Source organism: Schistocerca gregaria, chromosome 4 (genome assembly GCF_023897955.1).
Source record: "Schistocerca gregaria isolate iqSchGreg1 chromosome 4, iqSchGreg1.2, whole genome shotgun sequence".
In the NCBI taxonomy this organism is placed as follows: Eukaryota; Metazoa; Arthropoda; class Insecta; order Orthoptera; family Acrididae; genus Schistocerca; species Schistocerca gregaria.
In genome coordinates, this window is record NC_064923.1 from 684,184,635 (window position 1) to 684,328,813 (window position 144,179).

Consider the following 144,179-nt stretch of genomic DNA (forward strand, 5'->3'; position numbering starts at 1 on the left):
GAGCATAATACACTTGGTGTAACATTACCTTACGTTTCGGTGGTGCTCCAGATCAGGCTTCTAATAATCGGCAGTAAACATCACTTCACACTTCCGTGCATAAAATTTCAATCCTTGTGTGTGTGTGTGTGTGTGTGTTTGGAGTTTATGGGCGCTCAACAGTGAGGTTATCAGCACCCATTTCGATCTGTACTGACCCACCACTTCCTCCCATGCATTCTTGTACCTTTCTTCCCCAATTATTATATCATCTACAAACACCATTGCTTTCATATTTTACATCCTATCACACAGCTGCTTGTGTCATCTCACCCATAACGGTGATGAAAAATAGAGGGGATAGTGCACTATCTAGCATCAGGCCATTTTTTGTTTCAAAGCAGTCTGTCTTTCTCCTCCTCCTTTTAACAAGACACACCTCCTTGATACATTCCCTTTATTCTTTTCAGTCAGCAGACCAGTTCCCTTTTGTGGAAGAGCTTCCTTTCTCTTGCTTCTTTTCACACTATCATATGTCCAGGCAAACCATCACTAGGTCCTTATTATATTCATAATCTCTCTCTTTCAGAAGTGCCTTACACTAAATATTAGATTCACTGTCAATCTTCCTGGTCTAAACCCATATCGTTCCTTGCTCATTCCTTCTCCTACCACACCTTCTGTACACTCTCCTCTAGGATCTTCTCAAATATCCTTGCAGCACGAGATTAATTTGGCACAATTAGCACAAGTAGGGTTAAACAGCAACACTCATTAACACAGTGTAGAATATACATTTCTATGGTTTGTTTATAGTGAGCTGTGGTGCATGCACTTTCAAGTAGCAGTAAGCACCATTAACTGACTTGCTGGGGTTGCTAGAAAAAACCAACCATTAGCAATTGTTATTTAGTATTTATCATTTCTGGAAGGTTCTTGGAATATCTTTTTGTGTGTGTGTTCTGAAATATTCAATGTTTGTGTAAATACAAGCATTCTGGAATAATTGATGTTTGTGTAAATAGCTGCACTAGAGCTCATTTCTATTCTGGCTGTATGTTAGTGTTTGCAATAAATTTGCTTTCAGTGCTAAATGTTTCATTCACAACACCTTTGGACTTGGATTTCATTGTGGTTAGGGTGTGTCATTATTTGATAAAGACACCAAGAACTTCTAAACGTTTACATCACCTTAGCTCCAATTACACAACATAAAAACCATTGCCTACACAGACAGGAACTGTAATACAAACACACGTAATTCCTGAGCTCCACATATTCAGGAGAGCAATGGATTCCAGGCCAGCAGTAAATCAGTCGAACATCAAGCAACCATCAGTGTTTTCTAAACGTGCTGGTCAGGACCCAACGAAATGTCTGAAAGGATTCAACCGAGTCACCAAATACAACAGGTGGGATGATATGATGTGTTTGGCAAATATTTAATTTTGATGGATGTCACTACCTCGCAGTGGTTTAAGAGCAACACAAAGAAGCTCAATAACTGGAACAAATTCCAGGCCGAGATGAAGAAAATGTTTGGCAACAATCAGCAGCAAGTTCATTTAGTGGAAGAACAACTGAATAACAGGAAGCAACATCGTGGGGAAATAACAGTTGTACATAAAGAAAGTTTGGGCTCTGTGCAATGAGGGACCCAAAAAATACCAGAATACTTTGGAGTCTCCTACATCACTCAGTAAGCCGGTATCAGTCGGAGTTTAGTGATTTGTTTGTGGTGCTATGTTGTTTGCATTACTATTTCCACCCTTTGGCGATTAATGACTTAGCCATAAGAAATGAGCAAAGAGTCTGTGTGAAATTTTGTTTTCTGTTAGGGAAAACTGCAGTCCAGACTATTTGGATGCTTCGGCAAGCCTTTAATGATGATGCTTTGCGGAAATCAGAGGTCTACGGGAAGGATCACCGACCAAATTTCTGAGGAAACAAAAGCGTTATGTAGCATGGTCCAGCAAATTTTAACTCAAGGTTTATTCATGAGATGGGTGTCTGCAAAGTTCCTTCCTCACTTGCTCACGGATGACCAAAGAGAAAACTGAGAGAATGTTTGCCGCAACTTTAAGAGCAAAATGTGGAACGGTCCAAAGTCAAAGCAAAGCATCAAGCCAGTGGAAAACTCAAAACATCACAAGGACCCGAGAAATAACACCAAGTGTGATGCAATTTGGAAACAATGTTGATTTGGTATTTTTCTTATGTCATGGCATTGTCCACAAGGAGTTCCTTCCTCCAGGACAAAGAGTAAACAAACACTTTTATCTGGATATGTTATAAGGATTTTGAGAGAGTGCGACAAAAACAGCCAGAACTGCGGAGAAAGAACTGCTTGTTCTACCACGAGAAAGCTCCAGCCCACACAGCTCTGATGATCTGATGGTTCATGGCAAAAAAAACATGGTGCCTGTGCCTCATCCTATCTACTCACCTGATCTGTCTCCATCTGACTGTTCCCCACCCCCCTCACAGATGAAGGAAGCTCTGAAAGGAAAGTGATTCAGTGATGTGAAAGAAAACACACTAACAGCTTTGAGCAGTATCTTGCCTCACGAATTCCAGAACTGTTCTGAGCAGTGGCAAAAGCATTGGACAAGTGCATTGACTATAATCTGATGGGCATTAAAGTACTGTGAATGTAGAGTTCAATAAAAATGCAAAATAACAGAAATTATTGTTATTTTTGGGTCCCCCCTCATACATCATGAATCCAAATGACAGAAGCCAACTAAATCTCATAAACATGAAAGGAGTCGCAGATGACATGTACAAAGCTCACCTGTAAAAGATGTCACAATGACAGACAAATTCACGAAACACAGCCAACGAACTGAGGCAAAGCTACAATAAAAGTGTCTGAAGAAAGAGGTATTACTGACTGCTGATTGTTGTTCCTATGGCAACTGTGAGAGACCACCATGATCTCTCAGAGTCATAAATATCAGCCCAAGTACACAAGAGCTACCAGCCATGACTATCAACCCCAGCACCACTTCGCACCACTAATCAAACAAGCCATGACGAATGGTGTCATCAAACCTTGATCTATGCTGCAACTGCCACAACCACCCAACATCTACATACTGCCAGTACAAACCAATTCATCCACCAAGGACAATGCCCCACAGAAGAACATACGTACTGAGGACAGGGAACAATACATTGATACACTTTCGCTGTACACACATTGTATACTACTTTACAGAGAGATGATGATTGTTCAACAACTATTGCACTGCAAGACATCAACCATCAAAAAAGCACTATTCACACCTGTCAACTGCAGATGATTTTAGTCCTGTGGGATTAAGCCCGCCCGTCACTATACCCACGACAAGTTCACTGTCCAACATTCTGTAGCCTTTCCCCGTCACGTACAGAGGTACCAGCCACTTGCCTAACTGCCAACTTCACAAAAACTGAGATGACCACCTGAGGAGGAGGCCATGACAGATGTCAACCCTCCATGGATGACAATCAAAAAATTCTCAGGAAATATAGAAATCTCACCGAAACCCTCATCAATAGCCAATCTATCCTGGCTAGTTCACTCAGGGGCTTCCTTTCCTATAATGTTGGATGCTTATTGTTGTCAGCTAAATAAGACTATCGTCTACGATACAAGAGTGATTGTACTGAAAGTTACAAATGGGAAATACATCCAGTCAACAATATCAGTAAAGAATATCAACACTAGAATGCAGCCTGTCAAATTTGCCATTTTAGCAAAATATACTCAATAATATTGTTATTGAATGGGACTTCTTGCAGGCATCATAAACAGTCATAGGCTGTGGAAAGTCAGAGCTTCAGACTGATGAAACTATCAAACAAGCACACATTACAAGGACTACCTGGGCAGTTGTTTGTTGTTGAAGACATTGTTATCCCATCATCGTCAATGAGACAAGTTCCAGTTGTCAACAAGATCCTCAGTTAGACCGAGAAGCTTTTGTCGATTGTAAAATGCTACTCAGCCTCACAAAAGAAATCTACATGCAGTGAGTCATAAGCATTGTAGGTGATCACGGAGAATTTAGGATCACTAACTGTAACGAGCAGTCACAACTCATTCCTAACTGCAACAATAGTGGGGATCAGCCACCAATTAGCCAGTGGCCCTATAGTGTGTCACTGGCTGTGTAATTGATAACCCGAGACGAGATGAAAAAGATGCTGCAAGATGACATCCTTGAACCTTCTGGGGCCTTGGTCCCCTCCTGAGATCCTTGTGAAAAAGAAGAATGGCACATGATATTTCTGCACTGGCCGCCAATGACTGACCATCACTGGGCATTGATGAAACCCTTAGAGTGCTTGAAAGTAGCAAAGTATTTCTGAACTATGGACATGCAAACAGGCTGCAAATTGAGGTAGACGAGGCACATAGGTGGTGACTGCCTTCCTCTATGAATTTAAGGTTCTGCCATTTAGGCCAAGCAGTAATATAGCCACCTTCAAATATATGATGGACAATCTGCTTTGACACCTTAAATGGATGATGTGTAGCTGCCACCTTGATAACATGGTAATTTTTGTGAAGACATCTGAAGAAAAGCTATGTCACCTTATAAACATGCTGAAGTGTGTTCAGACTGCACGTCTCTGCCTGAAGGCAAAAATGTGCCCCTTCACTGTGCAAGAAATAAAAACTTGGGCACGTACTGAATGGAAATTGAATTCATTCTAGTCCAGAGAAAATAAGAACAGTTACAATGTTCACACTACGGGCAATTCATACAGGACTGCTGCACCAAGGCATATCCCTTGCAGGGTGATGCCAAATTTTCGATGCCAGAAAGATCTTTCTCTGTCCTTAAGAATGTGCTATCATCATCTCCTGTCATAGCACTGTACAACAAGAATGATGTGACAGAACTTCACACCAACACTAGAAATCATGGGATGGTGCAATTCTTAAGCAATTTCAGTAAAGTGCTGAAAAGGTGATAGGTTATGCTTCCGGAGTATTGATCAAGTCCAAGATGAACTATCCAGTTGCAATTGTTTGGAACATCAACAATTTTTTGCCATATTTATTTGCAAACCATTCACCACTGTGATGGATCACCATTTTCTATGCTGGGTGACTAGCCTGATGGATCTGTCAGGTCAACTTGTGAGGTGGGCATTGAGATTTCAGGAGTAAGACTTCATGGCGGAACACAGCAGCACGAATGAAATCTCAGTTATTGCTGCATTAAATGACATTGTTGCTGAACAGGGCAATATCCAGCACTACTGAAAACCATAGAAGCCTTGAGAAAGGGGAAACTGAGCAAAGGAGAATTGATAAACAGAGCATTGAATAAGTAGTAGTTTGATCCAAGGGGGCAGAAATGGTTACTCGTCATCCCAGCTTATCTACTGTGAACCCAAAACTAGTCATAAAGGATGAAAGATAAATATATGAAAGAAAAACAACTGTAGCTCTGTAATATCTAATTCAAAAACAAATATTTTATTGGCTGTGGACCCACTAGTAAAATTCCCCTTAGAAAGCTGCTACTCGCCATATTGCAGAGATGCTGAGTCACAAAAAGACTGTCAAAAACACGCACGCACGCACGCACGCACGCACACACACACACACACACACACACACACACACACACACACACACACACACACACACACACGCAACTCACCCATCACTGCAGTCTCAGTCTCAGTCAATTGAAACCACACTGCGAGCAGCAGCACAAGTCATGTTGTTACATACCATGCTGGATTTTCCATTGTTTGGTCTCTATAAAAAGTAATGGAGAGAGATCATTACCTCTGCTTTCTGTTACAATATGACTAACCAGGCAACAGGAATGTCTTGAATACCATAACATTTTGCTTTTCGTTATAGAACTGCATGACATACACAGCCATAGGCCTTGTCAATGTCGCAGAATAAAACTTTTCAGGACAAATTGAGGTCAGAGATTTATCTATAATTTGAGGTAAAATGCATAACTCCACATCAGTATTACTCTTTAATGTAATACTGCTTACTGAACTTATTTCTGGCAATACAGGTGCATTACAGGACGACTGTCTAACACTGTGTTTTACTTTGCAAAACATATGAAAAGATACATCTGGAAATAGTTTCCCGTTATTTGAAAATATTTCACGTGGCAGTTAATCATGACAAGACGTGAATCAAAAAGCATGGTGACATAGAACTGATAAAGAAAATGACTAGAATATACAGCTGCCTCCAACTCATTTTACTACTGTAAAATGGTACTCAATTTTATGAAAAATGTTGCATATAATAATATTGACGTAAAACAAATGCAAACTTTGACTGTGAAATGAAACATGTAAATTTAAAAATTTTCTTTATTTATAGGTTTGTACATCCAGTAAAAAAAGTTCATTTATGAACACAATGGATATCAAGTACTTTACAAGTTCTGTACAAACTGTCTTTTCATACAAAATTTTCCTTCTTGTCTGAAGAAACAAGCAACTTTCACCCAACATCCGCAATGTGGATAGTCAGTCACATGCATTGTGCACAGACATGATTCCTGTTCTTTCTCACTTGTCTTATTTATGGACATAACTATACTTAAATCCTTAAGCAAGAATTTTCTTAACAGCATTTCAAACATTGGTGAAAAAGCTTATTCACCAACTAGTATTAAGTTATGGTGAGAAAGTGAATATTCACATTCCTGAAAATCCTGGAAGCCATAAATGTGGCACAATTTGGGTGCCTGTAAACAACACTACATGCACCTCATATGTTAAACAACTAGTGAAGTCTCACAATTATCGTGACAGTGACACACTTTAATTTCCAACAGTTGTCTATTTTGTCTATGCACAAGGATATCACCTGTCAGAAGAAAATGTAAAATGAGCACCATATACAGTAGGAGGTATAAGAACAGGATAATCCTGCACCAGTTTCACTAATCTTCTTGTTCTTCCTCTTGCCTCTTCTTCTTCTTTTTCTTCTTCTTCTCACTGCTTTCTGGCTGATCACTTGTAGTGGCAGGAATGTCTTCCACCGGTTCCTCAAACTCCAAACCCTCTGCAGACTCTTCAAAGTTCACAGATTTCTTTTTCTTCTTCTTTTTTTTCTCCTCACTGTGTGATTCTACCTGTGGTGTGCTTACTTCTTCCTCTACACTGACATCAAGAATAAGTGATTTCTTCTTCTTTTTCTTCTTTCCCGATTCTGTAAAAATAAAGTGTTACTTTTATTTATTTTTTAATACAGAGGAAGTTGTAATTAATGACAATGAAGCACTCCTTTGCTGCCCTTGCCATGTTCTGAATGACTTACTTCCTCACTGCATCTTCTGCCACATTTTATCACGCCACACAAACTACTGTAAGTCAAATACAGAAACACACACACACACAGACACACACACACACACACACGCACACGCACACACACACACACACGCACACACACACACACACGCACGCACACGCACGCACACGCACAAACAAACAAATTGTTGTTCTGATAAACATCAAGGTTGTCTCTCTCTCTCTCTCTCTCTCTCTCTCTCTCTCTCTCTCTCTCTCTCTGAACCAACAGGTAACTTTTATAATGTATTAAATTTATTGAATATTTCACAGGGTGCTGCCAAAGTAGTAAGTTATTGTTCCATAGGTGGATGAAGTGAAGGAGTGGCAACACAACCCTTGCACATATCTTCTGTATACACCCAAATCCAAGCCAATCTTTTTTTCTGATTTTCATGGTCCAAATATGCATCTGTGGCTTAGATTCAGGGGAAAAGCCTAATGAAGTTTTGAAAAAAGCTGCCAGAAGATGCTGTTAAGTAGTTATATTTTGCCAAATAACTTGTGATATCCTTTGTTTTAGTGTACAATAATGAAGCATGTTCACTACACCTCAAAGATGAAAAGAGAAGTGATTTCACTCACTGAGAAAACTTCAAATCATGCCGTGGGTCAATGGTAAGGAAACTGGACGAGAGCAATGTGAGACTATGGAGACAGCAAAAGGAAATACTTTTAGCTTCTTCCAGCAATAGAAAAACATTTTCTGAGCCAAAACTTGGCTACTATTACACATCAGAAGTAATGCTGAATGATTTTTCTTAGGAGCAGCAACAGAAGTGCTTACCTGTGTGTGCAGAAATTATCAAGTTAAAGCACATGAAGCTGCTCAACAGCAAAAAATCACAAAGATCAAAGGAAACTGCAATTGGGTTTCCCATTTTACGAAACACTGGTGATTTTGTATTTGTAGGTGTACTTCAATTGCAGTTAAGTGGCCAGAGAACTACAAGGAGAAACTCATTGGATTTCAGCATTTCATAATCAGATGATGCAATGGAAATAATTATCTTCTTGGTCAGACAGTAATGCAGACCAAACTCTGGTGTATTTTGATATGCCAACAAATTACACAGTAGAAGCAAAAAGGTACAAAGATATCAAGACACTGCCCATAGGTGGTGGAAAGTAGAGTATGTCTGTCATGCTTGCATGTACAGCTGACGGCCATAAATTGTCTCCATTAATAGTTTTTCAATGCAAGACATTACCCAAGTCCAAGGAATTTCCAAAAAGCACTATTTGTACATGCTGAGGACATCTTTTTGTTCTGTTACATGTCGTAAATTCGTACACTTGTTTGCCACATTAATAGGGGTTTCTCCATATCACAGATCTATTTGGTCTATCATAACCCTGTGTTAGCCTCTTCCCCCAGCAAAAATAAAGCAATGCCACCAAGACAGTGAAAGGGGTTGATGTCCTTAAGAGTCTTTATACTAGCATTTCACAGACCATTTAAGACAGCATGAAAAATCCCAACTGTTTTTTGGTATGCGGTGTGGCTAGACTTGCTTACAGCCCACCTGCGTATAGTTCCTAATTACTGCCCTAACTTGTTTGATGGACGACAACAACAACTGAGAAACACAGGAGATGAACCAGGAGGAATATTCCTCAAAGCGAAGACAAAACTTATAGTCCACACTTTGTACAGTTCACTTGTGCTAGAAATCATTCTGTGTAGATAAATTATATTGTTTAGATTGTTAAAAAGTAATCTAATAAAGTACCATGTCTAACCTCTACCAGAGATGATACAAATAGGTGCTTTCAATACATAGATTGCTTGACACCAAATTTATAACTACAAATAAGTGATGCTCCCCACAAATCTCTGAAAGGTGGGGCCACTTTATAGTTTATCCATTATATGATGAGCAATATTTCTTTTAATTTTCATGTATGGCTTGAAATGAGGGAAAATTTTACTTTTTTCCTCCAGGTCTCATTTCCGGGGTGCGGCTTGCATTCAAGGTCGGCTTACATTTGGGCAAATATAGTACACAAACACTGCGAACATGCCCCTGTTGCAGGAAATTATCAACTACTCATGTATAGTGGATCAGTGCACGAAGCACAGAAAGAGTTTTAGCATTCACATTAGTTTTTGAGCAGTAGCTCTTTTCCTTGGAACAGTAGATTCTCTCTCTCTCTCTCTCTCTGTCTGTCTCATGAGCATGACGAGACTTGACACAAGTCTTGCCATAGCCATAAAAGTGTGTGTTGGGTGTATGTGTAGTTGTCTGTGAGAATTTATGTACCATTGCTAGAAAAATAGCTAGTGTTCAAAAGCTCGTGTCAATGGTTGTGTTTCCTTAATTTTATGTACTATTTCTATAATCAATAACTGTTGTTGTTGTTGTGGTCTTCAGTCCTGAGACTGGTTTGATGCAGCTCTCCATGCCACGCTATCCTGTGCAATCTTCTTCATCTCCCAGTACCTACTGCAACCTACATCCTTCTGAATCTGCTTAGTGTAGTCATCTCTTGGTCTCCCTCTACGATTTTTACCCTCCGCACTGCCCTCCAATACTAAACTGGTGATCCCTTGATGCCTCAGAACATGTCCTACCAACCGATCCCTTCTTCTGGTCAAGTTGTGCCACAAACTTCTCTTCTCCCCAATCCGATTCAATACTTCCTCATTAGTTATGTGATCTACCCATCTAATCTTCAGCATTCTTCTGTAGCACCACATTTCGAAGGTTTCTATCATAACTATCATGATAAAACACTGCTTGGGTATTACAAGTATCATTTGGAAAATTTAAAAGACATGTCCGTTAGTGTTTATGGTTCATTAAGGAAGATCTCCCAATTTTCTCATCTCAGAAAAAGAGTGAAATCACGACTTAAGAAGGTTCCAATGACTAGATGAAATGTGGCAAAAACAGATGCAGATAAAAATTTCTACATCTACTAGGGTGAAAAATAAGTGACAGATATTCCAATATTTTACTCTGTAAAACTGCTACCACTTACCAGTTTCAGTTGGTACTAAATGCTGAACTCGATTATTGAGATTCCTGTGAAGTTTTTGCCAAAAACCAAATTTCCTTTCTTTACATTGCCAATGGCAACCACAGTCCTTTCTGTCTAATTGAAAATCTAAGCTAACTTATATTCCATAAACATTCAAACACGTGTACGCACAAAAGTTAGGATGTTACTGTGTGAGATGTGCAAAAGCTACTGTTAACTGTCTTCTATTGTGTGTTCCTGTGTGGCATACGCCAGTCCTCTACAGGTAAGTTGTTGGCTTTCTCTTATTTTACATTTTTTCCTTCCAGGAATTTCCATTATTGTTATTAATTATTTTTATTATCTGTACCATCTGAATTAGTAATTAACTTCCTCTCTTGGGTACTTCACAATCAGGTATTGAAGACAACATGACATTGACTTGTGTCATGTTATCTCCTACCAATGGCATGATTAGGATGTGGTACAGGGCAGCATGTGGTCACCACACTACTTTCTCAGCGATTGTAATTACTTTCTCAGCGATTGTAATGTTTCCAACACGGTACTCCTCATTCAAAAAGTTCCTCAAATGGTATGGCAACACTGAAAGAACTGCAATCAATTCAAGCCTTCCCACACAGAAAAGATGCCTAACAGCACTAAGAACTGAATCTGGAACATTTGCATGGCAGTCATGAGACACTGACCATTTAACTACAGAGGAAGACTAAATTTATGTCTACATTACTATCTGCTTTAATCTAATAGCTGGATGATTTTTTAATGCAAAATGAGAACAACAAAATTAGATTATTCACTGGCAAACTTTAGACATGACATCAGAAATGTTTCAAGCAAATAGAATTTGTAGAGGAGAGTAACATTTGTCCTTAATATACCTAATATATTCTTCCAAAAGGAGGAGGTGGGGAGGGGATAAAATAGACTTAGTAAGGACCAACTGCACCTAAAAATGACATTTTAGGAAACAATTTGTACTGGATGTGGATGCCCAAGTTCACTTTCAAATTTCAAGTGTCCATGACTAGTAAGAAATAATGTAAAAACACATGTTGTTGTTGTTGTCTTCAGTCCTGAGACTGGTTTGATGCAGCTCTCCATGCTACTCTATCCTGTGCAAGCTGCTTCATCTCCCAGTACCTACTGCAACCTACATCCTTCTGAATCTGCTTAGTGTACTCATCTCTCGGTCTCCCTCTACGATTTTTACCCTCCACGCTGCCCTCCAATGCTAAATTTGTGATCCCTTGATGCCTCAAAACATGTCCTACCAACCGATCCCTTCTTCTAGTCAAGTTGTGCCACAAACTTCTCTTCTCCCCAATCCTATTCAATACCTCCTCATTAGTTACGTGATCTATCCACCTTATCTTCAGTATTCTTCTGTAGCACCACATTTCGAAAGCTTCTATTCTCTTCTTGTCCAAACTAGTTATTGTCCATGTTTCACTTCCATACATGGCTACACTCCAAACAAAGACTTTCAGAAACGACTTCCTGATACATAAATCTATATTCGATGTTAACAAATTTCTCTTCTTCAGAAACGCTTTCCTTGCCATTGCCAGTCTACATTTTATATCCTCTCTACTTCGACCATCATCAGTTATTTTACTTCCTAAATAGCAAAACTCCTTTACTACTTTAAGTGTCTCATTTCCTAATCTAATTCCCTCAGCATCACCCGATTTAATTTGACTACATTCCATTATCCTCGTTTTGCTTTTGTTAATGTTCATCTTATATCCTCCTTTCAAGACACTGTCCATTCCGTTCAACTGCTCTTCCAAGTCCTTTGCCGTCTCTGACAGAATTACAATGTCATCGGCGAACCTCAAAGTTTTTACTTCGTCTCCATGAATTTTAATACCTACTCCAAATTTTTCTTTTGTTTCCTTTACTGCTTGCTCAATATACAGATTGAATAACATCGGGGAGAGGCTACAACCCTGTCTTACTCCTTTCCCAACCACTGCTTCCCTTTCATGCCCCTCGACTCTTATTACTGCCATCTGGTTTCTGTACAAATTATAAATAGCCTTTCGCTCCCTGTATTTTACCCCTGCCACCTTTAGAATTTGAAAAAGAGTATTCCAGTCAACATTGTCAAAAGCTTTCTCTAAGTCTACAAATGCTAGAAACGTAGGTTTGCCTTTTCTTAATCTTTCTTCTAAGATAAGTCGTAAGGTCAGTATTGCCTCACGTGTTCCAACATTTCGACGGAATCCAAACTGATCCTCCCCGAGGTCTGCATCTACCAGTTTTTCCATTCGTCTGTAAAGAATTCGCGTTAGTATTTTGCAGCCGTGGCTTATTAAACTGATAGTTCGGTAATTTTCACATCTGTCAGCACCTGCTTTCTTTGGGATTGGAATTATTATATTCTTCTTGAAGTCTGAGGGTATTTCGCCTGTCTCATACATCTTGCTCACCAGCTGGTAGAGTTTTGTCATGACTGGCTCTCCCAAGGCCGTCAGTAGTTCTAATGGAATGTTGTCTACTCCGGGGGCCTTGTTTCGACTCAGGTCTTTCAGTGCTCTGTCAAACTCTTCACGCAGTATCGTATCTCCCATTTCGTCTTCATCTACATCCTCTTCTATTTCCATAATATTGTCCTCAAGTACATCGCCCTTGTATAAGCCTTCTATATACTCCTTCCACCTTTCTGCCTTCCCTTCTTTGCTTAGAACTGGGCTGCCATCTGAGCTCTTGATATTCATACACGTGGTTCTCTTCTCTCCAAAGGTCTCTTTAATTTTCCTGTAGGCAGTATCTATCTTACCCCTAGTGAGATAAGCTTCTACATCCTTACATTTGTCCTCTAGCCATCCCTGTTTAGCCATTTTGCTCTTCCTGTCGATCTCATTTTTGAGACGTTTGTATTCCTTTTTGCCTGCTTCATTTACTGCATTTTTATATTTTCTCCTTTCATCAATTAAATTCAATATTTCTTCTGTTACCCAAGGATTTCTAGCAGCCCTCGTCTTTGTACCTACTTTATCCTCTGCTGCCTTCACTACTACATCCCTCAGAGCTACCCATTCTTCTTCTACTGTATTTCTTTCCCCTATTCCTGTCAATTGTTCCCTTATGTTCTCTCTGAAACTCTGTACAACCTCTGGTTCTTTCAGTTTATCCAGGTCCCATCTCCTTAATTTCTCACATTTTTGCAGTTTCTTCAGTTTTAATCTACAGGTCATAACCAATAGATTGTGGTCAGAGTCCACATCTGCCCCTGGAAATGTCTTACAACTTAAAACCTGGTTCCTAAATCTCTGTCTTACCATTATATAATCTATCTGATACCTTTTAGTATCTCCAGGGTTCTTCCACGTATACAACCTTCTTTCATGATTCTTAAACCAAGTGTTAGCTATGATTAAGTTGTGCTCTGTGCAAAATTCTACTAGGCGGCTTCCTCTTTCATTTCTTAGCCCCAATCCATATTCACCTACTATGTTTCCTTCTCTCCCTTTTCCTACACTCGAATTCCAGTCACCCATTACTATTAAATTTTCGTCTCCCTTCACTATCTGAATAATTTCTTTTATTTCATCGTACATTTCTTCAATTTCTTCATCATCTGCAGAGCTAGTTGGCATATAAACTTGTACTACTGTAGTAGGTGTGGGCTTCGTATCTATCTTGGCCACAATAATGCGTTCACTATACAAAGTTAGAAAGAAACAAACACAGCAGGTAGGAAATTAGAAATGTAGATTATAATTATTTTAGAGGAGTGAGGTGCAACATACCAAATCAAACAATGTTCTAAACTAGAGATTATACAGATAGACAAAAGGGGCAATTACTTAACAAGGGTACTTATGCAAGCAGAAAAAGATGTTTGGGTATGAAGAAGAAGAAGAAGAAGAAGAAGAAGAAGAAGAAGAAAGGGAAATCTCAAATGTAACAGAGCAACTATTAACAAGAAGCTTCAAGCAAATAATAACAGCTGCATTACAGAATACACTGAGTTACAGAGAAGTTTGTGTAAACGTCTTGGAGAGGATTTAAGAAACAACTGATATTAACAGTTTGACGAAAACAAGATACATACTTATTTACGATAGACATCACACTTCATCAATTAAGAGTGTGGATGGCACAATTATTAACAGCAGATAGAATATTATAAGTGTCCAAAGATTTCTTTAAATTATGTTTGTAGGACAGGCCCAAGTCACAATCAATAATGAAGTACTATAGGCAAAGTAAGACTACCTGCTGTTTTATCCTTACAGAAGCGATTTAAAAAGCATACTTCTTAATGTGTATTTTAAAGGTATACTAGTAAAAATATTTTTAAGAGATTAATTTTTTGGAAGATGTGCATATACTATAACACAAAGAAATTTGCCTACTGCAAGAATGACATATCTATACAGATACCCATACAAGTGGTGATTCAAATTAAAATTTCTATTTTCTAAAACAATTTCAATGTATATTGCAACAAATGCAGTTTGATAATAATATGGTAACGGAATTAAACTGGATTTTTGTGAGGTAAATTCAAACCACATCTACATCTACATGACTACTCTGCAATTCACATTTAAGTGCTTGGCAGAGGGTTCATCGAACCACAATCATGCTATCTCTCTACTATTCCACTCCCGAACAGCGAGCGGGAAAAACAAACACCTAAACCTTTCTGTTCGAGCTCTGATTTCTCTTATTTTATTTTGATGATCATTCCTACCTATGTAGGTTGGGCTCAACAAAATATTTTTGCATTCGGAAGAGAAAGTTGGTGACTGAAATTTCGTAAAAAGGTCTCGCCGCGACGAAAAACGTCTATGCTGTAATGACTTCCATCCCAACTCGTGTACCATATCTGCCACACTCTCTCCCCTATAACGCGATAATACAAAACGAGCTGCCCTTTTTTGCACCCTTTCGATGTCCTCCGTCAATCCCACCTGGTTAGGATCCCACACCGCGCAGCAATATTCTAACAGAGGACGAACGAGTGTAGTGTAAGCTGTCTCTTTAGTGGACTTGTTGCATCTTCAAAGTGTCCTGCCAATGAAACGCAACCTTTGGCTCGCCTTCCCGACAATATTATCTATGTGGTCCTTCCAACTGAAGTTGTTCGTAATTTTAACACCCAGGTACTTAGTTGAATTGACAGCCTTGAGAATTGTACTATTTATCGAGTAATCGAATTCCAACGGATTTCTTTTGGAACTCATGTGGATCATCTCACACTTTTCGTTATTTAGCGTCAACTGCCACCTGACACACCATACAGCAATCTTTTCTAAATCGCTTTGCAGCTGATACTGGTCTTCGGATGACCTTACTAGACAGTAAATTACGGCGTCATCTGCGAACAGTCTAAGAGAACTGCTCAGATTGTCACCCAGGTCATTTATATAGATCAGGAACAGTAGAGGTCCCAGGACGCTTCCCTGGGGAACACCTGATATCACTTCAGTTTTACTCGATGATTTGCCGTCTATTACTACGAACTGCGACCTTCCTGACAGGAAATCACGAATCCAGTCGCACAACTGAGACAATATCCCATAGCTCTGCAGCTTGATTAGAAGTCGCTTGTGAGGAACGGTGTCAAAAGCTTTCCGGAAATCTAGAAATACGGAATCAACTTGAGATCCCCTGTCGATAGCGGCCATTACTTCGTGCGAATAAAGAGCTAGCTGCGTTGCACAAGAGCGATGTTTTCTGAAGCCATGCTGATTACGTGTCAATAGATCGTTCCCTTCGAGGTGATTCATAATGTTTGAATACAGTATATGCGCCAAAACCCTACTGCAAACCGACATCAATGATATAGGTCTGTAGTTAAATGGATTACTCCTACTACCCTTCTTGAACACTGGTGCGACCTGCGCAATTTTCCAATCTGTAGGTACAGATCTATCGGTGAGCGAGCGGTTGTATATGAGTGCTAAGTAGGGAGCTATAGTATCAGCGTAATCTGAAAGGAACCTAATCGGTATGCAATCTGGACCTGAAGACTTGCCCGTATCAAGCGATTTGAGTTGCTTCGCAACCCCTAAGGTATCTACTTCTAAGAAACTCATGCTAGCAGATGTTCGTGTTTCAAATTCTGGAATATTCCATTCGTCTTCCCTGGTGAAGGAATTTCGGAAAACTGCGTTCAATAACTCCGCTTTAGCGGCACAGTCGTCGATAACAGTACCATCGGCACTGCGCAGCGAAGGTATTGACTGCGTCTTGCCGCTTGTGTACTTTACATACGACCAGAATTTCTTCGGATTTTCTACCAAATTTCGAGACAATGTTTCGTTGTGGAACCTATTAAAGGCATCTAGCATCGAAGTACGTGCCAAATTTCGCGCGTCTGTAAATTTTAGCCCATCTTCGGGATTTCGCGTTCTTCTGAACTTCGCATGCTTTTTCCGTTGCCTCTGCAACAGCGTTCGGACCTTTTTTGTGTACCACGGGGGATCCGTTCCATCTCTTACCAATTTATGAGGTATGAATATCTCAATTGCTGTTGCTACTATATCTTTGAATTTGAGCCACATCACTGACATGCTTAATTAGAAATACTACATTATATTTGGATCCACCTGACCACATATGTTACAAAATACTGTTAAACAACCAACTTCATCTCTGACATCAGCAATGTAATCAGCCAACTACTTTAACATAAGCTATCATAATGTAAGGATTAAGTGATCATTCAATGACCTAGAGCGCGCGCGCCCACACACACACACACACACACACACACACACACACACACACACACACACACACACACTTGTGTGCCTATCAATGTCTCAACACTTCTGCATTTCACTGTGTGATCTCCTTTAATCCCTAAGTATTTACATTCTACAAGAATTTTCTTACACATTTATCATAATGTAAACTGAATATGTTCTTTTATGTCAATTTAAGATTCCATACTGTACCACTTTGTAAATTCCATAGTTTCTCACAAGGCTCTTGTTACACTGAATGAAACCTGTCAATAAAAAGATACTGATTGTGACTTATGGTTGTACCTACAAACTTAATTTCAACAGTCACTGTTTCCCTGGCAGGAATGCCTGCTCTTACTAAATTTCTTTAAATGTTTTCATATGTCAAGAGAAAAATAAGGTGTAACAGATGAAATAATGAAGTTCTTTCTTTGATTCAGAGGTAACAAAAGACCATGATGACAATCTAACGGAAGGTGAATAGAGGATGCGTGCTTGGCAGAAGACTGAAATGCACGCAGAAGACTGTACGAGGCTGGAAGATATTCAAAGACAAGAGACGAAGGCTACAGGCATTTATAAAAGAATAGATCTTCTTTCTTGAACACAGAAAATTCTGCAATGTGTCTACATTCTTATTGTGCAATTACTATCTCTACAAAAATGACATGGAATTCTTCCACTGACCTGCTGGTGTGACACTCTCCTCTTGCTCTTGTTCCAGATCTTGTGCATGTTCAGCTTCATGTTCCTTACTCTTCCTCTTTTTCTTCTTGATTTCTGGTGTTTCAGTTACTTCTTGTGCCTCAGCTGCAATGAAGTGTGTTGATTTACTTTCATCTTAACTACTAAAGTTAGGAATCACAGAGACCAGTGGCACAACACCACTGCACATTCAATTATCAGAATACAGTAGATCAAAATAAAAGTATGTAGTACACATAATAGCTTGGTTGCAAGGAATCATATAGTATCATCAAAATTATACTGTAAACATGTTGAGCTCACTAGCTTTCAACAGCTGGTGTGCAGGACCCCTGTCAGTGGAAAAGCCTCGAATATAGATACACAAGTTTTTTTTAAAGTATGGTGGTGAGGGGAAGAGAAGTGAAAGAGGAGACCAGTAGAGAATGTGGAAAAGACTTTGGGTGTGTTGGCAGAATTAAAGGCTGTGCAGTGCTGGCCTGTGAGCAGAGATGGGGATAGGTAAGTGGAGGACAGATGTAAGTGAAGGTTGTGGCCAGAGAGTTACAAGAATGTAGGAAATATTGGAGGAAGAATTACCACCTGCCCGATTTAGAAAAACCGGTACTGGTAGGGAGGATCCAGATGGCACAGGCCTGGTTGGTTGGATGGTTGGTTTAAAGGCAGGAGAAAGGACCAAACTACAAGGTCATCGGTACCTTGTTTCTAATAAAACAATGCCACAAGTGTGAGAATAAAATGGACAAAACATATAACACAAAATGGAAAGAAAGGAAAAGTCACAAGAATGAAGGGAAGGCAAAAAACATTAAAAGGAACAAAAGAGGACAAGAAAACAACAGAAACACGCTAGAAACAGAAGAGAGTAAAACATGGAAGCTGATTACAGCAGCTGGCCAACAACGAGAATAAAAATGGAAAGCCAGCCACTCCGCAACATATTAAAACCTCCACCCTAAAGCACTAGGTTGGAGGAGACAGAGGGACAAAGGACATACACTAAAACCTACATAGAAGTATAAAACCCACTCTCACGGATAAAACGTAAAACTAAAGCTGCTGTGGAGACATTGTCACCCAACAATGAAGGCAGGGTGCTGGGAAAGTAAAAAGTCTGCCGCAGAGTGGCTAAAAGTGGGCAGTCCAGCAAGAGGTGGACAACCGTCATTTGGGAGCCACAGAAACACTGAGGTGGGTCCTCGCGACAGAGTAGGTAACCATGCGTTAGCCACGTATGGCCAAAGCGGAACCAGCACAGGACAACTGAAACCCTGCGAGAGGCCTGCTTCAAAGACTTCCACACATTCATGGTCTCCTTAATGACACACAATTTGTTGGGCGTGCTGTTATGCCTTTCCGTTTCCCAAAGCCAGGTAACACTGCGGTGTAAGAGAGAATGCAGGTCAGCTTCGGAGATGTTTATCTCCAGAAGCGGTTTCCGCGCCACCTGTTTGGCCAGCCTGTCGGCCAGTTCATTTACGGGGATTCCAATGTGTTCTGGGGTCCACACAAACACCACGGAACGGTGGGACTTTTCCATGGCATAGATGGACTCCTGAAGTGACGCTACCAAAGTGTGGCGAGGGTAGCACTGGTCAATAGCTTGTAGGCTGCTCAATTAGTCAGTACACATGAGAAATGACTCGCCAGGTCATGAGTGGATGTACTCAAGAGCTCTGCAGTGAAAACACTGCAGCCAACTGGCAAGGAATGCTACTCAATATGTTCTCCATGAACATACGTGAAGCCTATGTGGCCATCAGCCATTGAGCTGTCGGTGTAAACCACTTCAGGGCCCCAGAACACGCCAAGAATCAAGAGGAAATGACAGCGGAGAGCAGCGGGGTTAACGGAGTCCTTAGGGCTATGCTAAAGGTCCAGACAAGGCTGCGGCCGAGGCATACACCATGAAGGCGTACGTGAATGGACTGCAAGTAGGGGTGGTAAAGGAAAGGACTCCAGTTCGGAGAGAAGGGACTGCATGCGAACCACAATCATTATCCTCTATCTGGAGCAACGATGCGGGAGATGGACTGCTGCGGGCGGGAAAAGGAGACGGTAATTTGGACGCTCAGGGGAATTATGAATGCGTGATACGTAACTGCTGAGCAGTTGCACACATCTGATCTGCAGTCAAGTGACACCAGTCTCCACCAGTACGCTGGTCACTGGACTCGTCCTAAAAGTTCCTGTCGCTAACTGAACCCCACAGTGGTGCACAGGGTCGAGTAAATGCAATGCTGAAGGTGCTGCTGAACCATAAACCACACTCCCATAGTCAATTTGGGATTGGACAAGGACTCCGTAGAGCTGCAGCAGCGTAGAGCGATCTGCACCCCAAATGGTGTTGCTCAGGTGACGGAGGGCATTGAGGTGCTGCCAGCACCTCTCCTTAAGCTGACGAAGATGAGGAGGCCAAGTCAATCGAGTGTCGAAAACCATTCCTAGGAACTGATATGTCTCCACTACAGTGAGTGGATCATCATTAACGTAAAGTGCAGGTTCCAGATGAATGGTATGATCCCGATAGAAGTACATGACACATGACTTTGCACCTGAAAACTGGAAGCCGTGGGCTAGAGCCCATGACTGCGCCTTGTGGATGGCTCCCTGGAGGCAACGCTCAGCAACAACAGTACTAGGTCAGCAGTATGAAATGCAGAAGTCGTATGCATACAGAGACAATGAGACGGAGGGCCCGACAGCTGCTGCTAGGAGTTACTGGCCACTAAAGATAGACACACTCAATACAGAGCCCTGCGGGATTCCATTCCTCTGGATATGGATGAAACTATGGGAGTCACCAACTTGGACACGGAAAGTACGGAGCGACAGGAAGTTATGGATAAAAATCGGGAGTGGTTCCTGGAGACCCCACTCATACAATGTGGCAAAGATATGATGTCGCCAAGTCGTATCATATGCTTTAAGTACGTCAAAAAAGACGGCAATCAGGTGTTGCTGTCTGCAAAAGGCTGTTCAGATGTAAGACTCGATGGACATAAGATTATCAGTGGTAGAGCGACCCTGGCGAAAGCTGCCCTGACATGGAGCCAGCAGGACACGTGACTCCAGGGCCCATCCAAACCGCTGACATAACATGCGTTCCGGCAGCTTACAAAGAACGTTGGTGAGGCTGATGAGCCAATAGCTATCCACATCAAGTGGGTTTTTACCAGGTTTGAGCACCAGAATGATGGTGCTCTCCCACCACTGCGATGGAAAGATGCCATCGCACTAGATCCGGTTGAAGATGACAAGATGTGACTTGCAGTCAGATGAGAGATGTTTAATCCTCTGGCTGTGGATGCGATCAGGCCCAGGAGCTCTGTCGGGGCAATGTTCAAGGGCACTGAGGAGCTCCCACTCTGTAAATGGGGTGTTATAGGATTCACTGCGGCATGTAGTGAATGAGAGGACGTTCCATTCCAGCCACTGTTTGAGTGTGCGAAAGGCTGGGGGTAATTCTCCGATGCAGAGGCTCGAGCAAAGTGCTCGGCAGAGGCTCGAGCAAAGTGCTCGGCAATCGCGTTTGTGTTGGTACATAACCCACCCTTTATGGTAACACCAGGGACAGCTATTGGGGCCTGGTACCCAAAAAGATGTTTGATCTTTGCCCAGACTTGGGAAGGTGATGTGTGGCACCCAATGGTGGAGACGTATCTCTCCCAACACTTCTTCTTCCGTTGTTTGACAAGGTAGCGAACACGAGCAAGGAGCTAATTAAAGGCTATGAGGTGCTCAGGGAAGGGTGCCACTTACCACTTACGCCGCTATAGAGCTTGCCAACGCTCCTTAGTTGCTTCAGCGACTTCCGGCGAACACCAAGGGACTGCCTTATGCCTGGGGCACTCTAAAGAGTGAGGGATCGCGTTTTCGGCCGCAGAAACAATTGTGCTAGTTCCTCAGCCCACCTTGTTCAAAGTCCATCTGGGCAGGTGTCCATGCGCCTAACACTGGGGCAGTGACAGGAAGATGCGGAAGTGGTGACTACCACAAAGGTCATTAAGTAACCAGACATATTTAAAGGCCTGTCTGCTTGTGTCTGTGTATGTGCGGATGGATATGTGTGTGTGTGTGTGTGTGTGTGTGTGTGTGTGTGCGCGAGTGTACACCTGTCTTTTTTTTTCCCCTAAGGGAAGTCTTTCCGCTCCCGGGATTGGAATGACTCCTTACCCTCTCCCTTAAAACCCACATCCTTTCGTCTTTCCCTCTCCTTCCTGAAGAAGCAACCATCGGTTGCGAAAGCTAGTAATTCTGTGTGTGTGTTTGTGTGTTTTGTTCATTGTGCCTGTCTGCCGGCGCTTTCCCGCTTGGTAAGTCTTGGAATCTTTGTTTTTAATATATATATATATATATATATATATATATATATATGAAGGTTGACCAAACAGTGAGGACATATATGAATGAAGGTTGACCAAACAGCGAGGACATTGGTCCCACTGGATTAGGGAAAGAAGTAGTCGGCCATGGCCTTTCAACGGAACCATCCCAGCATTTTCCTGAAGCAGTTTAAGAAAATCATGGAAAACCTAAATCAAGATGGTCGGATGCGTGTTTGAACCGTTGTCCTCTCGAATGCGAGTCCAGTATGTTAACTACTGTGCCCCATCGCTCAGTAATGAATGAACAAACGAAATTACATATGCAAAAATTATAATTTATGCAATTTTGACAAGTATTTCTTTGATCAAATGTTTTCATTTTGATTTGTACGATATTCCTGAACCAGGCAATAAAAGACCAATATGATTCAGCAGTTTAGAAGATTAGATGTAACAAACATACAACTAAACCAACTTACTTGGAAGTTCCAGGTCCTCTTCAGCACCTTCCACTTCTTGTTTAATTTTCTTCTTCTTCTTTTTCTTTTCCACTGAGCCACCACCTATAAAAAGATCACAAGACTATAAAAAATGTGAATATGTAGAAAGGAAAGAACAGTCAATAACAAAACAACTGCTGGAATCTTTAACCTGACAATCTGATGGTTTTTAACCTTGGTAACACTGGTACCTCTTCAACCTCTAGATACTGGGCAATATGAGTTTTAGTGGGAAAGGAAGAGAGAGAAAGTATTAAATTTCTTCTTTAAGATGCCATACACACTACATCTTACATCTTTCCCCGTGAGGGACCTTTGAAATTTACCTTTCTTACACTTCTTTTACAAAAGTCAATTTTTTAAACACTTTTTTCTGCCTGCATGAATACAGCATTTGGCTGTGTTCAACTGCCAAACCACAGATCAAAAAAAGGCCCTGGTTTCAATTCTTGGTTGCTCTCAGAATTTTTTCTTGTCACTCCTTTCACCTATGGCACTGACTTCTTAATGTGAAAAATGACAAGTTGCCTTGTAACTGGCTCAACAAGTCAGTTCGACGGGCAAGGGCATATCATCTCCAATAGGACTATTCTTTTTAAACAACTGGTGTTCAAACCCCCTTCAAGTTAAACTCAGCTTTACTTTGCTTGTCAATACAAATCTTTGTTACTTACCCATTTCTACCGGTAATTCAGTATCCTCTGGTTCAGTCTTCACTTTCTTCTTTGGAGGTAAGGGAGTCCCACCTGCAACATTTTCTTCAAGCTCTTCTTGTTCATGCTTAACCTTCACCTTCTTCTCACCTTGGGAACACAATTTTTTCATTTATATCAGCTCCAAATGAAGATAACAAATGTCTCCTATTAGCTAGCAAAAAGTTAGTGATGTTTGGATGGATTAAACACCAATCACAAACTATAATAGTAAGATTTAAATGTGAGTCCAGCATGTTAAACACTGTGCCACATCACTTAGTAATGAATGAACAAACGAAATTACATATGCAAAAATTATAATTTATGCAATTTTGACAAGTATTTATTTGACCAAATGTTTTCACTTTGATTTGTACTGTTTTCCTGAACCAGCCAATAAAAGACCAATTATTATTTACATTTTGATGAATTTGCATGTTCAATGATTATCCTTTCATTTGTCCATGACAAAACTTATACAACAAAGGCAAGACTACCAGATAGCATGCCAACTTTAGGTACGAGATCCAAAGGCCAAGTGTTATGGGAAAACATAAACGAGGTTAACTGCAATACAAACTTCCACCTGACACTTTCAAAGTATTACAGTTACCAGCTGCTAGACTGCCAACTGGAGAGCTAGTCAGTCAGTAGCATTAACAGACACTGAGTAAGATTTGTCTTTTTGATGAAAACTGTTCCAGTGGTCTCCCTATGTCTCTGATAATGGAGAAATTCTCCGTTTGTAGAGCCACACGAAAACAATTGCACCCATGGCCAAAAGTCTGTTTTATTCATCTGATTACTGTATTTACTCGAATCTAAGCCGCACTCGAATCTAAGCCACACCTGAAAAATGAGACTCGAAATAAAGGAAAAAAAAAATTCCCAAATCTAAACCGCACCTGAAATTTGAGACTCTAAATTCAAGGAAAGAGAAAAGTTTTAGGCCGCACCTCCAAATCGAAACAAAGTTGGTCCATTGTAATATGAGACACAATTTAGGTCGAATGAATGATGATACAACTACAGTAGTTTGGTTTGAGTCGTAAGCTTAGCATTTAAGCTTTACCAGGAAGCCATTGCTACGCTTCAGGCGCTCCGTCCGTATTTATATGGGACCCTTCCTTTTTCACGTGCTTCGTCTGGTTTGAATCGATTGCTTATTTTGCTTTGATCTGATAAGTGCCGTTTTCTTTGTTATAGGTGTTTACATCACTCTAAGCTGCATTACTGTACTGTGTCATGCATTGTTTGTCGCATTCGGATAGTGCGTGTTTACGGCCTGTCGCCACTCGTGGCATAGCTTGCTTTTGTGCGCACTTCCCCTGCTTACATTTTTTTTTTTTTAAAGAGAGGAATCGTCTCATTAGCGAAACAATGGCAAGAGACTTCTATTTGTTGTTACTTACACTGCTGCTTTCTTTGGTAATTATCAACAAGAACCAAATACTAGACTGCGTATGATAGAACATGTTCTGAATGAGAGTTAGGCGAAGATTTTTCTCCATTTGAAAATCTTTGCGGCCTTTCTCTAGTACATCAAATTCTGCACAGAAATTAGAGTCATCTTCGATTTAAAAATCTAGTCAGTTGCCGTGCTTCATTTCTGACTCTATCACTATTAGGCATAAGAATAATACGAATATAAACATGACACGATATGTATATTCTTCCGCATTTGCTGTTGTCTCACTCTAGTTTCGTAGTTTATTAGGCAGACAGGATTTAAATGAGATAGCAGCAAACACAAAAGAGTACATGGCAAAATGTTTATATTCATATTATTCTTATGGTGAAGTGAATACTGCATGTGATTCACATTTCATAAAAGTTCCTATTAGCAACGATTTCTTCTCACAGGCAGGAAAAAATTCATAACGTAGAGTTTCCCATATTGACAAACATCCCAAAAAGTCTTGTCAGTCAGATTTTCGTAGTATATTGAAATTCTGCTACATCCGAAGATGAACAATACGGAACTTCATTGGATAATGTATGAAAATGCAGTGGTCAAAACTCGGGGCGGAGAAAAAAAACTCGTCTTTCACATATTTAAAAAAAAATTTATTTACTGACGCAGAGGTTTTGGCGCCAGTATTTATCTTTGTGCCTACAAAGCATGCCTGTGTAGCACTACATATATTCGACGGCAGAAATTAGTTGTGGCGGCACCTACCAACATTTTTCAGAACTTCCGCTTGCTTTGCACTCGATTCTAAGCCGCACACTCGATTCTAAGCTGCAGGCGGTTTTTTGGATTACAAAAACCGGAAAGAAAGTGCGGCTTAGATTCAAGTCAATACGGTACACTAACTGAGCCTTGGCACAGTAGTATTATGATAAGGGGTTCCGGTTACTATGCTTCCATTTCTGGAAAATAAACTAAGAATATGTTTCAGACCAGGTGGAATCATTGAAACACTCATGAAGAAATTTTATTTATCCTTCTCAGGCCTTCATCCCATAGCTCCTGAGAATTCCAAGAATTAGTGATTTAAATGCCTTGTAAATATACTCAGGGAGGAAAACCCCTTTTAACTGGGACAGCATGAAGAGGTATAAGACCTGCATTCACATCAATTACCTTCCTTGCATATGGGCTTAAAACTGTAGTTCTTTCTATATTTTTTTTAACTTCAGAAAGACAATAAAAAGTCACAAAATTAACATTTTGTTATTTTAAATGAAATAAATTATTTCTCTGCTTTCCTTGCTTCCATGATGAATACCATCTGACACCCTGCAATAGCTTATGATGACCAGATGGAAATCTTATTCTTCTAGGAGGAAGAGAGAGACTAACAATACATGTGTAACACTTTTGGTTGCTTTTTCACCTTCAGAATCCATGAAAAAGGAGAATATATTTTAAATATATATAAAGTCTTCACCAGAGACCAAACATGAGTGGCCCACATCCACAGGCATATAAGTTGATTACATTTTTCCATTTTAAAAATAAAATCAGTTTTATTTAAAATAATAGATACATAAATTTGGTTTTGCAACAATTCTCATTCTCCTTATGTAAATTTTAACGACATACCCCACCCCAAGCTTATCAAACTAGGGCGGCTTCCATGTCTTAACAATACAGATAGCTGTACAGTACCAAATGTGTGACCACTATTACTGAGGGGTAAACGTGGAGAGGCTAGACAAACCTGCAGTTCCTGAACAGGCAATATGGGTGACTGACATATCTGGCCTTGCTGTGCTGCTACTGGAAACAGCTGAAAGCTAGGGGGAAACTGCACTTATCATATCTTTCCCGAAGCCATGTAGCTCTACTGTATGGTTAAGTGAGGATGTCATCCTCATGTGTAAAATATTCTGAAGTACATAGTCCCCCATTCGGAATTCCGGGCAGGGACTACTCAGGTGGATGTTGTCTTTAGGAAAACCGTATCTGGCATTCTACAGGTCAGAGTGAGAAATGTTAGATCCCTTACTCAGGCAGGTAGATTACAGAATTTAAAAAATAATTTAAACAGGGAATTCCGATACAGTAAAAACTAATGAAGTGAAGTGTGTCAGCAGGAAGATCAGGACTTCATGTCAGGCCAGTAAAGAGTTATCAACAAAAAATCAAATGAGGGTAATGCTGGAGTAGGTCCAATAATGAATAAGAAAATAGACATGGAACCAACACCTCTTACAGTAGCGTAAGTTTACAGCAGTATCTCCAGCATGCTGGGGATGGAACCAGTCTGCAACTTTTACATGATTACAATAACAGTTACAGAAACAGTCTTAAGTTGCATAGCGTTCCATTTCTTTACTGATGACTAGTTTCAGACTGCTTTTCCATTATCTAATCATCCATACACATAAGTCTTACATTACAACTAGACGGGCATGCAAGTTACAGCCCACAAAACACATACGCCTCGAAATATGTAATGTCATGGCATCTATATACATACTGTATATCGCCACGCTTGTATGTTTTATGGGCAGTAGCTTACTTGCACATCTGGTTGATATGCAAGGCTTATGTACTTGGGTGATCTGGTAATGGGCAACCTGTCTGAAACACATCATCAATAAATAAATAAAACTTCTTAAGCAACTTAATTAAGATGGTTCATCTAACAGTTATTGTAAAAACAGATCTTAATTAGCTCTGCAGATGAAGAAGATTGCAAGAATGTAAGATGAGATAAAGGAAGTTATTCAGATAGTTAAAGGAGATGAAAGGGTAGCTGGAATTGAATAGTGGGTGGGTACAGGAACAGAAGGAAAAATACTAGGAGCACATGGACTGGGGAAAAGGAATAATAGAGAAAGCCACCAGATAGAATCATGCCTGAACTGCTATCATTTGTGAATCTGAGAATAGTTTTGAGGAATCAGTAAACGCGTCATCAGATGGAGTTTACAGAGTGCTTAACGTAAATCACAGGCCAGTCCACTACCTATAAACAAATGTAGATTGAATCAGGTGTATTTTTTTTCTTTTTCAAATGACATCAATAATACATGGGCACCAAAAGGAGAATGACACAAAAAAATTCTGGACTTAAACTACTGCAACATTAGTATAAAGTGAAAAGGCACTCTGAAAGAGACCATTACACAATAGGATCCTGTGTTTAATGCATGCAGTGACTACTTCATAAAAAAATAATAAATGGGCAATTTTAAATAACAAATTATTCTAAATTACAATATTTTCAGTTAGGTTAAAAGAACAGTCAGAATAATTACAGCATGAAAAGAAGAATGTAAGCAATGTCAGAATGAAGAAAGCACATAATAAAAGAAGTACTCCATCAGCACTTTGGAAGAAATTACAGAAAAAGTAGATATTCTATGATAATGTATTATGGAATAAGACTAACTTGGAAATTCTTGGCTTGATATTTCCTCAATGAGAACTTTCTTGGGTGTATCAGCAGCATCCTCCCTTTTCCTCTTGATACCAGTCGGAAGAGTTGAATCTGCAGCGGCTGGGTATTGTCTTACTTCACTGTAAACAAAAAAAATCTCGCTTTGTATTGTATAATGAAAGCGATAAGGCACTACTCAATAACATTAATATATTGTGTGTAAAAAAGATAGTTGAGATTCTATACAAACATGAACAGGAACTTCACACAAAAATGTATTTTTTAACAAACAAACTATAAATACAGTCACTTGAAGTAGCAGAAAATGAATTTACAATGGACTCATCATAGGATTGATTCATTACCCCCCCATTTTCTTAATTGCTACAGCATAAATTCACATGAAGGCTTCCTGAAAACGATTCTACAGAATATCCTTTGTCCGGCTTTACAATTCTTTTTTTCTATTGCACAGACTAGTAGTATTTACAAAGCCATATGAAACAATGAATAACATTCTCTGCATCAAATAAATAAATAAGTAAATAAAATAAAGCTTTCATCGCAACAATGCTGTTCCTTCACAATCTCAACTAGACTTAACAGAAGGATTAATTTCACAAATTTAGTTTCAAAACGATGTAGTTAACAGATACTTAAATCATCACCCATGTTTTTTTTTGACATTCAAAAGAAAAATGGCTCTTTTCATTAGTTATAAAGGCAACATTCAATTCCTTAAGTCAAGTTACTGAAAAATGGGAAAGTGCACATGCATCTGATGATCTTACAAGAGATTTCCCACAACAATGTACAGCACAAAATGATTAAATCTACAAAGAGTAAAATTTATACTATAGACTGGCTTTTTAATTCAAAATTTTGTAAGCCAATGATTCATAAATTTACTACAATTAATTCCACAGATAAAATTAATTTCATTACACCTTTTTATTCTCAATTTCATCGTATAACTGGAAACACAGAAATGAAATAATTCAGAAAGTATTGCTGTAGGATTATATGTTTTTTTTTTTTGTCAGTTTTACTTCTTCCTGCTACAACTTCAAGCAATACATACTTATTTTGGAAATTTATTACAGCCATTCAAAAGAATGTCTCCTTACCATTGAGAACTTTCCTATTATGTGTCTAATAAATGCCTGCCTTGCCATGAAACTGGGTGCAATTTGATAAGCAATTGTTTTTGCGATACAGAAAAGAGAGAGAACAATTTCCTACATCCATGGAATCACTATAATTTTATATATTCTATTCTATTCTATAAAATAAGATGTCCAGGTAGTCTGTGAACATGCTGTTCATTCCTCATCTATGGGACACTCACCTTTTGCTGTGGTATTTCTCAAATCTAGCCTTTGCTTTTCCTGTGCCACTAATACGGCGTAAGTTTCCTTCTTCTAGTAGCCGTAATTTTGCTTCAAGTTTTGCCTTATGCTCAACACCCATGTCCATACTGGAATCCTCTCCCAAGGCATCTACACGAGTTGCCAACGCAGCTTTGGCAGCAAGCATTCTTGACATCTGTTAGATTATATGTCACTTAATACAGACAAAAAGATTTTACACATAGGAATAATATGATATCTGCACATAAACTAACACAATATTTACAAGATACTTTTGTACTAAAACATAAATTCATAAGTTATGAAATAACTTGAGGCATTAGTGATTTCTGAAAGAGTGTCAGCATATCTGAGCCCAATTCCCTAACCGCTGAGAGAGAATTTTTCCACCCAGTATTTAAAATTCCATCACCAGGAAAGTCTTCAGAGATGGATTATCCAACTCTGACATATGTAATTTGCCTTTATTTATTTATTTTTTTGCTAGAAACAGTCATGCACCAGTAGTGATGTTAAGTGAGTTAACATGTGTGATTGGAAATGGATACAACAATGGCTGGGATGGCCCACAATAAAGCTGGTACCAATATGAAGTGCCAGTAGTGGGATTTCTCGAGGCAATGCTTACACACAAGTAAATAGATCTGGAAACGGTTCCTAGTTGAGCTCATTAATCATTTCATCATGGCTGGAACTGTAATCATATGGTCACATTCATGTTGCTAATGACAAGCAAAATTAATTAATTAATTTACAATGTGGATTTTGTTAACTGGTATATTTGTTTATAATAAATATCTGTAATTAAAGAATTTCTACCAATGTTTACAGACAGAGCAGACTGCAGAGAAGTAATGATATTTTCTCAAAACATTGGGGGGGGGGGGGGGGGAAGTATTTTTAATAATATATTTTTTGATATTTCTGAAACAATTTTATATTTCTCTAATCATCTGATATTTCTCTAATCATCACCCCCAATGCGAAGATACAAATGAGGTTCACTCCATGGCAACCCATACTAGTCACCTAGTTCTCCAAGAATTCTTGATCAATGGCCTCAGTTTCCATCTACGACAAAGGTAACATTCCTTTCAGACAGACTGAAATTTCAAAACTTTGTGGTGAACAAAATCCATGAGCTCTGCCTCATTTTTTATTATCACATCACTTCTAAGACAAGTTACCTATGTATTAACATCAGTAGTGTTAAAAAGGCTCCAGGCCCGATGCAGTACCTGTTGGATACCAAGCAGAATTTTCAACTGAGTTATGCCCTTTTAAACCATAATTTATGACAGACTCCTCAAACAAAAACTAAAACCAAGTGTTTGCAAGCACAGGTCATATCCATTTATGAGAATGGTGTGCCAGTACTTGAAAGCAACCACAGGTCACACTAATCTACAAAGAAACCACAGGTCACACTAATCTACAAAGAAACCACAAGTCACACTAATCTACAAATTTGTCATCCAAACCATTGGCACCCATCTGTTATAGAAGCTTACAACATATCCTGAGCTCAAACACAATGAGGTATCTTAAACAGGATTGCATTCATCCACATACAACACATTGAAAGTGTGGCAAACAGATGGATGCCATATTTCTTAACTTTCTAAAAGCTTTGACAAAAGCATGCAGATGAGGTATCAAAAGAAATTTGTGAATGGATTCAATGTTGGCTGCTCTCAGCAATATGCATTGATGATCATGAAACTGTAAGATTCTTCTTGTTGCTCATAATGGCTCAACATTCTAATAAACGCATTCCCACACTTGAAAGTTGCCACAATAACTAACTGCTGTCCATCTACATCTACATTTATACTCCGCAAGCCACCCAACGTTGCGTGGTGGAGGGCATGTTATGTGCCACTGTCATTACCTCCCTTTTCTGTTCCAGTAGTGTATGGCTCATGGGAAGAACGACTACTGAAAAGCCTCGGGAGGTATAAGTAGGGGGAAGCAATATATTCAATACCTCATCCACAAACGCACCCTCTCGAAACCTGGACAGCAAGCTACACCGACGCAATGCAGAGTGTCTCTCTTGCAGAGTCTGGCACTTGAGTTTGCTAAATATCTCCATAACGCTATCACAGTTACCAAATAACCCTGTGACGAAATGTGCTGCTTTTCTTTGGCTCTTCTCTATCTCCTCTGTCAACCCGACCTGGTACGAATCCCACACTGATGAGCAATAGTCAAGTACAGGTCGAACAAGTGTTTTGTAAGCCACCTCCTTTGTTGATGGACTACATTTTCTAAGGACTCTCCCAATGAATCTCAACCTGGGACCCGCCTTACCAACAATTAATTTTATATGAACATTCCACTTCAAATCATTCCACACGCATACTCCCAGGTATTTTACAGAAGTAACTACTACCAGTGTTTGTTCTGCTATCATATAATCATACAATAAAGGATCCTTCTTTCTATGTATTCGCAATACATAACATTTGTCTATGTTAAGGGTCAGTTGCCACTCCCTGCACCAAGTACCTATCCGCTTCAGATCTTCCTGCATTTCGCTGCAATTTTCTAATGCTGCAACTTCTCTGTATACTACATCATCATCCACAAAAAGACACATGGAACTTCCGACACTATCTACTAGGTTATTTATACAGGGTGTTACAAAAAGTTATGGCCAAACTTTCAGGAAACATTCCTCACACACAATTAACGAAAAGATGTTATGTGGACATGTGTCCGGAAACGCTTAATTTCCATGTTAGAGCTCATTTGAGTTTCGTCAGTATGTACTGTACTTCCTCCATTCACCACCATGATTTCATATGGGATACTCTAACTTTGCTGCTAGAACATGTGCCTTTACAAGTACGACACAACATGTGGTTCATGCACGATGGAGGTCCTGCACGTTTCAGTCGAAGTGTTCGTACGCTTCTCAACAACAGATTCGGTGACCGATGGATTGGTAGAGGCGGACCAATTCCATGGCCTCCACGCTCTCCTGACCTCAACCCTCTTGACTTTCATTTATGGGGGAATTTGAAAGTTCTTGTCAACGCAACCCCGGTACCAAATGTAAAGACTCCTCATGCTCGTATTGTGGATGGCTGTGATACAATACACCTTTCTCCAGGGCTGCATCAGCGCATCACGGATTCCATGCGACGGACGGTGGATGCATGTATCCTCGCTAACGGAGGACATTTTGAACATTTCCTGTAGCAAAGTGTGTGAAGTCACGCTGGTACGTTCTGTTGCTGTGTGTTTCCATTCCATGATTAATGTGATTTGAAGAGAAGTAATAAAACGGGCTCTAACATAGAAAGTAAGCGTTTACGGACACATGTCCACATAACATATTTTCTTTCTTTGCGTGTGAGGAATGTTTCCTGAAAGTTTGGCCATACCTTTATGTGACACCCTGTATATATTGTGAAAAGCAATGGCCCCATAACACTCCCCTGTGGCATGCCAGAAGTTACTTTCATGTCTGTAGACATCTCTCCATTGAGAACAACCGTAGGATCTTACTTTGTTCATCAGGCGACAATGCGGGACTGTATCGAATGCCTTCCGGAAGGCAAGGACAATGGCATCTACCTGGGAGCCTGTATCTAATATTTTCTGGGTCTCATGAACAAATAAAGCAAGTTGGGTCCCACACGATTGCTGTTTCCGGAATCCATGTTGATTCCTAAAGAGCAGATTCTGGGTTTCCAGAAATGACATGATATGCGAGCAGAAAACATGTTCTAAAATTCTACAGCAGATCGATGTCAGAGATATAGGCCTATAGTTTTGCGCATCTGCTCGATGACCCTTCTTGAAAACTGCAACTACCTGTACTCTTTTCCAATCATTTGGAACCTTCAATTCCTCTAGAGCCTTGCGGTACACGGCTGCTGGAAGGGGGCAAGTTCTTTCGCGTACTCTGTGTAGAAACCAATTGGTATCTCGTCAGGTCCAGTGGACTTTTCTCTGTTGAGTGATTTCAGTTGCTTTTCTATTCCTTTGACACTTATTTCGATGTCAGCCATTTTTTAGTTCGTGCGGCAGGATTTAGAGAAGTAACCGCAGTGCGGTCTTCCTCTGTGAAACAGCTTTGGAAAAAGTTGTTTAGTATTTTAGCTTTAGGCGTGCCCTCCTCTGTTTCAATGCTATTATCATCCCAGAGTGTCTGGATATGCTGTTTCGATCCACTTACTGATTTAACCAGAACTTCCTACGATTTTCTGTCAAGTCAGTACACAGAATTTTACTTTCGAATTCACTGAACGCTTCAGGCATAGCCATCCTTATGCTAACTTTGACATCGTTTAGCTTCTGTTTGTCTGAGAGGTTTTCACTGTATTTAAATTTGCAGTACAACTCTCTTTGCTTTCGCAGCAGTTTCCTGACTTTGTTGTTGAACCACGGTGGGTTTTTCCTATCCCTCAGAGTTTTACGCGGCACGTACCTGCCTAAAATGCATTTTAAGACTGCCATGAACTTTTTGGATAAACAGTCAACATTGTCAGTGTCATATCGCAGCTTGTCAACATTGTCAGTGTCAGTTCGCAGCTCGTGGTCATGCGGTAGCATTCTCGCCTCCCGCGCACGGGGTCCCGGGTAAGATTCCCGCCGGGGTCAGGGATTTTCTCTGCCCGTGATGACTGGGTGTTGTGTGATCATCATCATCATCATCATCATAATCATTGACTCGCAAGTAGCCGAAGTGGTGTCAACTAAAAAGGACTTGTAATACGGCAGCCGAACTTCCCCGCATGGGGCCTCCCGGCCAACAATGCCATACGATCATTTTTGTTTTGATCTGTTAGGTAGTCTGAAATCTGCCTCCTATTACTCTTGCTGAACAGATAAACCTTCCTCCCTTTTTTATATTCCTATTTACTTCCATATTCAGAGATGATGCAACGGTCACTGATTCCCTGTTCTGCGCTTACAGAGTTTAAAAGTTCGGGTCTGTTTGTTATCAGTAGGTCCAAGATGTTATTTCCACGAGTCGGTTCTCTGTTTAATTGCTCGGAGTAATTTTCGGATAGTGGACTCAGTATAATGTCACTCGATGCTCTGACCCTACCACCCGTCCTAAACATCTGAGTGTCCCAGTCTATATCTGGTAAACTGAAATCTCCACCTAAGGAGGAAATTTATGTGATTTGTATTCCAGATTTTCTCTCAGTTGTTCTGCCACTAACACTGCGGAGTCGGGAGGTCAGTAGAAGGAGCCAATTATTAACCTAGCTTGGTTGTTGAGTATATCCTCCACCCATTATAATTCACAGGAACTATCCACTTCTATTTCACTACAGGATAAATTACTACTAACAGCGACAAACACGCCACCACCGGTTGAATGCAATCTATCCTTTCTAAACGGTGCCTTTGTAAAAATTTCAGCAGAATTTATCTCTGGCTTCAGCCAGCTTTCCATACCTATAACAATTTCAGCTTCGGTGCTTTCTCTCAGCGCTTTAAGTTCCAGTACTTTAAGAATGCATCTTCGACAGTTTACAATTACAATACCGATGCTGCTTGGTCCCCGCATGTCCTGACTTTGCCCCACACCCTTTGAGGCTGTTGCCCTTTCTGTACTTGCCAGAGGCCATCTAACCTAAAAAACCGGCCAGTCCACACCATACAACCCCTGCTACCCGTGTAGCCGCCTGCTGTGTGTAGTGGACTCCTGACCTATCCAGCGGGACCTGAAACCCCACCACTCTATGACACAAGTCGAGGAATCTGCTGCCCACATGGTCGCAGAACCGTCTCAGCCTCTGATTCAGACCCTCCACTAGGCTCTGTACCAAAGGTCTGCAGTCAGTCCTGTTGACGATGCTGCAGATTGTGAGCTCTGCTTTCATTTCGCTAGCGAGACTGGCAGTCTTCACCAAATCAGATAGATAGCCGCCGGAAGCCAGAGAGGATTTCCTCCGATCCACAGCAACACACATCATTGGTGCCGACATGAGTGACCACCTGCAGATGGGTGCACCCTGCACCTTTCACGGCATCCGGAAGGACCCTTTCCACATCTGGAATGTCTGCCCCCGGTATGCACACAGAGTGCACATTGGTTTTCTTCCCCTCCCTTGCAGCCATATCCCTATGGGCCCCATTACGTGCCTGACATTGGAGCTCCCAACTACCAGTAAGCCCACCCTCTGCGACTGCCCGGATCTTGAGTTATGAGTTTCATTTCTATACTTGCAACAATTTCTGAGATATTCAAAACTATCTAACAGCTAGACTTTACAAATCGTCACTACAAGTAACCTCCTGACACATTAGTATGTATTTGTGAATACTTCAGTGGATGACAAACTGAACACTTTATTGCTAAATAGATAATTAAACAGCACTTTGTTCATAAAATTACATGTGCAATGTTTTCAGTACCAAACAATAATTTTAATTTTCAGTTTTTTGACGTTATTATTTTTATTTAATACGCTGACAGGGACAGTAAAGTGGTGATTGCAGTATTTCATGTAATCGTGCAGCTGTGTTCACTCCTCAGTTTCGTTTTCTCACGAAAGATGAGCTGTGTATTATTTTTAGTAACCTATCACAAACAGTAACAGAAAGAGAATAAGATTAAATACTTACCTTTCCCTTGTTTTTTGCACTTGTTTGTCCAATAAGAGATGAGTGGTAAATCAACCCATATTTTGGGGTATCTTTCTTTGTCTTGAGTGCCCGGAAAAGAGCTTTTTCAGCACCTAGAATTTGTATTGTAGATGCTGGATGTTTTGCTAGGTTGATCAAAGAACCTGCAAATTATACACAGAGATAAAATTGGAATTACATTGAAATACAATGTTTTACGTGTTTTGAACATCAATACACACCCACGACAAACTTAACACTATTTTGAATAATGGAATTTAAGCAATGGAAAGTTCAGGTTGGAATATCAACAACATTATGAAAAGGATATATTGCTACTCACTGTAAAATGACCTGCTGAGTTATAGTTGGCTAAGAACAGCACACAATGAGGGTGAGGAGATATGAACTGGGAGGTAGTATCAGGACAGAGGGAGTGGAAAATGCAGGCTGCAAGTTGTGGGGCATGAGGTTACAGTAGGCTGAGGCTGGTATAATTTCAGAAGCAGAGAATGTGTTTTAAGGATAGTTTACAACTGTGCAGTTCAGGAAAGCTGGTGGTAGAGGGAAGGATCCACATGACCCGGGTTCTGAAGTAGCCATTGAAATCAAGCATGTCATGTTCCAAGTATCCCTATGCCACTCCTAATTCCAACCCCTTGCTATAGGGTTGTACCCATTGCTCTTTTCCCTTCTCCTCCCCTCTTGTTTTCTACTGCCCATGTCCCTGCCCCCACTCATGCCACCCTCCCCCACAGCCTCCTGCTCCAGTGCCTGGCAGCCTTGTCCTGCTGCCATCTACTCCCTACACAGCCCACCTGACACTGCTCTTCTCCCCCCCCCCCCCCCCCCCCCACACCCGTACACTACCAATCTCACTTCCCTGGCCTACTCTGGATTGCTGCTTTCATACAACACCAAAGCTGCATTCTGGTTACAGCAGCTTGAGATAATGGTCAAGTGAGCTGCTTGTTTGATTGTGTGTGTTTTCTTACCTGAAGGACATTTTCACCAAAAGCTCAATGTTTAACAGTCTTTTCATTGTGGATATCTGTGATTATTCATCTGCCTATTGTACTTTGTATCCTTCAATTTTTTTTTTCACATCTATAAATAAGTGTCACGCACACAGGTCTTAGTCAGCCAGGCCTCAGAAGGGAAATCATGAACACCCAATGTGCAACTGTTTACTTTTCAGTTAGTGCTTGAAATGATAACTACTCTATAAAGCCAACCTTAAATGTTATATATGTCTCCGTCACTTAGTATTGAACTGTTAAAATTAGAAGTCACTAACAAGGAGACAGCACGACCACGGGGTCGGAGATTTGTCCGAAATTTTGTGTGGTGAAAGAAGACCCCTAACACCACACGTGGTTAAAATATTAGGACACACTACACAGAAAATCCCGAGAAAAATCAATCCAAAGTTTCTTAGGTGACTTATGAGTACAAAATGTTAGTCCATTGCCGAGCCGCCATCTGGCCTAGAAGGTTAAGGCTCAGATTTGGACTTTTACACCAGAGGTCTTGGGTTCGATTCCTCCTCTGGCACTTTTTTCCTTCTGTTTCATTTTCTTTTGTTATTCCACCAACTTTTCAGAAAGTTTCCCAAATCTACATTAGCTTTAATAAATTGGTTACATTATTGAATAAAAGGGTTTTCCATTTTTCATTGTAAAGTATATGAGGGAAAAAAAAGGGTTTTCAATCAGAATAACCGCAGTGGTAATTATCGTAGAAATAAACAATAATTTTTGCGACATCTTGCGCAACATATAAAGCAGATTTTTCACAATCACGGGGTGTTTGCAATAAATCTGTACAAAAACGTGCCCCATTAAAAAACATTTACAAAAATGTTTTGAGTTTCTGATAATTTTGAGGCAAACCAGGCATATTGAATCATGTCTTGGAATATTGGGGACGATAATTGATGGTGATATATAGAATGAATTTTTATACCATCTTCCCGGGAATTAATTTCACGATTCTCCTGTAACAATGTGCTGCAATTTTGCAAGGGCTTTATGAAATTTTTAACTCGCCTATAAAAGTAAACATCACAGGGTTGCACCAGAGAGGTATGACTTTTACTGACCAAGTTTGCATATTTTCATCAACTTGAAAAATTGCATCATATATCTCCGAATTTGTTCGACCTCCCCAAGAGTCAATGAGAAGTAAATATTTATTCTCCCCGACATAAGACTTTAAACATTTCCGGAGAAAATCCACATATAAAACTGTTGTTAATTTTCTGGACTTCAATGATGTTACGATGATGTTCGTGTAAGTATTGGCAATGCCAACTATTAATTTGTGAATACGAGGTCCGAAATGACCGGTCGCTTCTTGTAAGCATATGAAGACATGTGGGAGCAGTTTTCTGGATAATGTTATTGAATATTGTGTATGAATGTGTCACTTTATTCAAATCCAACTTTTCACAAAAACTGTTTTACTCCCTTTTTCACTGAGAGTCCTGTTGAAAACAGATTGATATTGGCATCCTGAAACTATAGTATTTTTGGTGTTAAACAATATTCGAAAGTGAATGTAACTACCTTTCTCTATAATTAAATTTGAATTGATATATTTTACATTGGTAAAAACATTTTGTACGCAGAAAACATGTATTTACCTGTTTGGTCAGTAATTATCACATAATCCTCATGGTACTGAGGGAGTAAACGGCACGTCTGCCGACGAAAGTTCTCCGCAGACACCTGCATGTCCTCCATTGACGCCGCTTCTTTTTTCGAAACCAGTTTCGTGATCTTGTATTGTGAAACTCTGTGCTTCTGTTTAAACACCGTGACCCATCGATCAGATGCCTTGAATTTGAAATTGACGAATTGTGCAGCCGCAGCCAATGCCCATTGCTGTAAATTTCTTGTCATGACTTGCTGATATTGCTGTCTTGCTTCCACGAAATGGTCGTAGGTCCACGAATCTATCTTCTCAAATTTATCCATTCACATACCACCACTTTTAATACCTTTCTCCCATTGTGAAAGATATTCTTTTCTCTTCAATTGGCAGCATCCTTTTTTTTTGCAATTAAATTATTTTCGTCAAAGCTTTTCATAATACACCACTGCGTCTTTCAATCGTAATTTTGATAGATCATTATGAATGGATTCTTCAGGAATTTCTTCTCCTATTCCAGATGAGCCAGCAACTTCTTCAGTCGACACGTTTAACCTCGGATCGGACCAACACGTTGAAATTTGAAACAGGCACGTCTGTTCACGACGAAATCGAAAAACAAACTGCCATTTACTTCCCACAGCTCGTGCACAGTCCTATGTGCAGATGACTGTTATAATACCAAGGGGACCCTTACAAAGCCCCTTTAAACCTTGAAACCCCATAAAACGAAAAATGAACAACGAGCACGAATATTTTCCAGTAAATGGAAAACTTTACGTTCTTGAGCTAAAACATGTTTTAAAAATAATCTAGGTTTGGGAGACTTTTTGAGTAATTGGTGGAATAACACAAAAATTAAACAGAAGTTAAAAAAAAGTGCCAGAGGAGGAATCGAACCCGAGACCTCTGGCGTAAGAGTCCGAGCCCTAACCACGTAGGTCAGACGGAGGCTCGTAATGGACTAACATTTCATACACATAAGGCACCTAAGAAACTTTGGATCGATTTTTCTCAGGATTATTCGAGTAGTACGTCCTAATATTTTAACCGCGCGAGGCGTTAGGGGTCCTCTTTCACCACACAAAATATTGGACAAATCCCCGACCCCATGGTCGTGCCATCGCCTTGTAGGTGTGAGAGGGTACGAGGCACCACAGTAGCATATAAAAGAACAAGCACGTGAATCTCACATCAGTGGGCATGTCTCTCTGTTGTACTTGCGATGACGTCGGTCACAGCTCAACTACATTCGATGCTGCAGGTGCAAAAGGAATACCTCCGACAGAGAAACAGAATGTAATCTAAAGTAACTATTATTTTAAACAGAGGTAACTTTAATTCTTGAGAAGATGATATTCTCCCACAAACGCAAAACTTGTCGCACTTGTTCATTTACATACCAAAACTGTACAGGAGTTTCCAGTCAGTCTGCCAACTTTAATCAGAATTATTACTGATAAAACCATGGAAAATCTTGTATCCTCTTCATCTGATGCCCCTTATAACTGAACAAGCATCCAAACCACTACTGAAGCACGATAAACCATAAAGTAGCATAAAACTAACTTTCATCCTCTACTCAAAAACCATCACAGCATCATCAAGCATCCATGTTTTCTTTAAATCAACTCTCTTATTTTTATTCTCATTCTCTGCTCAAATTAAATCATCCCAGTGTCACATTTATGAATGCACACATGGTTACTCAGTCTCAATCATGCAACAGTTTGGTTTACATGTATTACTCTGATTTAGGTAAAGTTACATTCGCCTTTGTAGCTAATTAATAAAAGAGACAGTAGGTTAAATTCTTTTCCAATAATATTTTAACACTAAAGTTGTCTTCTTTCTTGTCTTACAACAGTAATCACTACAAAAATCATCATTTGACCAATATGAGATAGCACAGGCACACGACACAGCTCACTATCTCAGATAAACAGTCTGTGGCATAACCATCAACGAGCTTAGACTAAATCAATTATATTTGTTGTGTGCAATGATAATGAAATCTATCTTAGCAATATCAATCAATTAATGTGATTGTCTCCAACTGAAGGAATCAAGAGACATTGAATTGTTGTTTATTTCAATGAACTGCGGGCAATCTGCACGCTATTTGGCATGACAATCGTGCGACTAGTCAGTGGCAGATTTTATAGCGATAGTTAAAGCAGCACACTAATCTCGCATAATAGGTACGTAAGAAAAGATACAAACTCTTGCCAGGTATTGTTATCCAGTAAAATTTCCAAAATAAAACTTAACATATTAATGTACAAAATCTAACAAAGTTATACAAAAATTTTGTCCCCTTTGTGTGTCGTCCTCAAAAACTTTTCATGTTAAACTTTCAATGTTTAGAGATAGTAACTTAATACCTCGGAATTGTTTGGGCTGGATGCTGTAGATGCACAAAATGGCATTCAAAGTGGAGAGACGTGACTGGTTTAGACTTTATTTCGCCACATTGCTAACGTCATTAATAACAGATCAACACTCTATACTACCAGGGTCTACACCTATTAAAGAGGCATTAATTGCAGCAAGGGATACATTGCTAGCTACAGCACACATCACAAAATAGCATTATCTTACTAATATTATTACCTTATTTCTCCACTTTGATTAAGAATAGGATACCATTCACACCTCCTCTCTGTGTTATGCTAGTTAACCACTATTTGTAAATCTTTTAATTACAACAGGCCAAAATGTGACCCACTACCAACTGCCAAAGAAGTTGTCAGAAGTTTCTGAGTAGATTTCTTATACTATTAATTTTGTAGAATGCGATTCTGGTGTTTAATTCACTTTAATAAGCTAGGAATGGTTGTAAATCTTCAGTTTACACTTATGCTTTTGCCTTTCAATTGCTTGTCAGTTAATATTAATGCTTTTTTGTGTAGAACCCTGGTTATCAGAAATAGTCCTCATAAAATGCGTATAACTTATTAATTATATGAATATAATAGAGGGAAACAAGCCTTTACAAATGTCTGCTTGTGTCTGTGTGGATGGACATGTGTGTGTGTGTATGCGAGTGTATACCTGTCCTTTTCTCCCCCTAAGGTAAGTCTTTCTGCTCACGGGATTGGGACGACTCCTTACCCTCTCCCATAAAACCCACATCCTTTCGTCTTTCCCTCTCCTTCCCTCTTTCCTGATGAAGCAACCGTTGGTTGCGAAAGGTTGAATTTTGTGTGAATGTTTGTGTGCCTATCAAGATGCCAGCGCTTTTGTTTGGTAAGTCACATCATCTTTGTTTTTAGATAACTTATTAATTACCTTTTCATTTCACTTACGGTTCTTAACTAAAATTAGGTCCTATACATTGTCTGTACTGGGGTATCTTTCTTCCATCTCTATTTTCACTTTTTTGCCTCTTTGCTTGTTTCCTTAATATTACTGCATGGCACTGACTGAATGGTAACATGATTTTGTGGTCAATCAATCCACTTCAGGAATGGTTCCCTGTCTACTTGTCCTCCTGCTATCTCCACTGGAAAAATCTTGGTCAATCTGCTGGATTATTTTGTGAGTGATATCTGGAGTTTAAAATATGACCTGTTTTCACATGCCAAAAACTTCTTAAGCTGTTTGGGTGTAAACTGTGTCCTATTGTCCGAATGCAGGTTCTTGGGTTTACCAATATTTTTGAAATAATGATCTTGTAGCTTAAATATTCCACTGTTTGTCTTTGCTCTTTTTAGAGGATATAGCTTTATTAATTCTGATCAGCATTCTAACACGACAAGGATGTATCCCATCCCTCCCTAGTCTGTAGGTAGTGGACCGTAAAAGTCCACAGGCAAGAAACCCCAAAGCTCTGCTGGAATGATGAGCAACAGCAATGTGCGATCCCCTAAAGTATGTACTTTCACTTTTTAAAATGTCTCGCAAGATTGTAATATTGCCTTTACTCACCAATTAATGTTTCTAAAATAATAATACTTTTTCATATGTATGATACACTTCTTTGGTCCAAATATGTATAACATATATGTAAATACCACATTAGGTACTGTTACGCCACCTTTAGTTATGCACAGTAACCATTTGGTTGTTCTTATAAAATAAAATTAATTTGTGTACTTTCTAATTTGTTGTAAATGTTGAATGTGAATGTTCAGGTTTTTCATCTTGCCATTGTAGGGTTCCTAAATTGCAACTGTTTTTTTCCAATCTATTTTTCGTATTTATTAACTTTTAAGAAATATATAGCAAAGTTTTCTCTTTCTTTTACACCCTGGTTTGGCTGCAAACCTACTGGTAACCTGGACAGTCATCAGGTACCATGTTTATTGTCCTCTTACATATCTGACTGAGGACCTAAATTTTTATTAAAAGAGCCCATCTCTTCAGTCAACTATGTAACAGTCTGGTTTTTAATAATAATAATAAGAAGAATAATAATAATGTTGATGCACTGTGATCACTGCATATTACTTTGCTCCCGTCTTTCAACTGCACTTTCAAATCGTTCACTATTTATTCAGAAATCAACAAAGAGCTCTTACTGAAAGAGGAAATACAGTTGATACTACTTATAGCCACAATGCTTTTACCAACATACTGGCCATAATGCTGAAATATAACAGTCCCATCTAAGCCCCAAGTAAACGCTGTATTTAAATAATCACTTAAACTCCGCATCACATAGTAAGGCAGCCCAATTTTCAGGCATTCTGTGCATACCCCTCCACTAGCCACTGGCAGCCAATAATATTCAATCTCTTCCCCCAGTATGCAGCAGTGAGTTACAACTAGACAATGAGAATCTCACTTCTACATGCTGCAATGCTGCTGTACTTCGCAACAACTGAATTATTCATTCAACTGTTAGGTTTTTTTAAGTATAGCTGTGAACGTGTATCTGTAAAAGTTTAAGTGTGATTTTTAAAAAGTAACGTGATGGCAATAAATGTAAGATGCTTCACAAGCAGGCGAGGGGGGGGGGGGGGGGAGATTATTTAGCGCATTTATAACTTTTTCAAATGTGAATTTGAAAGCTGGCCTCCTACTGTTGACATCTGAAGACACAAGAACAGACTCCAGAACCATGTGGTTCAGCAAGAGAACTTTAAAGAGAATTGTTAACAGAGGTGTCAGAGCTGTAGGAATCGTAGAAAAAGTTGGTATCGTGTCACCTGGAAAGCATCGAAATTGCAAGGAACTTAAAACACAAATGGATGGTTATAACGACATGTTTCAAAGAAGTGACATAGGTGCAGCACAGACTATATCCCATATAAAGATTAACGATACAAGAGAAGGAGGTAGTTTAACATGTATTTCCTTGATAAAACATGGGTCAATTAGAATCATTCTACTAGGAAGATACGCTGGAAAATGAGTGATGGTACGGGTGGTTTTCAAGTTCTCTTAGAATATGTTCATGATGCGATTCACAATTCTTGTCATACCTTGCTTCGAAGTCAGTTACTGCCAGTTATAGTTCAACTGTTACAGAGAAAACAACAAGTACAAAGAACTGAAAGGCAGATATTTTTCCATGGCTTAAAAATAAAAATATTAAGCACAGTATAAACCGGACTTATATCGATCTCCTGCAGCCCATTAATTTATACAAGTCATGTGACAGAGAGTACAAACTTGACTTCGTTGCACATGCATGGGGTCACACAGTTTTGCGTTTACCCACGTGTCACTGTCAGCACAGCCCCATGGAATTAATTTGGGCAAACGGTTAAGGCTATGTGGGAGACAAAAACAAAACATTCAACACAACATACACTGAATCCCTTGTGCTTTAGGGAATAGACAACATCCCACCTGTGGTTTGAGCAGTCTGTGAGGCATGCTGAAAAGCTACAGAAAGAAGAATTTGACAGGAAAGTGATGATGGCTATAAGCCTTGAACCTACCATCATAAATTTACAATCAGATTGTTCGGAAGCAGAATCAAATAGAAGTGATGATGGTATCACAATGTAGACTTTGGAACAAAGTAATAGTAGTTCTTAGTTTTAAAGACTCATGATTTAAAAAATGTGCTTGTCAATGTATCAGTTGCATACATAATAAGGAGAACTTCCCAGCCTTTTGAATTAGAACTTTGTATCCTTTGAATTATGCAGACTATAATGTTTAACATATTGCCCAAGGAGAAGTTAAGCTTTTCCCACCATGATGTATGTTCTAATAACACGTAAGAACGCAGCTGGATTAATTCATCTTAAGTCTGAATCTCCACATGTAAACCCATAATTTTCAAGGCACAAACTGGATAAGACACTAAAATGACAGTAACTGTTACTAGCCAAGATATTGGTGTTATCGTTCAGCATTCCCTCGAGTTATTCACAGATGATGATTAATTATTTGCTTGTTCAATGGATTATAAATGCGGTCTCTCACTGTAATTTCAAACTAGTTTATACTCATAAAGCCCGTTAACAGTGAAAAATATGACAACTTACAGACTACTTTTACAAGAGTCTTTTAGATTAGTCCTTTCTACCACTAATTCTTTTTTTATATGCAGTGATTACACTTAGGTATAGTCCAAGTCACACACACACACACACACACACACACACACACACACACACACACAGTTTTAAAAATTCTATCGAGGAGAAGCAATTGTCAAGCAAATATAATGATTTCGATTTGTGCTTGAAGTTAATTTTGTTGTGTATTAAATTTTTGCTTATAATAATGTTTAAATCACAATAAATGATAATTATTGCAAACAGTTTCAATGATCTTGTCATTAGACAATCATCATTTTGAGAAAAATCGTACTTCATGTCTTCACAAAGCTGTCAGCTGTTCTCGCCTCCTGACATCACACAATCTGCGGAGCAGTGGATGCAGTGTCGCCAAGATGTGAATTAATATTTCTCTCGTGATAACTGATCGAAATTTGTTTTAACATCTACTATTCCCCTCATAGATTTGAATATATAATATGATGTACCATAGGCAGTTCTGCAAAGTGGGCTTAGTTTGCCCGTTCTTCTCTGCCATGGCATGTGCAGTTCTCATACCTCCACGCTTCCTTAGCACTCCACCTCTATGCGTGGAAACGCCGTCTTACAAGATGAGGGCTATAGTACAACTTCCCTTATTGCGACCTATTGTATAATGTGACATTACATTTTTAGAGAAATATATCGGCTATAACACCTAAAGTTCATTTTTGGTAGCTAAGTAGTTGGGGATTACTAACAACAATGTAATGCTCATTTTCAATCTCGTTTTCTGTAGACTGCTGGTTTCAAATCACTATGTGTGTTAAACAGTCAATGCAATCGCCTCTTTAAAGATTTCACAAAAAAAGAGGAAAGTACTTAATATTGAAGAAAAGTCACACATAATATAGCAATTACAAAATCAGGGAGAGGGACACAAGTATCACGAAGGAACTGCGTGTCTTAGCTCAATGATTTGTACAATTTGGAAGGGCAGAGGAAAATACAGTCTCTTTTTGAACAAAATTCTTTAACTATCAGTGAGTGAAATCATCTGAGCACAAAGATATTGAAGCAGCTTTACTTCTACGGTTTAAGCGGAAAAGTTCAGACAATGTGCTGATCAATGGGCCTGTTCTTTAAGAAAAAGGTAATGAATTTGCTTGTCTGTTGGGAAATCCAAACTTCAATTCTTCATCTTGGATACAATGTTTCTGGGCCCACCATGATATTAGTGGCAGAAAAATTTGTGAAGAAGCTGCCAGTGTATCTGATGATTTAACGGTTAAGAATCTAAGAAGTGGCCTATTTTGCATGTATGTTACAAAAGCCACATGACACAATCAGTGCAGACGAAACTAGCTTGTTTTACAACATGACCCCTGGTAAGACACTGAAATTTGGATGTAAAAAGTGTTTGGGTGGCAAAGAGTATAAGACAAAAATCACAGTCATGGTTGCTGCAAATATTGCAGGATCATGTGAAGGAAAGCTTTTGGTGATTGGAAAATCGAGAAAACCTTGATGTTTTAAAAATATTAATTTCCTACCTGTAGTTTATGAAAACAATGCAAGATTTTGGACAACATCTGACATTTTTGAAAAGCAGTTGCATAATTGGGAAATCAAAGGAATGAAAAATTATTCTCCCGGTTGATAAAAAAATGAGGCATTAAAACGAATGCATTGTCATATGTAAAACGTATATGCACATATTAAATGCAAAAAGCAAACAAAGGTAACTGATCACCTTAAATAGGAGAGTATACTGTAGTATGCATTGGTATATTGCATTTTAAAGTTAGAGCAACTGATTTAAAACTACAATGTGACTGCAGAAAACTAGAAAAGTTCTATATTTCGAAAGTACTGAAGTGGAATAACAGTGTACTCATTACTGATATTTTGTGGTTATGTGTATTGGACATTTTTAATACTTTACGCACAGTACATAACATTTCTATTAATACAACATTTTAATGAGAAACACAGAAGGAAGTGTCGGCCTTGGTGTAATTTATGCACAGAACACTGCCTTTTCATCTTGGTACTCCAATTTTTGTAATACAGTAACTGGAACAAAATTGTGTCATTCATTACTATTACACTATTCAGCACTTACAGTATGTTTTAAACATGCTCAACATTTTATCTCATTCATTATCCAAGACAATGTCTGACATTACTGATCAATTTGCATTGATGCTACTTCTTTCTTCACTTATTAAACGCCTTTAGATTTTGCTGTTGAAGTGCACGCAAGCTAGTATACACTGTGTGTGTAATGTAGTGCTATGTGCACATGAATGTTCAGTGCATAATCATCTATGGCTCAGCCTACTCTTTGTTTTTCCTGATAGATTATTCTGTCATTTAGTTTGCTCTCTCACTTGAATGTCATTTTGTGTTATGGGTTATTTTAAAGCTAACACAGTGAGTTTTGCTAACCCACAACAGTTAGTTAGCCACCACGGTGTGATAAACGATGGTCACAGGTGTTAAATTCCACACACATTTGTGCTGCTTACCGTGCCATGTAGGACTAAGTACAGCCATGTCAATCCTGTCATTCACATTCCACACCAGCCATGCATCTGTAGCCTATTGATTCTGCAGTATTAATACAGGAGTAGATCAAGTTCCTGTGTCAGCTGCAGACACACCTGCTGGTGTGATGATAAACTGTTACACAGTAAAACCACTCCATTCTGGCAGCAAAATCTTATGCTATGGTTTCTACAGTTGGAAAGCCAATTTGTCCTCGCCCAAGTCACCAAAGACCATACGAAATATAGTTATGTTGAGGCAGCACTCAGTGAAGAAATGGCAGTGGAAGTGCAGGATATTCCATAGTAAATGAAGGACGTGGACCAGTACCTGATGATTAAGGATGTTCTAATTGGACAACTTTTGCAGTCTGAGGCGAAGAGCTGCAAAGACTACTTCACACTGAAGAATTGGGCAACCACATACTATCACAGCTGCTGCACTGATCACATATGTTGGCAAGCAATGCAGTAAGTGACGACATTCTGGAAAGAATTAGGTCATCACACCTATCGCCTGATGCACTAAAGATTTTAACTGTGTGCACTGGCAATCTAGATACATCTGTGCAAACCATCAACAGAAAATCTTAAATGTGTCTATCTGTGTATGTTGCAGCAGCTAGACCACAACCACAGACAGACAGCAACTTTGTTGCACTACAAGCTCAGATAACTGAACTTCCACAACAAGTCGCCGCACTTCAAACTCACGTTGTTGCTCACTGTCACACTGTCACCTGGAAAATGCACCTTCAGCTAGAAAAGTTTATTGATACCACCGGCGATTTGGGTCCGAGGCATGGAAGTGTAGCTCACACTGTGAGCAGGGAAACACAACAGGTGCTCTGTGATGACAGCCACTGATGCTCCAAATGGTAGCCTCCAACTGTTTATCACAGACCAAGGTACTAAATTACAGTTCTTAGTAGATACATGTGCAGATGCATCAGACTACCAGTCGGCCTGCCTGTCACCTCGTAATTGTGCCACCTCTTTGCAGACAATGGCTCTACAATAGCTACAAATAGTCATACCATGTTAATGTTAAACCTATGTATAAGCCTATCACACCACAACAACAACAACAACAACAACATTACTTCATACAGGAGTTGAGAACTGTGACAGTTCCATGAACTATGAAGGCAATAATGGAAGCTGTGAAAATTCTGGGCCTTCAACTGAACTGACTGGTTTCTAACAAAGTTATAACAGTTCCAGCAGGGCTTAGACGAATAAAGTAATATTCTATTGTCAAACGAGCACTAAAAGAATGGGTACTGGCGACTACACAATCGCATGTCTTTAAAGTCAAAGCTCAGGATGAATGTTTACAAATTAACAATTCTCTAACATTTTAACACAACATGCAGTTTTTGGCCTCTCTTACAGTCCACTAATCAGTTAATAAGTCCTGAAAACCCTTACACACATGCTGATGACAATCAATTTCCGAGAATATAACTGGCAGGTAATAATCTATTCATTTAGTGGCAGCAGGAGAAAACATACATGTAAGTTAAGGAAATGTGCAAGCTTTTGGAGCCAGTGGCAGCTCCTTCTGCAAAAGGGCTGACTGGGAGAAAGAAAGATGAAAGAACATGACTGGTTAGCTTTAGGAAATAAGGAGAGTTACAGTAAACTCACCCAGATCCCCAGATCTGGGGAGACTTCCCAGATAGGATGAGAAGGAAAGACCAATTGCTGGAAACTGCACCAGATAAGATTTTGACAGGGTGAGATTACCCTATCATCCTTCTTCATGCTTTCAGGTTTTCAAATCTTGTTCTGAGCAATCCCCAACAAGTTTTTTCTTGTCACCCTGTCTGGTAAGTCTCCTCTGACAAAGAGTTCTGCCAACTTTTCTGTAACTCTCCCATCTCCTAAATCTCGCCAGTTCTTTCCCTTCATCCCTCTTGCTTCCCCTTCAACCCTTCTGACAGGAGGAGAAGCCACTGGCTCCAAAAGTTCGCACATTTCATTAACCTTAACGAGTGTTTTCTCAACCATCACTTGGGAAGTGGATATTTTATTTATCCAGTTATAATTATGATGTACTGAAATATTGGAGGGTCTTGTTGCACAAACACACAAAAGAATCAAGCGATACGTTCAGAGATGTTGGCGACAATCACAAAAGTAAATTAAATTCATGGAAAGATAAATGCCCATTCTCTCAACTGAGATAAAATCACAATGGAGCCAACACACAAACAAATAACAAAGCAAAAATAGTATGGATACACAAAAAGGTTAATTTCAAGGCAATGAACCGCTCAGGAACGCTAAAACAGGATATACAAAATTGCTACAAAACAAAAAATAATCCATAACACTCACCAGCATGAGAGATCAGACGTGCTCCAACAAGTTCACCAATGAGGACAGTAAGGTTGGGGGCAATCGCCATCATCCTTGTTGTAAGGTATTCATACAGCTGTGCACGATATTGTGTGATCTGAATAACTTGATCACATAAGTGCTGTATGTTTATAATGTCATCGTCCGATATCTCCGTGCCCATGGATATTTCTGCCGCATCTTTCACCTGCTGTTCTACTTCTTCAGGCAAGATATCTGACAAGTCTGTACTGGACGCATTGTCTCGTGTTCCTGAAACAGTATCATTCAATAATCATTGCTGTAATCACAGAAAATGTCAATATCGAACATGCCAAATTAAAGAACAATGTCTGCAAAGAAAAGGAAAAACAGTTTCAAAAATTCTAGATAAAATACTGCTTCCTCTTTAGCTGCTGGATCACAGACTCCACTGTCTGGAGCTCAACGGGTGCACCAATCGCATGCCTCCAAAAGAGACACTGCGGCCAGTGGTGAGGTGGCTCCTGGTAAGGTGAAGGGGGTTCCAGGCATCAGGTCCTGGACCTGCCTGCCTGCCTGTCCCACCCATTGCCTCTGCTGCTTTCACATCAGAATGCTCCTGACACTCGCCTGAAGAAGGCTACTCACTTCGCCTGAAGATAGTGACTAAGAATCTTATCCCAACATTGAAACAAGGTGACACCACTACTTTGCTGATAACCTGAGAAGATTTCATTAACGAAATTTTGTGAGAAAACAAGCATAGCACACCTCTACGGGAGAGCAGATATAGAACAGCTTCAAGTTTCTGCAAAAGCTACGAATCAAGAAGCCACGTCTGCTCAGGAGACTGGCTTCCTTATAGCAGTGCTGAGATTAGGAGGTGATGCCACGGGTTGCTTTCTTGCAACAAAACGATGACGACAAAATGCATTCTGTAGCATGCTAGTTCACCCTTAGTGCTGGAACACATTCGGTCACCAGACTAGAACTGTACAAAATTATATGACTTCTGCACACTTGCTACTTGCAGCTTGCATCCAGTCTTTCACTCAGCATGTGGGAATGGCTGGATAGAAATACCTTTGCAACCTGTGAACTCTGCAACTGAAAAGCTACCATGAAACAATACAAAAAGGTCCATTCGCATCATCCAGGGGGTCACGTGCAGAACGTCGACACTTGTGATTCAAGAACAATCATTAATTTGACTGAAAAGGAACTGGATGAAGTGACAAGACCTTGCTATCAAATGGTCTGAATTTTGCACCAGTTTCCAGAACATTATCTAAACATGAGATCAGCAGGGTCATCAAGCAAGCCACCCACGCGCACCCCTCTGATACCACCGAAGAGGTAGGAAGATCTGCAAGATCAAAATGCAGAAGAATAACATCTCTGCAGCAGAACTAAGGTTATACATGCCCTCTGCAAGGAAAATAACACAGTTGTCCTAGCAGCTGACAAAGGCAATGTGATGGTGCTGTTATGATCACATTTACACAGGCACAACTAGCACAACCACTGTCTGGCCACTGAGGTCAGATTACGTACAGCAACTGTGCAAGATGGGGGAGGGGAGGGGCCAGTCATGCAGAGGAGTAGAGGAGGCAAAGAAAGACTAGTAGGTGTATTGGTGGAATAGAAGGCTGAGGAGTGGGAGCAGGATGTAGGAGGTAGGTGAAGGACAGGAACTAGTGAAGATGAAGGCCAGGGGTTATGGGAACATAGGATATATTGCAGGGAGGGTTCCCACCTGCACAATTCGGAAAAGTTGGTGTTAGTAGAAAGGATCCAGATGGCACCGGCTGTTAAACAGTCGCTGAAGTGAAGCACACTGTGTTGGGCAACATGTTCAGCAACCGGGTGGTCGAGATGTCACTTGACCATAGTCTGTCATTGGCCATTCATGTAGACAGACAGCTTCGTAGTTGTCATGCCCACACAGAAAGCAGCATAGTGTTATAGTTTGTCTTGTAAATCGCATGACTGCTTTCAGAGACAGTCTTGCCTTTGATGAGATAGGAGTTACCTGTGACCAGACTGGAGTAGGTCGCGGTTGGAGAATATATGGGACAGGTCTTTCATTTAGATTTATTTCTGGGAGCAGAACCATGAGGCAAGCACTTGGGAGAGGATACATACGTTCAAGTCCTGTGTAATACCACTGTCAGAGGAGTGGGAAGGTTAGTGGTTTGGATATCCTTCATTTCAGGACATGGTGAGAGGTAGTTGAAAACCTGGCAGAGAAAGTGATTCAGTTGCTCCAACCCTGGATGGCAATGAAGCATGAGGGAGTGCTCGTATGTGCCCAGACAGTGGGTATGTGGGCAGTGATAGGTGACTGGAGAGACAAGGTATGGAAGATTTGTTTATGTACAAGGCTGTGACGGTAACTTCAGTCTGTGAAGGCATCAGTGAGACCCTTGGTATGTTTGTAGACGGACTGTTTGTGCATGGAGGGACTCCTTGGTACTGAATGGATGGCAGACGCTGAAATGGAGCTATTGCTAAAGTTGGTATGTTCGATGTGGACAGAGGTACTGATGTAGTCATCCTTCAGTATCGATTAACATAAAGGAAGCTGGCTTGTCAGGGTGAGGGCAACCAGGTGAAGTGAAAGAGGAGAAAGTGTTGAGGTTCTGGAAGAATGTGGGTAGTGTGTCCTCACCCTCAGTCCAGATCATGAGAATGTTATCAATGAATCTGAATCCGGAGAAGGGTTTGGGATTCTTGATGGTTCTGACAGATGGGCCCTCATAGGAATCCTTCCTAACCATGCAGAATCTCAAATCCCTCAACTGTTTAGATTCAGTGACGAAATCTCTGTGATCTTGATCGAAGGGAGGGCACCCTATCCACATTCCTCTGCCTCATCCCCAAAGATAATTACATCAGTTCTCCATCCATATCAAACCTACCAATCATCAGCAATAGCTCCACTTCAACAGCTGCCATCTATTCAATGCCTAGAAGTCCTTTCCATATACAACTTTGCCATCCATGGCCATCATATTTGTAGTGATGAGCAATCCGCCTCCAAATACACCAAGGCTGTCGTGGAGGCCTCCACAGACCACATGCTTTGTCTCTCCAGTCACCTACCACCTCTGACATACCCCCTGTCCTGCTACTCAGTACCACACAGGACTGGACCACCTACATCAGCATTCTCCATCAGGGTTTGACTACATCTCATTGTGTCTTGAAATGAGTAATATCCTACCCATGATTCCCCCCCCCCTCCCTCCCACAATGGTATTCGACCACCCACCAAACCTACACAATATCCTTGTCCATCCCTACTCCATACCTACTCCAAATTCCTCGTCTCATGGCGTATATCCCTGGAATAGACCTTGATGCAATACCTGTCATACATTCTCCGACCGCCACCTAAGTTGGACTGCCCAGATGCTGAATATGCTGGCCAACACAGTCTGCTTCTCTTCAATGAACGCTTCACCGCCTGTGCACTCTGGATCCTTCCTAGCAGCACCAGCTTTTCAGAATAGTGCAGGCAGGAACACTCCCTGCAATGTATCCTATGTTCCAGTACCCCCACTCACACCCCTCCAACCCCCGTGGCCTCTACTTTTGCCAGTCCCCATCCTTCACTTACCACCTATCTATCACCACCCGACACACACTGTACAGGATGAGGCAGCTAAGTCATAACACCCCTTGCATCTCCCCAACCGTAATAGATACAAAGATGCCGTTTGGACAATGTATTTCAGAGACAGGGGCTACTTGAATAAATCACATTTCACATTTGTGCTATTTTTTATCACAGAGATATGAGGCCACCTTTGTTTTTTTTCTTAAATGGAACCCTATGTTAAATTTTAGCATAACATAGGCTTAAAAAGACGGTTTCAAATATGTGTATATCATAATATTTAGGCAAATAGTTTTTGAGACACAGATATATTCTCATATTGTGTTCGTCCATCGAAGTGGCGTTTTCGAATGCAACCTTTGCTGTTGTGTAGAGTTCAATAGTAAACATCACGAGTCCGTCCTTAAACAAACACACCCATTTACTTGACAACAGTAACACATACTGTGATATTTTGCGCAAAAATTAACTGATTATGTCGTGCAAATATTATTCAGTTATTTGACAACTGTGATACCAAAATTGTAGACAACATACAGTATTAAAATACTTCAAGATGTATCAAGTAGCCCCTGTATTTTAAGTAAAAGTACTGTACATGACTGTACATGACCCAAAATGTTACTGAAGCAAGTGCTGTAAGTATTAACTGTGTTTTTCTTACCTGTCACTTCTTTTTCCGTGTGTTTTTGCTTTTAGGAAGCTTTAATTTTCGAGTACTAGTAATAGTGTTCCATAGAGTGTGTGTTTGTTTTGAATACAGTCCAGAGACAGTTGGTGCTTATTTTCATTACTTCCAACAAGAAGTGTCTACAAACCACATTTTAGTCAGCTATCAGTCGCCTTTAGTGAATTAGCAGTCTAGTTAAAAGTTGATTACTTAACTCTCTACAGTAATTACTTAACTCTCTACAGTAATTTGTTGATTTCTTAGGATGGATAGAATGTGTGACTGTTGTGTACAGACACAGGAGGAGCTGGCCACTGTTCGCGAACAGCTGAATGTGCTGATGGCTGTGGTTGCCCGTCTCTACTGCCTCGGAGTGTTGCGGCAGTGGAGAGTCTGGTGCGTCGCGTGGTACACCCCAGGTGTTACATGCTTCACCCACGGTTCCTGCTGTCAAGACATCTTCGGTTCCTGCTGTCAAGACATCTTCACAGGCACCGGGCACAGTTGGGCCACCCCCTCTCCAAGGAGAGTGGTGGGTTCAAGGGCGTTAGTGCCGCACAAGGCAGAGGATCAATGTGGAGGCTGGCCATGTGGCATCACCCGCTCTGCCTGTGAGTGGACATGTGGCCACTCCTTCAGCAAGGTCCAAGCATGGGTTTATTAGTGATTGGGAGCTCCAACATTAGGCGGGCGATGGAGCCCCTTAGGGAAATAGCGGAAAGGTCGGAGAAGAAGGCCAGTGTTCACTCTGTCTGCTTGCCGGGGGGGGGTCTCATCCGAGATGTGGAGGAGGCCCTGCCTGCGGCGATAGATAGCACTGGGTGCACCCAACTGCAAATTGTTGCTCATGTCGGCACCAATGACTCCTGCCGTCTGGCGGAATTGGTGAAGGCGGAAAGCCTCGCTCGCGGGGTGGAATCTGAGTTAGCTATTTGTAGTGTCATTCCCAGAACCGATTGCGGTCCTCTGGTTTGGAGCAGAGTGGAAGGCTTAAGCCAGAGGCTCAGACGATTCTGCAGAGATCTTGGGTGCAAATTTCTCGACCTCCGCTATCGGGTGGAGAAATGTAGGGTCCCCCTGAATAGGTCAGGCGTGCACTACACGCAGGAAGCAGCTACAATGGTAGCAGAGTACGTGTGGAGTGCACATGTGGGTTTTTTAGGTTAGAGAATTCACTCCCTAGGCCCAACAAGACACCACCTGAGACGCAACAAGGTAGCAGTAGTCAAAACGCAACACAGAATGACAATATTAATGTGGTAATAGTAACCTCCAGGAGCGTCTATAGAAAGGTCCCAGAACTGCTCTCATTAATAAACGGTCACAATGCCCACATAGTACTAGGGACAGAAAGTTGGCTAAAACCAGATGTAAACAGTAATGACATTCTAAACTCAGATTGGAATATATACTGCAGAGACAGGCTGGACAGTGAAGGGGGAGGCATTTTTATAGAGATAAAAAGGGCAATAGTATCGAAGGAAGTTGACAGAGAACCGAAATGTGAAATAATTTGGGTGAAGGTCACGGTTAAAGTAAGCTCAAACATGGTAATTGCCTCTCTCTATAGGCCCCCTGGCTCAGCAGCTGTTGTGGCAGAACACCTGAAGGAAAATTTGGAAAATATTTCGAGTAGGTTTCCCAACCATGTTATAGTTCTGGGTGGAGATTTTAATTTACCAGGTATAGACTGGGAGACTCAAATGTTTATAACAGGTGGCAGGGACAAACAATCAAGTGAAATTTTTAAAGTGCATTATCTGAAAACTACCTTGAGCAGTTAAACAGAGATCCAACTCAAAGTGATAACATATTAGACCTTCTGGTGACAAACAGACCCGAACTATTTGAAACAGTTAACACAGAACAGGGAATCAGCAATCACAAAGCGGTTACAGCATCGATGATTTCAGCCGTAAATAGAAATATTAAAAAAGGTAAGAAGATTTTTCTGTTTAGCAAAAGTGACAAAAAGCAGATTTCAGAGTACTTGACAGCTCAACACAAAAGTTTTATCTCAGGTGCAGATAGTGTTGCGGATCAATGGACAACATTCAAAATCACCGTACAGCATGCATTAGATGAGTATGTGCCAAGCAAGATCGTAAGAGATGGGAAAGAGTCACCGTGGTACAACAACCGAGTTAGAAAACTTCTATGGAAGCAAAGGTAACATCACAGCAAACATAAACATAGCCAAAGCCTTGCAGACAAACAAAAATTATACGAAGCAAAATGTTGTGTGAGGAGGTCTGTGCGAGAGGCGTGCAATGAATTCGAAAGTAAAGTTCTATGTACCGACATGGCAGAAATTCCTAAGAAATTTTGGTCTTATGTCAAAGCAGTATGTGGGTCAAAACAAAATGTCCAGACACTCTGTGACCAAAATGGTACTGAAACAGAGGATGACAGACTAAAGGCCGAAGAACTAAATGTCTTTTTCCAAAGCTGTTTCACAGAGGAAGACTGCACTGTAGTTACTTCTCTAGATTGTCACACAGATGACAAAATGGTAGATATCGAAATAGATGACAGAGGGATAGAAAAACCATTAAAATCGCTCAAAAGAGGAAAGGCCGCTGGACCTGATGGGATACCAGTTAAATTTTACACAGAGTACACAAAGGAACTTCCCCTCCTCCTTGCAGCGGTGTACCGTAGGTCTCTAGAAGAGCATAGCATTCAAAAAGATTGGAAAAGGGCACAGGTCATCCCCGTTTTCAAGAAGGGATGTTGAACAGATGTGCAGAACTATAGACCTATGTCTGTAACGTCGATCTGTTGTAGAATTTTGGAACACGTGTTTCGTTCGAGTATAATGACTTTTCTGGAGACAAGAAATATACCCTGTAGGAATCACCATGGGTTTTGAAAAAGATGATCACGTGAAACCCATCTTGCGCTATTCATCCACGAAACTCAGAGGGCCACAGGCAGGGGTTCCCAGGTAGATGCCGCATTTCTTGACTTCTGCAAGGCATTTGATACAGTTCCCCACAGATGTTTAATGAACAAAGTAAGAGCATATGGACTATCAGACAAATTGTGTGATTGGATTGAAGAGTTCCTAGATAACAGAATGCAGCATGTCATTCTCAATGGAAAGAAATCTTCCAAAGTAAGAGTGATTTCAGGTGTGCCGCAGGGGAGTGTCGTAAGACCGTTGCTATTCACAATATATATAAATGACCTTGTGGATAACATAAGAAGTTCGCTGAGGCTTTCTGTGGATGATGCTGTAGTATATCAAGAAGTTGGAACAATGGAAAATTGTACTGAAATGCAGGAGGATCTGCAATGACTTGACACAGGGTGCAGGGAACGGCAATTTAATCTCAATGTAGACAAGTGTAATGTGCTGCGAACACATAGAAAGAAAGATCCTTTATCATTTAGCTACAATATAGCAGGTCAGCAAATGGAAGCAGTTAATTCCATAAATTATCTGGTAGTAGGTATTAGGATTGATCTAAAATGGAATGACCATATAAAATTAATCGTCGGTAAAGCAGATGCCAGACAGATTCATTGGAAGAATCCTAAGGAAATGCAGTCTGAAAACAAAGGAAGTAGGTTACAGTACACTTGTTCGTCCACTGCTCACTGGTGTGGGATCCATACCAGATAGGCTTGATAGAAGAGACAGAGAAGATCCAACGGAGAGCAGCACGCTTCGTTACAGGATTATTTAGTAATAGCGAAAACGTTACAGAGATGATAGATAGGCTCCAGTGGAAGAATCTGCAAGAGGGACGCTCAATAGCTCAGTACAGGCTTTTGTTGAAGTTTCGAGAGCATACTTTCACCGAGGAGTCAAGCAGTATATTGCTCCCTCCTACGTATATCTCGCGAAGAGACCATGAGGATAAAATCAGAGAGATTAGAGCCCAAACAGAGGCATACCAACAATCTTTCTTTCCTTGAACAATATGAGACTAGAATTGAAGGGAGAACCGATAGAAGTACTCAAGGTACCCTCCGCCACACACAGTCAGGTGGCTTGCAGAGAATAGATGTAGATGATAAAATGCTTCCCCTCTGCTGCAATGCCATTCGAATGATTTGTGAATTGCTGAGAAGGTGTCACATGAGATATCAGAACACGCTTTGATGATATGTTGCTTCATATCATCTGGCGTAGTTGGTATTTAAGGTTACACTTTATGTTTGATTGCTACCCACAGAAAAAAAATCAAGAGGGGTCAAATCAGGAGACCAGGCTGACCACTTCACTTGAGCACGTCGTCTTATCCAACAATCCAGGAACTTTTCATTTAACGGCTCTGTAGCCACACAGGAAGAGTGAGCAGGACACCCGTCATGTTGGAGCCACATGCAGTGACACGTACTTAGTGGTACCTCTCCCAGCAAAATGGGCAGAATGTTTCACAGGAACTGTGCCTAGTTATTGTCATTTAGTATACTCAGAATGACGTACAGCTCCACAATGACATTTCCAGTGATGCCACACCACACTTTAACACTCCACGGTTGCTGATGCTGTACCTGTCGAAGCCAATGAGGGTTCTCTATTGACCAGAAATGCATATTATGCAAATTCACATTACCATGACTGGTGAAAGTCGCTTCATCATCAGTACAAAGCACCTGCTGAAATAGCTTTGGAACATCTTTTAGGCACTGCAGAGCAAACCAGCAAAATTCCTGGCCCTGTTCAAAATCCAAACCAGAGAGTGCTTGATGTAATGAGAGGTGAAATAGGTGAAATCTATGCCGATGCAATATGCGTAGAACACTTCTCTGACTTACATTACAAGGCGACACATCGTGACGAAACAGTAGGGGCGTTACACACCAACACTACAATGCCCTCTTCATGCATCTCGCCAGTTGCAGTTTTCTGCCTTGTCCTCTGTTTGGCGTTCCATGATCCCGATTCAAGTAGTTTCTTGCAAATACGTGCAAGAAGGTGGCATGTAGAACACTCACAATCAGGATACAGCTCTCCATATCACTTTATTGCTGTAATTGCATTTCTTCTGCTTTCACCATACACTAGAAGAATATCTAACTTTTATTTGTTGGTGTACATGTCTGCCCCAAGAAACTGTGATGGAAATGCGATGTCTCATTACCCCAGCAGCACAATCGAGAAGCAGGAAAACAACGCCTTCCCTGTTAAGTTCCTCAGTGGTCAACAGGAAAGGTCGCATTGGACAAAGCCACTTCAAAGGAAAATACGATATGGGAACATATCTGTGTCTCAAAAACTATTTGCCTAAATGTTATGATATATACTTATTTGAAACCGTCTTTTTTAAGCCCATTATGTTACGCTAAAATTTAACATAGGATTCCATTTTAAAAAAATGGAAGAAGGCCTTATATCTCTGCAACAAAAAAATAGTACAAAGATGAAATGTGATGTATTCAAGTAGCCCCTGTCCCTGCAATCCACTGTCCAAACGCATCTTTGTATCTATTACGGTTGGGGAGATGCGATGTGTGCTATGACTTAGCTGCCTCACCCTGTAGTACTACACAGCCCCCTATTCCACCAATGCACCCACTAGCCTTTTCCCCCCTCCTCTATTTCTCCCCCAACCCCCCCTAACTAAACATAGCAGCCCTACCCTGTACCCACCATGTCCCTGTACATTTCCGCAAATAGTACTACACCTTCCTCCACCCCTACCCTTCTATCCCTTCCCCTCCCTATCTCAGCCTCCTCCTTACCCACCATCCACATACTGCTTCTCCCATCAGGTACACTTGCTGTATGCAGTCCGGCCCCAGCAGAGAGAGTGCAGTCATGTGAATGTGTGTGTGTGTTCTCTACTCCAGAAAGGACTTTTGGCCAAAAGCTCAAATGTACAGCAGTCTTTTCGTTGTGCTAGTCTGTGACTCAACATATCCTCTATATGGTAATTGGCAATCCTTTTTATAATATTGTAAATACCCATTATGGTCCTTTTCATATTATTGTAAATATCCATTATTGTCTGTATTCCCAACACTTCTCGAATGCTACTGACCTTTTAACTTGAAATGTGAAGTTCACCCACAAAAAGGAGCTATATTGGAGGAGCCACATTTTGACATCATGTGCAGTCATCATACTTAACACACTGACAGCCATTGTTCTTCTAGCAATGTTGATATTATTAAGTCATTGATGTGAACAAGAACAACAATACTGGTCATCATCATCATTTTTTTCCCCAGGCAGTGTTTCCCATTCATTCATTATAAGTACAAAACAATTTCACGATAGGGACACAAGAATAATAGCTGCACTTCACTTTTTAGTTCATAGATACCGACTGTCAAAACGAAAGAATACATTCTTGGAACCTTGAATGAACTGAGAATGTATCAGCAGTTGTTTGCATGAGATAGCATTAACCTTTAACTTATTTATGAAAATAATAGTGAACCTAAGATTAAAAAAGGAAATTAATCACATCACCCCCGATCTAACAGCAGATTACTTGTTCGGAATAAAACTGCAATGAACAGAATTAAATGGCCATGGAGTGTTCACAGGAATTTTTTTAGCGTGCACTTAAAATCAAAGGTTGCTTATACCCACATTTGACTGCAGGACAGTTGGAAACTGGATGTTCAAAATAAATAACTGATCACTAAACATGTACTCCCAAGATGCAGATTACTTGTGTGTGTGTGTGTGTGTGTGTGTGTGTGTGTGTGTGTGTGTTTGTTTTCTACAGTTGCTAATAACTACTTCATTCTAAAGGTCTGACATCTTAGGTATATGTGTGTACCGTATTTACTTGAATCTAAGGCGCACCTGAAAAATGAGACTTGAAATCAAGGGAAAAAAAATTTCCCGAATCTAAACCGCAACTGAATTTTGAGACTCAAAATTCAAGGGGAGAGAAAAGTTTTAGGCCACACGTCCAAATCAAAACAAAGTTGGTCCATTATAATATGAGACACAATTTAGGTCGAATGAATGATGGAACAACTGCAGTAGTTTGGTTCGAGTCATAAGCTTAGCAGTTAAGGTTTACCAGGTAGCCACTGCTACGTGCCAGGCGCTGCGTCCGTATTTATACAGGTAGCATTCCTTTTTCACTTGCTTTGTCTGGTTTGAATGGATTGCTTATTTTTCTTTGATCTGATAAGTGCTGTTCTCTTTGTTACAGGTGTTTATGTCACTCTAAGCTGAAAATGCATTACTGTACTGTGTCATGCATCGTTTGTTGCTTTCTGATAATGAGTGTTTACGGCCTGTCGCCGCTTGCCGCATAGCTTGCTTTGGTGCACAGTACCGCTGCTTTTGGAATCGTCTCATTAGCAAAATAATGGCAAGAGAGTGCTATTTGTTGTTACTTACACTGCTGCTTTCTTTGATGATGATCAACAAGAACCAAATAATAGACTGTGTATGATAGAAGATGTTCTGTACAAGAGTTCAGTGAAAATATTTCTCCGTTTGAAAATTGTTGCAGACGCCTCTTTAGTACATTACATTCTGCACAAAACTTAGAGTCACCTTAGATTTAAAAATCTAGTCAATTGCCGTGCTTCATTTCTATCACTATTAGGCATCAGAATAATATGAATATAAAAATGATATGATATGTGTATTCTTCCACGTTTGCTGGTGTCTCACTCTAGTTTCGTAGTTTATTAGGCAGACAGGATCTAAATGAGATAGCTGCAAACACGATAGAATACATGACAAAATGTTTATATTCATATTATTCTTATGGTGAAGCGAATACTGCATCTGATTCACAATTCATAAAATTCCTGTTAGCAACAATCTCTTCTCACAGGTAGGAAAAAATTCAGAACGTAGAGTTGGCCATATTGATAAACATCCCAAACAGTCTTTTCAGTCGATTTTCGTAGTACATTGAAATGCTGCTACATTCGAAGATGAACAATACGTGATTTGTATTTAATTCGTTGTATAATGTATGAAAAATGCAGTGGTCGAAACTCGGGGCAGAGAAAACACTCGTCTTCCTCCTCTTTTTTTGTTTAATTTATTTACTGATGCAGAGGTTTGGCACCAGTATTTGTGCCTGCAAAGCATACCTATATTCGACGGCAGAAGTTAGTTTTGGCGGCACCTATCATCATTTTTCAGAACTTCCGCTTACTTTGCACTTGATTCTAAGCCGCAAGCTGTTTTTTGGATTACAAAAACCGGAAGAAAGTGCGGCTTAGATTCGAGTAAATATGGTATATTATTATCTGATATATTTGAATGAAGGAGCTGTTGCTTTCTCTATACCTTGTGTAATCCCTGTCCCACCCTTCACCTTTCGGTTACCTTGGCAATGATCCATTTGTAGTCCTCACATTTAGCTGCTCATGAGTTGCATATATTCTAACCCTGGTCAAAATCTATCAGCCAAAACAAGTGTTTCATTACAAGAACATTCCCTCACCCCTTGGACATGTGGCCACAATTCGCACTCTGCATTAGGCTCGTACTGCCCTCCATGGACAACCAATATTTTGCGCATTATATACAACACACTGAGGCATTGAATCTCATACATTACCACACTGGAGGTGGAGCTTAATGGTTCAAATGGCTCTGAGCACTATGGGACTTGACTTCTGAGGTCATCAGTCCCCTAGAACTTAGAACTACTTAAACCTAACTAACCTAAGGACATCACACACAGCCATGCCCGAGGCAGGATTCGAACCTGCAACCGTGGCGGTACCACGGTTCCAGACTGTGGTGCCTAGAACCGCTCGGTCACTCTGGCCGGCTGGTGGAGCTTACAACATCATAACATCCTCTAATACAGCAAGTTGTGCACACAAAGAACTTAGGCAGACAGGATTTAAATGAGATAGCTGTAAACACGAAAGAATACATGACAAAATGTCTTTCCCAGCAAACTGAACTAATAGAAAGGTACAATTTTTATAAGTGTTAGTCTTGTCATCACCCAGCAAATCCAAGAACTGTATATTAGTGCATAAACGAGTGATTCTGATAAGGGTAGAATGCCAACTGTTGGTCCAGCAGCAAGTGAAAGATATTATAGCAAACCATCCGATGTAAGCAGCAGGTTTGTAGCTCATACAAAATGTCTGTGACTCATGAGCTGCAAGAGGAATGGACTGCAGATGGAGCAGTTGCCAAAACTACAGAAAGACTGAAGGATTGTGCTCAGAGCCTATGGCACAGCAGCAGCAGCAGCAGCAGCAGCTCCATCAGCAATGTCAAGAAGCAACAAATGACACTCATATCTCATCAAAATTTTCTGCCGCCAATCAGTCATGAGTATCTGACTGCACACACAAGAAAACACAAGATAATTTCAAAGCTGGAAAGGCATGAGAAGTGCATTACAACATACATACAGTTTAGCTCAGTACCTGAACAAATTTATCATCATCATGTGATTACTGTGAACTTTTCCTCACAGTCAGAGTACAATCAGAATAAATTTAAAGTTAGGAGATATTTTGAGGTTGGTAAAAAGAAAAACAAAAAGAGCATCAACTGGATAAACCAAGAGTTAAATTTGTTCAGTGAGCATTTGGTATTATGTTATTCAACTTGTCAACTGTTGACAAGTACATGACTATTAACTACATGCAAGAAGACTTCAACATCTACTGTTATACTTGGTGCCCAACTTTATGTATTCCTAAAAAAATAAGTAATGTAGAGAACTTCCCAGCAGCTGCACTATTACAATCATTTTCTTTGGTAATGAATCTAGTAACTAGGTTACAATGTAAATGCATTTTACTGTGCTGGAATTTCTGTGAACCACTGTTACAAACAATACTGCTCATATCATACGGGAGGGGGGCATATTTTCTATTGTCAGTGGCTAGCTAAGCTTATTACTGGGAAATACACCAGTCATTTTAATTGTTTTCATTAAGAACATACCTCTCACAATTTTCATCTAGTAGTTTTTGTCTCGGTACACTATCAAGGAATAAAAAAAAGGGGGGCTGAAAACTTACCAATCAGTTTGATGGTTTTGACAAAGGCAACATTGTCAGTAATTATCTTTCCAAGTTCTGGAAAGTGCCATCCATACCATTCACGGGTACGCATTACATAATTATTTAGTTCCTTATCAAGGTCATCTAGCAGACACACTGCTTGCACAATCATAGTATCTATTTTATCTGGACTGAATTTCAATTTGTACCGAGAAAGGCTGAAAAACAGAAAAGGTATGTTACATAAAATAGTAACAAGTGTTTGGTAGTACAAGAGTACAAAATTCTGCAAACATACTGTGGAAGAGAAATTAATTTACATATACGCACAAACCAAAATCCTAGCATTAATACAGAATACAACATAGAATACCCACACCAACCTGCTTCACAATTACTAGCAACATAGTGGAATACTGTGTACAATTTTAAAGTAACTCCATTTGAGAGCAAGGTAAATTTTTAATCAAAAAAATTCCAGTCCTGGACATATGTTGATTCCAAAATGTCATATAGGTCATTAATTAATATGTGGTGGATTTTTACAATGCCACTACAACCTGTGCTCTACCAAAAGATTGATGTTGTTTACATTTCAAAAGCTTCAGCTGCATTTATACCAGGCACGCAACATATGATCAATGTGTAATAATTACATGTTTCTTAACATTTAAAAAAGTCATGTTAAAACACTACCAACATTTCCAATAGGCAAATTAGAACTGAATGCAGTCACAGCCAACCCATGTACACCATATGCAAGCCTAATTTTATGGTCTGACTCTGGGCAAACTACTGCTCTCTTCATCTACATCTACACTCAAGGAAGACAACTTATGTTGTGAGGTGGAAGGTACTTCTGGCTGCACTATTATTTTCACATTTTTGTGTTTCAGTTGTGAATGGTACACGAAAGCTACTGCTGGTAAGCCTATACATAAGTTAATGTCTCAGAATTTTCAGTCATATCAAATTTGCAACATGTATGTAGGAAGAAGGAATTTGTCAGCTGACTCTTCTTAGAACATATACTCTTGGAAATTTACCAATCAACCTCCCCACTATATAAAACACTTCTTTGGCAGCAACTGAAGTTCTCATGCTTACTAAATGAAACGATGACGAAACATGCTCCCGTGGATATTCTCTAGTTCCTCTATTAATTTTGCTTGGCAAAGGTTCCAGTATGATGGGGGGGGGGGGGGGGGGGGGGCAATACTCAATGATTGACTGAACGGGTGCTTTGAAAGCCATTTCTTTAATAGATGAATTAACATTATCTATAAACTCTTATAATAAATCTATCTGGCACTTTCTTACAGCTGGTTTTTGTGGTCACTCTAGTTTAGAACATTTCATGGGTGTTACCATTTATTTATTTTTATTTCTTAACTTTTCCCGACAGCATACAGCTTTACTGTATGGTTAAATGATGATAGTGTCCTCTTGGATAAAATATTCTGGAGGTAAAACAGTCCCCCATTCAGATCCTCAGGCGGGTACTACTCAGGAGGATGTCATTCTCAGGACAAACAAAACTGGCGCTCTACGGATCGGAACGTGGAATGTCAGATCCCTTAATCAGACAGGTAGATCAGAAAATTTAAAAAGGGAAATGGAGGTTAAAGTTAGATACAGTGGGAATTAGTGAAATTTGGTGGCAGGAGGAACAAGACTCCTGGTCGGGTGAATACAGGGTCATAACTACAAAATCAAATAACAGTAATGCAGGAATAGCTTTAATAATGAATTAAAAAATCCCAGGATTGGAATGACTCCTTACCCTCTCCCTTAAAACCCACATCCTTTCGTCTTTCCCTCTCCTTCCCTCTTTCCTGAAGAAGCAACCGTCGGTTGCGAAAGCTAGAAACTTTGTGTGTGTGTTTGTGTGTTTTATTTATTGTGCTTGTCTACCGGCGCTTTCCCACTTGGTAAGTCTTGGAATCTTTGTTTTTAATATATCTCTCCCATGTGGAAGTTTCTTTCTATTTTATTTACATCATTAATATAAATTATGTTATAAACATTTGGAAGACAAAACACTAGCATTCTTTAAGTATTTATTTAGGTGCATTTGAAAACATATTAGCAAAGCCAGCCCTTAATTCCAAAATAATTACTAGGTTTGTCAATAGTATTGTTTGCATAACTAAATCTGTTAATTTCATAATTTAAACAAATAATTCAGCCTCACCTTTGTGGTAGAAGAAACTGTTAGAAAGAAGGCATTTTTCAATGTATTCACTTAATTGAATGCATTATGTTTTAACTGTAATTTCTGTAAATTAAACATTGAACACGGTATAGTTTAAGTGCTCATTATTGTAAGAATATGTAAAGGGCCGATTTTTGGTCTTGAGACAGTCAGTCGACAGCCTATTTTCAGATGTGAAATCTGTATCTGTTAGAATAACAGTAATGCATTAACTGAACAGTGGAATTAGTCTAACATAAACAGGCCATATGTTAAAACCATTACAGTGTCTGTCTGATTTATTTGAGAAATAGGGAAATGTGTGGTTATGTATTTACTGCTCATAGATGTTCAACAGCAAACTTTTGTAGCAGTAGGCTGATGTTTGCCTGCACACTATTGACGAGGCTTATCAACAGTTAACCAATAGTGAACTGGCCATATAACTGTGTAATATAGGGGGTCGTGAACTGAAAGTAAAGAACTGTGAAACAAAATTGTGCAACTACATCGACACTATCAACGAACAAATAAAGCAGGCAAATGTCACAAGAAGAACAAGTAGGTAAAAAGACGAGGGCTAGTAGAAATCCTTAGGTGACAGAAGAGATATTGAATTTAATTGATGAAAGAAGAAAATATAAAAATGCAGTAAATGAAGCAGGCGAAAAGAAATGCAAACGTCTCAAAAATGAGATCGACAGGAAGTGCGAAACGAGTAAGCAGGTTGGCTAGAGGACAAATGTAAGGATGTATAACCACATATCACTAGAGGTAAGACAGATACTGCCTACAGGAAAAATATTTAAAAAAATAATAACTTTTGGCAAAAAAGAGAACCACCTGTATGAATATCAAGAGCTTAGCTGGAAAATCAATCCTAAGCAAAGAAGAGAAAGCAAAAAGGTGGAAGGAATATATTGAGAGCCTATACAGGGCAAATTACTTGAGGGCGATATTATGGAAATGGGAGACGGTGTTGATGAAGAGGAAATGGGATATGTGATATTGTGTGATGTATTTGACACAGCACTGAAAGACCTAAGTCGAAACAAGGCCCCAGGAGTAGACAACATTCAATTATAACTACTAGACAGCCTTGGGAGAGCCAGTCATGGCAAAAGATGTATGAGACATGCAAAATACCTTCAGACTTCAAGAAGAATATAATAATTCCACTCCCGAAGAAAGCAGGTGTGAAAATTAACAAACTATCAATTTAATAAGTTATGGTTGCAAAATTCTAACAAGAATTATTTTCAGATGAATGGAAAAACTGGTAGAAGCTGACTTCGGGGAAGATCAGTTTGGATTCCGTAGAAATGTTGGAACATGCGAGGCAATACTGACCCTACGACTTATCTTAGAAGATAGGTTTAGGAAAGGCAAACCTACATTTCTAGCATTTGTAGACTTGGAAACAGCTTTTGACAATGTTGACTGGAATACTCTTTTTCAAGTTCTGAAGGTGACAGGCGTAAAATACAGACAGCGAAAGGTTATTTACAATTTGTACAGAAACCAGATGGAGGTTGTAAGAGTTAAGGGACATGAAAGGTTGAGAAGGAACTGAGACATGGTTGGACCTGTCTCCAATGCTATTTAATCTGAATAGTGAGTGAGTAATAAAGAAAACAAAAGAAAAATTTGCAGTAGGAATTAAAATCCATGGATAAGAAATAAAAATAAGACAACATTGTAACCCTGTCAGAGAAAGTAAAGGAACTCTAAGAGCAGCTGAATGGAGTGGACACAGTCTTGAAAGGAGGATATAAGATGATCATCAACAAAAGCAAAATAAGGATAATAGAATGTAGTCAAATTAAATCAGGTGATGTTGAGGAAATTAGATTAGGAGATGAGACATGAGACACTTAAGAGTAGTAAATGAGTTTTGCTATATGGGAAGCAAAGCAACTGATGATGGTCAAAGTAGAGAGGGTATAAAATGTAGACTGGCTACAGCAAGGAAAGCGTTCCTACAGAAGATAAATTTGTTAACTTCAAGTATAGATGTAACTGCCAGTAAGTCGTTTCTGAAAGTATTTGTATAGAGTGTAACCCCATATTGAAGTGAAACATGGACGATAAACAGCGTAGACAAGAAGAAAATACAATCTTTCGAAATGTGGTGCTACAGAAGAATGCTGAAAAGTAGATGGGTAGATCACATAACTAATGAGGATGTACTGAACAGAACTGGGGAGGAGAGGAATCTGAGGCACGACTTGACTAGAAAAAGGGATTGGTTGGTAGGACTTGTTCTTAAGGCATCAAGTGATCAGGAATTTAGTTCTGGAGGGAAGCGTGGAGCGTAAAAACCGTAGAGGAAGACCAAGAGATGAATACACCAAGAATACTCAGAAGTATGTCAATTGTAATAGTTGTTCGGAGATGAAGAGGCTTGCACAGGATGGAGGAGTAGCATGGAGAGCTGCATCAAGCCAGTCTCTGGACTGAAGGTCACAACAACAACAACCATTTACAATTATTTGTTGCAAATAATGTGCTCTAACAGCAATCGGTCTTTGCATCTATTTATGTGCCTACACATCTACATCTATATTCTGCAAACCACCGTGAGGTGCATGGCAGAAGGTACGTCCCATTGTATCAATTATTAGGGTATCTTACTGTTCCATTCACGTATGCAGCATGGGAAGAATGATTGACTGAATGCCTCTGTGCATACAGTAATTATACTAATCTTATCCTCAAGATCCCTATGCGAGGAATATGTAGGGGGGTTGCAGTATATCCCTAGAATCATCCTTTAAAGATGGTTCTTGAAACATTGTTATCAGGCTTTCTTGGGGTAGTTTACATCTATTTTCAAGAGCCTGCCAGTTCAGATCCTTCAGTATCACTGAGACATTCTGTGACTATTTGTGCTGCCCTTCTCTGTATACATTCAATAGACCCTGTTAGCCCAATCTGTTACAGACCCCACATACTAGAGCAATACTCTAGGACCAATCAAATGGGTGATTTGAGAGTAATCTCTTTTGTAGAACAATTGCGCTTTCCCAGAGTTCTACCAATGAACCAAAGTCTATCACCTGCTTTACGCATGACTGACCCTCTGATCAATCCATTTCATATCAGTAAAATGTGTTACACCCCCAGTGTTTGTATGAGTTGGCCAATTCATTGACTCATTGATATTATAGTCATAGTATACTACGTATTTTCGTTATCTGAAGTGCACAATTTTATATTTCTAAACATTTAAAGCAAGTTGCTAATCTCTGCACCACATTGAAATCTTATCAAGATATGACAATATTTATGCAGTTTCTCTCTGACAATACTTCATTACAGTTAACTGCATTATCTGAACAGTGAGGGTCCCAACACAGTTCTCTGAGGTACACCTGAAGTTACTTCTGCATCTTAGGATGACTCTGCATCTGAGATAACATGCTATGCCCTCCCCACCAAAAAGTCATCAATCCAACCACAAAATTCACTTGATGCACCTTATGATCGTACTTTTGACAGTAAGTGTAGGTGCACTACTGAGTCAAATGCTTTTCGGAAATAAAAAAATATTGCATCTACCTGGATGCATTGATATAAAGCTTTCAGTATGTCATGTGAGAAAAGTACGAGTTGGGTTTCACATGACAGATGTTTTCAAAAGCGATGCTGGTCGGTATTGAGGAGGTCATTCCGTTCAAGATACCGCATTATGTTTGAGCTCAGAATATGCTCTCAGATTCTACAACAAATTGATGTCAAGGATATTGGACAGTAGTTTTGCAGATCACTTCTACTACACTTCTTGTAGACGGGCGTGATCTGTGCCTTTTTGTAAGAGCCTGACACAGTTTTTGGCTCGATCGGTTATTGTTTTCTGAGAAAGATCACTTGACAATATTCTGCTACAGCGGTCAATGAAGGCATCACACATTGCTCTCTTGATAGCCAAATGTGTTTCATTCAGCCTCTCCATGGCCCAATGTTTTGTTTTACACCTATTATGTAGTAATCTCTGTTTCTTTACAGTGATGTATACCATGGTGGTTCCCTCTCATTATGATCTGTTCTGCTGGGTACACATCTATCTAGTATGTGGTCAACTTATCTTTTAAACTTGAGCCAGAGTTCCCCTACATGCTCTTGACCTATGCTGAAAGTTTCAGTTTCCTCACTGAGATATGATACTACTGATTTTTTATCTAGTTTAATGAACATATATCTTTCTGCTTGTTTTATTTGTCCTTTGTACTGTGGTAATCATTGTTGCCACAACCACCTTATGGTCACTGATACTAGTTTCAATGTGTACATCCTCAAAGAGGTCAGGTCGATTTGTTGTTATTAGATTCAATATATAATGAGTAGGGTTCCTATCTTTCTAGGCAGTTTTCAGAGAAGGCATTCAGTAAAGTTTCACATGATGTCTTATCACGCCCTCCAATAACAAACCTGTAATTTTCCCAATTAATTGTTGGATGATTATAGTGTTCACCGAAGATTACAGTATGACTGGGGAACTTAGGTATAAGTGAACTGAGGTTTTCTCTAATGTTTTCGGTTACATCAGGTGATGGGACTTGGGCAATAGAAGGATCCAAACAATTTCACATGCAACTTCAATTTCTATCTAGGATTTGAGTTTCTTGTCTATTGCAACAAATACACCACCTCCATTTCCCATTTGCCTTTTTGGATTGGGTGGAGAGTCACCTAATCTGAAAACCCTTGTGTGCACGTCACACACAATCAGCTACCCGAGTAGCAGCCTCTGATATGTAGTGCACAGCCAACCTACTTAGGAGGGCCCTACAGTTCTGGACCCTTTGACACAAGTCCCAGAAGTTGCAGCCTAGCTTGTCGTAGAACCTTCAAAGGCTCTGTTTCAGTCCTTCCGCTCAACTCAGAACCAAAGGGCCACGATTAGTTTTGAGGACAATGCTGCAAATTGTGAGTTTCGTTGAAACTCCATGCACAAGTGTAGCCTTCTCAACCTTCTCTGCCAGTTGCTGGAATGACCCAGGAATGACCTCAGAGCCCAGACAAGCGCATCAATTGTTTCAATGAGCGCCACAGCCTGCAACTGATTGTACCCTGTACCCTCAATTGATGGATAAGGCCCCAGGCATACACACTAAGTGGACCTTGTGTCCTTTCCTGTCCCTTACTGCCATTTCCCTACAGCGTACCATCACTCGTCATATGTTTGAACTGCCGGCAATTAATAGAGCTCTACAATTTTGCGTTTGCCGCCTCCTGACACCAGACAAAACTGGTTCCCCAAACAGGTGAAGTGAGTCCCAATGTATCAATTTTCGTGAAAGACAGCTCAGACTTGTTGGTTAGGGGGATCGTTACAACACCCCGAGTCCTTCCTGGCCCCTGCCCACCCTGTACAGGATGCTTAGATTACCCACTGACATGCCACTTGCAGCCAAGTGGATGGACAATGACAGACCCTGTACTTTCTGCAGAGGAGACAGAATCCACAGGAGAGGATAGGACTTGAGGTGCTTCTGGTATAGGTATCACAGGTACTGTACATGACTCTCAGGAGCTCTTCCAACACACCGATTCGAAACAGTTGTCAATCATTTGACAGTACTCAGGGCGATTTTCAGCTGCATACGAACGTCAACCAACTCATTCCGTGTTTGAGAACAGCATTCGCAGTGGGACTGCATTTTGCTTGGTGCTATGTACTACAAGGCAGTGAACAAATAACTTTAAATTAAACCTCCTGATTATCTATTAATCTGTTGAGCAAAAGTTGCTCACTCCATATAACAATTGATAGATAAAGCAAAATGAGAAGTCTAGTAAGACAACACAAGAACCTGTGATGACAAGTACTAGTTTCCTATAAAACATTTTGAGTTAATTACAGTCGTTCGCAAACTTGAAAACAGAGTTAATTTTTGATAAATGCAGATAATATATAGGGCAACACCTCTTTAAGGGAAAACTTGATGTAACACAATGTGTTAGAAAATCCGCTACAGTAGCTAAATCACAATTGCCGATTTGCTATAAACTGCTCAGGGTCATTCCATTTCAAATCACCCAGGCGATGTCGCTCAACATTTTTGATTTCCTTGATTTTTTATCATGACTTCCCTATAGATAGACATTCACAAAACACTGTTTTATAAATTTTTATAAGGCATAGATTTTTTTTAAATCTGACAGCAATTTTTACAATGACAGTTGGGAAAATTTTAGTGGAAATCGACGTTTGCGGAAAGTTTAATTGCCAAGTTATTTTAAAAGATATCAGAATAATTCAAAAACCAGTGTGCTCAGCATGAAATGAACTTCAGGCATAATTTTTTAAAATTTTTCTATCATGCAAGAGAGTCCCTCAAACTCTTTCTGTAAAGACCCTGAAAAAATTTATCAATCTTCACTTTTTAAGGCCTCCAATTTTCATGAAGGAAGAGAAACTCACTAATAATATGTTATCTCTGTATTGTGTACTTACATAACTACCTGCAGTAAAAGTTGCAGTCCTGAGAATGCACTCCTGTTTTTTCTAGAGCTTTTCAAAAATGGCCAAAACCCTTCTAACGTCAATTTTCGCAGGTCAATATCTAAAAAAGGGACTGAATGAAAACAAGTGAAAATTTTACAGAATGTTCTTTATTCTCATGGGAATATCTCACAAAAAATTATGACTGAGACTCAACTACATTGAGAGTTATAGAGCAGCAAATTTCAGTAAAACCGGTACCCTCTACATGCTCGTGCAGTGCCAAGTTAGCAAACAAGGGCTTGAAATTATTACAGTTGACATTGATCAAATGATGTTTAAATCATTACATACAATAAATGATCAAATATTTCTACTTTTAAATAACAATGGGCAGAGATAACAATTGGTGAGAGTTATAATTCTTAAAATTAACGGTACATTTGTTGTACTACACTTGCGTACGTATACACATAACAATGTTTATCCATGTATACAGATTTAAAACTTCAGTTGTAACTATTTGCCAGCTGAAATTTTCATTAGGGAGTTAAACAAACACAATATTTCATTGCATAGTTTATCAGTTATGTTGTGTGTTCTATCAGACACTTTGTGAATTCCATTGGAGTTACTTTTCATATTATTTTCTTTGCAGGACCCAAGACAATAAACAAGTGAATAAGAGTTTTGTAACTGTAGATCTGAAGTCTCCCATCTTCAACTGTTTTCAAGAATAGTAGATTTTACAAGTATTGAAATGAGTTGTTTTGTGGGTGAACTAATAAGTGAACAGTGCCATAAACAAAATAACAAGAAAGAAGTGCATCAAGAATTAATAAGAGTGAGTGCCTTGCCAGCTGGAGAACAATGTTTGTTAAAATTAAGAACTTTATAGAAATTTCTAATATATATTATTACCACAAAGATAAACATTTATACAAATACAACCATATTTTTGGTAAAAAGTGTTGTGACACATTTGGTACTCACAAAAAGCCAGTTAAAATGGTTTGTGTAAAATACTAGCTGAACCCCTATACAAAAAAATGTGGATATTAACCTAATTCCTGGACAAGCTCAATGCCCAACTTGCGCATCAAGAATATTTGTAAATAAACCAGCTGAAAAAGTGGCAATTAGTGTTGAGAATAATCCTGAATTTCTTCCTGGGCCTTTTGAATTGGTTGAGAATGATCCTTTGCATCAAGTAGAATCAATCTGTGAAACTTTGGAATTATCTCCTTTACGTAAAATAACAAAGCTCAACAAAGACCAGTGACTATCAGCTTGACAAAGAAAAACTAATAAAATTACAAGTGCTGTCAAGCGAAAATTGGAAGAATCTTTCCATAATGACTTAAATGCTCAGAATGGAAATAGTACAGAAAATGTACAAAGTGAGTATGATATACTTATTACCAAAATGAAAGAAAAATTCAAAGTTTTCAGTAAATATGACAAAATTAAGATAATTAGCCTCTTGCCAAGATCATGGTCAAAGAAAAAAATAATTGAGGAATTTGGTGCATCTGAATACATGGTGAAGTTAACTAGGCAGCTAGTTATGGATTAAGGTATCGTACCACATCTTTTGAAAAGACAAGGTGCCAACAAAATAAGTGAAGTTGTTATTAATAGTGTTAAAGAATTTTATGAGGATGATGACAATAATCACATGTGTCCTGGTAAAAAGGAATGTGTTTTAACTGTGATTGACAACATTAAGGTGCAGAAGCAGAAAAAGTTAATTCTTTTCTCGCTGAATGAGCTCTACAGCCTCTATAAACAAAAATACCCAGATAACAAAATTGGCCGCTCTTTGTTTTGTGTTTTACGACCAAAGTGGTGCGTTCTTCCGAGGTTAATCAGGAACTCATACTGTATGCGTTTGCAAGCATCATCAAAACACAAAGCTTAATGCAAATTATAAAGACCTGATAGCTTTCATGGTCTGTGATATTGATAATGAAAAATGTATGCTTGAAATATGTGCAGATGTCCTGGACCAGATACTCTACTTGATATCTTAAAAAATGAACTTGACATCTTGCCTGATGAAGTAGTTTTCAAACAATGGGTACAAACTGATAGAGTTGAGCTTATTACACAGGTAAGGCCCAGTAAGGAATTTTTACAGTCTCTTGCCGATAAGCTGGCGCTTTTAAAATCTCATCACTTTATCTCAAAGGCTCAAGCTCAATATGTTAAGGAAACGAAAGAAAACCTGAAAGAAACCCACTGTTTAGTGATTGGTGATTTTTGCAGAAAACTGAAGAATTCTTGCGATGGGATAGACAGAACAACAAAAAGAGAAGTTACACGAGCTTCCCTTCAAAGACCTTACTCAGAACAGATCCTGACTTCACATGATTTGTTCAAATACTGTCAACAGAATATTACTGGAATTAAAAATATATTTGTTTCTTCAACTGAACAAATCAAAACAAAGCTGACTCAGATTTGATTGTTGTTTAACACGGAAAGGAACAAGAAGCTATCACAGATATGTCTCCATGACAATCAAATAAGATGTTTTGTTACTTCCAAAGGCTCCAACTTTGATGATCATCAAACTTCAATACGTTTTACAAACGTATCATCTTTTACAAATAACGATTTTGTTGTTTGTATGTATGATGAGAAGTGGTGGCTTGGAAAAATTGAAAAGAAAAGTGAAGGTAACAATGATATTTTAGTGCATTTCTTTCACGCTTCTGGTCCAAGAACTGCCTTTCAGCTTTCCAAAAATGACACTGCTTGGGTGCCTGCAAATAAAATAGTACGAAAGCTGACTCCACTTGAACTAACAACAGTGACTGGTAGAACACACAACATAACTGATAAACTATGCAATGAAATACTGTGTTTGTTTAACTCCCTAATGAAAATTTCAGCTGGCAAGTAGTTACAACTGAAGTTTTAAATCTGTATACATGGATAAACATTATTATGTGTATACATATGCAAGTGTAGTACAACAAATGTACCGTTAATTTTAAGAATTATAACTCTCACCAATTGTTATCTCTGCCCATTGTTATTTAAAAGTAGAAATATTTGATCATTTATTGTATGTAATGATTTAAACATCATTTGATCATTGTCAACTGTAATAATTTCAAGCTCTTGTTTGCTAACTTGGCACTGCACGAGCATGTAGAGGGTACCGGTTTTACTGAAATTTGCTGCTCTATAACTCTCAATGTAGTTGAGTCTCAGTCATAATTTTTTGTGAGATATTCCCAAGAGAATAAAGAACATTCTGTAAAATTTTCACTTGTTTTCATTCAGTCCCTTTTTAGATATTGACCTGCGAAAATTGACGTTAGAAGGGTTTTGGCCATTTTTGAAAAGCTCTAGAAAAAACAGGAGTGCATTCTCAGGACTGCAACTTTTACTGCAGGTAGTTATGTAAGTACACAACACAGAGATAACATATTATTAGTGAGTTTCTCTTCCTTCATGAAAATTGAAGGCCTTAAAAAGTGAAGACTGATAAATTTTTTCAGGGTCTTTACAGAAAGAGTTTGAGGGACTCTCTTGCATGATAGAAAAATTTTAAAAAATTATGCCTGAAGTTCATTTCATGCTGAGCACACTGGTTTTTGAATTATTCTGATGTCTTTTAAGATAACTTGGCAATTAAACTTTCCACAAATGTCGATTTCTGCTAAAAATTGCCCAACCGCCATTGTAAAAATTGCTGCCAGAAAAAAACTATGCCTTATAAAAATTTATAAAACAGTGTTTTGTGAATGTCTGCCTATAGGGAAGTCATGATAAAAAAAATCAAGAAAATCAAAAATGTTGAGCGACAAATTTTATTCATATTGGGTGATTTTAAATAGATTATGCAAAAGACAATGGTACCTTCCAAAAATTCTCTAAAATGCATGCTTATTTTCGTAGATATACAACGAAATCAGGGGGATGCATACAAAGGTTGGACTGTGAATCACAAAAGCTGATTTGCTACGAACTAAATTACATATCCAAAACACTTGTACTGCTAATTTAACTACAACATAGTTTTATAAACATCCGAAAATTCTGTAACTAACCTATTTCACACATAAAAATTTTTTAAAAGAGCAGAATTTAGTTTAACGATAACAGTACTAGTTTATTGCTTCACTCACTAAAGTTCGAAATTTCACAATATATCACAATACAAATTGGTACTGATACAATCGATGAAACAATACGCAGAAGAAGCTACGCAAACAGTAAAACGTGCAAAGTTAGAACTTTAAATCGACTTCAGACTAAAACCATGTGATACTAACAGTGACAGAACTTTCCCTAAATGCAATTTAAAGGGAAGTCACATCATCGTTTGCAGCACATGCTTTTAGTCTGAAGATAATGTTTTGCTCCTCAAAACAAGTTACAGGATTTGTGGAACACTCATGTGATTGTAACTTAATAAAATAAAAGCAACAAAAAGAATATCATTTTTTTCCCAAATTTCTTTACACTGAGAGTCAATTGTATGTCTGTACATCAAGCATCAATCCTCTGCAGAGCTTTCTGCAAGTTACTACATATTTCTGGAGTCTTAATTTTTTTTTATTTGTATCAGCACCATTTGCAAACATTCTCACAGATCAGACAAACTCATCATGTTAAGAAAGATAAGAGTTATCTCTGCTAATAATCTCGAGCCACGTCACAAAGCTGGCCTTATATTCTATAAGACCTGTATTTTGGCCACCAAGTGACAGTTTGGATATGTATTTAATGTCATCCAGAAGTCAGGATACGAGGCATAAATATAGGCTTATAGATCTCAAGGACAAATAGTTTCACATCATCTCTGTAGAACCAATCTCCTGTAGAGCAGACTTTTGTTCTCCATAATTGGCACAATAAGTGACAGTAAAACAGTCTGATGTCAGTGATACAGGACTATTATACGCATCCATGCATGTATCTGCAGGAATATCTAAAGTTAGTTTCATAATTAAACAAGTGAAACAATTCACCGAAAGTTTGTTATGTCTGTCCATGTCCAGGAGTTCAGCCATTCACTTACATAATAAAATACTGCAGCCACAGTTTTGATGTTATTTTACTGGGTCATTAGAAGCATCCAACTCCATCCTACTTCGACCCATGGTGTAATAGTGTTGTGGCATGCGATGTCACAATGGCACTTTGTTTTTGATTAGGTTCGTGTTTGTAGATCTCATGTGTTGTATTTGATGGCACTCACTGGTAGTGGATACTAACGTGTTAAGTTTAACATGTGGTATTGGGTTCACTTGAGTCTTGGTTATCACAGTGGTAACGTGGGTTGTTTGAGTCTGTGTAGCCAGTACAGTAATATGGATTTGTAAGCGTTATTACGTTTTCAGTGAGTTACGTTACTTCCCTTTTGTTTATGTGTGTGGTGTATTTGCTAAACATGGTTCTGTGTGTGTGTGTGTGTGTGTGTGTGTGTGTGTGTGTGTGTGTGTGTGTGTGTGTGTGCGCGCGCGCACGCGCACCCTCTTCCCAGCCAGCCTGAGCACTATGGGACTAACATCTGAGGTCATCAGTCCCCTAGAACTTAGAACTACTTAAACCTAAGTAACCTAAGGACATCACACACATCCATGTCCAAGGGAAGATTCGAACATGCGACCGTAGCAGTTGCGCGATTCCGCACTGAAGCGCCTAGAACCACTCAGCCACAGCGGACAGCAATTGAATTTTGTCGGAGGTTTTTATTGGTAAGTAGTTTTTGTTTTATTCTGTAGTAATTCTGATGTTTTGTCTGCTTTATATTTATGGTATTTCTGTTGTGTTTTAATTGACCTGTTAAACATGTTTTTTTTTTTTTTAGTTGCTGGGATTTTGGTTTTGATGGTGTTTTGTGAGTTATGTAGATGTGTGAAGTTTGTGGTTTTTTCTTTATTTATGGTTTACCGGTAGGTATCAAGAGCTAAATTTGAGCTATATAGGTCGAGTGAAGAGTAAGATTCCTGTTGGTTTTGTGGCTGTAACATTATGTCGTAAGTTGAGTTTAGCTTGTCCCCATCCTAAACCCCCAATTTCCCGCAGTTTCATATTATTGCTGGTGTGAGACGTTCTCATGTCACTTTTATCACTGTTTGTGTCTGTTGGTATGTATATGTAGTGATGATAACATCGCCAGTTTGTATACACTGGAAGTAGGCGTTTCTGCCACATTGATGACGTCACGTGCCAAAGCAGATGGTTGGAATTCGATGCTTCCCTAATGCCATTTTATTACACTCCAACCAGTTTCAGTAACTGACGCTGAGGGGGTGAACTCAAATCATATACATGATCCCTTTAGTGGCCAGCTTCTATGACTTGACTTCCACAGAATACTGTAAAAGTGATGATGTGTCTGCAAGAATCAACTATGGTTAGACACAACATCGCTTTTACAGTATTCTAAGGAAGCCAATTATGAGGCTGTAATGAAGTTGGAATGTGACAGTACAGTTGTGAGCTGACACAGCCAAAGAATGTGAAAGCTATAAATCAGACTGATCTGTGGCTCAGCAGGAGGTCTAGGTTGGGTTGGAAAGTGAGACTTTGGTCTGAATTGGTGAAGCCAATGAAAATGAAAGCTCAAGAAAACCTTGTTCAGAAGACAGATCGACCTCAGCTGAGCCCAAGGTGTTGGAATGTGACAGTTTCACTTGCAAATAGTAAATTAAAAATTGTTGTTGTTGATTGTATTTGGCTTGCTTTTTTGCCGAATATTTTACAGATTACGAGATTGTCACTAACAACACAGCTTATACTGCTGTTACTGAAATGATAAGCAATTTAATTACAACTCTTTAATGTCATAAACACTTTACTGTTTCTTCCGAAGTGTTGCAAGTTACAAGGTTGTGGTTGGGTTGTCACCTAACAGCACAGCTTAAATCAAATTAATAATCATGATTGTCAAAGTATCTGTCTGTTTCTTCTGAATATGTTAAGATTTCAGAGGATGTAGTTTATCGACGGGTGAACATGACAATATTCCTTCGAAACGCTCTGTCTGTCTGCTGCTCTCTTTGGCAGCATAGTAATGTATCTAAAACACCCCCACTCATTCCCATTATGTCACGCCAAGAGAGGACAACATTTCTCTGCATGAGGCAAGTAAATATGACATTGGTCCTGAGCAAGACTTTTACTGTTTCCCTATGAGCAAGCTAGTCAGGTAAACACATACCTGTGAGCAAGACCAAGGGCCATGGCAGCCATTTCCTTTTTTGGTAATCCTGCTATCAATCCATCCATCTGTGATCTGATGCAGCGTATAAGTTCCTGAACAGCGGTGTTTGAAACACATGACAGCTGGAGTTTATCCTTGATGGCATTTCCCAGCTTGGCATCAGCCACAAGAAGTTGATCTTGCACATCTTTTGAAATTATTTTCTTTAATGTTTTCTTCAGTGGTTTACAAAGTTTGCCTTCTACCGCAGCTGTCGTGGCAGCAAGTGCTTCTGTTGTATCTGAGAACTTCTCAAAATGTTTCAACTTCACTCTGATGGGAAAAAAAGAGACAGATTACAAGAAGTCATTATGTACAGGGCTGCCACAGATTACCAGAGTTAATATATGTTTAACACTGATACTTACACCTTGCTAGCTGCTTCGGGAGTTTCAAAATCTTGATACAGATTTTCTGTTTCTGACAGTTTCTTCTCATCTAGCAGCTGGAAATACGAAATGTTTTATGTACACTTACACTGGTCTATATCATAACATTTGTATTAGCTCCAACATAGCAAAAATGGAATAAAACAATACCCTCTCCCTCACCTAAGTGAACTCTTATTTTATTTTTACTACTGAATATATCACCATGAACAATGAAACTAGCTGATCTTAAAACATATGTATAACATTTGTTGCGTGCAGTAGAGAGAATTTCAGCAGAGAGATAACATGCTTCTTGAAAAAAGAAATGAATTTTTAAGGATGCAGTCAAAACAACTTGTCTTAGCATTTTCAAGGTGTCAGCCTCCATTAGGGCTACCAATAACAAAATGCAAATTGCAGAAATATGATCAGGCAACCACCACCAAATATTATCAACTCCAATGGGAATTAAGAATAAGGCAAGGACTGTGTGCCTTTGCTTGTGTGAGACCATGCTACATCAGCAGCAGCTTTTGAGACACAAGAATGCCATTTTTTCTACATAATCACGGGCGATTAGAGATTTTAAAGTAAAAGTCATAAATGGTACATATTTTGAAGGTAATCTCGAGCAACGCACTTAAAATGATTTTTCCTTCTTTTTATTGCGTGTATCACCTCATTAGTAACGCAATTACGGTAGATGAAATATAAACATACAGCAGATAAACCACTGTGGTATTTACAAATCTCAATTCATGAAAAGTAGTGAAAAATTAACTAAAGGCGGTAGGAGTGAAATTTTATTTTTCCTTAACCACTATTATTTAGTAGCCGAACGCGATAGGGTGCACACTGCATTAATAAAATTCAAAACTTATCTTCATTTATAATGTTTACTTCATTTTACGCACGGCATAGGCCGAAATTTGGAAGTTGTTGCTGTAAACAAAACAAGCGATAAAGAATACCGCAGATTTATTTGACAAGCCGGTAAGAAACCACACAAAATTGAAGTGGCATTGGGAAAGATCAAGGATGCGAAAAAAATGCCTCACATATCATTCCCAAAGCAATTATATGCGCACGTAAATGAAAAATAATTATAATTTTCCTTAATTCACACACGAGTATACTGTCAGTTTTCAACAGTAAAACTCATTGCAAAAACGGTGTTAAGTCGAAGTGTGGCAATTAACAGACAACACACATGGTTAATAAAAGCACCAATGAATACTTATTACAAGTAACGCCATATCGTCACACAACACGAATACATAACCTATTCAATATGCTTCTTTTCATTAAAAAAAAAATACGACTATTATACAAAGCGTATTATTAAAGCCGATTAATAACACTATTTTATTCTTTTCCTCAAAGAAATAATCATTTAGTCACGTAACACCCACCTTGAATATGGCATATCCTGCCGGCGTTTCGAACAACACAAGCATTTTTACTCATGCAGTTTACACTTTCTGTAACACACGTGCATAAACACACCAGCACCGCGCAAACATTCAAGTACAAAGATGAAAGACTGTACGTATCAAAGATAGTATATCGTCAGAGACTATACTGCATCTTAGCCATTTCGTTGTTTTGTTAAGAAAAGTCGCTGTCATACAGTGAAAACAAATCACGACAGAGCAGAGATTAAAAAAAATAATAATAATAAAACAGATGTGGTGAGTGGGGAGGTGTTAAACAAATGTGAAAATGGCAGGGTCGGCATTAAGGAGGCTGATGGCAGAATACAAACGTAAGAGGAATATTGAATCTTCTATAATACCCAGGGATACATATTGGGATGTTATGTTATTTGACAATGAATGTATAATTTTGCGTAGACGTTTTTACGTGTTATTGTTGTTGAACTCACTTGATTTTTTTTTTATTTTTCTCATGAATTTCAGAATTAACATTAAATCCCCCCGAAGGCATAATTGCGGGACCAATTAACGAAGAAAATTTTTTTGAGTGGGAAGCGCTCATCACGTAAGTAATTCTATCGTACCTAGGAGCTACAACGATGTCCTTTTTTCTATATTTCTTGTAGTAAATCTTGATTGAGCAGTGGGTGAAACTTCAGATGAACGTTATTATTTTATAGGAACATCCTGGAAACAGTTGTTTGGTGAGGTGGGTTGGGTAATATATTCAACTCGTGTTATTTTGCAAATACATTATCTGTATGCAAACATTTTCTTCATAAATGAAATTGAAAAAAAAAAGTTTCCTTCAGTTTGGTAATTTATGTAGAGTAATTATCGAATTGTTTCAGTCAATGTGTGAACAGTACACATGTATAACTAACTATTTGGATCTAATTGGAAATGGAGAAGCTACCATTGATGGATTGAAGAGTTGTGATAGTGTATATTTGGCCTCACTAACACCATCACTACCACTAAAACGCACGCACACACACACACACACACACACACACACACACACACACACACACACACACACGTTTAAATGTGGCAGGCAAGCACATTGCATCACAAAATCATCACCAAAGTAAATTATTTTGAACAAAGGAATAGCTGTCAGACTGTGGGTTTATTCTGGTTATCCCACTGTTCTGTCTAGCGGCATATGTCATTTGGTGAAAGTTTATATAAGTAAATGACTTTTGGATGAGCTTTTTTAACAGTAAAAAATAATCACTGTTGACAGTATTATGATGCAAACTCAAAATAATACACCGCAGACCAAAATGGAAGGGAACATCTAAATTAAATTTTTGTACGAGTTCATGCATAAAATGCGGCTTAATTCAATAGCATACTGTAATGACACAGGTGTCCTTCAGAGGTTCCAAAATACATACTGTCCATTATCATGTGCACATGATCCTAAGCAGTATTTTTATTTTCATTGTTTATTTTATCCTGAGAACCTGAGCATTGTTATTGTGGGATCTTTCACAGATGTTACATGTGATGAATAGATATTTATAATTACAGAAAAGTGAATCGGGCTCTTTTTGACATGGTATACCTCTACATCTTTATTTATTTATTCATTCATCCATCCATCCAGGAATCATCTTTCAGTGATATAAGGTTTGTGGATAAACTGGCGGGTTTGATACCATATGCCAGCTTTGATTGATGTCGTATTAAGCCCCAGGATGCAAGTCAAACATGGTTTCAAAATGGCAGCCAACTACCTTAAACATTATCTCAGCAACAAAATATAAAGAAACAGTGCTGAATCATACATATTCTTAATAATAAATGTCAATGCTAATGGGACTATTGCAGGGAAATGATGTGGGCAGGGGGTGAGGGGGGGCGGCAGCACAAACTAAATTGTAAACGAACCACTGCTCAATCGCTATAATGATAAAATATACAACACAATAAAGAACAAATTATGAACAGTAATAAAATAATGGAATTTGCCAACTAATTTAAAAACACAGACCGCAATTAACAGAACACAGTGCAATAGATGGAAAGAACTCCGTCCCTAACCTCACTCTCTCCACCCAGACATAAACACCAGAGTACTGTTTTGCTAACAGTTCTTGTCAAGGTCAGCATGTAACATTGACTATGGCCTTTCACCTCTCCAAACAACAGATTTTACACTCCCCACCCCTCTAGTATCCCTGTATAGTATCGATATAGCCCCAAGTCTCGTAGTCTTTAAGCCTCTATTTCATGGTGTAAATTTACATATAAAATTAACAAAATTGCTTATGCACAATGTTAATGCCTGGCTACACACACAGTGTGTCTGCATTGAGTTAGACTTAGTTAACATCATTATGTTGGCAGAAACAGTTCAAAATCAATAACCTTTGCTGAAGGTCAAGTGTGTCTAAACACACGCGAAAGCAGCTGAAAGAGTGAATTATTTCTGCCACTTAGATCACACTTATTCAGATTTTTTACCTCTGTAAAATAATGCTTAATGATAACACATATTACGTTTTCACATCTCTTGTAGTATTTTTTGTGTCAGACCCTACCTCCCAGATAATTTTTTAACCCAAATTGATCTCCTAAAAAAAGTAATGTAGTAGAGAGTTAATTCAGTGTCGTATTTCATGTAAAGCTGAATATATCTCCTGCTGCCCCTACATATTTGTTTATTAATGTAGTGAAAACACACTGCATGCACGAATCATGACCTGTTCTCACAGCTTCAGTCCCACCACTACCTCATCTTCTACCTTTCAAACTTCACAGAAGCTCTCCTGCAGACCTGCTGAACTATCACTCTTGGAAGGAAGGCTATTGCATAGATATGGCTTAGCCACAGTCTGGGGGATGAAATTTTCATTTCGCAGCAGGGTGTGCGCTGATATGAAACTTTCTGGCTGATTAAAACTATGTGCCGGACCGAGACTCGAACTTGGGACCTTTGCCATTTGTGGCGAAGTGCTGTACTGTCTGAGCTACCCAAGCACAACTCACAACCTGTCCTCACAGTTTCAGTTCCACCAATACACACAGTTTTAAACTGCCAGAAAGCTTCATACCACCGCATACTCCGCTGCAGAATGAAAATTTCAATCTGGAAACATCCCCCAGGCTGTGGTTAAACCATGTCTCTGCATTATCCTTTCTTCCAGGAGTGCTAGTTCTGTAAGGTCTGCAGGAGAGCTTCTGTGAAGTTTGGAAGGTAGGAGACAAGGTACTGGTGGAACTGAAGCTTGAGGATAGGTCATGAGTCGTGACAGGGTAGTGTTGGGGATACGTGAACAAACATTTTCCAGCATGCATAGTGGCGCACAAGATATGATGTGCAGAGTGCATTATACTCTGTGTAATATACATGTTCTGTGTTTGTTGATGGGACAACATATTATAATTTGGTAGTCAAATGTATTGATATGTGTTGTTCGAATAAAGCATAAATTTATTTTGCCCCTTAAATAGTTGTTATCTGTCATTTATCTGTGTTAATCTGCATAAACTACAATAGGCTATAGGCCTAGCTACTTGATTAAAGAGAAATAATAAGCTTTAAGGTGACGTGTATTTGCATAAAAAGTGCGCGGAAGTTTGTATAAAGTTGGATTGTGTACACTATACAAAGAAGAAAATAACTGTAAAATGAGTACAATACATTTACAGCAAATAGAATGGCTTGTAGGGCACGAAAATTACAAAGTATGGCTTTACTGAAGAATATGCCAACTGGGATGGGAAATTACGTAATGAATAATGTTCAATGTGAGGTGTGTCTGCAAGGGGAGCAGGCTACATTGCCATTTAAATCGAGTCAGAGCAGATCTACCAAAGTCTTTCAACTTATACACTCAGATCTCTGTGGACCTAAGGAGAATAAATCCTTAGGAGCTAGCTTCTATTTTTTGACATTCATAGATGATTTTTCTACATACACACGTGTTTATTTTAGAAGTAGCAAGGATCAAGTGAATGATGTATTTGTCGTTTATTGCAAAATGGTCGAAAGACAGACTGGGAAGAAAATTAAAATTATTATATCAGACAGTGGATCAGAATATGTAAACAGATGGTTTAAGAAACAGTTGAATGGAACACGTATTAGGCATCAGATAGACTATCAATGTCATTTTTAGCTTATTGGTGGGCGTTCAGCACCATGATGTAAAGCTCGTAAAGAGTGAGTAACAATATTAGTTTGTGAAACACTACCAGGATCCATAAAATGCCTTTGATACACATCGGAAAAGCCAGAAACACCAGATGAACACTACTGGCCATTAAAATTGCTACACCAAGAAGAAATGCAGATAATAAATGGGTATTCATTGGGCAAATGTATTATACTAGAACTGACATGAGATTACATTTTCATGCAATTTGGGTGCAAAGATCCTGAGAAATCAGTACCCAGAACAACCACCCTGGCCGTAATGACGGCCTTGATATGCCTGGACACTGAGTCAAACAGAGCTTGAATGGCGTGTACAAGTACAGCTGCCCATGCAGCTTCAACACGATACCACAGTTCACCAAGAGTAGTGACTGGCGTATTGTGACGAGCCAGTTGCTCGGCCACCATTGATCGATGTTTTCAGTTGGTGAGACATCTGGAGAGTGTGCTGGCCAGGGCAGCAGTCGAACATTTTCTGTATCCAGAAAGGCCTGTACAGGACCTGGAGCTTACGGTCGTGCATTATCCTGCTCAGATGTAGGGTTTTGCAGGGATCGAATGAAGGGTAGAGCCAGGGGTCGTTACACATCTGAAATGTAACGTCCGTTGTTCAAAGTGCCACCAATGCGAACAAGAGGTGACTGAGACGTGTAACCAAGGCACCCCTTACCATCACGTCGGCTGATACACCAGTATGGCGATGACGAATACACGCTTCCAATGCGCATTCACTGCGATGTCGCCAAACACTGATGCGACCATCATGATGCTGTAAACAGAACCTGGATTCATTCGAAAGAATGACGTTTTGCCATTCGTGCACCAATGTTTGTTGTTCAATACACCATCGGAGGCGATCCTGTCTGTGATGCAGCGTCAAGGATAATCGCAACCATGGTCTCCGAGCTGATAGTCCATGCTGCTGCAAACGTCGTCTAACTGTTCATGCAGATGGTTGTTGTCTTGCAAACGTCCCCATCTGTTGCTCAGGGATCGAGACATGGCTGCAGGATCCGTTACAGCCATGCAGATAAGATGCCTGTCATCTCGACTTCTAGTGATACGAGGCCATTGGGATCCAGCATGGCATTGCGTATTACCCTCCTGAACCCACCGATTCCATATTCTGATAACAGTCATTGGATCACAACCAACGTGAGCAGCAATGTCGCGATATGATAAACCGCAATCGCGATAGGCTACAATCCGACCTTTATCAAAGTCAGAAACGTGATGGTTCGCATTTCTCCTTCTTACACAAGGCATCACAAAAATGTGTCACCAGGCAGCGCCAGTCAACTGCTGTTTGCGTGTGAAAAATCGGTTGGAAACTTTCGTCATGTCAGCACATTGTAGTTGTTACCACCGGCACCAACCTTGTGTGAATGCTCTGAAAAGCTAATCATTTGCACATGTCGGTTAAATTTCGCGTCTGTAGCATGTCATCTTCATGGGGTAGCAATTTTAATGGCCAGTAGTGTATAAAAAGAAAAAAAATCAGAATACCTTAATGTATGAAAACTAAAAAAGTTGAGCACCAAAATATTCATTGACTGATATGACAACACTCCTATCTCTGACAAAAAAGAAATGTCAGAATGACATTAATAAACAGGGAAAAGTCCTAATTTTACTGGATAGTGTGCTAACCCAGCCTTTGGCAGAACTATTTGAAAGTGGAATGTTTAAAGTAAAATTTTTGCCTCCTAATGTGACATCTTTGCTATAACAAATGGATCAAAATGTTAATGAAACATTAAAATGACTGATAGGAAACAGCTTTTTTATAGATTTTTAGTTGTTGATGAAGAAATTATTTCGTAGTTTTCAAGCAAATGAATGTAAAGGGAGTGTTGTTACATGGTAGTAGATGCATGGATTTGATTAAAAGGAAGGCTTTGAACAAATCTTGGAAAACCGGAACGTGAAAATTCGATAACCAGTATGGATGATTCTGTTTTTGGCAGATATATTAGGTTGGTGCATAAATTTCTAGAATATTTTCCAAACATTTGATAAACACAACAGATATACACAACAGACATGAACCATCAATAATATATTCTCCTTCACTATTTACAACAGTCTGCTAACACTGGGGTAACTGTCCGATATCACAACTGTAAAATTGAAGTGGTTTTGAGGTGAAGAACTCGTTGAGCCATATCCCAAGAACATTTTTGTGTGGAAAGGAAGTTCCTTGAAAGTTGTTTGATAGAGAGTGGATAAGGTGAAAAATTTGAGGGTGTAAGATCAGGTGAATAAGGTTGGTGCAGAATGATTTACCAACCCAGCTCTTGTATGTGTTTGTGGAGTAGCCTAAGTTCACACCATCTTTATGGTCGGTATTCTTAGATTACATCCGCAAGATGTTTCAATTCTTGTTCAGTAGCCCTGCACCCCTTGATGAGCCTTGGCTTCTTCAATGATTTTCCTCTACGTTTTTTTGGTTGTTTGCTGCTCTTTTCCACCCCTGGACTGCCATACTGGTGAAATCCACTGTCAGCTCACCGTTCAGACTTCTTCTAGGTCGCCTTTTTCGCCTAGCTGAATGGGTCACACCTTTCATCATTATCTTTGAAGTTCTGTTCTTCTCTCCATGTGTCGTAGCCATCATATTCTCTGTGATTTCGCAAATTTTATTATGTCCCTACCTTGTATTAATACTTATAATTTGGCATCCACCCTTATTGGACCATAGGTTTTGTGTAGTATTTTCCGCTCAAAGGTTCTTACTGCATTTTTGTCATGTTCTATCAATGTCCATACCCTTGACCAATATGTGATAACTGGGCGGAATAGGTAGTGCGTATATATATATATATATATATATATATATATATATATATATATATATATATATATATATATAAAACAGAAAGAAACTTCCACATGGGAAAATATATTAAAAACAAAGATTCCAAGACTTACCAAGCGGGAAAGCGCCGGCAGACAGGCACATGAACAAAACACACAAACACACACACAGAATTACGAGCTTTCGCAACTGGCAGTTGCTTCGTCAGGAAAGAGGGAAGGAGAGGGAAAAATGAAAGGATGTGGGTTTTGAGGGAGAGGGTAAGGAGTCATTCCAATCCCGGGAGCGGAAAGACTTCCCTTAGGGGAAAAAAAGGACAGGTGTACACTCGCACACACACACACATATCCATCCGCACATACACAGACACAAGCAGACATGTCTAAGGGAAGTCTTTCCGCTCCCGGGATTGGAATGACTCCTTACCCTCTCCCTTAAAACCCACACCCTTTCATTTTTCCCTCTCCTTCCTTCCTTCCTGACGAAGCAACTGGCAGTTGCGAAAGCTCGTAATTTTGTGTGTGTGTTTGTGTGTTTTGTTCATGTGCCTGTCTGCCGGCGCTTTCCCGCTTGGTAAGTCTTGGAATCTTTATTTTTAATATATATATATTCTGCCCATACTCTTTGCCTTTAAATATGTCTGCTTGTGTCTGTGTATGTATGGATGTGTGTGTGTGTGTGTGTGTGTGTGTGTGTGTGTGTGTGTGTGTGTGTGTGTGTGTGTGTGCGCGCGGGTATATACCTATCCTTTTTTCCCCCTAAGGTAAGTCTTCTGCTACCTGGATTGGAATGACTCCTTACCCTCTCCCTTAAAACCCACATCCTTTCATCTTTCCTTTTCCTTCCCTCTTTCCTGACGAGGCAGCCGCCGGTTGCGAAAGCTCAAAATTTTGTGTGTGTGTTTGTGTGTTTTATTCATTGTGCCTATCTACCGGTGCTTTCCTGCTTGGTAAGTCTTAGAATCTTTGTTTTTAATATATATAATAGAGGGAAACATTCCACTTGGAAAAAATATATCTAAAAACAAAGATGATGTGACTTACCAAACAACAGTGCTGCCAGTGCATTTGTTTGGTAAGTCACATCATCTTTGTTTTTATAGTTTTGTTTTTCTTGTAACAAAGCTATTTCTGAAAAGTTGCATATTTGTAAAGTAAGTTCTGTTTCCTGCCTGCATTCTTCCCCTTGTAGCCTTTGTTATCATTTGTTTTTGGGGCACCCAAAAAGTTAAAAAAGAGGATACTCCTTTGAAGCATTTCCCATTGATGTTTGCCTTTAGGGGCTCTTCTGGCCTCACTTGTGACATTACCATGTATTTTGTTCTGTTTCCACTTACCATAAGACCAATTTTTAGTGCTTCTGTGTCTGTTGTTCGGCGTGTTTCTTGGAGTGTTTGATATTTCTTCCTACTATGGCAATGTCATCAGCGTATGTAAATATCTTGGTAGTTTTCATAAATATGGTGCCTCTTTCATTGATTTTGTTTACTACACTAAGCAGCCCTATATTGAATAGGACAGTGCAGACACTATCACCTTGCTTCACACCTTTAATAAAGTCAAACCTTTCACTTGTTCAAGGACCTTTACTTTTCCTCTTGTCTCTGTCATTGTCATTCTGATTATGTCATTGTCATTCTGATTAGTCTTATTAGTTTAGTACATATTAGTTTAGTACATATACCAACTTCTTCCAGTACTCTTTATAGTTCTTGCAGGTTTATGCTGTCAAAAGCTTGTTTGAAGTCAGTGAATAGGAAATGCAGATCTGTGTCATATTTGTAGAACTTTTTCATTACTTCTGTTGAATTACTGTAAAAAAAAGGGGGGGGCTATTTCTTTCATTTTTAGGAGAAGCATTGTCCTCACATTCCATGATTTGTGGCAAAGGAACTGAATAAAGGATCTGACAGTAATATCAAGGAATGTGAGGGCAGTGCTTCATCTAGAAAAATGAAAGAAATGGCCAAGGAAATGTTAAAATTTAAATATGATGTCGTAATGGTAATGGGTGAATAAGGTTTGTGCAGAATGATTTCCTACTCAGCTCCTGTGTAGTGTTTTTTGTTTTTTGTCAGTCTAGCAGAATGCAGGTGGGCATTATTATGGAGTAGCATCAATTCATACCATCATGTACTACAATTTTTTAAAAAACCACCTTTAAAAGGATTTGCTGCATCGACATCTATTGAAATTTTTTCACTTTTTATTTACAGCTTGCAAATTCCATGATGAAATTTAAATATCTATAATCATCCATTACTTGCATTGATTCGATGCCTGCTAATGGCCTGGAAAAAATGATTACAGAATTCGAAAAGATAGGTTCATTCAAAGTGCAGTGTTGCAGAGGGAAGAAAGCAGTTGATACTATATGTCTGTTAAAGATGTGGCCACAGCATTGCAGGGGGAGGGGGGGGGGGGGTCTCAATCAGTGGTGTGAAAACATGCAGTGCAAGGGGAATTGCTTGAACGTTGTGTCCTTGCTTTGCCCCCTCAGTCCCCAGAAACAATTCCTACAGCTAACAACTGATTGTCTATGCAAACAGTATGTCACCATGAGACATTGGCTTTTATAAGGTGACGATCCATACTGATGACATTCTTTTTGCCAGTATTTTTGCATATTCATTTGATGTTAATAGTCAGTCAGTTTTCGTCCCTAAAAGCTTCCTATTTGCCACAAAGTCTGTAGATAGACCATCTACACCGAGCGAGATGGCACAGTGGTTAACATACTGGACTCACATTCAGGAGGACGTCTGGCCATCCTGATTTAGGTTTTCCATGATTACTCTAAATCACTCCAGGCAAATGCTGGGATGGTTTCTTTGAAAGGTCATTACCAACTTCCTTCCCCAATCCGATGAGATCGATGACCTCGAATCAACCGTCCAACCATCTACACTTAATGTGAGAGAGTTGTTTTCCTTCTTTATGCCAAATTGCATATTGTTTATTTTTTCCATGTTCAGTGTTAATTTATTACACACTACCCAACTGTAAACAATCTTGAAGGGCTCTCTGGTAGTAGTTCTGCTTGTTTCATCTGTGTTTATGATGGTGCTGCACTCAGCAGAGCGAACTTTTTCTCATGTCCTACACCGTCTGAAGAGTCATTAATGTATATTAAGAACAAAATTAGACCCTATGCATTACCCAGAACAACACCTATGTTTTTTGTCTGACAACTGTTTTACTAAAAATCTGTAATCAGCAAATGTGTGAACTGCCTCTACCTTTTGCACCCTGTTTTCCAGGTAAGACAGGAGCTGCCCATTTTCTGTTCCTCTTACACCTTGCACTTCTAGCATTTTAGTAGTATTTTACAGACAGCAGTGTCAGTTATGTTTGTTAATGCAGGGTGTATACGACCCGGGAGATCTGGGAAAAACCCGGGAATTTTTGCATCCAGGAGAAAACTGGGAAAAACTCGGGAATTTGTCCATCCGGGAGAAAACCGGGAAAAACCCGGGGATTTTTCATTGTTTTAATTTTCTGTTTAATTTTTGTAACTTTGACTGGTAAGAACCAATACTCTAAGAAAGAATATTACTGTATCTCGTTACTGCAGAATAATACTGTAGCAATAAAACACGAACGAGAGGAAAAAAACGAAAATAAAACTTAAGTGGCAAAGGAAATGCACCATATACAAGAACAAAACGCAGTGCTCATACAAGTGTCTGCCAACAGCAAATGCTTTAGGAAGACTATGCAATGTTTCATAACAACAAATTGTCTCCAATGTACGTGACATCACAACCGTTTACATTAGACTCGTTTGAGCTGTTGAAAGCGAGCTTATGCACATGTGCGGGTGAGTCGCGTATTAGTAGTACCTTCTGCTTCTGGTTACAGAAGTGTGGCAGTTAGCTATATAAGTAATGGCAGCAAGCAGCCAGATGCTATCCGGAAAAATTTTACTGGTGCGCCTAAGCTGTCAGATCCACGTATGCACAACAGGCACGGAACTAGGGGGCGGCGAGAAACTGGAGTATCTGCCCTGGGCGTCAGTTTCAGTGGGGAGGGGGGGGGGGGGCAAATTCATATTACTGAAGAAAAAAGGCCTTGTTTCACATAGCGCCTAGCATCGAGCGCACATTGGTCTATTTAGGTCAATGCACATATTTCTTCTCTTATATTGTAGCCGGCATGGTAGCTGTTGTTTCCCCCCCCCCCCCCCCCCCCCGCCCCCTTCCCCTTGGTCAGAGGGTTAGATGCCCTCTGTAATAAAAAAACTGAGTTAATGGATCAACGACGAACTGAAATGGGTGTCTTGCGACGTCCACCCCAAGCAGTTGCAACGATCAAAAACCAACAAAATGAGATTTTTTAAAAAATCAATTACTGATATGATTTTGAACGCATCCCTGTTGGTTTATGAACATTTTTTATCAAATTGTAAGTTTATTTCTGAATGAATCGTAAGTTGATCTTTGGTTGCATGCGTAGTGTATTATGTCACACAAAACAGCAAGTTATTAGCTAATAGGCAGTAAAAACTACAAATTTTCTGAAGCGTTCTTGTTCTCCCAGTTACAAATAATGCCATCCAGTATTAACTGCGAGATTTCTTAAAGAGGGGCAGGATGTCAAACCGCGACTGGGAGCAGGAGAAGCACCACAGGACATTTTGATTTCCACTGGCCTGAATATGGTTTGATGGCACCCATTACAAAATATTACACATTTGAATTCCACAGAGCGAAATACAGGGACATGTGATGGAAGAATGTGGTGTGAAGAGGCGTGGCACAGCACTTTGGCACACAGACCAAATAACATGTCTTACATTCCCTCAAACATATGTTTTATGTATCAGAATCTTCAGAAAGATGTGTGCTACAAAATGAAGATTTTTGACGTCCTACCTCAAACGCTCAAGGGAGGGGGAGCGCCACTATCCGATATTCTCGCATTATTTATACTCCGCAAGCCATGCAACGGTGTGTGGCGGATGGCACTTTACATACCACTGTCATTACCTCCCATTTCTGTTCCAGCCGCGTATGGTTCGCGGGAAGAACGACTGTCTGAAAGCCTCCATGCATGCTCGAATCTCTCTAATTTTACATTTGTGATCTTCTCGGGAGGTATAAGTAGGGGGAAGCAATATATTCGATACCTCATCCAGAAACGCACCCTCTCGAAACCTGGCAAGCAAGCTACACCATGATGCAGAGCACCTCTCTTGCAGAGTCTGTCACTTCAGTTTGCTAAACATCTCCGTAACGCAATCACAGTTACCAAATAACCCTGTGACGAACGCGCCGCTCTTCTTTGGATCTTCTCTATCTCCTCCGTCAACTCGATCTGGTATGTATCCCACACTGATGAGCAATACTCAAGTATAGGTCTACAAGTGTTTTGTAAGCCACCTCCTTTGTTAATGGACTACATTTTCTAAGGACTCTCCCAATGAATCTCAACCTGGTACCCACCTTAACAACAATTAATTTTATATGATCATTCCACTTCAAATCATTCCGAAGGCATACTCCCTGATATTTTACAGAAGTAACTGCTATCAGTGTCTGTTCTGCTATCATATAATCATACAATAAAGGATCCTTCTTTCTATGTATTCACAATACATTACATTTGTCTATGTTAAGGGTCAGTTGCCACTCCTTGAACCAAGTGCCTATCCGCTGCAGATCTTCCTGCATTTCGCTGCAATTTTTTAATGCTGCAACTTCTCTGTATACTACAGCATCATCCACGAAAAGCCGCATGGAACTTCCGACACTATCTACTAGGTCATTTATATATATTGTGAAAAGCAATGGTCCCATAACACTCCCCTGTGGCACGCCAGAGGTTACTTTAACGTCTGTAGACGTCTCTCCATTGATAACAACATGCTGTGTTCTGTTTGCTAAAAACTCTTCAATCCAGTCACACAGCTGGTCTGATATTCTGTAGGCTCTTTGTTTATCAGGCGACAGTGCGGAACTGTATCGAACGCCTTCTGGAAGTCAAGGAAAATGGCATCTGTGACTTCTGAAATTTTCCCGGCGTATTTGTTCTTCTAATAATTTCAGGGTATGCAGCCGGATCCCGTCGACATTCTGCCACAATATTTCGGCCCAGAGACGTCCGGCCATCATCAGTTGAGTACACAACTACTGAAGAGCCCAGGTGCAGAATCGGTATAAATACCGCGACTGCACCTGGGCTCTTCAGTAGTTGTGTACTCACCTGATGATGGCCGGACGTCTCTGGGCCGAAATATCGTGGCAGAATGTCGACGGGATCCGGCTGCATACCCGGAAATTATTAGAAGAAAAAAAAAATGGCATCTACTTGAGTCTGTATCTAATATTTTTTGGGTCTCATGGACAAATAAAGCGAGTTGGGTCTCACACGATCGCTGTTTCCGGAATCCATGTTGATTCCTACAGAGTAGATTCTGGGTTTCCAAAAATGACATAGTACTCAAACAAAAAACATAGTCTAAAATTCTACAACAAATCGACGTCAGAGATATAGGTCTATAGTTTTGCGCATCTGCTCGACGACCCCTCTTGAAGACTGGGACTACCTGTGCTCTTTTCCAATCATTTGGAACCTTCTGTTCCTCTAGAGACTTTCGGTACACGGCTGTTAGAAGGGGGGCAAGTTCTTTTGCGTACTCTGTGTAGAAACAAATTGGTATCCCGTCAGGTCCAGTGGACTTTCCTCAGTTGAGTGATTCCAGTTGCTTTTCTATTCCTTGGACATTTATTTCGATGTCAGCCATTTTTTTGTTTGTGTGAGGATTTAGAGATGGAACTGATGCACAGAGAAGTCCGAGTTGTAGTGGGGAAGTGGTAGTCTCCACGCGACCCGTGTTTACGTTAAGTGGTTTTGCTATTTCCTCTTTGTTTATTGCTCTCACGTCAAATGAAAACAAAACGGATTTCTGTGGCCGGGAGCTATCAAGTGAATTAAAATACATTCACGTAATTACAGAAGGCCAAAATATGTCATTAGTTTCAGATTTTGTTTCCACCTTCCTGACAGTCAAGCGTTAATCACTTTACCGAACAATGAAGCTATTTTTATGGTTTGTTAAAGAAACTTAACTTTTATTAATCTTTCTGCTGAGGCAGTCAATTTATTTGAAACAAAGTGTTTACTCCACACTATTGGCTAGTTTTAACTGTTCGCTTCATGTTTTCATCTTCTAGCATGTATGGCATTATGGCATAATAAAGAACCAAACATGAGCTAATATGTTACTGGTACTCCAAGAAAATTTACATCTGAATCTGGACATACGAATGTGCACTTTAAGCCGAATTATGAATTTTAGTATGGGTCACAAAATTCCCATGCTCTTGGAGTATCCTCTAATATCTTGTTTCTTTTATGATATAATGTAAGATCTTTTAAGTTTTTACATGTATGAATGTACGCGCTTCCTGCGTCATCGTAGCTTCCCAAGCATGACGACGCCTCTTATCTGGCACAACTGGCACAAACGAATCAATTTCTAACAGGTCGCGGGAAAATATTCCGATTGGTTGTTTGAAAATTAAATTCAAGTAAAATAAATTTCCTTTTACACAAGATGAACTCTGTGCGCGAATGTCTGATTAATTTCTTAACTCACTGAGCATTTGGCTCTCATTCAAAAATCAAATCTTTGAGGATGACCATTTAGAATATTTTCGAGCCCAGAAGATCCGACATTTATGTCATTAAAAATTTTACTGGCACATTTGTGTGATGTATCTTAAAATGTAACACACGCAAAAAAGATCAACATTATCTCTTAACAGTGATGTTGCTATTGTCCTATGCTCTGAATATCCGCTGTCATCAGCTGCAGAGATCACTTGACATGAGCTACGACTGGCTTACAAAAGCGCATCGCAGTCTCGATTTCAATGCTTCAGAAAGTAACATGCGGTGTTTGGTGGAATTCGAATTTATACTTCCGTAATACAAAAATATGCAGTGTATGTGTTGCTGCACATCACACATCTTTCCAAAACATGTTTTCCCCTGAGTTTCATTTTCTAAAGTGCCGGGAAATTCTATGCCGGTGTATAAAACCACAACCATTGAAAGGATTGATATGTTTTACAGTTCCGAGGAAAAGTATATTAAGTAACAAGGAAAAAGTGTATTTTCATCCAGGAGAAAGTGTATTGTTAACTGTTGTTAACTGGGAAATCCATTTTTTTTTTTTTTTTTTTTTTTTTTGTTTTTTTTTTTTTTTTTTTTCCCCCCCCACATATACACGCTGTAATGGGCCTTGTATTCTGACTGTAGATGCCTGCAAAACAGTGACTGAAACTCATCTACGCCTGCTGACTTGTTATTTTTTTTTTCCTGACTAAAAGCTCTTGCTGCAGGTGAGCTGGTGTCAGGAACATAGGACATTACTTACATATCAGATTTTCAGAAAAGTGTTATGTATTGCCAAAGAAGGCATGTTCATATAATAATGCAATATATTGGATGATTAATCTGGGTGTCATCCTTGTAAACTGTGATCTAAAAAGAAAAAAATGTGTTGGTGCCATAAAAAGATCTTGTTGCTTTTAGAAAAATAATAAGATATCAGAGAATCAATTCTTACTTTGCATTACTTAGTAATGGAAAGAAAAATACAGAAGAATCTGGATATCAAAAAACGGAAAACCCAGGGTGGAATGTAACAGCATAATGAAAAGGAAAGCTGCTACCCACCATATAACAGAGATGCTGAGTTGCAGATAGGCACTACAAAAAGACCGGAAAATGTGGTGTTTTTGAAGATCATTTGACACATTCCGCATTGTAGCATGATCTCACAAATGTGGATGGGATTGCCTTTCTATTTATTTGGCTTTTCATCATCATTGCCGAAGAGTTTCGATCATATACTGCCCACTAAAAATAATTTCAAATGCAGCAGTAGTAGTAGAAGTGGAAGTAGTATTCATCTATAGATCACTTTTATAAGGATACTGAGCATGTCATGGTATTACAATTTAAGAACAAGAAAAATAACATAATTTATACAAGTATTTACATATTTAAATGTGGTTTTTGACAACATGGAAAATGCTGAAACACATTCTAAGATTATGTATAGTGAAGAATTGAGGACAGACATTTCCCATAGAAACAAACACACAGAATTCTCCAACTCCACAATGGAATATGAATGTTTTGTAGGCTCATGAACATTAGGACCCTGCACCAGCACTTTCACATAGCCTTGATATATATGAGGTCTGTTCAAAAAATTCCAGAACGTGCAAGTGGCATGTTGGAACGAATCGTAGTTGGCATCCCACACACGCCTGTGTTTAATGTTGACTGCTGGAAGTTGTTGTATGTCCTTTATTTATTGTCCAATGCTACATCGAGTAGAATGTTGTGTCTCACAGTTTGCGAATTGCAAGATGGCAGAGTTAGAGGAACAACTTGCCTGTATTAAATGTTGCGTGAAACTCTTAAACCTTTACACAGACACACTAAATGATGTAGGAAGCCTACGGTGATGGGTGCTTAAGCTGTACTCAGTGTTACAAATGGTTCACAGGACGCCATTCGACATCTACCGACGACGCTTATGTCAGTAACGTCAGCGAAATTATGCATGCCAATGGAAGACCGACTGCCTGAGAGATTGCAGAAGAATGTAACATTTCAGTTGGATTATGTCATGAAATCCGGACAGAGCTTCGTGGAATGCATTGCGTTGCTGCTCAGTTCGTTCCATTGCTCATAAGTCAAGACCAGAAAGATATTCAATTCACAATCTGTGAGGAGATTGCGGATCACGCAAATGAAAATGAGGTGTTCCTTAGGAGAATCATAACTGGTGATGAAACATTCACGATGTTGAGATCAAGGTTCAATCTTCACAATGGGTTGGGAAAAGTTCTCCAGGACCAAAAAGAAGTTCCTCAGGTCAGATCATATGTCAAAGCCGTGCTGATAGTTTTCTTTGATTTTGAAGGATTAGTTCATCATGAATTTGAGCAACAGGGAAAAACTGTTAATCGATGGTATTATCAGGATGAGTTATAACATCTGCGAGAAAATGTGTGAGAAGGAAGTGGCCTGAAATTCGGTGGGACGTTTCATGCCTCTTGCATCATGATAATGCACCTGCATGTTCATCCCTGTTGTTGGTGACTGTTGCGCTAGAAACAAAATTGCTGTGCTGCCCCATCCTTCGTATGCTCCAAACCTAGTACCTGGGAATTTTGGAAATAAAAAGAAGTTGAAAATCCCATTGAAAGGATGAAGATTTGCATAGATAGATGAGATAATAGAAAATTCACAGCAAGAGGCATACCACGACTGCTTCTGAAAGTGAACACAGCACTGTGTGCGATGTATCAGTTGTGGAGGAGAGTACTTTGAAGGAAAACATGCACAATAGGTAAAAGGTAAGTGTAGAAAAATTTTGTTCACAGAGTTCTGGAATTTTTTGAACAGACCTCATTTGAGAAAGGACATGAAATGAATTTTTAGATTCAGTATCTCTTGATTTTAAATCTTCTAATACAATCCTGTGGTGCCTTGTCTTGTCAATAAGAAGGGGATTAAAACGGTGTGCTAATTATTACTCCATGTTAATAATGAAAGTTAAAACCAAAGAGCCAGCATTATTTCACTGTAGATGTTGGGAAAAAAAAGGAACTGAAGTATTCTACTTCATTGAGTTTCTAACAAGAGACAAATATAATTTTTACATCATAAGAATAGTCAGAATTGTGATTGTGTGCAAATGATGTATAATAGCAAATAAAATTTCATTGCCTTTTTGGTTAGCTACTACATTATCACACACTGAGAAAAGAGATGTACCTCTCTTAAAAGCCACTGCGATTTTCTGTACTGGTATATATAGCGGAGATGCTGAGTCATAGATGGGCACAACAAAAAAGACAGTTGCAAATAAAGTTTACCGCCCATAAGGCCTTGACACACACACAAGCGCTCGCGCGCGCCCACACACACACACACACACACACACACACACACACACACACACACACACACACACACACACACACACTGTCAATCTACGCTGAATTTTCCAATGTTTGAAAAATTATAATGAGGAATTTACAAAATTAGAAATGTGAAATAAACATAGTTGACAGAGAGCTGCTTCTTCTTTTCCTCCTCCTCCCCCCCCTCCTCCTCCTTCTAAAATGCTTTAGTTGTTTAAAGATGAAACCAGCTGTGAAGTTATTGTACCACATGCCCATATGTTGTCATATTTTTGCACAGAACAATTTTTCTCACGCTGGCAGCAAGGATCTACATCTACATCTACATCCATACTCCGCAAGCCACCTGACGGTGTGTGGCGGAAGGTACCCTGAGTACCTCTATCGGTTCTCCCTTCTATTTCAGTCTCGTATTGTACATGGAAAGAAGGATTGTCGGTATGCTTCTGTGTGGGCTCTAATCTCTCTGATTTTATCCTCATGGTCTCTTCGCGAGATATACGTAGGAGGGAGCAATATACTGCTTGACTCTTCGGTGAAGGTATGTTCTCGAAACTTTAACAAAAGCCCGTACCGAGCTACTGAGCATCTCTCCTGCAGAGTCTTCCACTGGAGTTTATCTATCATCTCCATAACGCTTTCGCGATTAGTAAATGATCCTGTAACGAAGTGCGCTGCTCTCCGTTGGATCTTCTCTATCTCTTCTATCAACCCTATCTGGTGCGGATCCCACACTGCTGAGCAGTATTCAAGCAGTGGGCGAACAAGCGTACTGTAACCTACTTCCTTTGTTGTTGGATTGCATTTCCTTTACCGACAATCAACTTTATATGATCATTCCATTTTAAATCACTCCTAATGCGTACTCCCAAATAATTTATGGAATTAACTGCTTCCAGTTGCTGACCTGCTATTTTGTAGCTAAATGATAAGGGACCTATCTTTCTATGTATTCGCATCACATTACACTTGTCTACATTGAGATTCAATTGCCATTCCGTGCACCATGCGTCAATTCGCTGCAGATCCTCCTGCATTTCAGTACAATTTTCCATTGTTGCAACCTCTCGATACACTACAGCATCATCTGCAAAAAGCCTCAGTGAACTTCCGATGTCATCCACCAGGTCATTTATGTATATTGTGAATAGCAACGGTCCTATGACACTCCCCTGCGGCACACCTGAAATCACTCTTACTTCGGAAGACTTCTCTCCATTGAGAATGACATGCTGCATTCTGTTATCTAGGAACTCCTCAATCCAATCACACAATTGATCTGATAGTCCGTATGCTCTTACTTTGTTTTTCTTTGCTAAAGATTTTACTGTTCTGAAACTTTCATAAAGGCTTTTGAATGATGCTTCATCATTATGTAAAGTTCTTATAACAAAGGAAACATCTGAATAAATGTATGGACAGTAATTAGTGGCATACATTATATTGCTCTGAGGCATTTTCTTTCTTGCAAGTTTGAAGTAGAAATCTGCCCAGTGTATTAGTATGGGTCAGAACTTTTTCCAGTTTGATTCAATCATGACCAGCCAGCTAGTTGGTAGAAATGAGTGCTGTTTCACGCAAAGACACACTTTGAGTGTGTCTCATCTTAAAGCATTTCAAATATTTGTCATGTAAAGTGCAGCACAATCTTTTCTTACTTTGCTGGAGAACTGTGATTGGCAGGAGTCATTCAGAGGATGTTGTTGGTTTTTTTTTCCTGATGATGATTGTTGTTTCTGAGCTAAGGAGCAAAATCAGAGCGCTCAGTTAAAATACAAAGTGAAAACAACTTTCATTAATCACCCCGCGGCTGTGGCAGTTTACAGTAGTGCATGGTTCTGTTTGATATGTTGGTGGCCAAATTTTTTCAAATACATACTGGTCAAATAACACGTGGGCGGTGAGGTACGATGGTCTGACAAGTTCACCCCACTACTGTGGACGAATAGGTACCCTTTCCATAGTAAGTAATAATGAAGACTTTGAAGACAGTACTGTAATGAACAGTAATACATTGAATATTTCTAGGAGCTTTATTTTTGGTGCACAACAAGAACCTATACCACTAATCAGCTGACAACACTACTTGAATCTGATTCAACAACAGTAACTGGCCAGTAACACTAGAAACTCACTGTAGTATCAGATACACAACACCTGAGCAAGGTGAATTTATAATGCAGTGGTGTTGCGTGGGAACTCCAAGGGGCATGGCCTGAAGCCTGCTCGGATTGACCCAGCCATTGACAGTGTGCCAGCATGCAGTATCTTTGCAGGTGTCTACTTCTTCCTTTGAATTGCATAGGAACATAGAATAGAGCACCTGCCATGTAAGCAGGAGATCCCGGGTTCGAGTTCCGGTCGGGGGGGGCACATTTTCAACTGTCCCTGTTGATATTTATCAACACCTGTAAGCAGCTAATGGTTTGGACTCATTGTAATTTTGTTCTTCGAGGGCTGCAAGATCATCAATGGTATCTGTTCTTTCAGACATCTTTGAAAGAACAGATATCATCTTCATATAGATAAGGCTTACCGGCCAATGATCTTCTTCAGTGCAGATCCACTCAAATTGCCCGAACTCTTACGGGAACTGGTAGGTTGACTGCTGCCAAGTAATGAGCTTAGTGGGCAGGGGCACTACAGATTTAGTGAATGGAGAGTAAGCTGGAAGTGTGGGTCTCATGAGGAGCGTGCCAGAGATAAGTCCCTGCAGCCGCACTGCCCTGTGTGTCCTCGATGGCCAAGTTGGATAGAGCGTCTGCCATGTAAGCAGGATATCCCGGGTTCGAGTCCCAGTCGGAGCACACATTTTCAACTTTCCTCGTTGATATTTATCAATACGTGTAAGCAGCTAATGGTCTGGATTCATTGTAATTTCATTCTTAGACAGCTGCAAGATCACCAATATTATCTGTTCTTTCGGACATGTCAGAAAGTACAGATACCATCTTCATATTTTATTTTATGTTTTAAAGTTGAATATATAACCATTTTCATCGGAATATTTTAGTGATGAGACTAGTAACTGCTCTTCGTCTGTTAGTCATAACTATATTCATAATTATTAGCCTTTTATATGCTCTGCCATAGTGGATTAGTGTATGTGAGAACCATGGTAAGCAGCTTCACTTTTTTAGTAGAAATGTAGATACTAGATTGCTTCTAGATTAGTATTATGTGCAAATGAGGAACACAGTTATGTTATATAGTGCTTCCCTATATATTATCGTTAATAAAGTTTTTGTTGTATTGTACAGTTATGATGATTGATATTATGTGTCACACATTTGTGCATTAAAATTTTTGTGTAGATGATTTGGACATCTCAAAGTAAATAGAAGTTAATCAGCTTTTATAGTAAAGTTTTCTTATTTCCTCTCTGTTCATAGTGGACCAGAAGGAACATGTTTCGAAGGAGGTGTATTTCCAGCAAAGCTTGTATTTCCTCCTGACTACCCACTGAGCCCACCAAAAATGCAGTTTACTTGTGAAATGTTCCATCCAAACAGTAAGTATTATGTAAGTAATGTAGGCATACCCAGTAAGATTAGGATCCTTAAAAAACTTGAACAAATGTCATTTCACGTTCTCCTCAGATGATCAAGATAGCCATCCATTGTTTGCATTTATAAGCATTTGATTTGTTTTAAAAATTTTAAAAAAGAAAAGAACTATGCCTTACAATACCTCTGCTACATCCAGTATCTTGTTTCCAGGCCAAAATGTGCATTTATTAGGCTGACAATAAGAAGATAATTGTGTAAACATTCTCTGTGTAGTTTATGCAGATGGCCGTGTGTGTATCTCTATTCTACATGCTCCTGGGGATGATCCTATGGGCTACGAGTCAAGTGCTGAACGATGGAGCCCAGTACAGAGTGTAGAGAAAATCCTCCTTTCAGTTGTTAGTATGTTGGCAGGTGAGTTAACAGGCAATACTGTGCAGTATTGTGTTTTCTTCTTGGTTATATTTGTGGTATTTACAGCTAATAATGACAGATGGATATAATAGTGTGAATAATATTATATTTGATGCGAATGTCAGGTACTGATGACTATCAGTGGGTGATTCTGAAAAATCTGTGTACACATTTAGTATTTGGTTACTGTGTGTTCCTTTGACACTTAATGCTATGTTAATTGTAATTACTTCACAAATGTATTTTATAATTATTCAGTTACTGTCGTATGTTTCAAATGACTATTGGTGCAAGCAGTGTCACCTGTTTAATTCTTGTTGTGTGTAGTTGTGATTTTAACCTTTGTTCATATCTATTTTGCAATTGTTTTGTTTAATGCTATTGTATTTTTTTTTACTCTTTATTATGGAATTGTCAGTTCTGTAGTTGAGGTTTTGTTATTGCTTGTAGAGATTTCAATTGCATAATCAACTATCGCATTTGGCAGAAGCCACATACTGTGTTTACATGTTTACCTCTGTCATGGAGTGGCCCTGTGTGAACAGTTTACTGTACACAGCTTGCTATGTCTGCTCTCCATGCTTGCGCCACATGGTCAAGAGAATTTTTTCTGCATTACGTATGACAACAAGACCATGACTTTAGCACAACTTTGTAAGGATTTAGCACGAGACTGTTGTCAATGTGAGTTCTTTCTTTTATCCATTAGAAAGCTGTAACTTTAGCACAATTTCCTGTTTTGTTTAATTGCAGGCAATCTGACACTGTTCTGATAATGAGAATGAAGTCGGCTTTAATGCAATAAATGTGTAACTATATAGCTAAGGTGGTTTTTATTAATCATTAAAATTTGTCAGCTGTCGTGGTCATTTTGATAAAGATTATTTCATGTCCCTTTCCTGTGATTAGTTTTATGTGGGCATCCCACTTTAAATTTCTCCGTAAGCACACTCCCCATTACTTAATCTACATGTACATGCATGTTCTGCTAGCCACTGTATGGTGCTCGGTGGTGAATATCTTTTACCACTACTAGTCATTACCTTTCCTGTTCTACTTGTAACTAGATTTGGGGACAAATGACTGTCTGTATTCCTGTATATGATCCCTAATTTCTGTTATTTTATCTTAATGGTCCTTAAGCAAAATATACGTTGGTGGCAGGAGAATTGTTCTGCTGTCTGCTTCAAATGCCAATCCCCTAAATTTTCTTAGTGGTATTCCACAAATAGAACATCTTCTCTCCTGGGATTCCCATTTGAGTTCACGAAGCATCTCCTTCATAAGTGTTGATGAAACGTACCAGTAACAAACCTAACAATCCATCCCTGAATCTCTTTGATGTCTTCCTTTAATCTGACCTGGTGGCGATTCCAAACACTTGAGCTGTACTGAAGAATGTGTTCCATTAGCGTTCTATACATGGTCCCCTTTACAGATGAATCACATTTCCCTAAAATTCTCCAATAAACCAAAGTCAACCATTCACCTTCCCTTCATGCTCATTCCATTTCATATTGGTTAGCCACATTACACCTAGGTATTTAATTGTTGTGACTGCACACTACTAATGCTGTACTAAGATATTACAGTATTGTTTTTCCTGCTAATATGCATTACCTTTTAAATGTAGGGAAAGGAAGATTGCTACATGCCCTAAAGATGACACATTTAAGTTGCAGACAGGCACAATTGAAAGATGCTAACACACACATACAAGCTTTTGGCCACAGCCTTCATCAGAAAAAGAGAAACACACGTCATTCATTCACACAAGCAAACACACCTCATGCACACACGACTGCCAACTCTGTCAGCTCAGGCCAGAATCCAACTATCAAGTGGGAAGTATGCAACAATCTGGAGGGGGTGGGGAAGGGGAAGAGACAGCAGCATATGGGGGGAGGGGGGGGGGGGGAGAGGAGAACTGTCTGGTGGAGTGTACAGGGACTAGAATGCCAACAGGAGAGTGTCAGGAGGTTATGGGGTCGGGAGGTGGGGGAAAAAGGAGAGGAGCAGGGAAATATGGGAGGGGGGAGGGTGCATTGGGAAAGGACAGGAAACAAAGGGGATGTGAAATGAGTATGAGGAGACAGAGGTGTGGAGATTGTTGGGTGGAAGTTTTTGGAACAGTATGTTACTGTAGGTTGAGGCAGGATAATTACAGGAGTGGAGAATGTGTTGTAAGGTTAACTCCCATCTGCACAGTTCAAGTTCAGAAAAGCTAGTGGTAGAGTGGAGGATACGAATGGCTCTGGTAGTGAAGCAGTCATTGAAATCAAACATGCTATGCTCAGCTGCACAGGGTGGTCTACTTTGCTCTTTGTCACAGTTTGACGGTGGCCGTTCATCCTGGTGGACAGCTGGTTGGTGGTCAAACCAATATAAAAGTTGTGCAATGATTGTGGCAGAGCGAGTCAATAATATGACTGCTTTCACAGGTGGTCCAGCCCTCAATGATTTGGGACAAATCTGTGACAGAACTGGAATAGGAAGTCCTGGGTGGATGTATTGGGCATGTCTCGCACCTCGGTGTTCCACAGGGATTTGATCCTTGTGGCAAGGGTTTAGGATTAGTGATGGCATGGGGATGGGCTAGGATGTTGTGGAGGCTAGGTGGGCTACAGAATAATACTTTAGGAAGGGTAGGAAGAATCTCGGATAGGATGTCTCTCATTTCAGGGCACAATGGTAGGTAATTAAAGCGCTGGCAAAGAATGTGGTTAAGTTGTTCCAGTCCAGGGTGGTACTAGGTGACGAAGGGAGCACTCCTTTGTGGCTGGTTGTTGGGGGTGGTGGGAGGATTTTGGGTGTGAGAGGAAATGGCACAGGACGTCTGTTTGCGGACTTGGTCTAGGAGATAGTACCTATCTGTGAAGGCCTTGGTGAGACCCTCAGCATAGTGGGCAAGGGAGTTTTTGTCACTGCAGATGTGCCATCCCCACATGGCCAGTCTGTATGGAAAGGACTTAGGGTGTGAAAGGGATAACAGCTGCCGAAATGCAGCTACAGTTTATGGTTGGTGGGTTTAATGTGGGCAGAGGTGCAAATGGAGCCACCAGAGAGGAGGAGCTCAATGTCTAGGAAGGTGGCACACTGTGTTGAGGAGGGCCAGTTAAAGCAGGTGGGAGAGGTGTTGACATTATGGACAGAAAAAAGGATGTCTTGGTCCAGAGTCGAGATCATGAGGATATCATCAGTGAACATAAACCAGAGTAGGATTTTGGCATTTTGAGAGGCTAGGAAGGTCTCTAGATGGCCCATAAACAGAATGGCGTAAGAGGGTGCTCATTGCTGTGCCACAGATTTGTTTGTATACCTTCCCTTCAAAGGAGAAGTAGTTGTGGGTTAGGATAAAGGTGGTAAGGTGTATGAAGAAGATCATGAGTATGTGAGGTATTGGTGTATACGGAAGTGATGTCAACAGTGACAAAAAGGAATCCAGGAGGTAAAGGGGTGAGGATGGTGGGGACCGACGGAGCGGTCCGTGAACAACAACATAAATGGGAGAGGACGGACACAAGAACGAAGGACAACTGAGAGAGACCTAACGAACAACAAGCAAGAAACAACAGAGTCACAAGAAAACCACACGAATCAACTACGTCCACTCATACACGGAACAAACTAATGTAAATATGCTGTCTGGGGGCAAGATGTCGATAGACCCACGCAACGAATCTGACTGACGGAGCGAGAGGCAGGCGCTTGAATACTTGATCAGGGGTGCTGCTACTGGCCGTTGGGACCGCGTGTTCCACCGTGGTGCCCGCACATTAAAAATGGGCCATTAGGCGCACGCTGCCACGGATTACGGCGTGAAGGTGCAGAAACCTTTAGGGGTCTTCGACGTCCATGCCATCTGGCGCAGATTCAAAACCTGCAGCACGCAGTATCAGATAAGTGGTTGGTGTCTTTGACGTGGGAGGCTGGATTATGGGAGGTGTTGGTCAGTGAGAGCCGATATTCTTTCAGTGGGTGCAGCCACCCTGCGGCATCCAAGATTGTCAGGTTTGTGGACTTTGGCAAGCATTTAGAAGGTTGGTGTGCCGGGTGTCATAGGGGTGAGGAGGGAAATGGATTCAAGGAAGAAATCCTGGGAAGGGCGTAAGGCTTTAAGCAGGGATTGGAGGTTGTATTTGACTTCTGGGATGGGATCACTCAGTCAGAGTTTATGTGTGTAGTAGTCAGAAAATTGGTGGAGGCCTTCTGCCAGGTAGTCACTGTGACTTGTAACAACAGTGGTGAAACCTTTTGTCTGGAAGTAGAATGACTAGGTCATGATTTGTTTTGACATTATGTAAGACTTCTCTTTTTTCTGCTGAAAGGTTGGTGTTCTGAGGAAGGACGGTGAGGCTGTTAGAGGTAAGCAATTCCTAGAATCTGATCAATGGGTGGTTCCATGGGAGGGGAGGGGGGGGAGGGGATCACAGTTAGATGATGGTATGAAATGGGAGAGGCAGGGTTCAATGTTAGCTTTGGTTGGAGGGATTGGTGGCAAAAAGATATTTCCATTGCAGGAATTGGGAGGAGGACGGTAGACCTCTGACAGTTCCAGCACAGTTAAATTTGGGTGTGGGGCTAACGGTGGGGCCTTTGGTTAGACCCAAAACTTCTATGGAGCTGAGGAATTTGGTGGAAAGGTTAATAACAGTGTTACAACAATGTTTTGGCTCTGGTTTGGTGGTGTGTTCATAAGGAGTTTTGAGGGACGTGACAAGTTGAAAAGGTCAGCTAGGCAGGGTTTAGATTCTAGGAGTGGTGGATGAGAAGGGACAGTGTGTGTAAGTTAAGTCTTGGATAGTGGTGCCCTGAGGCAGTAGTAGAATGTCAGCAGGTTGTACAACTTGTGGAGGTGGTGTCTGGAAGCTCCTCCAGGTGCTGGAGGGCAAGGAATTCAGTTTCAGAAATGTGATGTTTGAAAAGGGATTGCACAATATCAATATCTTGCAGAGGGAGTAGAGATGTTTCTGGGATGCCTGTGCCCTGGAGACGTGTTTCTGCAGTATTCTTTCTGTGACTGGCAGAATCTGAAAAGGTGAAGGTCATTGTGAAAGTAGGGATGGGACCCAGAGAAAGGAATTTTTATGGTTAGGTCATTTGGGGGGGATTCCATGGTTTAGGCAGCATTTAAGAAATAGAATGTGGGTCTGGGTTAGCCATGAAAAGGGATACTTTCCTGAACTGATGCAGAAAGATGGAGACGACTCCATTGTGGCAGGAATGGTGTAAAGGAAACTGGAATGACACGGCAGAATAGGTGGACTTGTGTGCTTCTGACAAAGGCTACGGCTGAAAGCTTGTGTGTAAGTGTCTTTTAATTGTGCCTGTCTGCAACTTGTTGTGTCATCTTTACCATAAGTAGCAACCTATCTTTTCCTATGTTGCTGATATTCGTACCTGGAGTTTCCACTGTTTGATTTTACATTATATTTTTCTAAATACAGAGCTAGCTACCATTCAGCTCACCAAGTAAAAATTTTGTGTAAGTCATCTTGTATCCTCCTACAGTCACTCGTTAGAGACAGTGCCCCATACACCACAGCACCATCAGCAAAAGGCTGCAGATTGCTGCTCATCCTGTTCTTCAGATTATTTGTGTGTATAGAGAATAAGGCATGGATGTGACTGATCGGCAATTGTGTAATTATACAAGAATGTTTTTTCTGCCTCTTTATGTGTAATACATTCCATTTGTTTGTATTGAGAATCAGCTGTCAGTATCTGCACCATGCGTCATTCCTCTGTAGGTCTTCCTGCATTTCACTAAAATCTTCTAGTGTTGTGACTTCTCTATATACAACAGCGTCATCCGGGGAACAACCTCACTGTGCTTACTTTTATGTCTGTTGATTTTTCTCTGGTAACAATGACCTGTTGTATTCAGATTGCTAGGAACTCTTTAAACCAGTCATGCAATTCATCTGCTATCCCGTATGCCCTGCATGTTGTTCATTAGACAATTCAGAACTGTATAAATGCCTCCTGGAAGTCAAGGAACATAAAATCAACCCTGGTGTCAGAATCTACTGCCTTCTGGGTCTTGGGGATGAAAGGAGTGAGCTTGATTTTACATGATTGTGTTTTGTGGAATCCAAATTGATTCATGCATAGGAGACTTTTGGTCTCCAAAAAACATGAGCAAAAAATTTGTTGTAATATTTTACAGCAGACTGACATAAAAAATATATGCCTCTAGTTATGGTCTTCTGTTTGATGAATCATATTGCTTCATCCCTCCTCCTACCTATGGTAGATTGGTGCTAGAAGATGAGCAAATTATTTAGCATACTCCAAACATAAATACATATGGGTATCCCATCATGTCCAGAACTTGTATTTACTCGGTTGAGTCATTTAGTTGACTCTCCATCCTGCAGCCACTTATTTCATTCAATGATGAGAGGAAGAAATGCAGCATGATCCTTCTCATTGAAATAATTTTGTAAAAATGGACTCCAATTCCTTCTTGTATGGAATTTACAATGATATTGTAATTGTAAATAAAACCTACAACTGTAACTGGAGAATAATCTTCAGTTTTGAACCTTAATTTTTGTATGTACAAAATTCTTCATAGATGACAAATCCTTTATTTGGATAAAATTGTACACTTGACTTGTGTTCCAGGGTGGAAATCCTTTCTTAAGATGCTACAGGAAGCAAGGAAAACTAGAGGGATTCTTCATAAAATTAATTTACATTTAAAAGTCCCATGCAAATGTGAACATGATGATATACCTTGATTGCGTATAAGAGTCATGTGAAAAATCCTTTTATATTTGATGCTGTGGTTTTATTAATTTTGTACTTTGTACTATGGTTTTATTAATTTCATTTCTTGACAATTTCATTTGACCTTTTTATTATTTTTAATTCTTGACAATTGTGTTATTCATTGCATGTCTTGCTTTTATTGTTTACTCTGTACTAGGCCTATCGTAGCTAATACCATACATACGTAAGCTGGATTTAGCATTATTTGTAGTGGATGGCATTTGCAAGGAAACAAGGAGGTGCGACTGTGTTGTTAGCTGTGATTGAACAATGATCTCTCCCACCCTCTGTATCAGTTCTGGTTGTGGGCACTCTCTAATGTATATGTATACATAGAGAAGTCTCATTGTGGTTCATGCGGTAGTGTGGTGACCGGTCTTGATGGGCTTCCACGATATGTATCAGGCTGGGCACTTACATGGTAAGCTACGTTTGAGGTTCACAAATTGGCATTCTACACCTTTTATGTCTTCATTTCTAATTTATTAAGTCCATGCCACATATCTGGTTGTTTGCAGTTGGTCTATAGGTTACATTAGGCTAACAATGTGTGCTTATTTGCTGTTACATTCATATTTTTTCAGTTAAGCCTTGTTTGCCTGGTGTGGTATTGGTTGACTCTTAGAAACGTTTTGTGCCTCACCCACATGGGATCTCACATCCTAGTTGATAATTTTGCTGGATTTTTTACTTGACTGATAAGACCTTCTCGTATGCAGTCAAGGTATAACCTGATGTTCACATTTGTATAGGCTCTTTTAATGTTAATTAATTTTATAAAGACTTCCTCTTACTTTTTCTTGTTTTTTGTAGTGCCTGAAGATGAGATTTACACCCTGAAACCCAGGCATGTGTGCAATTTTATTCAAATAAAGGGTTTTTCAAGTACATCTAGAATGGATTTATTCATATGAAAAAGAAATTAATTAACAATAGTTGTGGATGTCCCACAAAGAGTATATTACTAAGTTCTAGATCAGAACAATATTGCAATGCACAGTTTTGAGCTGGCTAATGGCCAGCAATGTTTGATCAATACATAACTTAAAACAAAATAGTTAAACTGGTATACATTTGTGACCATATCTTTAACAACCCCGCCAGTGGATGTCCAAATTGAGGCAGACGAATTGGCATGGGCAGAACAGTGGAGTAGTTTAGGAACCTGCCTTGCAGGTTGCACGAGTCACATCATATGGGCAGACCCGCTGACGTCAGTGTTTATTTGTAAGCAGCAGTAAGTGGAGGAGGTCAGTGCTCCTGCAGGGTTAGACAGTGGCGGTCCAGGCATTGCATTCATGTCGAGAGTTGTCGTGGACTTAGCCACTCATGCCAGCTGCATGCTGAGGTATTGTTGTGCAGCTATCTCATGGGGTATGGGCACTGCACTTCCCATGGTTCAATTCGCAGGACTAGTTAGTCCGATTTGCAGGTTTCTGTTACGCAGTCATGGCCGATTCTCCATCGACCAAAAGTACTGTGCTGACCGCATTGAATAGCAGTGTTGTCATGCCTTCTGCAGATACTAAAGTATCTACACCAGCACTGCTCATTTTCAGATAGTGGACTAGACAGCAGTCAGAACCATAGATTTCCATTGCCAATTCATTATCCTCAGTTTATGCCACTGTAAGGCAGTTCTTACCATCCTCCACTTCAAAATATACTGATTATGACAGAGATAAATATTATTAATGAAACTGACTGAGAAATGTTTGAAATCATTGCTTATGTGTCTAGAAGAAACACAGTGAAGTGATTCAAACATGACTTGCGAAACTAAGGAAAAATGATTTTACTCATGTTGGAGTATACATTGTGTTGGTAGGTTGATGGATATGTGGGAGTTAATATGATGGGAGTTAGTGAAGTGAGGTGACAAGAAGAACAGGACTCCTGGTCAGGCCTATAATGACTAAGAAAACAGCAGTGTGGGTGTGGGAATGAAGAGAAATGCACACGTGTCTCATTTTTATCTGTGATGTAATAATACCCAGTCAGATATTAACGCATATATCTGATTCTTGTCTATATGAATGGACACACATTCACTCGTATGCTTCATTTTTTCTGTGGGAATACTGTGTGCAGCTTAGTGAATACATTATCATAGTCAAGATAGACACTAAGCCAACACCATTCACAATAGTACAAACTGATACACCAACTAGCTCTGCAGATGACATTGGAAGAATGTATGATGTGTAGAGATCAGGGGTGAATGGCCTCTACTGTAGGTTGTGGATCTGGGCTGCTAGTGGTCAGGAAAGTCTCCAGGTCATCACCTTGGGTGTCATTGCGGTGGTGTAGTGATTGGGTACCAAGTGGATTCCCAGTGTCCCATCATAAAAACAGCACTTACATATACTCTTTTATTCTGTGCCAAAATACATTGATTGTGCTGGTGCTCAGCACTGGTCAACACACCCAAGCCATTGCCCAGATTCGGTCAGCAAAGCGTGCTTGGATCAGTGAGGTGCCATATCATAGCCAGTGGGCAGTGGCATCTGTGCAACAGGCAGCAGTCACGCAAGGTGACTTGGTCGGCAGTGTAGCAGTGATTAAGACCAAGAAGCAGGGTGGTAAGTAGCAGCTGGAGCAAGCAGCCTCAGCAACTGGTGAGAATACATAGCTCAGTGCAGTATCAAACTACGGATGTCAGCACAGATGGCGGCAACTAACAGCAGTGATGTGTGCCTACACAGGTGAAGACTGGCAGCAACAGAGGTTGCACACACAGGCAATGGTTGTTAGGTGGCTAGGTGACTCAGGCATGGACTATGGACCTCCAAGTTAGGATGCCTACATTGAATGGAAGTTTTTGTATTGGCTTGTGTGCCACACCCATTCAGCCATGTTAATAGCATAATGTCAGCTATGATGGTATGAACATAAGAACAACAAAGCACCCAGTCCCCAAGTGGAGGAAAATCTTCGACCCGACTGGGCATTGAATATGGGTCCATTTGCTTAGCATCCACCACACTGACCGTGTGGTTACTGAAGCAGACTGGGTGAAAGTTAACCAAAACGGCAACCTCACAGCTAGTGGAGACAGCATCTGGCATTGGCAGTTGCACCAGATCTTCTCTAAGTAAGAATTAAAGGCATTTTTTAAGTCTTTGTGATACGTAATGTATGTCTTTGTTTCCCCCATCAAGTGCAAATTGGTCATCTGTAGCAGTTACTTATCCGTCTAGAAACCTAGCCTTGCAGTTCCCAACAACCAAGTGTAAATGCCAACACATCCACCAATACCATGTCCTGTGCAGCAGGCAGCAGCTGGGCGAGGTGACATAGTCAGCACTACAGCCATGTTTTTCTAACTTAGATCTCGAAGCATGGGGGGTTATGACAGCCAGAGCTGTTATGACTGATACAAATACATAAATCAGCACAAATGGACCAGAATCTGCAGATTCCAACTGTGGATTCCAGTGTGGGTGATGGTGGCTGACAGCAGTGACCTGTGCCTGCACAGGCGATGACGGGCAGCAACAAAGTTAGCTCACATGTAGGCAGTGGCAGCTAGTGGGCCCAGACACGAACTGCAAATCCCCCCCCCAAGTAGGTGGCCTGTTGACTGAAAGGCACCAAGTCAGAAGCATTCGGACTTTGCACGGGCAGCGGTTCGGCAGCTAGTGGAGATAGCGTCTGGCGGTTGCAACTTGTTGATCCATTTCTGGATATATACTGCCATAGACTTCCCCTCATAGCTGGCTGCTGGCAGTGACTGAATGTGCCTCTCTAAAATGAATGGTATTTATGCGAACTTTGTCCATAATTGTTTCTGAAACTGTAGCACTTCTCTTTCCTGTCACAGCAGAACTGAGACAAAAGTAGTGGCCAATGGGTAATCATGACATCACTCCCTTCCCTTTGTGTCAACGATTGACCATCCCTATCTGTCATATTGGTGTAGCAGTTTCACTTTGCAGGAGCTGTTTCTGTGGCTTCAATATAATGTGCGTATAGCGCATTGAGCAGAAACGTCTAACCAACCCCTCTACTGTGGTTTCTTGTGTCATTCTGCCATGACATCTCCTGCTAAGTCAATCATGGGGTGGAACTGTGGTACTACAGATAAGATAAGGGAAATTATTCATATGATTAAGGGAGATGTAATTTTAATTGTGGTGAGTGATGAATTCATTAGTAGGAAATGGAGAGAAGGAAAAATAGTACGAGAACATGGATTTGGGAGAAAGGAGTTAAGGGGAAAGCTGCCATCGAATTTTGTACTGAGTATAGTTCAAACATTGCTAACTATTAGTTTAAGAATCGTGAAAGATGTGTATGTGGGAGGTCCCAGCTTCATAATATGGTGCTGTGTTGAAGATTAAGAAACCAGATTTTAAATTATAAGGTGTTTCTCTGGGCGTATGTGGGCACAGACCATAATTTACTTGTTATGAACTGCAGATTAAAACTGCAGAAATTGCAAAAAATATAGAAATTTAAGAATACAGGACGTGTATAAACTCAAAGAATCGAAGGTTGCTGAGAGTTTCTTAGGGACCTTTAGGCAACACCTGACTGAAACAGGAAAGGGATGAAAGGGTGGCATTTAGAGATGAAATAGTGAAGGCAAGAAAAATCACATGGGTAAAAAGACTGAACCCAGTAGGATTCTGTGGATAACACAGGAGATGTTGAAATTATTCGATGGTAGAAGAAAATACAAAAATGTAGCAAATGAAAGGGAATACAGACATCTAAAAAATGAGATTGACTGGGAATGCAAAGCAGATAAGTAAAAATGGCTAGAGAACAAATTCAAGCATGTAGAAACATGGGAAAGATTGATGTTGCCTATAGGAAAATTAACAGGTTCTTTGGAGGCAATAGAAGCCGCTGTATGAATGTGGACACCCCCAGTTTCATACCAGAACTAAGCAAAGAAGTGAGAACTAAAAAATGGAAGGAATATATAGAGGCTCAGTATCGGGTAAAAAAAAATTGAAGACAACACAGAAAGAGAAGAGGATGTAGGTGAAGGAAAGGTACGAGATAAGAAACTGTGAAAAAATTTAAACGGAGCAGTGAAAGATTTAAGTGAAAACAAGGCCCTCGGAGTAGACAACATTCCCTTAGAATTATTTAGATCCACGGGAGAGGCAGCAGTGACAAAAATATTCCACCTGGCATGCAAGGTATATGAGACAAGAGAAGTACCTTCAGACTTCAAAAAGAAACTCTGGCTCCAAAGAAAGCGGGTGCTGACAGTTGTGAATACTATGGAACCATCAGTTTAAAAACTCATGATTGCAAAATATTGACATAAGTTATTTACACAAGAATGGAAAAGCTGGTAGGAACGGACCTCATGGAAGATCAATTTGGGTTCCATAAAAATATAGGAAAATATGAGGCAACACTGATCTTACATCTTATCTTAGAAGATAGGCTAAAGAACAGCAAATCAACATTTATAGCATTTGTAGATTTAGAGAAAAGTTTTGACAGTATTGACTGGGCTATACTCTTCAACCTTCTGAAGGTAGCAGGGATAAAACAGAGGAAGCAAAATGTTATTTACAACTTGTACAAAAACCAGACTGCACTTACTAGACTTTAAGCACGTGAAAGGGTAGCAGCAGTTAAGAAGGGGAGTGAGGCAATGTAGTAGCCTATCCTCCATATTATTCAAGCTTTACATTGATTAAGCAGAAAAGGAAACCAGTTGTGGGAAGAGAATAAATACTTTGAGTTTTGATGATGAAATTGTAATTCTCTGAGAGATGGCAAAGGACTTGGAAGAGCAGTTGAATGAAATGGATTGTGTCTTAAACAGATTATAAAATGTACATAAGAAAACAACAACAAGATAACTGAATATAGCCAAGTTAAATCACTTGATACTGAGAAGATTAGGTTAGGAAATGAGACACAAAAAGTAGTCTTGCTATTTGATAACTGATGGTGACTTACGTAGAGAGGATATAAAATATAGAGTGGCAATGGCAAGAAAAGTGCTTACGAAAAAGAGATTTTTGGGATAACACCTAATGTAAGTTTAAGTATTAGGAAGTCTTCTCTGAGGTATTTGTCTGGAGTGTAACCTTGTATGGAAACGAAACATGGGCAATAAGGAATTCAGACAAGGAGACAATACAAGTGTTTGAAATGTGGTGCTACAGAAGAATGCTGAAGGTTAGATGGATAGATCACATAAGCAATGAAGTGGTACTGAATACAATTATAGAGGGAAGAAATTTGTGGCATAACTTGACTAAAAGAAGTGTTTTGTTGATAGGACACATTCTGAGAAAGAAGAAATTGTCCATTTGGAATTGGAGGGAGTAGAGATTTTGGATGCAGTAGTTATTTGGAGATGAAGAGGCTTGCACAGGATAAACTAGTGTGGAGAGCTGCATCAAACCATTCCTCAGACACACAGGTCACGACGACAATTATCAAACATAAAAACATAACTTCAAATTTGTAATAAATGATGATGTCATGTGGAATTATATGAACCTCTTTACAATAAATTTATTTGTGGACATAGAGGCACATTCCAAGGGTCACTGCTTTTCAGGTGTTTTGGTGTGGAGGGAAATGTAATGTCAGAGCCATGGAGAATGTTATTTTGTTACTGGATTGGTGTATTCAGTAATAACTAGTGCTACGAATTTTTAGGTGCTGCACTTCAGTATTGAAATGCCTAAGTTAGTCTTTCTTGCAAGGTAAACATTAAATGCACATCCCTAATTGTGTGCACCTTTTCACAACACAAGCTCATTTTTGCACCATTTCTTAATTTCAGCACCTTTTTCCACTTATTTAATACTTCTTTTGCCACACTTTATTCCTAAAGAAATAAAAAAAATTAACATTAGTATAAAGGCCAGGAAACCGAGAGGATTTTGTCTGCATTGAGCTATTAGCCTACCGGCCATTACAAAAATGGAGGAGCAGTTTCCTCAGAAAGAGCAAGTGCTGTTTTGATGGATGTGTAGGAAGCACTTGAGGGTTCTGCAAAGAAGGCAGTAGAACCGAGCATACCAAAAACACTTACGCAGGATATTTTGCAACAAACAGGGATTTCAGTTACTGACTGCAAACAAAATATGCACCAATTGTATCTGTTGATGATGAATGATCCTTTTCTATGTAGAAAAGAATGTTCATATTTACTTAGTGATCAGCGATGTAGGCTCACTGAAAATAACATCGAAAATGTTACATTTTATCTGTTTTAGCAGTTTTCTGGACAAGTGTTTTTAATAATATTGTATTGTGAGACTTGTTTTACACTGATTTCTGATTTGTGACAATATGACAAAATTGTGTACCATATATGATGTAAAACTGGTTTCGATGTACTTTGTATGAATGTTAACTTATCAAATTCTACCTTTTTTAACTAAGTTATAGCACCATCGTTGCAAATTGTTAACATAAATTTTACGCCTATAATTCCCAGTTCCAGTTAAAACCTAAGACTGTCTAACATAGCATTTGTTCTCAGCTGTATGCAGTTATAGTGTGCTAATCCTTCAGATGTTAGTGGTTTTTCATAATCTTGGAGACCACTGAGACAGAAGACTAATTGTTCATAATTTTCCAAAAAGTGGCATAAGTGATTAATGATATGTGTGAGGTCTGTTCTTTCAGATATGTGTGAAAGAACAAACATTTTGATCTAGCAACCACTATGAATTGAGACACAAAGGAATTACAGATATTGGCTACGAGTGGGCATTGTCTTTAACTCAGTGGGGAAAGTTGAAAATTTATACCAGACCGGGATCGTTGGTAAAGCAGCTGCCAGACTGAGATTCATTGGAAGACTCCTAAGGAAATGCAATCTGAAAACAAAGGAAGTCGTTTACAGTACACTTGTTTGCCCACTGCTTGAATATTGCTCACCAGTGTGAGATCCATACCAGATAGGGTTGATAGAAGAGATAAAGAAGATCCAACGAAGAGCAGCGCGCTTTGTTACAGGTTCATTTAGTAATCACAAAAGCGTTGTGGAGATGATAGATAAACTCTAGTGGAAGACTTTGCAGGAGAGACGCTCAGTAGCTCGATACGGGCTTTTGTTGAAGTTTTCAGAACATACAGTCACCGAGGAGTCAAGCAGTATATTGATCCCTCGTATGTATATCTTGCAAAGAGACCATGAGGATAAAAGCAGAAAGATTAGGGCCCACGCAGAGGCATACCGACAATCTTTCTTTCCACGAGCAATACGAGACTGGAATAGAAGGGAGAAACGATAGAGGTACTCAAAGTACCCTCCGCCACACACCGTCAGGTGGCTAGCGGAATATGGATGTAGATGTAGATGTAGATTCAAATCTGGGTCTCCTGTTTACCAGGCAGATGCTGTGACAACTAAGCTAACCAGACACAGTGGTCATTGCAACGGCATGGACTAACCTAGGCCTGCCTCTCCCCCGGTCAGGCTCAAATTCTCAACCCCACAATACTAATGTAGTGCCCCTTGCCCATTATCCACATTACCCACAGTGTTTCACGAATTGTACATCTGCACTGAAGAGATCATTGGCCATCCTCACCTTAATTATATACATGGGATGTTCGAAGGAACAATCATATGAAAATTTGGATGAGGATAGCATTGATCTCTTCGGTATAGATGCACACCCAGCTCAACTCCTATGAGAATCAGCAAAATGCAGCAAGTAATGAGGATAATGTAGTGTGTAGTGGGTAGATAAGTTGAGAATTTGGATCTGACATGAGGCTTGCTAGGGTAGTCCGTGCAGTTGCAGTGACCGCTGTGTCCGAGTGGCTTAGTGGTCAGAACATCTGCCTTATAAGCAGAAGACTATGGTTCGAATCCCAGTGCAGCACATATTTTCAACTTCCCCCCATTGCTTTAAATCAGTGCCCACTCGCAACCATCGTCAGTTATTCCTTTGAATCTCAATATTTAATGACTTGTTTCGATAACTTAAATTGTTCAACTTCAGGTTTGAGTATTCACTATTGTTAATTAAATGAAGTCTTTTGGTAAAAAGTAACTACCTGAGCTACACAGTAAAGAAGTCTAATATATCTGCATCAGACGCATGATAATCTCTACAAGTACACTACAGATAACTCATCGAAACATTTATCAAGGGTTTGATACTGGTATGTTAGAAATTTTTTATTTTGAAGGACAGTACAATTCTACCCATTTTCTTAGGATTTAAATGTGGTGTCAGGAACGTATGAGTCAGATTTAAATTGAGGCTCACACAAAATTGCAGGCGTACGTTTCAGAAATTGTGAAAAATCCCTTATTAGGTATTTTGCATTGAAATTAGGTACGCATCTTTTGGAAATGCTACATTTACTATCGGTGTTGGTTATAATGATGTTTTGATTTATGAGATTTCTAGAGAGTTTGAAGGGGAGGGGGGAGTTATTTTTGGACTGTCAGTGTGTTTCAGTATGTTTCCCTCTACTCTAGTACATTCTTTTCAGTTGCTGGGATACTCATTGGAAGAATTACCTAGTTCTTTGCTTGTTCCTTGAGCGGCAATGTCTGTTCTGCAGTTTCTGAGGCCATTTTCTTTTTCTGAGTTGTCTCTTGACAGTGCACAATATAATCTCACTTTTATCACTCTTTCCATCACTAGAACCACAATCTTTATTGTAAACTTCCACAGTTATTGTCTGAAATGTGACTAAATTTGAAACTACTGTCTAAACCATAATTCCTTCACAAAAATTGTACTGACTAGAAGCCATTTTCAATTTGGCAATAGCAAATGCTATAGATGCATATTTGCATCTACTAACTCACATGCATGGACCACCTATGGCCATATGATCACACTACATCGAAAGCTGTGTGTATGCAAGCTGTGATAAATGGAAGCATATGTATCAGAAGTGCATGAAAGAGCCATCAAGTGGCAGCATGACAGTATATCCTCGTCAGATTATGTGAATGGGTTAAGGAATTGTGTACAAGGCACTGACTGGATGAGCCAGTTCTCAGGTTGGAGGAAGCGAAGTGCCTACGTTTCCAGTACAGCCATGCTTAGGATTGACAACAGCTTCATTTTTATATAATAAAACTTATAATGAGCCACTGATACTCTAAAAGCGTATGGTTTTATTTTATTTTATAAAGCTATTGCTGCACCATTTAGATTTACCAGTTTGTTAAATATTTTGACTTCATTGCTATAACCTCTGTTTTAAAACTGCAAAACGTGGTGATAAGTGTTGCCATTCCTCTTTTACACAGAGCCAAATGATGAGAGTGGTGCAAACGTTGATGCTGCGAAGATGTGGCGGGAAGATCGTGAAGAATTCAACAGGATAGCCGAGAGAATAGTCAGAAAAACACTTGGATTGCCTCCGCCATAATCCTGATTTGTTAAATATCCTTTCTTTGTAATGTGATATAATAGAAACCTTGGAATACCTGTGATCACCAGTTCAATATTTGTCCAGCATGTCTTGATTTGCAGAATTCTAGCCTATTTGAAATAGCAAGTTAATTTATGAAACTTTTGTTGTGCCTTTATTGATGGCATTGAAAAAACAGAAACTGGTCCGTATACATTTTTTCAGTTTATTTTATTATACACATGTTCATACAATTATATAGAAAAATTGTACATCATCTTGGAATTTACAATTGTGGTATCTTGGTGTATATAGTTCTTTTTTCCTTTTTTATGTTTTTCATGCATATAATGTCTGTTGTTATTAAAACCTGTGGGTTTCTGGTCAAACTGTACAGTTTTTGTGTCTGTGTATCTATACAACACAAAAATAAAAATTAATAGTGTTTTCATACCATAAACTGTACTACAGTACTCAACTGCCATGGTGTTGCATCACAAAGATACTAAACTAATATTCAGGAGGATTGGTGTATTGGTCACTGATCAAGTTTTTCTGAAGTTTTCTGAAACTTTATAATGAGTGGCTAGGTGGATTTTTTTATGAGCGCAACTGATCATTGGTATTTTAAAGGCTAATGGAACAATAAATATATAGTAACAAAATGTAATATGATGATTATCCTGAATTAGGTGCAGCTACACTTACTTATAATGTCTTATTTATTGTCTGTATTGAAAACAATACTAATCCTTTTAAGCAGTCTTAAAATTTCATCATTCTGAAATAGAAGTGTGCTAGTAAGTCATCCAACACCCTTTTATGTGTATATATTTTGATTTCATAATATTTATGAGGTGTCGTCCCAAAGTTCGCTAGTATAGTCTCTTATGTGATACTTAATATCAATAGTATATTTCATTTGAAGTTCTCTCTCACATACTGTAGCATGCGCTTTGGGCAAATGCTTTCAGTTAACTGAGAGACTGTCTGTGCCACAATAAAAACACTGAGCAGGCTGCACATCATTTAAACCTAAAACTGTATTTAAAGTAACCTCTCCCACATGTTGGTAGAGGGTGTATAATGACTCCAGGTTGTGTAGTAGACATAACGCTCAAGCACCATAGCTCAAACTACTTCTGCACATCTCTTTTAGTTACGTTATGTCTGGTCCAGAGAAAAGTTCATGATACATGTGTTGAAATATTCATTTTGAGTTTAAAGATTACTTTTTGTCTATGTTTGTTTTCAAGTAGCTTTGTTTTGGGAACGGGTTCGGCCATGAGCAAACACCCAAAATGAAGAAAAATTGTTTGATCTAGGTAGAATCATTATGCAAAATCTATTAACATCTGTTGAAGCTATATGAGAGAGCCCCAAGAGCAGTGATTCAGAAGGACACAGTTTTCAAAATTATGAAAAAGTGTTTCTTGTTTTGTTGGAATGTAAATTTTAGTAGCTGCATAAAATTAATGATGCCAATAAACAAGCAAGGGAGTTTGCTGTGGAGTTCCTCAGTGAACAGTTGTTAATGAAGACTGTGTTCAGTGATTAGTCTACCCTTATTGTGCATGGCCATGATCATCAGCTTAATGTCAAGAGACATGCTCACGAAACCTTGCTCAGAAATTGACAGTGCATCTATTATTGTTGTTGTTGCAGTCTTCAGTCCTGAGACTGGTTTGATGCAGCTTTCCATACTACTATATCCTGTGCAAGCTTCATCATCTCCCAGTACGTACTGCAGCCTACATCCTTCTGAATCTGCTTAGTGTATTCATCTCTTGGTCTCCCTCTACGATTTTTACCCTCCAAGCTGCCCTCCAATGCTAAATTTGTGATCCCTTGATGCCTCAGAACATGTCCTACCAACCTGTCCCTTCTTCGTGTCAAGTTGTGTCACACACACCTCTTCTCCCCAATTCTATTCAATACCTCCTCATTAGTCATGTGATCTACCCATCTAATCTTCAGCATTCTTCTGTAGCACCACATTTCGAAAGCTTCTATTCTCTTCTTATCCAAACTGTTTTTCGTCCATGTTTCACTTCCATACATGTCTGCACTCCATACAAATACTTTCAGAAATGACTTCCTGACATTTAAATCTATACTCGATGTTAACCAATTTCTCTTCTTCAGAAACGCTTTCCTTGGCATTGCCAGTCTACATTTTATATCTTCTCTACTGCGACCATCATCAGTTATTTTGCTCCCCAAATAGCAAAACTCCTTTACTACTTTAAGTGTCTCATTTCTTAATATAATTCCCTCAGCATCACCCGACTTAATTTGACTACATTCCATTATCCTCATTTTGCTTTTGTTAATGTTCATCTTATATCCTCCTTTCAAGACACTGTCCATTCCGTTCAACTGCTCTTCCAAGTCCTTTGCCGTCTCTGACAGAATTACAATGTCATCGGCGAACCTCAAAGTTTTTATTTCGTCTCCATGAATTTTAATACCTACTCCAAATTTTTCTTTTGTTTCCTTTACTGCTTGCTCAATATACAGATTGAATAACATCGGGGAGAGGCTACAACCCTGTCTCACTCCCTTCCCAACCACTGCTTCCCTTTCATGCCCCTTGACTCTTATAACTGCCATCTGGTTTCTGTTTGTAAATAGCCTTTCGATACCTGTATTTTACCCCTGCCTCCTTTGAATTTGAAAGAGAGTATTCCAGTTAACATTGTCAAAAGCTTTCTCTAAGTCTACAAATGCTAGAAACGTAGGTTTGCCATTCCTTAATCTTTCTTCCAAGATAAGTCGTGTTCCAATATTTCTATGAAATCCAAACTGATCTTCCCTGAAGTCATCTTCTATCAGTTTGTCCATTCATCTGTAAAGAATTCGGGCTAGTATTTCGCAGCCGTGACTTATTAAACTGATAGTTCGATGATTTTCACATCTGTCTACACCTGCTTTCTTTGGGACTGGAATTATTATATTCTTCTTGAAGTCTGAGGGTATTTCGCCTGTCTCATACATCTTGCTCACTAGACGGTAGAGTTTTGTCAGGAATGGCTCTCCCAAGGCCATCAGTAGTTCTAACGAAATATTGTCTACTTCCGCGGCCTTGTTTTGACTCAGGTCTTTCAGTGCTCTGTCAGACTCTTCACGCAGTATCGTATCTCCCATTTCATCTTCATCTACATTCTCTTCCATTTCCATAATATTGTCCTCAAGTACATTGCCCTTGTGTAGACCCTCTGTATACTCCTTCCACCTTTGTGCTTTCCATTCTTTGCTTAGAATTGGGTTTCCAACTGAGCTCTCGATATTCATACAAGTGGCTCTCCTTTTTCCAAAGGTCTCTTTAATTTTCCTGTAGACAGTATCTATCTTACCCCTTGTGAGATAAGCCTCTACAGCCTTACATTTGCCCTCTAGCCATCCTTGCTTAGCCAGTTTGCACTTCCTGTCAATCTCGCTTTTGAGGCGTTTGTATTCCTTTTTGCCTGTTTCATTTATTGCATTTTTATATTTTCTCCTTTCATCAATTAAATTCAATATTTCTTCTGTTACACAAGGATTTCTACTAGCCCTCGTCTTTTTACCTACTTGATCCTCTGCTGCCTTCACTACTTCATCCGTCAGAGCTACCCATTCTCCTTCTACTGCATTTCTTTCTCCCATTCGTGACAGTTGTTCCCTTATGCTCTCCCTGAAACTCTGTACAACCTCTGGTTGCAGTTTCTTCAGTTTTAATCTACAGTTCATAACGGATAGTGTGGTCAGAGTCCACATCTGCCCCTGGAAATGTCTTACAATTTAAAACCTGGTTCCCAAATCTCTGTCTTACCGTTATATACTCTGACTGATACCTTCTAGTATCTCCAGGATTCTTCCATGTATACAACCTTCTTTTATGATTCTTGAACCAAGTGTTAGCTATGATTAAGTTATGCTCTGGTCAAAATTCTACTAGACGTCTTCCTCTTTCATTTCTTACCCCCTATCCATATTCACCTACATGTTTCCTTCTCTCCCTTTTCCTACTCTCGAATTCCAGTTATCCATGATTATTAAATTTTCGTCTCCCTTCACTACCTGAATAATTTCTTTCATCTCTTCGTACATTGCATGTACTAACACACAATAACAGGAGTTAATGGCCCATTTTCCTTCATAGTGCTAACTGTAAAATGGGTTGTGTAGAGGTGGAAGAGTGGTACTCCTCCACAGTATTACATATCAAGCAGTCTGTATGTAACATTTGTGTATCTGATCTTCACCATTTGAAGGTGAGAATAAAATATGCTCCTCAATTTGTTCCAACCGTGTTCCCATTGTATGGGAAGAAATGGCGTATCTGTTAGCTGTGTGCAGGGAAACTGAATAAAAATATACTGACCATACAAGGAAATTTGATGGACCATATTATATAAAAATGTTGATATGTTTATAAAATACAAAATAAGACATTTTGGATGTGTTACAGTGACTGCTTTTGAGGTGTAGATAGTTTATCCTCAAGCTGATTAACTCTGTACATTGCATTTTTACCAGTGCAAGTCCATTAATGTCATTGTTTTAAATTTTTATCGCCCCTGTAGTATGGCAGAGTTTTCATAGGTCAAGGAAAGGGGAATGTTAGAGGTTGCTCATGGATTGCAAACTTACTGATGATTGGTGGCCTTACCTATTGCAAATTGACAACTAGCTTTTGAATACTATATGTTCTTGTTGGTAGATGCAGATATGACACCAGTTCTGCCCCCCCCCCCCCTTTTCCCTTTTGAGGGCATGACTCAGTGACTACTTGTGGCCTGTTGGATTGAAGTCACTGAAAACCATGAGCAGAGAGCACGTACCTAGAAGCCTTGTCTGTATTATGACAAAGAAAATAATCAGTTTTTGACAATATAATGTAACTGGATAGATAAAAAAGTCTGCTCTGCTTGGTGAATAGATTTTTTTAAATATTATCAGAATTATAATTGACATCTTATGCATCACTGATGCATACATGGCTGCCTTGCAAACATTCAGGCCTCGTAAATTTAGCAGTGGGCTACTAGTGATTATGATATCAAAGCGCACACAGAAGGATTTCTGCAGGGCTTAAAATATGGGACTCGGGAGGAGTGGGGTTCAAATACTCATCCAACCATCTCCATTTTCCTGGAATTCTCTAAGCCAATTTAGACAAATGTCAAGATGGTCCCATGATACTTTACACAGAGTAAGGAAAGTACACAATTCATGCATGCATTCAGTTTGTTTTAGAAATAGCTGTTAATGGATTTTCTGCAACATTAAAATGGTTTCTAGCCGACTCATTGTCATTAAACTAAGAAAAAAGCCGGAAGCTCAGAAACTGCAATATGTTTCCGCTCAGCATTTGAACAAAAGATGAAGATATGCAGACAGAAGAGACTGATAGTGTTACATTCTCAGGATTACAGTTTCATGATGATTTCAGTTTGGAACTTAATGCAGATGTCAGACCTAGATAACATAATTTTTTTAAAAAAAGAAACTTTTATTTTATCACGTTCTGGATAATATTCTACAGCAACTCATCAAGCAAAGCCAAAGTTTATGCAGTCAGAAAGTATTTAATACAAATTATTTGTAGTTTGAATTAAAGTGTGTCTTCCAGAATTCTCTTAAGATTTTGTCATAAGTAATATAAGTCTCAAAGCAACAACTTACTACCAAGGAAGAGAAAAATTTACGTATTTATTCTGTCATCCATCATGTACCACAGTTCCCATCAAGGTGGAAAACCTTCAGGGACATTGAATGAGTCAAGGTATATATTAACAAAAGGCAGTCAAATCATAGAAACATAATTTGTATATTGTATTAACAATCACTAATTGCTTAATACTATTTGAGATTATACCAACCAAATATAAGGCATATTAAAAAAGAAACGAGCTGGAGACATAATTACAGAAACCTGTGTTAGAAGTATTGACCCTGGCTGTTGAGACACTTGTCCCACTGTGACACAAGGCAGTGAATGGCTATCTCATAAAATTCCCGGGGCTGTGATATTAACCAGTTCTGCATGTATAGCTGGACATCGTCATCCGAGGTGAATTGTTTGCCCCTCAGAGTCTTTTTAAGGTTACCAAAAATGTCATAATCACTGGGAGAGAGGTCCGGACTGTATGGAGGGTGGCCAAGAACCTCCCATTTGAATTTCTGCAGTAGTTCTGTGTTGGCTGTATGAGGCTTTGCAGAATGATTCCATGGGTGAGATTGCCTGGTCGTTTTGATTTGATTGCTTGGCGAAGGGTGGTCAAGGTTTGCGAGTAACACTGGGCATTTGCTGTTGTGCCGTGCTGCAGGAAGTGAATCAGAAGGGGGCCATCTTGGTCAAAGAAGAATTCAGCATAACCTTTCCTGCACTCGTGTGGACGACGACGTCCAGCTGTACGAGCGGAACTGGTTAACATCACAATCCCAGTAATTTTATGAGACAGCCATTCACCTCCTTGTGTCACAGTGGGACAAGTGTCTCAACAGCCAGGGTCAATACTTCTAACGTACAGGCACTGGTTTCTGTAATTACATCTCCAGCTCATTTCTTTTTGAATGTCCCTTATATATACTAGCAAGCCACTAATTTGAAAATAACTGTTGCTTCCTCAGTTTTATTAATAGGCTACTGTTAATATTTACTTGAGTGCTTCGGTATTTCCAATGGGAATAGTTATATTTGTAACAATGGAAAAGCTTATGGCGTATGCCTTAAATTCTCTGTTGAATTGGTTCTGATTTCCACTTTCATATTGATTGGGAAATGAATACATTTGCACCTTAGCAGGTAACTTCAGTTTGAACCCCAGCCAAGGAGGTAAAGTTGAAAAAAAAAATTTTTTTTGTTCCGTGTTTTGTGATTGTGCAACTGAAACTGATTTTTATTGTCGGCAACAAAAAGTATTAAGGAGTAAAGGTAATGAAAAATGAGTGTAATAATTCTAAGATCCTTAAAAAAAGGTTTATGAGATGTGTAGTTACGTTATTATGAAAAGGACAGGTTGCTACTCACCATATAGCAGAGACGTTGAATCACAGACAGGCACAACGAAAAGACTACTAAACATGTAAGCTTTCAGCCAAAAGGCCTTCTTATGAAATGGACAACATGCACCCCCACACATTCAGGCTGAATGCACCTAACACACACACACACACACACACACACACACACACACACACACACACACACACACACACACACGTGGTCACTGTGTCTGGCTGCCACGGCCAGCAAGAGAAAGTGGTGAGCTGCAAATGTGTGGTTTGACTATTTCAGAATAAGAACTGGCCAAAAGCTTACATGTTTAGTTCTCTTTTTGTTGTGCCTGTCTGTGACTCAACTTCTCCACTATATGCTGAGTAGCAATCTGTCTTCTTCATAATAGTGTCATTAATCTGTTGTGGACTTTCTGTTGTTAGATATATAGTTATCTGCCTTACACAGTATTATCACCATAAGACAACAGGAAGTGAAAATATATAAAATATCCTTATGTCAACCCAATGAGTGTTACTTCTTTATTGGTTTTCCTGTTTATTAGTTTCATTTCAAATAACTATCCATTCAGACCCAAGGCATTTTATGTACAGTGTTTAATTTAGTGTACATCTATCAACTAGAAACACCTCAGTGAGAACTGGACATTGCAGTATTTAGGATACTGTCAACACCCAAAGAATATGAAAACTCATTTCCCTAACCAAGCAAATTTCAAGGAGGTAGGTCCCACAAGGCTATAGATCAGAATATGTCAAAACACTGTCTGAGACCACAAAATCTCTGCTGGAGAAATACCAAGGTCTCTTACCAGAAAATCCTTTTACTGGAGAGATCATACAAGCAGAAGATGAGCTGATGAGAGCCATTGCTGAGACTCAAAAGACATAATGGAGAAACCTCATTGAAAGTCTACTTGAAAGTGAACAGTGAGCACCTTGGAAGCAAGAGTTTCAGCAGAGATCCCACACATTCAAAGAACAAATTCAACAAAGTATTCATAACTATGAATGGAGTGGCAAGCTAACTGCTGCTGGACAGAAAAACGAACAGTAGGATGACTCAAGAGTACCTAGATGGGATCAGGGGAGTGAAAGCTATTTTCTCATGAATGTGCTCGGCCCAGTAGTGGAGTTGGTGTTACTGAACTGCAGAGGGGCATACTTAGGGTCTATGGAATCATTGGCTGAACCTGTGGTGTGAGCCCTACCAGCAGAAATTTTGTGAGCACTAACCTGATAAGAACTGTATCTGGGAGAAATTTTTGAATTAAAAGCCTATAACAGCATTTAAGGTTTGCAACTGAAGTGTATAAAATTTTACTGTACATTTTATGATTTAATACATTGACGAGATTAAGAAAATGAAAAGAATTTTTATACTGCATTAAGGTATTGAACATGATTTATTTAACATCATTATGGACAATGTAATGAAAAGGATAGTGGCTACTCAACATATAGCAGGGATGCTTAGTCGCAGAAAGGCACAACAAAAAGGATGTCAAAAAGTTTGCTTTTGGCCAACAGGGCCTTTGTCAGAAATAAACGACATACACTCATACCGTACTGACTCCAGCTTCCAGAGAGTGTGATCATGTGTTTGCGAGTTTCTTGTGTGTGTGTGTTTTGTCTATTTTTGACAAAGGCCTTGTTAACTGAAAGTTAACTTTCTGGCTGTCCTGTTGTGCCTTTGTGTGACTCAGCATCTCCAGTATGTGGTGAGTAGCAACTAGAGCCCATCCTTTTCATTATATTGTTACATTCCATCCCAGATTTTCCTTTGTTTCATCATTATGGACAACTACATTTGAGAGAGAGAGATCAATCCTTGTCCGTGCAAATATCAGTATTTCAATTTTAAAAATAACAAATTGTAACTATAAGTAAATGTGTTTTTTAAGCAAATGCAAGATGATAAAAGGTAGATATCATATGTAAATTGAAAGTGGAGGGGGAGAAAGGAAAGGAAAGAGAAGGGACTATTGATGTCAGCTGCATCAGGACTCTGTGCAGAATCAGTGGTGATGAGTGAAAATGTGTGTGAGACCAAGATTCAGACCTAGGATCTCCTGCTTACTAGGCAATTGCATTAACCACTGCACCACCCGGACACTGTTTATCGAAACTGCATGGACTATCTCTGCATGCCTCTTGACTGACTCGCACCTAGTGTCACCTATCCACAATCCTTGTCCATGTCCTCCATGCTCGCTACACTGAGATACCTGCAGGATGTCAGGCGTAATTGTGCATCTCCACTGAAGAAATGTGGATTCGTTGTGCATTAAGGTGAATCAATTGTATGAAAGCATGGTGTCTGTGTTTTCAGATATGTGCAAAAGAAGAGAGACCATGCATTCATATATAGTAAGGTAACAACCAAGAAATTTTTTTTTTTAATTTAATTCAAATACAGCTCTTCTCAAACAGAATCAGTTATAAAATCAAAGTGTCAAATGATCTTACTGGCTAATTTGTTTCTGTGTAAACTTCATCTAATGAAGTTACTTATAATACCTCCATAACTAAGTTGTCCGAAATATCTCTTTCAATACTGGGCAAAGCCGGAATGTTGATTCTTTCTTGTAACATGGTAGGTTCAATGCCAATTTTGATCGACTTCAGTGTTGAAAATGCCCTTTCTGCATACCTGTTTGTGACCATAAGTGACAGATACATTCTGCATCTACATACATACTTGGCAAGCCACCATATGGTGTGTTGTGGAAGGTATTGCATACTATTAACAGTCATTTCATTTCCTGTTCCATTTGCAAATAGAGTGAGGGGAAAACAACTGCTTGGTTATGTGACACATACATTGGGAACTGTAGAGTTGTTCTGCAGTCAGCTTCAAATGTTGCTTCTCTAAATTTTCTGAATAACATTTTGTGAAAACAAAAAACTACTTCTTCCATACAGGTGTTCGCAATTGAGTTTACAAATCATTGTAATAGTACTCGTAGCAACACAGTTATGAATTGCTTTGATGTTTTCCTTTAATCTGACATGTTGAGAATCCCACACTCAAGCAATACTCAAGAACTGGTCATGCTGGTGTTCTATACGTGGTCTTTAAATTTGAGCCACACTTCCCTAAAATTCTCTCAATAAACTGAAGTCAATCATTCGCCTTCCCAAATACCTTCATCAAATGCTCATTCCATTTCATATTACTTTACAAAGTTTGGCCTAGATATTTTATCGACATGACAGTGTCGAGCAGTACACTACTAATGCTGTTTTTGAATATTATGGGATTGTTTTTCACTCATCTGCAGTCACTTACACTTTTCTGAGGCCTTAGAGCAATCTCAATATTAGGTTCATTTTATTGGTCATCTTTTTGAGACTCGTGGAAAAGAACCTTGAACTAAATCAGTTTTTTTCCTAGTTCGTAGTCTGAGTCATTATTATATGTCCCAACGAAGTTCTGAGCTACTGCTGCTATTAACTCATCATTGATAAATCTTTCCAATATGCTGAGAAACCTGACATGCGAATAAAGTAAATTGCATGCTTCAAGCCTCAGCTGCAATGTACCTTCAGACTGTTGTTGTTGTTGTCTTCAGTCCTGAGACTGGTTTGATGCAACTCTCCATGCTACTCTATCCTGTGCAAGCTGCTTCATCTCCCAGTACCTACTACAACCTACATCCTTCTGAATCTGCTTAGTGTACTCATCTCTCGGTCTCCCTCTACGATTTTTACCCTCCACACTGCCCTCCAATGCTAAATTTGTGATCCCTTGATGCCTCAAAACATGTCCTACCAACCGGTCCCTTCTTCTAGTCAAGTTGTGCCACAAACTTCTCTTCCCCCCCCCCAATCCTATTCAATACCTCCTCATTAGTTACGTGATCTATCCACCTTATCTTCAGTATTCTTCTGTAGCACCACATTTCGAAAGCTTCTATTCTCTTCTTGTCCAAACTAGTTATCGTCCATGTTTCACTTCCATACATGGCTACACTCCAAACAAATATTTTCAGAAATGACTTCCTGACACTTAAATCTATATTCGATGTTAACAAATTTCTCTTCTTCAGAAACGCTTTCCTTGCCATTGCCAGTCTACATTTTATATCCTCTCTACTTCGACCATCCTCAGTTATTTTACTTCCTAAATAGCAAAACTCCTTTACTACTTTAAGTGTCTCATTTCCTAATCTAACCCGATTTAATTTGACTACATTCCATTATCCTCATTTTGCTTTTGTTGATGTTCATCTTATATCCTCCTTTCAAGACACTGTCCATTCCGTTCAACTGCTCTTCCAAGTCCTTTGCCGTCTCTGACAGAATTACAATGTCATCGGCGAACCTTTTACTTCGTCTCCATGAATTTTAATACCTACTCCAAATTTTTCTTTTGTTTCCTTTACTGCTTGCTCAATATACAGATTGAATAACATCGGCTAGAGGCTACAACCCTGTCTCACTCCTTTCCCAACCACTGCTTCCCTTTCATGCCCCTCGACTGTTATTACTGCCATCTGGTTTCTGTACAAATTGTAAATAGCCTTTCGCTCTCTGTATTTTACCCCTGCCACCTTTAGAATTTGAAAAAGAGTATTCCAGTCAACATTGTCAAAAGCTTTCTCTAAGTCTACAAATGCTAGAAATGTAGGTTTGCCTTTTCTTAATCTTTCTTCTAAGATAAGTCGTAAGGTCAGTATTGCCTCACGTGTTCCAACATTTCGACGGAATCCAAACTGATCCTCCTCGAGGTCCGCATCTACCAGTTTTTCCATTCGTCTGTAAAGAATTCGCGTTAGTATTTTGCAGCTGTGACTTATTAAACTGATAGTTCGGTAATTTTCACATCTGTCAGCACCTGCTTTCTTTGGGATTGGAATTATTATATTCTTCTTGAAGTCTGAGGGTATTTCGCCTGTCTCATACATCTTGCTCACCAGCTGGTAGAGTTTTGTCATGACTCTTCAGACTGATGTTGACAGAAAGGACTCTTGGTATGTATTTTTTTCTGACTTTCTCCTTTTTTTAAATCATCTCGAATTTTTGTGCTTTACTGCAGTTGAGAGATGAAAAATGCCAACTGTTGTTTTTCCTTTTATAACACTTGCGCTGTGTTTCCCTTTATCACTCAGAGAAATCAGAAAATTGAGTAGCTCTCACCACATATCCTTTAAAGCTATCCCTTGTTGTTTTATTAATCCAGTGCTGATGCAGTTTTGTTCATGTGCAATCCATTCATTTTTCATTATTTTATGTACTTGTCCCAAGATATAATGTGTAGAGCTTCTTTTCCATATTTTTCATATTCCGTATTTTCTATATTTCAAGCAATAATACCTGGTTATCCTAAATAATCTTTGTCTTCTGAAATTTTGAAAAGTGCATTCTTTATAGCCTCGCAAGAGAGCTTTTGTAACATCAGCTTGCCATAACCAGCATTGTGTTGTCTTTTTTGCCACGAGAATGGATTTCTCAGCTCCTGCTCTCCCTTCCCCCATCCATTCCAAGTGATTGGTTAGAACTTTAGAACTGTCAGATGAAGTAAAAAATACATGAAGTTCTTTTTTAAGGGGGGAAAAAAAAACATACAGCACTCGGGGAGCTCTTGGCTGCTGCCTATACTGTGAGCTTGAGTGGATGACCAGCGCAAGGTATCCACACTGCTAATGATTTTCTCCCAGTACCAGAGCTCAAAGGTAATTGTACTTCCCATTCACTGAAGAAGTGTTATCATAAGACTGACCACGGTAGTTCGTAATGTGTATGTCATTTTCTTTCAAAAACTTGCTCACACCTTGAAACTCATACCTGACCGTATGACCCTGGTGTGGCAAGAATGATACAAAGCTTTCAATAGGAACGGGTTCCACTAAATACATGAAAAATTACAGTAAGCTGACCAATGTAATCTTATCTGCAGTTTAGTCCAATGATGTGGCGTAGTATTTAGACTGCTCAATTTGAGAGATTACTTTGCTGAAAACTCATTTGCCAGTTAGTTCAGAACTATCTCGTACATCTCCAGTGTAAGATATTTTGTGTGACCAGTCACACTATTTGCATTTTTTAATGTGATTGTTTAAAGAGTTCCCATAGTCCCTGGAAGTTAACATTCCTTGATGGCAAAAGGTCTGATTTTCAGGAGACAGTGGAACTTTGATGAGAAGTTTCAGATGTGAATACAACTGGATAGATAAAAAACCTGCTCCCATGCAGTGGCAGAACACACACATAAAAGAAGATTATAATTAGGCAAGCTTTCGGACCAGTGGCTCCTTCTTCAGGCAGAAGTGTTGAAGTGGGAGGAAGAGGTGTGAAGGAAAAGGGACTGGTGTGGTCTCAGAATTGCGCAGGTGGGAACTAGCACTACAGCATGTCCTTGGTTTTCACCACCCATCTTTCCTTAATTTATGTTAATATTGCAAGGGGGCAACCTATATTGGCTATGCATTGGGAGTGCAATGCCCACATCAAATGCCTCTTTGCATTTTTGTATAATTAATTATGGCAGTAATAACAAATAACAGCATGAGTGTGAACAAATTTGCAGTTCATCGCGCGATGCTAACAGATGGCTAAGGGATGGGCAATGAGAATATACTGCATTGTGTTAAGTGCAAATAATTTTTGTGGATAGAGTTTCGTGCAGGATCGTACTCAGGGTGCCGGTTATGAGAAGCCAGCATCGCATTAGCCCAAAGGTCAGATTTTACTACCTTCAGCACCCCAGGAGGTATTGGCACCACCAGGGCAGTCTCCACTGGCAGGGCTTTGATGGCACCTGACAGGCAGGCAGCATTTCCAGCAGAACACTGTGAGTCAACAAAAATGTCTCCCCAAAGTGAATTACGCAGGGAGACACCGTTTCCCCCTCGACTATGTCGCCCTGGGCTCACAAAAGCATCATAGGCAACATTGCCAGCAAGGAACGTGCCTCCATGACTCCCCCACTCCATAGTTTTTGAATGTGGGACAGAGGAACGGAATGTGTCAATTTAGATGCTGGCGCCAGGAAAGCATCTGGAAAGTTCGGACGAGCGGCACTCCCACAGGGGACCACGATTGGCCAGATCAACTTGACATAAGCGGTGTTCGCTGCACACTCACAGTCGAGCAGGAGTAGCATTCCTTGGTGAAAAATTTGTTAAAATGGTGTGATTGGACAGCCACACCAGCAGAGCAGCACACCACACTAGATTTTTGGTAGAAATGAGATTATTGCATTTCAGCATCTGTCCAATAAGGATACAGAATGATTGCGGAGTAGCTGTGTACCTTATCTGGAACTCAGGATAATTTTGCAATATTGTGTCACGTACATGCGCCGCTGTGCTTGCAGGCATCACACCGGCATAATAACACGATGAGAACAGGCAGCTGGGGACCCTGTCATGGAGCAGAAGAGTGGAATGGGTAATACACACAGCATGATCAGTAGGGCCTGGATTTTAATGACAAGTCATATTTTTTTCTGAACTATAGGGTGAATTTTAGAACAATTTATACACAAATCTAGGCATTTTAGTGTCGAAAACTATTATGATTGTGCATATAAAGTTCTATTTCAACAGATTTTAGTAATAGGTCATATTATAGCTATCTTTTAATATAATAGGTCATATTTCCGTCAACTTTTGCCGAAAATGCATATACCGTTTTTCTCGTATCTTACGGAATGCTCGAATAAGAAAATGAATATGTTGCTCATGAGACAATATTTAACCCGATATTATGAAAGATAAATTAGTACACATCCTTATTTCTCAAGACTGTAGCAGAAAATCGGTGTAACACAACAGTCATTTCGCGAACATAAAACATTGTTGCACAGAGTCGATAATACACTCTCAGAGCCAACAAAGGCAGCTTCTGCTGTAATAATCATCGCAGTCACACAGGTGTTCCCAGTAACCACTTTCAATACAGCCTTTGCCTTGTTCAACATGCCTAAAGCAAAGTACTCCGACAGCGTGAAATTGCGAGGATATGTTCGAGAATTTGGAGAGAAGTTCTTTAGTACTGATGGGAAAATATTATTTTGTAAACTGTGTGAAGTTAAAGTTAGTGCAGAAAAGCACTTTAATGTGCAACAACACTGTAATACCACTAAACACAGCAGCTGTGTGAAATGAAGTGCTGAAAATAACAGCAGGCAAACGCTTTTATTTGAACAGACAGGTCAACCGTGCAATCATACTGCAAGGATTTGTGTGAGATGATGGTGTCCTGCAACATCCCATGGGAAAAGCTGAAGAATCCACACTTCAGGCAGTTCTTGGAGAAGTACTCAACACATCCAGTTCCACATGAATCTACACTGAGAAAGAACTATTTATCTGTATAGTACAATGATGTGCTCAACAAAATACAAATTACTATTGCTGAGCAAAAGATCTGGCTGTCAATAGATGAAACTACGGATATTAGTGGGCGATATATTCCAAATGTTATTGGTGTTCTAAAAGTTGATGGCCCTGGAGAGATGTTCCCACTAACGTGTGAAGCTTTCGATAGAGTAAAGAATTTGACTATTGCTATTTTGTTTGACAACTCTCTGAAGCTACTGTGGCCGGATGGTGTGAAAAGAGACAATGTTTTGCTGCTTGTAACGGATGGTGCTTCATATATGGCTAAAGCAACCTAAGGGCTTCAGATTCTCTATCCCAGTATGGTGTACACCACTTGCCTTGCACATGAGTTGCCGAAGAGGTGTGATCAAATTACCCTCACGTGGACAAATTAATTTCCTGTGGTAAGAAAATCAATGTGAAGGCTTCGCTACGGGTGCAGAAATTCAAGGAACAAGCACCTTCAACACCCCTCCCACGTAAACCTGTTCTTACACGTTGAGTTTCTTGGCTTAATGCTGCTGAGTATTACTGCATGAGCTACACCCAAATAAAGGCAATCTTCTGTGAGCTTGATAGCGATGAATCAAGTGCTATCAAAATTGTTAAAGAAGTTTTTACAGATACATTATCTCTAAACTTGGCACACATCAACGCCAATTTTTCAGTGATATCAAAAGCCATCAAACAACTGGAAGCTGTTGGCACTCAGCTATGTGAGGCCCTGAGTATTGTGCAACATTGGCATAGTGAGTTGGGTCGATCTCTTGGTCATGTGGTTGACAAAGTGAAAACCAAACTGCAAAGTGTTCTCTAACGGAGTACTGGATAGTCTACACTGTGCAAAATTAGTGACAGTCTTTCGGGGAATGCTGCAACATTTGAAGATACTGAAACAAAGCTGTACTCCAGTGACCTGGCTGCCTTCAAATACGCTCCAGTGACGTCTTGTGAAGTGGAGAGGAGCTTTTCCAGGTACAAAACTATCCTCAGCGACAACCGTAGATCTTTGACAATGGAAAACCTGAAAATGCACCTCGTGATCCAGTGCAACTTTGCAGATACTGTAGATTGACATATGGTATTAAATAATGTGAAACGCTTTAAATACTATCTAGAAATAAAAACATTGTTTTACCGTTTCAATAGATGATCTTTTCAATGTACTTTGTGTTTAGAAAATAAAACAATCAGACATTCAAAAAATACGTGCAAATTAGCCACAAACCCTACAGAAAGAAAGAACGATACTTACAATATTTGAGAAGTGAATTTTTTTATTACTTTATGGTGAATAAAAAATTAAATAAACAAACAAGAATGCTTTAAATAAACTTCTATTAAGTTATATTTTATTTTTCAAGGCCATCTTTATGTAAGTTTTAGGTCATAAATACTTGCATATTTCACTGTTTTTTAGGTAATTAAAATCCAGGCCCTAATGATCAGTCAAGAAGTTCAAAGAAGTTAAACAATTGGCCATTGACCTATTGAGCATCACAGCACAGTCACATTACTTCTGTGATTAGATACAGATGGAATGTATGTGATCTAGAATACTGTGCTCTCATTCAGTTAAGGGGAAGTGCCAATCCGCGTAGTGTAGGTTTTATAATTGTAGATTCATGCTATACTCTTTTCTCCTTGTTAAGTTATTAATCTGTCCACATTTGAGAGGCATCACCTTGTTAATGTGATTTATGGCCATATGTAAATTCTCAAATGGAATAAATTTGATTATCTTTCCCGATATTTCTGGCTACCTACATTGGCAAGCCCGCCCTATCCTACAATCCAGTCAAAAATGTTGGTGAAGTTAACTTGATGTTAATAATTCACATCCTTCATTACTTTCTATGAGGCAACCAACCTCACCCAATGCAATTATTCAACAGAGGCCTCTATTGCATAGTCAGATGTCATAAAGTGCACAAGAATTGCATTGGGGGAATTTACAATAGAATTCTGAATTCAGCCCATAGTTCATTTGCATATTGCCTCATTGCATTGGGGGAATTTACAATAGAATTCTGAATTCAACCCATAGTTCATTTGCATATTGCCTCATGGTAGCAGAGGAATCTCTGAGGTCACTCCCCAATTTCTTCTGTCTCAATATTTCTTTACAGGAACTACTCTTTTCTTCAGTCCGTTTTAGTTTCCTACATCTTTCATTGAGTTATCTATTTTACACTGCCCCCATCCCACCTCTGTTACATACAATGTGCTTAGATTTTCACTCTTATTAATTCATACATCATGTTTTTGTATGTTAAAAGATTATATAAATTTTGTATTCATGTCTATAACAACAGACACAATCTTTTTGACAAAAGAATTTAAATGGTTGGATAAAAATTCTACTCACCAAGCAGCAGAAAAACACAGAAATAAAAGACAGTTGTAACTGGCAAGCTTTTGGAGCCAGTGGCTCCTTCCGCAGGCAGAAAGGTTGAAGGGGAAGGAAGAGGGGTAAAGGGAAAGGACTGGAGAGGTCTAGGAAAAGGGGTAGATTTCAGGAAAGTCACCCAGAACTGTGGGGCCTGGGAGAATTACCGCCTGGAATGAGAAGGAAAGATTGATTGCTGGGGACTTTCACAATGACCTCCAGCTGTTCAGATTCCGCCAATCCTTAGCCCTCAACAACAAAGTCCTGCAAAACTATATCAACCAAGCCCAAATCTCATTGCAATACCGTCTCTCCATGTATAAAGTTCTCCTGCTATGCAATCCCAAATTCCTGTCCACCACCTGTACAGTCACCTCCAAACTTCCCCCATGTCCCCTGATAGCTGACTGTACCTTTTGCCCCACCCCCAAATTCAGTCATGCAGGACTTGTTAAAGACCTTCTCTCCTTCTCCCAGTCCCTAATGTAGAAACACTTTTTTGCCACCAATACTACAAGTCAGACTCAACCAAAGACCAATCTTGAAGCCTGCCTGACTCAGTTCACTCCTTCATCCAATCGTGATCCACCCCCCTGCCCCCCAGATCACTACCTGTTAACTTTCCAGAAGTTTTTAATCTCAGACCTTGCCTCAACATCATTCCCCAAATTGGTCAACATGCAAACTAATCTTACATCCGCAGAAAGAACCGCAGTCCTTCATCTAAAAACTGATCCCGAATTTATAATGCTACCTGTGGACAAAGGTTGCACCACTGTTGTTTTGAACTGCAAGGATTACCTGGCAGAAGGACTCCGCCAGCTGTCAGATACATCCAGCTACAAGCATTGCCACAGTGACCCCATCCCAGAAATCCAGCAGGGTCTCCAGTCACTCCTCAAATCCTTAGGCCCTTCCCAGAAACTCTCCCCAGAGTCCTTCTCTCTCCTCACCCCTACCAATCCCCAGACTCCTACCGTCTACATGCCTTCTAAAGTCTATGAACCCAACCACCCAGGAAGCCCTATTGTGGCCAATTACTGTGCCCCCACAGAGAGAATTTCTGCTTTTGTAGATAAACACCTTCAGCCTATTACCCGAAACTTATCCTCCTATATAAAAGATACCAACCATTTCCTCCACTGACTCTCCACAGTCTCTGTCCCTTTACCACATGGTGCCCTGCTCATCATTATTGATGCCACCTCCCTTTACACTAACATCCCTAATGCCCTTGGTCTTACCGCTATTGAACACTACCTCTCCCAATGCCTGACGGATTCCAAATCAACAACCTCCTTCCTGATTACTATGGTCAACTATATCCTCATCCACAAATATTTATCCTTTGTAGACATTACCTACAAATATGGGGTACGACCATGGGCACCTGCATGGCACCATTGTATGCCAAACTATTCATGGGCCATCTAGAGAAATCCTCCTTAAAATCCTCACCTGTTTCAGATTCATTGATGATGTCTTTGCAGTCTGAATCAAGGATGAGGAGACGCTACCCACATTCCTCAACAGCTTCTCCCGCATTCACTTCACCTGGTGCTACTGAAACCAACAAGCCACCTTCCTAATGTTGATCTCCACCTCGAAGATGGCTGCATCAGTACCTCCTCTACAACAGCTGCCACCGATTCCATACCAAGAAGTCCCTTCCATACAGCCTAGCTACCCATGGTCATCACGTCTGCTGCGATGAGCGGTCCCTCTCAAAATATAACAAGTGTCTCACTGAGGCCTTTACAGACTGTAATTATCCTCCCAACCTTGTACAAAAACAAATATCCCGTCCCTTATCTTTCCAGTCACCAACCACCTCCCAAAAGTCTCACTATACGGCCACAGAGGAGCATTTCCCTTGTAACTCAGTACACCCAGAACTGGAGCAACTGCATTACATTCTCTGCTAGGGTTTTGACTACCTCTCATCTTGCCCTGAAATGAGAAATGTCCGGCCACTATACTTCGCACCCCACCCACAGTGGTGTTCCACTGTCCACCAAATCTACACAATATACTTGTCCATCCCTGTACAACTCCTGCTCCCAACCCCTTACCTCATGGTACATATTCCTGTAATAGACATAGATGCAAGACCTGTCCCATACATCCCCCCACCGCCACCTACTCCAGTCTGGTCACAAACATCACCTATCCCATCAAAGGTACAGGGCTACCAGTGAAACCAGTCATTTGATCTACAAGCTAAGCTGCAATTATTGTGCTGCATTCCAGAGACTGTTATCACGTGTGTGTGTGTGTGTGTGTGTATGTGTGTGTGTGTGTGTGTGTGTGTCGTCTATTTTTTGACGAAGGTCTTGTTGGCCGAAAGCTTATTTTGTGACATTCTTTTTGTTGTGCCTATCTGCGACTCAGCATCTCCTCTATATGGTGAGAAGCAACTATCCTTTTCACAATATTGTTACATTCCATCCTGGATCTTCCATTGTTTGATAACATGACAAGATTTTTTACTGCAATGACATAGCAGTAACCTCTGCTTTATCATTTTCTCAATAGGCTAGACAGATTTCACTGGGGTGTGGCCTTACTATAGTGGCAGGCTTCTTCTGCATACTGATTATGTGTCATGTTTTTTGTAGATTTTCATCAACTTCATTCCAACAATGGGTTCTGTATTTATGTAATTCATATTTGAACCAGTACTCAGGATGCACAGCATTCTTCGATTAGTAGTGTCACAGTAAAGCTGCCCCTGCCCATCATATTCTGCTGTGAGGTCTCATATCTCTGGGAGCAAGTCTTAAGGGCCAGGTTCAGTGATATACTGGTGTTAGAATTGGGCAACCATTAATCTTCCATGTTGTTCAGCAGAAATCCACTAAGTTTTAGACTAAAACCAATTTTTCTCTCTACAGCCTCATGTGGCGAAATGAGCTGTGTATCAGTGGAGAGATACAGAGGTGTGCGACTGTGCCGGGACTTACCCCAGTTCACTGCTAGTAGCGACATGTCACCACAACGCATCTGTACATAGTAAGAATCTGTCAAATTTCAGAATGAGCAGGTCAGTATTTTTCCCTAAATACAACATTGTAAGAAAAAAAAGTGGAGCTAAATAATAAAGCTAGAAACCCAAAAATTGGTCATAATGTGCAGATGTATGTCAAAATTAACTGGTACAAGTCTCAACGTGACTAAAGAAATATTTTTTCAGAATCCGCGTTTCTAAGAACAATTGAAGGCGCTAAATATTTGACTTAGAAATCTGAAAATTTGTATGAAGCTTCAGTTCAACATAAAAACACTAATTATGTAACCCCATTGAGCTAGTTTTAATAGTTTTCGAGTAATTTGCAGAAAACTAAATTTGGATCTAAAATGTCCTTATTAGTAGTAGATTAAGTATCTGTTATATTAATGCTAGAAAGTTTTGGTTACAGCACATGATGAAACCTGTTAAATAATAGAGCTATAACAAGTTTTAAGGCCTGGATGCAAATAAAAATAAATACAAGGTATCTTAAAGTTGTATTTCAGAGGTAATGTACAACTGTCAGTTCCATTCTGAAAATTCTGTACGGCAAAGTTTAAATGCAGGTGAGCTAAAGCTTTTTCTGTGATTTTAAGTAACTTAACTACATGAATACAAAAATTACGAAGACTAAATTAATACATAATACTGTTATAAATAATATGTAAATGAGAAAGCACCCGTTTAGAGGTGGCTACTGTGCGCATAGGGCGGATGACAGCATGTGTTCCTTTGACCACCCGCTGCGCCACATATATAAATACAGCCTGAGATGCAAGACTAGGCTTCACTTCGCACCCAGCCATCATACGATGTGCGTCAGTCAAACGCCCGAGTAAATGCTGCCTCGGATGACATCAGAGACAGGCTGTTACTAAACATATATTTTCAGTAATAATAGAAAGTGAACTTGCGAGGACTGTACAAGCGTCATGGATCACTTACATTTCACAGAAGTAACTGTTAGTGTGCCGCCCGTAATGTTAACAAATCTGCGTGGCAAGTGGTGACACTTATTTTCCACTTTTGTGGTGAGCAATTATTTTGATTGTCAGAAGTCAAGGCAAAAGACAATATAATAGGAACTTACTGTAGAGGTCACCTCCGAACTGCTCATAATGCTATTTAGGATAGAAAGATTTTATGTCAGTATTAATATAATGAATATTACGATGTTGAGCAAGTAAAACTTTACCAAAGATATCTATCAATTAGAACTCAAAATCTTCATTTATAATCACAGTCCTGAACCTGCTGAGCAAATAAAGAATAGAAACATTTCTTTCAGTGGGCTGGACAAGAATGTGGACTTGCAGACTGGGCACTATGGTCTGTACGTTCTCTATCGTTTTCTGGCTGACCACAGGAATAGTTTCCAGGCTCTTGTAAAAGATGGCGAACAATATTCCAATATTAACAGTATTCTAATATTTCATATATTTTCTCCTCTTACTTATGACTTGAGATTATATATATTATAATTACAATTATTATTACCAACCTGCCACCCCACACTCACAAATTCGTTGGTTCGAGAACCCTTAAATCCTTGTAATGAAAGACCCAAAACAATACTCATGTGATACTTTAGGGACTGATGCACACATTTATTCATGACACAGTTTTTGTGTTTTATTTTTAACTTTTGGTATTGTTCATGTGCAGCTGGCTAAGTTTCTTAACTGTGATGTAGTCTGGTGACCTGAGCTGTGCTCAGTTGTTTGTGTGTTAGCACACATAAGCTAATCTGTTCAGCAGTTTTGTATAATTTATGGCTTAAAATTTTTATCACATATTGTAAAGTTAAGTTATGTTCTAAAAATTTTAAATTTGTCCAATGTCCTTATATACTTTGCACATTTAAGATTTGATGGACTAAGGTAAATAAAAGTAAATAAACATAGACTAATCCACAGATTCATTTCAGTAGTTGATGGAATTTATACCTTTTTTAAGATGAAGTAGCCTCCGTGCCTCTTTTTACCAACATTACGACAATTCAACAGTCCATTTCCAGCCACATTGAATGCCACATATTTTCTGGTTTCATTGGCTAAATGTGTGGAATATGTGGGCTATGCAAATGACCGGGTTATTGGTGTAAGGCTGAAAGGAGCACAAAAAGATTTACTGATTGTCCAGGTGTGTATGCCAGCTTCAGAGCACAATGACCAAAATGTAGAGCAAACATGCAATATAATAGAATAATATACGAAAATAAAAAAAATGCTGCAAAATAGTAATGGGAGACTGGAGCGCCATTGCGGGAAAAGAGAGAAACTTAGTAGGCAATCATGGTCTTGGAAAGAGAAATGATAGAGATGAATGGCTATTTGACTTCTGCAGGGAGAGGCAGCTGATAGCGGCAAACACATGATCCAAGAACCACAAGAGGAGGCACTACACTTGGAAATCACCGGGGGATGAGCACAGAAACCAAATCAATTTCAGACTAGTAGAAGAAAGATACAAGAATGGAATCAAGAAGGTGCACACATTAACAGGTGCAGATATTAATAACGACAACTTACTTATGGCAGAAATAGAAATAAGAATGAAAAAAGTGAAGAAGGCGATCATGGTAAAGAAG

The 144,179-nt window shown here is 39.6% G+C and overlaps 2 protein-coding genes across 2 annotated transcripts; one reads left to right on the top strand and one right to left on the bottom strand.

The window, feature by feature from the left end:
- Positions 1 to 6,316: 6,316 nt before the first annotated feature.
- Positions 6,317 to 82,037, bottom strand: LOC126268211 (nucleolar protein 58). The gene is made up of 12 exons (XM_049973840.1): positions 81,872 to 82,037; positions 80,457 to 80,533; positions 80,047 to 80,361; positions 64,237 to 64,436; positions 50,024 to 50,296; positions 36,040 to 36,203; positions 29,424 to 29,620; positions 28,088 to 28,215; positions 23,220 to 23,348; positions 22,525 to 22,608; positions 17,700 to 17,822; positions 6,317 to 7,177 (listed from the first exon to the last, which is right to left on the bottom strand). Exons 1-12 carry the CDS (start codon positions 81,914 to 81,916, stop codon positions 6,909 to 6,911), a joined length of 2,004 nt encoding a protein of 667 aa, XP_049829797.1. The 5' UTR covers positions 81,917 to 82,037; the 3' UTR covers positions 6,317 to 6,908.
- Positions 82,038 to 82,044: 7 nt separating this feature from the next.
- LOC126268212 (ubiquitin-conjugating enzyme E2 G2) lies at positions 82,045 to 121,318 on the top strand. The gene is made up of 5 exons (XM_049973841.1): positions 82,045 to 82,224; positions 82,379 to 82,460; positions 103,228 to 103,346; positions 103,618 to 103,758; positions 120,755 to 121,318. The coding sequence occupies exons 1-5, from the start codon at positions 82,182 to 82,184 to the stop codon at positions 120,874 to 120,876; spliced, it is 507 nt and encodes a 168-aa protein (XP_049829798.1). The 5' UTR covers positions 82,045 to 82,181; the 3' UTR covers positions 120,877 to 121,318.
- The last annotated feature ends 22,861 nt before the right edge of the window (positions 121,319 to 144,179 follow it).

Excerpts from the sequence above, each read along its gene's own strand:
- LOC126268211 (XM_049973840.1), bottom strand. The coding sequence starts at position 81,916 with ATGCTTGTGTTGTTCGAAACGCCGGCAGGATATGCCATATTCAAG. Across the intron at positions 36,204-50,023 it reads ACGTCTGATCTCTCATGCTG|GTTCTTTGATCAACCTAGCA; the intron begins GTGAGTGTTATG and ends TATAATTTGCAG. Across the intron at positions 28,216-29,423 it reads GAGAAATACCACAGCAAAAG|TGAAGTAAGACAATACCCAG; the intron begins GTGAGTGTCCCA and ends TTTTGTTTACAG.
- LOC126268212 (XM_049973841.1), top strand. The coding sequence starts at position 82,182 with ATGGCAGGGTCGGCATTAAGGAGGCTGATGGCAGAATACAAAC. Across the intron at positions 103,347-103,617 it reads TGAAATGTTCCATCCAAACA|TTTATGCAGATGGCCGTGTG; the intron begins GTAAGTATTATG and ends TTCTCTGTGTAG. Across the intron at positions 103,759-120,754 it reads AGTTGTTAGTATGTTGGCAG|AGCCAAATGATGAGAGTGGT; the intron begins GTGAGTTAACAG and ends TCTTTTACACAG.